The sequence below is a fragment of the Plectrocnemia conspersa genome, unplaced genomic scaffold, assembly GCF_051122295.1.
Source record: "Plectrocnemia conspersa isolate PC_06_02 unplaced genomic scaffold, ASM5112229v1 ptg000011l, whole genome shotgun sequence".
Classification (NCBI taxonomy): domain Eukaryota; kingdom Metazoa; phylum Arthropoda; class Insecta; order Trichoptera; family Polycentropodidae; genus Plectrocnemia; species Plectrocnemia conspersa.
The window spans coordinates 27,463,813-27,585,708 of record NW_028277175.1 but is presented as its reverse complement, the minus strand read 5'-3'; the positions used below and the strand labels follow the sequence as shown (position 1 = coordinate 27,585,708).

General features: G+C 28.7%; 4 protein-coding genes across 7 annotated transcripts; 2 read left to right on the top strand and 2 right to left on the bottom strand.

Moving 5' to 3' along the window:
• Nucleotides 1–613: 613 nt before the first annotated feature.
• On the bottom strand, nucleotides 614–15,656 carry Tbcd (tubulin folding cofactor D). Of its 2 annotated transcripts, none has more exons than XM_088197020.1 (16): nucleotides 15,539–15,656; nucleotides 11,811–12,200; nucleotides 10,720–10,882; nucleotides 10,534–10,648; nucleotides 9,828–10,468; nucleotides 9,538–9,764; nucleotides 9,207–9,479; nucleotides 8,838–9,138; nucleotides 8,494–8,778; nucleotides 8,095–8,379; nucleotides 7,875–8,034; nucleotides 1,820–2,084; nucleotides 1,586–1,754; nucleotides 1,374–1,513; nucleotides 1,162–1,314; nucleotides 614–1,100 (listed from the first exon to the last, which is right to left on the bottom strand). In XM_088197020.1, exons 2-16 carry the CDS (start codon nucleotides 12,135–12,137, stop codon nucleotides 981–983), a joined length of 3,624 nt encoding a protein of 1,207 aa, XP_088053146.1. In that variant the 5' UTR covers nucleotides 12,138–12,200; nucleotides 15,539–15,656; the 3' UTR covers nucleotides 614–980. The 2 variants fall into 2 exon arrangements, with proteins under 2 accessions (XP_088053146.1, XP_088053145.1); XM_088197019.1 differs by having other exon boundaries at nucleotides 10,711–10,882; nucleotides 15,539–15,646.
• Nucleotides 15,256–43,172, top strand: LOC148230137 (alkylglycerol monooxygenase-like). Of its 3 annotated transcripts, none has more exons than XM_088197022.1 (10): nucleotides 15,256–15,353; nucleotides 27,846–28,076; nucleotides 32,875–33,002; nucleotides 38,034–38,185; nucleotides 39,050–39,153; nucleotides 39,221–39,383; nucleotides 39,905–40,056; nucleotides 40,163–40,297; nucleotides 42,378–42,491; nucleotides 42,557–43,172. In XM_088197022.1, exons 2-10 carry the CDS (start codon nucleotides 27,876–27,878, stop codon nucleotides 42,824–42,826), a joined length of 1,419 nt encoding a protein of 472 aa, XP_088053148.1. In that variant the 5' UTR covers nucleotides 15,256–15,353; nucleotides 27,846–27,875; the 3' UTR covers nucleotides 42,827–43,172. The 3 variants fall into 3 exon arrangements, with proteins under 3 accessions (XP_088053148.1, XP_088053149.1, XP_088053147.1); XM_088197023.1 differs by lacking the exon at nucleotides 15,256–15,353 and adding an exon at nucleotides 18,603–18,712; XM_088197021.1 differs by lacking the exon at nucleotides 15,256–15,353 and having other exon boundaries at nucleotides 27,237–28,076.
• Nucleotides 43,173–67,710: 24,538 nt separating this feature from the next.
• LOC148230135 (uncharacterized) lies at nucleotides 67,711–116,624 on the top strand. The gene is made up of 5 exons (XM_088197319.1): nucleotides 67,711–67,833; nucleotides 88,900–89,040; nucleotides 98,140–98,254; nucleotides 105,527–105,674; nucleotides 113,708–116,624. The coding sequence occupies exons 1-5, from the start codon at nucleotides 67,816–67,818 to the stop codon at nucleotides 113,946–113,948; spliced, it is 663 nt and encodes a 220-aa protein (XP_088053445.1). The 5' UTR covers nucleotides 67,711–67,815; the 3' UTR covers nucleotides 113,949–116,624.
• On the bottom strand, nucleotides 82,798–88,750 carry mmm (missing minor mitochondria). The gene is made up of 2 exons (XM_088196788.1): nucleotides 88,675–88,750; nucleotides 82,798–85,907 (listed from the first exon to the last, which is right to left on the bottom strand). The coding sequence occupies exons 1-2, from the start codon at nucleotides 88,748–88,750 to the stop codon at nucleotides 82,798–82,800; spliced, it is 3,186 nt and encodes a 1,061-aa protein (XP_088052914.1).
• Nucleotides 116,625–121,896: the final 5,272 nt, after the last annotated feature.

Sequence of the window (121,896 nt, the reverse complement as noted above, 5' to 3'; positions counted from 1 at the left end):
TAAGCCTTGAACATAATGAAACTTCTTTTTAAATTAAAATGTTACATCCCTAGCTGTTGAAAAATTTTAGTATAAAACTTTTAGGGTTTGTGGATGAATGATTATTCAGTTAGGTCATATATTACATTTTTTGTACAAATGTAAGATTATACCGATATACAATAAACATGCAGGTGTAATTAAGTTTCCCAACTGCAATTAAGTTACAAAACTTGAATAATTATTTTAATAAGTGGAAAATTAAAATAAATATTATTAAATGGTTTGTTTTATCAAACGCTTTTTCGAAATCTGTATATACATATAAAACATTATTACATTAATTTTGTCAATCTCAAAAGATGGTGACAGTAGTGTAAGTGTAAGATTTAATCCTTGTCGTTGATCAACAAAAACAGGCTGTAACGAATCATTTAAAATAATAGTTATTTAGAGTCCTCTTTGTAGGTGGGAATCATTTTTGTGCATTTCCAATTATCTGGGAACGCACCTTAATATTCTACATATTATTCATAAATTTATAATAATCAATATTACATTATTCATGAACATATTTTATAAAATAAAAATATAATTAGTAGCAAAAAAATATTTATTAAAAATTAATTATATATATTATATATCAAGCAAAGCATTGCCCTTTATTGAGTTAATTAATACACATAAAATAAAAGATAATTTGTGCAACACTACTCACAGAAAAAAAACACTTTTTAAAACATTGCTGGTTTTTGAAACATAAAAATGGAATATTTTTAAATCGTATAACATATATGATTTCGTTATATACATAATTTTAAGAAATGTGCACAACATTGTAAAGAACCTAAATAAAATTATTTTTTCACGAAGTGCTGCTGAATCTAAATTGTTAATTAATGTATGTTAAAGATTAGTAATATAAGATGTTTGAGACAAACATTCATGTAAGCAAAAACTATTAAAGCTATAAGTTATGGATACAAATACATTAATTATTTTTAAGACTTCTTCACTAACACCGGCGGCGGAATGTCCATCAGTTCACTCAGTCTGTTTCTGATTGGTCTTAGTTCTGCTACTTCCAATTCCCAATTGGTTTCAGCCAAAATCGTCATAATCTAAAATAGATAAATTAATTTGTATATTATAAATAAGAGAAATATTTTATAAATATATTACTTCATCCATATTATCCGGAGAAATTGTTGATTCTCCATAGATTAATAAAGCGTCATATAACTTAGTGGCTGTGGCTTTCCTTACGTATTTATCCATGTAACAAATACATATTAAAAGTTTAGCGAGTGATTTGTTACATGTACCACCGCCGGCCTGTAAAATATAATCATTATTATAAACGAATAACATTAAATTAAAAAATTTGATTTTACCTGAATTAATTGACACAAGACGCTAATACAATCCAACATTTTATAAATATTTCTACAGTTCTTCATCTCGATTTTGATATGATGCAGGATATCTTCGGCAAAAGTGCAGGACGGATCTTCTAAGATCACGCTAACACAACCTAAAATATAAAATATGAAATCAATCTAGTGTGAAATATCATAAATAATATATAATATAAAAAAGAACAAACCTGAGCTACACAGCCTATCTAAGAATTTAAACATCGGGGTCATCATCCTATCGACTTCGTGATTATCGCTGAACACTTTTATGACTGTGTCACATATACCGATCAGCATATCACGATCGTCTTGTATCGGCGTCAAATAAGAGAACAGAGTAGATGTGGAATGTTTCACCTGAATTATTCATGTTATATTAATAATTGACTAGTTCAGCGATCAACACTGACAAAAATACTTACTAAGCTCTCTGTCATTTCGCCGGCGCTCACAGTCAAGCCCAGAATTATACCGTATCTGTAAACATCCCAGTTAAGGAGTTTCACAAATAATGGCATAGTGTATTCTGGGAATAGCCATAGAACTGCCGATTTCGCTTGAGGATCTTCTTCTTCGGTTTTGTATATCGCTTCGTTGGTAGATGGAGATTCGTCATTGTTTTTAAGATTTGGAGGAAATATGTTCAATAGTTCTTCGTGTTTTGGTATGAACGGTATGACTGGTTTACTGAAAAGGTTGTAAAAATCAGAGATCGTATAAATTTTGCAGAATCAAAATGATATTGAGTTCTTGACGTGTCATATCTTAGATGGCTTTCTCATGAGATCATCTCATTGCTAAAAAGAAAGCACGCCTTTCATAAGTTTTGGAAGAGATTGGGACATCCATCTGCTCTCGTGGAATTTCGTTCATTAACCTGTTAAGCGGGCAGGACGTCCCGTACACGTCCAACGAAAATGACTGTGAAACGGGCAGGACATACACGTCCTCAAAACTTATGTATTACGCCGAAACGGACGGGACGTGAAATTTCTCTCTGTTGTTGATGACTCACTTGTACAAGTTTCGACGTGATATTTTAAAACTTGAATTGCATCATTCGACCTGTGACATCGGTTCAAGGCGCACTTATAAACAACGTCACAATCCATGTACGATATGTTTCTTATTTCTTGTAATTTTTATTAGAATAATTGAAGTTCATTAATTTTTATTGTTTAAATATTTAGAAATATACCCATCGAAATGAACCGAAGTGATTCAAGCGATAGTGATGATGAAGTAATGAAGCCGACAGGTGGGAAAAAAAGACGTATTTTGGATACGTCAGAATCGTCTGATAGCGACAATGACTATGTTACAAATATGAGTGAAAGTGAAACTGAAACTGAAGATGAAGATAGAGAAATGGAAGACATTATTAGTGATGATAACACTCCTGTTCAGTGGACAACTCATAATTTAGAAAGACCAGCATACCCGTTCGTTGCACAGCCTGGAATAACTTTTCAATCTTTCCCAAAAAAAGATCCACTGTTATATCTCGAAAAATTTTTAGATGAAAAATTAATTCGAATAATCACCGAACAAACAAATTTGTATGCAAAACAATTTTTTGATAACAATCCTTAACTGAAACCACGTTCAAGAATTCGAAAATAGAAGGATACAAACGAAGCTGAAATAAATTTTTTTTTGGGTTTGATAATTTTGCAAGGAATAATCGTAAAACCATGTATGGAACTTTATTTTTCAAGAAAAAGAATTTTAGAAACGCCATTCTTTTACGAATCTATGACTGAAAGACGATTTGCATTATTGTGTAAATTTTTGCATTTTACAGATAATACAACTTTCAATCCCAATAATTTTAATAAGAAAACTTATAAAATAGTTCCAATAATCAATGATTTAACAGTAAAATTTAAAAAATTATATATTAGTGAACGCGAGATAAGCGTAGATGAATCTCTTTTATTATGGAAAGGTAATTTATCATGGAAGCAATACATTTCAACAAAAAGAGCTCGATTTGGAATAAAATTATACATTCTAAGTGAAAGTAAATCGGGATATGTTCAAAATATTATTTTATACACAGGAAAAGATACTGATTATGGTTTAAACCAGTGGTTCTTAACCGGTGCACCGCGAGCTTATTGCAAGAGAAAATTGGTAAAAACAAAAAATCCGCAAAATAGTAAAATCTTAATGTTTCAATCAATTTGTATTTTATTATAGTCGTGATATCCTACAATGGATAAATTTATTACCAAACGAAATTGTGAATCAGACCAAAATATTAATGACACTGGGAGTACAAGTGGAAGAAGTAGTGACAATGTTACTAGACATCATACGTCTCATACAAAAGAAAATATATCCAGTAAAATCAAGAAAAATATTGGACAGTATTCTGAAGAATATTTACGTTTCAGTTTTACTAGCATCAATGAGGAAGGATATCACATTCCACTATGTGTTGTATGTGAAGAAAAACTGTCCAATAGCGCGATGTATACTGACAAGTTAAATCGCCACTTCACTACGAAGCACGCCGATCTTGCATCAAAAAGTAAAGATTACTTTAAAAGATTGTTAAGCATGCAAAATAAACAAGCGAAATATTTTGAAAAAACTGTTAAAATTTCCGATAAGGCACAACTGGCGTCATACAAGATTGCTGAATTGATTGCTGTACAATTAAAACCACATACTATAGTCTCTAATTTTACCTGCATATTGTGAAATAGGAAAAATTATGTTTGGTGATGAAGCAAAAAGGAAATTATGAAAATTCCTCTTTCAAACGATACAATAAAAAAAATAATTAAATATGTCGGATGATATTGAGAAAACAGTTAACGATAAACTTTCCAAGCGATATTTTGTTTTACAAGTCGACGAATCTACTGACATTAGCGGTAAGGCACAAATAGTAGGATTCGTTCGTTTCATAAATGAAAACAAAATAGTGAATCAATATCTATGCTGCAAAGAACTTACCGAGCATATGACAGGACAAGATGTTTTTGATCTTATTTATTCATATTTAGAACAATTTAAAATATCATGGGAGTTATGTGTAGGAATTTGTATGGATGGTGCTCCTTCAATGGTAGACTCATTTAAAGGATTTGTAACCCTTGCAAAGACAAGAAAACCTAATATTATATCTACGCACTGTTTTTTACATAGAGAATCTTTAGTTTTGAAAACATTACCAGCAGCACTAAAACCTGTACTAGATCAAGTTGTAAATATAGTGAATTTCATAAAATCAACACACATGTTTAAAAAACTTTGCATTTCTATGGAAGCTATGTACGAGTGTTTGCTTTTTCACACTGAAGTCAGGTGGTTATCGAAGGGTAAAGTTTTATGCCGATAGAACTTAAGAATGAATTGTTAATCTTTTTTCGAAATGAAGGCATGGATGATTTTGTAAAATGTCTTCAGAATAATGATTGGTATGCTAAAGTGGCATATTTAGCAGATATTTTTAATTACTTAAATAACGTTAACACAAGCATTCAAGGAAAAAACGAAAAATTCATGACATCCGTTGACAAATTGACAGGATTTCGGAAAAAAATAACTCTTTCGAAAAATCGAATAATAGAAAAAAAAAGTTGATATGTTTCCTTCACTTAACGAAAACATTCCCAAGGGAGTTATTCCTGCAATAATAGAACATTTAACTTTATTGGAAGAAAAGATTGCACATTATTTTCCATTCTTAAATATAGAAAATTATGACCGGATACGAAATCATCAAATTAGTCTCATTGTCGACTGATCCTACTCTAAAAATTAAATTTTCCGAAATAACTATGAAAAATTTTTGGGTTACTGTCCAAGAGGAATATTCCCTTCTTTACATGAAGGCACTGAAAATTTTGTTACAGTTTTTAACATAATATTTGTGTGAGCTTGGTTTCTCAACAACAACTAATATGAAAACTAAAAAACGAGAAAGACAGAAAAAAATTTAAACGAAGAATTCAGGGTAACTACATAAAATATTCGACGTAATATTTTTGATATCTGCAAAAGCCAACAAGCTCAGGTATCACAATAATTAATTTTTGATTGATCATATAAATTCCATTATGTTAAGCAGGAACGTCATTTTGGGTAAACAAAGGGGGGAAAATGCACCACTTAGATTTGCCACCCAAAGAGCACCTTTAAATATTAATACAAATATTTTTAATAAAACACGTAATTAAAAATTGTTTCTAGGGCAAAATTAACTACCTAAATTTATTTTCAATACTAAACTTTTTTATATAATTTAATTTAAAAAAATATGTACAAAATTTGTGTGTAATTTTGTATGTAACTATTATTTTTTTTAAATATGTAATAAAAACTATGTCCACATATTTTTTTCGAACTTTTAATTTTGGTGCACCGCCACTTTTTCCCAGGATCAAAAGTGCACCGTGACTTTGAAAAGGTTAAGAACCACTGGTTTAAACTATACTGAGGAAAAAATATCGACACGGATTGTTCTTGAATTAACGCATCATATTCTAAATAAAGGTTATAGAATTTATCTAGATAATTGGTATACATCAATTCACTTAGCGGAAATTTTATGCGACAATAAAACAGACATTGTTGGAACGATGAGACAAAATAGAATTGGAATTCCTATTGAATTGAAAACTGCGAAATTGAAAAAAAATGAGCACATAGTTAAATATAAAAATAAAATAATGCTTATGAAATGGAAGGATCGAAAAGATGTATTGCTCCTCAGTTCCATTCACAACGATGAAAAACTTATGATTACGAAAAGAGGAAAGAATGTAGAAAAACTTTAAGTTGTTGATGATTATAATAAGAATATGGGCGGCGTTGATTTAGGAGATGGAATAATGATGTCATATACGGTAGCACGAAATAGGTTAAAAAAAATTTATAAAAACTTCGATTAATTGATATATGTTGTCTAAATGCATTTATTACTTATAAAAATGATAATGGTAAATTAGACAGATTGCATTTTTTGATAGAATGTGTAGAAAAAATTGTGAATGAAAATATAATAAATTGCCCATCTACATCAACAAACATTCACGGTACAAAAAAGTCATCACGTTTAACCGAAAGACATTTTCCCGAACAAATTAAATCAAAAACAAATAAAAGTTGTATGTCGCTAAGCATTTTTTCAAACTACTAAAAGGTGCTGTCGACAATCCAGCTATTCTCGAGGAATTCCAGTTTTGGGTTCCAGAACATTTTCGAGAATCACGATCGCGTCCTCTTTTGATGGCCATTAGGGCTAGGAAGTCCGCACTTGCCGACTCGTCTATAGCTGTGGCCATCCGGCTCCTTAATACGCTGTCATTACATATTGACCTGTTTAATGTTAGCTACGAGGAGCTGATCCAGTTTGTATCATTTAATTTTGATATTTTATAATTTTTTATTATGTTTATTATTTTTAACTATTGTTCTATTTATGTATATATACATTTTTTTTTGTTTTGTAAATTTAAAATTTGCTTTCAACCATCGTGGCGCATTGGGGTAACCTGTTAGGCCACGATGGTCTTAACTTAATCTAAAAATAAATAAATAAAAATAAAAAAATAAATATCAAACTATAACAAATTTCAAATCTTTACATTTTTTAAGGTGCGGGTTAAATGATTTCAAGATTATAAGATGTAATACTTTCACTAAATTATATATTCTTCATCTTTTTCAACAATTATTCTCCACACGTTAATAAAAAAAATTGTATCTGATTCGAAAAATATTATATTTTTGGAAGCAATAAATTATTTATTGTCGTTTTTATATCTGTTTATGTAAAAAAAAATTTTCACTTAAATATATGATAGTCATTTGTCTGAAGAATAAGGTGGATGAGAAAGGAGTTCAAAAACACCCATTGACTTTTTCTATAATTTTCTTGGAGACATGAGGGCAATTCGCCCTAAAAATAAATCTTTGTTCTAGAATAATTAATTATTGACATATTGAGATTCACTGTACGAGATGTTTCACAGACAATTTATGAGATACCCATATTTTTAAAAATATGCCATTGCTAAAAAGCATCATTGATACGACTACTGATAATAAACACCGAAATAATAGTGAAATTATCGTTAATTCATAAAAAAAAATCGCCAAGATTAATGAGACAACCTGATATTCAATGCCTTCAAAACCTTCCATTGCAGTTTTGGTGGATGAAATTTTTTTGCCTCATAATAGGGCGACCAACATTGACGGTTTGTTTGTGCCGTTTTTTTATTTTAAAAATTTGAGAACTTAACTGTATGTATTGTTAGCTATTTATTTATTAAATATATTATCAATTGAGAAATAGACACGCTACAACAGACATCATCCCTTGAATTTGAAAATTGATTTTATCGACTTTTACATAAATTATACGTTTTTTAATATGGAATAACTCGTGAGTTTTTAGTGAAGCACACAAATTTTGAAAATAGTATAGATGAATATGTAAAAGTAATATATACATACCAATAAACGAGGGCAGTGAAAGCTTTTCCAGCGTGCGCTCTAGTCCTATCGATCTTCTCAACGGCCTGCTGAGCAATCCCTACCATAACTTTAGTGACCAACTCTTCATTAAATATAGACAGATCTTCTTCAGCGCACTGCTTGCACAGAGATAGAAGACCTAAAAAATATCAACATATAGTACGATTTATAGAGCTACTGATGAAATCTGATGCGTTACCTGCAATGCTGGCTTCGCGCACCCAAGCGCCAATATCTCCCCTCATCTCTATGGTATACTCGGTCAAACACCTTAAAAAGCAGTCGAACACGACACGCACGTCCATATTGGAACTGCTCTCAATTTTTTTGACTCCGACCGTCTTACAAGCATTGGTGAGCCCCTTGATAGCGTCTCTCCTAGACTCGGACCATTTGGACGATTGATCGGTTATTTTAGTGCAATCGATCAACGAGGTCAAAACTAGGGGTAGAAATTCCTCCAATGCGAATCTAGGTAGACCGCCTAAAACATTATTGTTTCATAAATTAAGAGTCACTATGAACTAAATATCTCTCCGATGAAAGACAGATAATAAAATTGAGATTATTCCAGAATTTAAAACTAATAGATATATACCAATTGCCAAGGAATAGCCCATCCTTATCTGCAAACCGTTAGCACCGCACGCCGCCAACTGTTGACAATATTTAGTCAATAAATCCTTTCGTTTTTCCGCCAAGTTCTTTTGTGTGAGTTGATCCGAAGATTGTTTGATACTTTCGATGCCTTTCAATCCATCGTCGCATTCAATATTATCGTTCAAGTATTCGTTGAAAACGGCCGATAAGGCAGGAGCGGCTTTCGATCTTATGATGATCACTTCGTGCATGAGACACTCTTCGATCAAGTTCAACCACTCGTCTAGAAAATATTAAGCGTTCAATACAAAATACTCTTTTACATATTGTTTAGATACTAACCAATGATCGGCTGATTGTGATATTTAATCTTGGATAACGCCAGCTTCTCGATGCATACGCAGCAAGCTTGACGCATCAGCTCGCCGCCTAAGCCTCTGAATTGATATTTGGCTTTCAATATTGGCACAATATTCTGGATGCCTTCGAATATATCATTAGATATTTTACTATATCCGTTTAAGTACAATCCATAGATTACTTCTCCGATGGCTAGAATAGAGCCGTGTCTCGTGTTCAAGTCCGTTGAAGACGTCTTTTCTAAGAGTATCGGTAAGATTTGTTCCACCATATAGGCAGGATCCTAAAAAAATTAATTATTTAAATCATCTGGACCAATTTGTCCATGCAAGTCTAAACATATTCACTTACCCTTTCAGCTAGTAAATGAAGCGATTTAGAAGCGAGCTCTCTTATATTGATATCCCAATGATCGACCTTTTTCGTCACCAGATGATCAATCAACGGTTTAATAAACTTTTTATTGACAGACGTAACATACGAAGCAGCACCGGTGAACGCTCTCTTCGTCGAATTCAAGAAGAACTCATCGGCAGTCAAAATTGAGAGATTCTCAGCGTTGACGATTTGTAGACGGCCGATGCTTTCTTCAAAAGCAGCTCGAGCGGCAAGTCTGCAATTAATCTATAAATAAAATAATTAGATAATATCCATTAGTGACTCGTTTTTGTAGAATAAATACCTCTCGATCGAACACGGCCGTCGTCATCAAACCGATTATTAGATCGTTGATGTAAGGAGTCAGATCTTCCGTGTAAGCTCTGACAAACGCCCAGCAAACGTAACAAGCAGCGTCTCTCACGTGCCTACCAGTCGGAGTGTGTCCTCTAATTTCTTCGTATTGAAGAGCCAAAAGAACGACACTTACGGCATTTTCAAGATGGCATTTCAATAGAAGACCTCTTCTGCCTATGATTAAAAAATTACATCAAAAATCTATATTATATAATTATTAATCATTCATAAACATACCTAATTCAGCTAACGCTAAGCATCCGCCGTGCCATGCTCCGTCTCCTTCGTGCCGATTAAAAAGTCCCATTATTCCCGTAATGATATCTTTAGCGGCCGAGCAGTTTAACCTTGCCGATACTCTGCCTATGCCTTTTGCAGCAGACCATCTCACTATATTGTCTCCGTCTTGCAAACCTATAAAGAGATGCTCAATGATTTCTTCAATCTGTTCTGGAATGTCTTGATCATCATTATTATCCATATTTTCATCTTCATTATTGGCGTCAGCGTTATTCTGGTTCACATTCTGCATCTTGCCATTGTTTCCAGTCTGCAAATTCAACGCTAATGAGCTCTTCTCCCTAATATATCTCCAACTAGCCAACCTCGGCTTCAGCAGAATTAGAGCAATCCTCTGAACGATCTTAATACCGTATTTCCTAACAGTGATCGACTTGCTATTTTCATAGTTTTGCTTAACGATCCAAGAGAACAAATCGTCAGTATAGCATAAGAGATCTTCGCGCTTTCCGTGCTTTAGAATCGTAGCTACGCTCGCCACGACGCCATAATTGATTTGATCTTCATCTTGAAAGTCGCTGTTTTGTTTCTGCGCCCATGTGAAAAATTCTTTAAGATAGACTTCTAAGACGTCCGAGCTATAAAAATAATATTGATAATACCAAAACAACATATACTATTCATATTATCATATATTAATTACCGAGTTAAAAACTTTGAAGTCAAGAAAGCACCAGCTTCCGAACAAGCATCCGATACAGACGAATACGTTTTGCAAATATCGAATATTCTACTCATTACAGTTTTACGTTTTTCGTCTGTAAATATTATAAAATGAATGCACATTTTTACAATTACTATTGGTTAATGCAATATATACCTTTCTCACCAGAATGACTAGCCGAACTGAAAGCGTCCAGTCTCGACATGTGGAATGGCATCATGACGATTATGGAGAGCCACAATAGAAGCGAAAATCTGCACTGCCAATTGTCATTGTCGTGAGCGTCTTCAGATTCGAGAAACTCCAATACCGGTATCAAATCCATTATCTGCAATTATAATAATATATAATATTTTGCAGTGTTGTTGTAGATAAAAAAATTTAAATCATAGAAAACACATTCATTATAATAAAACTATGCTTTTTAGAAGATTTAGCACGAATATTATTTTATAAAAAATTTTAGCCAATTTATTTTCTGTAAGTAATAAAAAAACCTTCACTGCCAATAAAGATCTAGAAAGCAACATGACATAGTAATTTCCAATGCTGAAAGGTAAACATTTGTCTTTTGTGTTCTAGGTTAGAACCCAGCGGAACTTAACCCTTTGAGTAGTCAATTAATTTACACACATTTGTTAATTTGTTAGTATACACTTGGGAGTGAATTAATTTTACGTATTTTTCTATAAGTATTTCTGTAGAGATTTATTTATTATTATTTTATATTGCATTTATAGTTTCTTATAGAAAAAATCAGTGATTGAAAAAAATTTAATTTACCAACAATCTCTTGAAAACAAGACAGACATAATTTTCATGATGAATGGTGAGAAATTATTCCACAAAATTACTATTACTATAAAATGAATTTAAAATATTTTTTATTATGTTCATTTATTTTATTTTCTATAGAAATTATTTACATTAAATAAAATTAATTTTTTCAATATATAAATATGTTTTTTATTTATTATTTATGTATATTTATATAATTATCTGGGGCACCACAAAACAGTGTAAGATCGACCACCATACATGTACGGTGTGACCTGTCAAAGGGTTAAGGAGTGAACATTAACTGTGATTTATTAAATAATTTCTGAATTACAAAATAATCAATTCGATACGGGATTGTAGTTGCATAGTAACATAGCAACATAAATAACAACCAAACTATACACCCAACATGAGCACCTGCACACATCATTATATATTCGATATTCAAGGGCTTAATCATGTGTGAAAATTGTTACCTCGTGTGGCAAATGCACCACGGCTCTTTTATAACCTCTGGCCCTCATCAAATGGTACATGTAGAGCAACGCCGCCCTCGCCTCCGCCTTCTTCGCTTCCGGTCTGAACACCTGCTTGGCTAGCTTGGGCAGGAGGCGACTCGCCAGGGGCTCCAACAGTCTCGGTGCTTCGCAATAGCGCTTCACGAGCTTGGAGAGGCGCTGCGACGCATTCTCTAGCTTGGGGCCCCCCAGAGCTCCGGTCTCGATGCATGATTCGATCAGCGCTTCTATCTCGGCCGTCTCGGGAAGCTCCGCAGTTCCGCGACACACCTCAGTCGCCTCCATCTTTGACAGATGGTCACTGGTGTTTACCAATGAAGTTGCACCCACACCTTTCGCCGGTAGACCCTAACGCAATAAATGACGACCATTGCACAATAAAAAATATTTCTTTAGAACAATACAATTATTATTTATAAAAGTTTGCAATTAAAAAAAATAATAAATAAAAAAGCGAATGAATAAGGATTAAATAATTAAATATTGTTTTAATTTGTTTATTTTGATTTTCTCCCCCTAATTATAAAGACTGGAAAAAAAACATATTTTTACAAATATAAAATAGCAAAAAATAAAATTCTATAGAGTACACTTTTCACTGTTTTATATATATTTATATTTACTTTATAAATTCATGTACCGTGAAATATAAATTAATAAACCTCAATTTGACGCAATTAAAACCTTAGAAACTTATCGACACTCTGCAGTAAAAACACTTACATTTTTGGATAAAAATGAGGGACTGTCATAAATTTGTTATTGTGCCAAATTGTGCAACGGTCTTTTAATGAATAAATGTTCTTAACTGGTTACTAAAATGCATTGTATACCGTACCCAGTGGTGTAGCTAAAGTTTGGCCGGCCATACAGGGCGATCCTTAACTCCCCCTACCCCCTATACATTTATCTAATACAAAATACTTAATGCATGTCTTCAATATGCCAAAACTTTCCAGGACAAGCGATTCCTTTTGTCCCCTTCCCCTCCTCCCCAGTGCAAAAAAGCTGATCAATTATTGTTAATCCAATTTTTACCGATTCTAAGAAACTGCCCAAATTTTCGGACCAGAAAAATATATTTCTATCTATAGGGGTGGCATTTTATTATATGTCCGGTCGAGTCACCAAATTAGCATTTATTGAACTGTTGTTTATTATTTTTACGTATATTCGTGAATATATAATTTAAGAACCACACTACACGAACGGTCCTTCCATCGTAAAAATTCCGCTCCGAAGTAAGTGCTCTCTGGGGCGGTCTGCCCTTCCTTACTTGTTACGCCACTGATAAATTTGTATCAAAAGAAAAAGGAACTACTCTCCATGGTGCGTGGTACTGTTGGTTAATCTCAATTAGACGCAATAAAAACCTTATACCCTGATCGACGCTCGGCAGTAAAAACAAAAAGTTTCTAGAGTAAAAATGAGACTGTCATAAATTTGTTATTGCGCCACATTGTAACATACAACGAACTTTTAATAAAAAAAGTTCTAAGACGGATTGCTCATATACCTGTATATGAGAAAATATACATATTATTCATTTTTATTTTCTACAAAATATCTACTAAGTATGCTGGGATATGATATCCTCGAGTCGTGCCAACGAGTATACTTTGGAAAGCACTTCTTCAAGCTGCTGATAAGAAATATTCTGAAAGAAGTTCTTTTTTGTGTGCCACCTTATTACCAGCGCTTGCATTCCCGAGTATTGTTTTTTAGTACATACTGTTGTCCAATACCTCTGTTCTTAATACATTGTAAGGGGTTTAAACCATCTGATCACAAATTGAGAGATCACTTTGGAGTCACTACTTATTTTCGGATTTTGAGGCAGAAGACTTTGCAGTGAAATCTAATAAGTTTATTTAATAGGATAGTATCGTATCAATATTTGATATAAAAATATTTACATTTCATCGGTATCCACATTCTTCCATCTTTTTTTGAGTGAAACATTTGTGAACTCTAGCTGTGTAGTAATATTTATTATTTGTCAGAATGAAACGGTGTCATTGCCATTATTTTATATAATTTTACTACCACGTTTAATATGGGGATAACTACAAACTGATTTTTACACTTGTCTGTCGTAGGACAACCCAATTGTGACTGACAACTTGGATTTTACTCAATTGTATGTTCTAGGGAGGGGAGGTGGATGTTTACTAATTTTTTTAGGATTTTTAATAATTTTTTTAGGATAGTAAATCTTAATTTATGGACTGAGTAGTTTTCGCGATACCAGTTAAAATTCTTGTTAACTATTAACTATTCACAGAAATATATTAAATTCAATATTTAATTTTGTAGCTAGGAATGAAAAAATTACTATAATTGAAAATAATAATATTGTTTAAAATTTGGCCATAAAAAATATCATTAATTATTCAAAAGTGAAATATTGTTTACCTTAGTAACGAAAATTGTAGACATGTGAATATTTTTAGTAATAATAGTGAAAAATATTTTATTTTGCATTCTTGAACAATGCTGCAATATTCGTTGTCATTTTTAAAATTCACTGCTGTATTACTTTATGTAAGTACCTTTTATTAATTTATTAAACTATCTATAACATGGTGTAGTAAAAATACATTTAAACAAACATAAGTAAATTTATTTAGGAGTAGACCTTTATTAAAATATAATTACTACAATAAAAGCCTAACGTCTGTATGTGATAGTGCATATTTAATTTTATTCTCATCAAATATCTATTAATTTTATTATTATATAAATGCATATTTTAAGAATTCAAAATAATATAATATGAGGTAATTTAATTAATGCATGTATCAAGGTACTATAGAATTTATTGATAGCTAATTAAACGCATAAGTCTATGTCCCTGTCAGGTTATTAAGTGATAGGAATATGCGAGTTTCTGGCATAAAGATTATTGTTCTATATTATAATCTTTTAAAAATACATTCAAGATTTAATAAATCAGCTAATCGTGTTTTTAACGTCCGTAAGCTCCAGATGTTGCAAAAGCGGTTTTAACTCTGGATTCCGAAAGTTGAGCTGGATTAAGAGATGCGAAGAGGCTTCTGGCATCTTCTGGGTCGGTTCATATGATTTTTTAAGTGTGCTAGAGAGCTCTAGAAGCTCTTAAGTCTTACACTTTAATGTGGATGTTTAAGTATGAATGTCATATAAAATCTCTGAGGGAGTGTCTGAGGAAGTGATCGTTGGTATTTATACCATTTTTTATACTATGTTCCGATATTCATACACATGGTTTACTCCATTTTATAGACATGTTTATGTGTTTTTTTAAATATTCAATCAGTATCTCGCTACATATATAGCGTCTGAAATCTCATTAGTTTAAAAGCTGAAAGTTTGCCGACCCATGGGTTTATATTTGGATACAACATGCGGTCCACAATCGAACATGTTTTCACATATTATCGCAGTTGGACGCTCGTTGGCGTCGGAGCAATTGAGTGCGAAATAAGTTTATCACAATGAAGACTAACCAAAGACAACTCGGTGTGATTTCTTTTTATCTTTTAACTATTCTTAAATATAGAGGCTATTATAAATCTTTGAGAAAACAATGATTATGCATTATTCATTGTGTTATATTGTAAGCGACCTTTTTATGTTTATATTCAATAAAAATATTTGTTCAGATAATATATTTACAATCGGTCTAAACCCAAGTCAATACTTACGTGTGTATGTATTATATAGTCTACAAATGTTCCAATAGTTCATAACCTAGGGACTAGGCTTTCTCGATTGAAACGCACGAAATACAATACGTCTCGATTACGATGCTATGTGCTGACTAAGCCGCAGATGGCTCACAAGTGTTTGCCTATGGTGTTTGTTTAACCACAATTTTATATACCTATGGATACAATATAAATAAGTATAGTATTAAAGTAAGCATATCTATATTCAATTTCGTTATAGAGCCCTTATCATATAATACATGTATTCAATTAAGTAATTAATATTATAATTTTAGACACCGCATTAAATTTAATTAGTACTCATTAAGAGAGCAATACTAAGATAGAATTTTAGTATAAATATTTTAATATTAATAAAATAAAAATTTCGAACCTTAATAGTATTTAAGCAATGAGTTTTATAAATTACCAATAAAATAATTTGTGCAATTTTACTTTCAATTACTCTTTCGTGTTAATATTTACCCGGTTGTAATGCACGTGTTATTTGTTGGCGATGTATAGTTTATATATTTTTGATTTAATGCAAGTACTTTTACTAATTCTACAAAAAAGTTTTCTCACGGTGGTGTCCTATTTTTTGACTTGACGATTAAGACCCGTTTTTGTCAAAGTCAATCACATTGTGATTGACTTTGCTTATGATTTAACAGCATCATATTTATATTTTCGACTGTTTTTATACTTGTCCATTTAATATTGATCAACCAGACAGCAACAATTTTTTCAGTAAATTATATGCTTTTATCATTTATTTTCAGTGTACTAATAAATATGTAAATCTTAGGTAATGCTAATTGAAAAAATATTTTATATTAAAAGTAATTTCTAGGATGTGTACAAGGTGAATTTCTTGTTAAAGTAAGATCCAACGGTTTTACCGATTATACCCACTACATAGGATCACGCTCGATGTGACACATTATACTTTTTCAATGGGTCTTTGCTATAATAAATAATACTTCAAATAATGTACCTGTTGTATCAGCATAAATCTAGGTTTATTTTATCATTATGTAAATATTAATATAAATGTTTTGTTCTGTATAATAAGAGCGATAATAGCATTTTTTTATTTATTTTGGTTAACAATTCATATATAATTTAAATGAGTCAATGTTTTGCTGTCCTAATCAAATAATTAATTATATTTATATTTATTACATAATTTCTGTATTCTTAGTTTAAATCCTTCATATTAATATTAAAATTTGAATAAAATCAACATTACATAGGATATCAAATAAAATCTGATAAAAAAATACATCAAACTTATTTATGATGTTATGATACACCCATAAAATTAACGTTAATTGCATTTTTGGATCGCTCAGCCGGTTTTAAAGGTTACCTATTTTTACTAAAAAAAAAAAACGTAGCACATTTCAATGAATTGTTTCGCATATCTAATTACTAATTTGTGTATTCATTTTTACGCATTTAGACCGTGACATTAAATTTTATTTTGGCTAAACTTGTGAGGAATTAGCATTACCTACTTGCATATGATTATGTGTTATATAATAATTATCTGTTGTTTGCTTTATCGGTTAAGATCGTACGTTTTATCGGTAATTCTACACGCGAAGACAACTTGTATTGGTTAAGTGTTAGATAAACTCGATATTTTTCAAACTGGTTATCAATTAAGTTATAGCAGTAGTTAGTAACGTAATTATAACCTTACATATGCATGTAGTTGATTTATCGCATTTAATGAAAAATATATAAATCATTTATTTATATGTATTAATATCATAAATTATTATGAATAGTTTAGTATGCCAGTTCCTAGTTGTGTGTCGCGAAAAGTTTATATTAATTAATTTATTGTAAATCTTTTTTGATTTAAATTGCTTCTCTATATTTTATTATGTTTAAAGTTTTAGTTGTATCAAAATTTACATTGTTTTCTTTCGCCAAAACCGTGGCAAAATGCGGGGTTCTTTCAGTACAGATTTTGAGAAGGCCTTCGACAAGGTTTGTCATTGGTTATTATTAAAAAAATGTCGAGCCTCGGTTGCTCGGATGATTTAACTCGGTTATTCTCTAGTTATTTAAGTGATCGTAGACAGTTATCTATGGCGGCCGATTGTCGAAATAATATTTCACCCCTTCGGGGGTTCCTCAAGGGTCCAATCTGGGCCCTTTACTCTTCATGCTATTTATTAGTGACATAATTACGACAGTTACAAATTTAATTTATCTTCTGTACGCAGATGATTTAAAATTGTATAAATGCATTCGATCTGTTGCAGACTCTTTTTTCTACAGAGTGATTTAGACTCTCTATGGAGATGGGCTTCCGTTAACCGTCTGCTCTTTAGTGTCGGAAAGTGTCATACTGTGTCATTTTTTCGATTCCGTTCGCCATCAGTATATTCCTACGATCTCGGTGGGAACATTTTCACTAGTAATACTTCCAAATGCGATCTCGGAATCATTTTTGAGAGCAAGAGGAGGTTCTCTCTATGTGATAAATCTTCCAATATGCTCAGCTTTGTTATGAGGAACACCTCTCACTGTGACAGTTATTCACGTCCTATAAGACGCGAATAACGCGATGCTTATCTATTTTAGAAATGCACCATAGCTGTTTTTTTAATATTTTTTTGAATTTTTTTTTTTTTAAATGAAATGAAAATCTGGCTATGCATTCCTTCGATTTTTAAACCGTGCCTGTTCACAAAAAAAAGTTTGAATTACGCTTGAAAAGAAATTTTAGCGTCATAGCGCTGGCCTATTGTCCTTGAAATTCCATTCTAACGCTCCACTTGTGCGTTTAAAGTATCTTATACAAGCTAATTGCAACGCAAAATCATTGCTTTGTTAAAAATATCAAACTTTTCATATTCCCTATATTCATATACATATAATGTTATATTGAAGGTTGTCGACCACTTGCTGAAGTGCAGAATAGCCCACAAAGATACGTGTAGTACACACGTAACAGTAATAATACAGATATAGCATATCGTGCGTTTATATGTACACTCATATACATAAACAATATATAAACGAGATTTTCTCAGAACTCTTTATCAGTGCTTGTACGACTGTTGTTGAGAACCAGCTTCTTCAAAGGAAATCCCTGAAAGTTATTCAATTAAAGCAGGATTCTAGGGGGAAAAACTTTCAATTCCTTCGAAGGTGATTACAATTAGCGTTTTTATTTTCATCAAGTTAATTTGAAACGCACGATTGATTATTTACAATGAGGTATCGGTTTAAAAGTTGAATTAATTGAGTAACAGTAAATAGACAAATATTTAAGCATTTTATTTTTTAACATTTCTATTTTTTTATGCGGTTGTAAAAATAAAAATCCTTGACATTAGGATAGATTGTTTTTTATATATGATATTATTATACTGATCTTTATTGTATGAAAAGATAATAATGATACGCGACTGTTCACATTATCTGCGATTCGTACCGAAGATCTAGTTAAACTCTTGTAGATTCAATATGCTTAGTTAAGGGACATCTCGGTCGATTCAGCGTAGCTCCGCTTGGTGCGAGTTAGGCTCAGCTTTTAATATTTCAAATCGAAAGCAAAATTATAGTTCTATGATTAAGTTTTGGCTTATATGGCTTCTGGATAAATGAAGGGAGTTTAATGTCTCTTCCAGTACACGCTCCTTTGAATAATACTGATGATTCAGGGTGGAACCAGACTTTTTGTTTTTCTCTATCTATATAAACGACCTAACAATTAACAAGTATTGTAACAACACCAAGCTTGGGTATCATTAAATTGTATTAATTATTTTGTACCATTTAATAGGGTTTTTAAATATATTAATTTATTATAATATAAGAATCTAAATTGTCTTATTGATTTTATGCAAATATAATATAACTAATATGGTTTTGCATTGATTTTTATGCTATATATGTGTATATTATATATTTATTATAGATTGAAAGCTTTGGTTTGATATTAGATTTAATTATGTATTTTTTGTGTATTTGTGTAATTCCTATAATGAATATTCATTACTCAACATTATTGTAATTTAATATTAGAAACGCAGCCATTGAAAAATCGTCAGAAAAGACATTTAATGATTTATCTTAGTTATTTGTTAAAAATACACAAAGAGTTGGGTTCAAATCCCATATGATTTTCTATCGTATCTGGAAAATCAGATTTAGTGATTATTATATAATTATAGTTCGGATCAAACATCACCGATTAGATTTTCTATGTTTTACCTAATCTCACGGATGAATATTAGTATAATTAATTAAAATTAAAGTAGATCTTTTAAGAATAATAATATCACAAATAATAAACGATAATATATTAAGAATTAAGGTATTAAAAATATTTTAATAAATTGCGTTTTCATTAAATTCATTCGTAAAATGTTTATAAATATTTTAAAGTATTACACTGAACTTGGTAATTGTCATTAAATATGCCTTCAACAAGTTTTTCAATACAAAATAATTTATTTTAATAAATAAATGCTTTTTTTAATAAAATAAATTATTCTTACTTCTTTTATCAAAAAAACACAATCGTTTTAATTAAAATATATCAAATATCCATGTACTGATATTAACCCTTTGCGCTCGTAAGTCGACTATGTGTCGACATCGTATTTCAAGCGTTGTACTCGAACGTCGACAATATGTCGACAAAACTTTGAATGCATTTATTGGCTTTGTGTTCAAGCAAATTTTGAAAATTTAAATTTATTAATAGTAAAAAGACTTCTGTTAAACACATTTCAGTAATATTGAATTTTTAACTTATGCAAATAACTCAATAATCTTAAATTTACAAGTGTAAGTTTATTGTAAAATTTTTCATCGGAACATGGTCAAAGCGCGCGCTGTTAGGACGGCATCGCGCTAGACTTGACAGATTTAGGTTGTCAATTAATGCTTTAAAACTGATTTTTTCCTTCTAAGGGCATCTATATTTTTATGATATGGGATGAAACGGGATCATATGCTCTAATTGTGCATAATTATTACTTTATATTGTGTGTCTGTTATGAAATAAAAATAAAATTTTTAAGACGGAAAAAAGAGCGAGATGCCGTTATGCTAGCAGAGCTCGCTTACTCGCTCGCACTAGTAAAATGAGCGATTGACAACTATCGACCTGGGTACTCAACTCAAACGATAATATTAGTCTCGACACATTTAATATATTTTCGAGCTAGTAAATAGCTAAATTATGTAAAACAGAATTAGTAATCTGTGTTTTAATTATTTATAAATACATATATTGATTTTCTTTTAAAAATTATCCATATAATTACGAATGACGATATAATATTGAATTTTTAAGGACGTGATGATGAATTCGATATTACTGTGACAGTAATAGTATGCGTTTATGCTAAGACTATTTTTACCAATTTTAAATCTGGTACAAGTATTTAAAGTTTCAAGTTTTAGGATAATCTTTTAATGTAATAATTTTTTATGATCAATTTATTTATATTTTTAAGAACTGTTTTAATAAATTCAAAACTTAAAAATTCAAAAATAAAGCCACGAGGCCAAACTAAGCTGGTTCGCTCTAGGTGTAAAAACGCCTGCCAATCCAAAACAGATCCCCACAAAAAAACAATGTAATATTTATCATTTCTGCCTCAAATGGGCAAATACATACGAAAAACTTGTATAATATTTGTCTAAATATAAAATTTGATCATTTTCACAAAATATAATAAAACTTTACCAGCCCCACCTATTTTTTTTTATGTACGAAAAAATTGGGTGGGGCCTGGCCCCAATTGCATTTATATTATCACCACAGCTGATATTTTTGAGCGCCGTTTCGAAATTTGTTAATATGTGGGGGCACCTATTCATGCCATATTTTTAAAAATATTATGGTTCAAATAATTGATTTACAGCCTTAAATTATACTAAAAAGCCATTTTATTAGGCTCAAATGCTTACGGCACCTTTAAATGTCTAATGAGTACTGGTGATTTTCTTGATGACACCTATAGAAGTCATCCGCGGTGAAAGGGTTAAAAGTCTTGTAAAACATATTTTTTTCAGTGAGTTTTAGGAATGTATTACACTTATATAAATTTATCCATATTTAACACTCTAAAGGTGGATGACTCAAATATGCGTCATTGAAAAACTATTGGTAAAAGTCGTTTATGCACAACATAATCAACACTTACACGTTTAATTGGATAAGATTTAAATCACAGTTTGTAAATTAGTGATATTTATTATATATTGTTAGCTATAATTACAGCTTACAATCAATAGATGTCGCTTAGCAGTTAGGGCTTAATTTTAATAATAGCGCATTCTTAATATTAAAATGTTTAGTTTGCTGCGGGACCTGAACCGATAGTCTCTAGGATATCAGTTCAACGCCTTAAGGACTACGACATTCCGGTTATACAAGACAATCTAAATATAAAGTTGTAAAATCGCCATGACGCGTTTTGAATGTCTCTCTGTAAAACATATGACTGAAGAATATAGACAAGGTTATTTTGCTCGTGTAACACCATAGACCAGGGGTCGGCAAACCTTTTTTGTGAAGGACCAGATTGTAAATATTTTAAGCTCAGCGGGCCAGGAAGCAAAATTAAAATGAGCTTTATCATTTCTCTCAAATATTCAAATGTATTGCAAAAGGCGTTACGTGGGCACTGAAGATGCTGTCAAATTTAAAGTGCATAACGTCACGGTGAAATACAAAGCAATAGGAGCACCTTATAAGGTGATACCTAGCTAGCTCCTTAACTCGACGGTTGGCCGCTCTATTATAGCACATACTTTGATTTTTTAAAATGTCAAATCTAACAATTACTTGCAGCCCGGATTAAAATAAGCAGAGGGCTGGATTTGGCCGTAATTTTCTGACCTCTGCCATGGACAGTGAATATATTAAAAAATATCTAATTTAATTGGGCCTTCTTTTTCGTATTTTAAATATTCCTATCCTAAGTGCATGTAAACGCAGGACAAATACCCCCTGGATAGATATATCTCCCATCAAAACTCCCCTGGACATTAACCCCCTGTACAAATAAACCCTTTGCAAATAACCCCCTGACAAATAGCCCCCTGAAAATTAACTCCCCGTGTAAATAACCCCCCTGACGATTAACCCCCGCCACGTATAGAGATAAGTATTTTATATAAGTTGTTATTATTTATAATAAATGGTCATTATTTTAATAAAATAATGTTTAATACGAATAATCAGTATCAATACTAATTTATTTCATTCAGCAAAATACAGAATTTTTTAAATATCAATAAAACTAACACATTTACGAAGAAAATATACGTATTGTATATTTTGTACCGGTGACCGGTGCGAGCAAAATTGTTATAAAGAGTATTAAAAAAAAATAAAAAATATTATTAGGCTAGATACATATGTATGTATAATACAGCTAAACTTTGGTAATGGCGTCAGTATATGTTTTATTAAGTATAATAGAGCGTCACAAGACGTGTTAAGTAATATCTGTATTATCTTTATACGTGGCGGGGGTTAATTGTCAGGGGGATTATTTGCATGGTGGGTTAATTGTCAGGGGTTATTTGCACGGGGGGTCAATGTCCAGGGGGGTTTTGACGGGGGGTTATTGTCCAAGGGGTATATTTCCAGGCGGTTAGTGTCCTAGAAACATATTTCCTAATCTAGATTCTCCTTTATATATGGACCTTCGCTTTACTTTATTTGGAATCTCATTATCGGCAACTTAGCGTCAAAAGTGTTAAATTTTGCTTTTAAAAATCATTGGTTATATCGTCAAAATGTATCCTTTTGCTTAAAACATATGTGCTGATGTGCATATTGTTTGTGTTTTATTTATTGTAAGGTGCATAACAATTTTTCGTATTAAATGTGTTTTTAAACGTTATTATATGTTGATATATGTTTTATTTAACTAACAGTATATTTTTTTATTTTTTATAATACGTTTATTGTAATCTGATTTTCTAAAAAGTCTAAAACTTGTTAATGGGAATATATTTACTATTTACCAAGAAAAAACAACAATTAAAAAAACTAAAAACTAAGGTTTTACTAAGAAAAAAAAACTACAAGTAAAAAACTTGTGCTCTTTGTAATTTTAATCTTGATTAAATTTTATTGTAACCATTATTTTTTTGTATGAACGCAAATTGTTAATCGATGTTATGAGCGCTAAACGCTATAGAACGAGCGCGATGCGCAAGATAATAAGCGCATTGCGCAAGATAATAAACGATGGGTGCAAAAAAAATACAAACAGTCCAATATTTTAATTATTTAGAATTCATATGACATCTAGCTATTTACAAATTTCTTAATGGTTATAAACCCCTGCCGCTACATCACTCAGCTGTTTTTTTAAATAATTCATTTATTTGTTTTACCGCGCATTTGATTGCGATGGACGAAAAATCACCTAAAAACATCATTACATTTACCTTCCTATACTATGTATACCTAATACTATGTCATTTATTTTTTGTGAATAGTAAGTACAATTCTTCGTGAACACATTTTAATAAATTATTCTTTTCTAAGTTTCATGGTTAACGTTTTACAAATTATTTAAAAAAGTACAATAAAAAAAGTTATTTTCCGATTAAAGTATTTAAATTATAATATATTTTAAATATTTAATTAATTTTTTTTAAACTAAAATACTGACAAACTATCAATCTTTCGCTGTATTAATTTTAATTTGTAAAAAGATTAATCAAAACATGTTTTATTTCATTTTTACTTCCAAAAATTGAACATAAAAAAAGTCTCGAAATTAAATACGAGCTGGCGCTACCCCAACCAAAAAAAAAATACGAGTGCAAAGGGTTAAAATAGTATTATATGTACCCATAAATTATGTGATATATATCTTATGCATGACTTAATTATATCTTCGTTAAAGAACCTTGAGTGACTTTCATTAATTTATCTCATGAAATCACATATTATTATCTAAGCAAATATTTTTTATCTCAGATTTCATAGAACGTTAGCTTAGTTCATTATTCTAATTTATTATTTAGAAACATTATAAACTATATGTTGTATTTTTTATCATTTCTAAATACAGTTAAATGATGTTTTAGCCTTTCTTGGAAATTTGTGCGGTAAATAAAAGTAGATATGTTTCAGCTATGCTTTGACGTAGTATATCAACTTCTAGTAAAATATTGACGATTAGCTGTAAAGGAAAACATTATTGAAATGAAAAATCTTTGGGCCTTGAATTAACATTTTCCTCTACAAATAACCTTTATTATAATATCACCTAATACAAGATTAAATGTAGTTAAAAGCTATTTGATCTTATCTTACGCAAGACTGACGCAATTAGGAATCATATTTGAGTATCAGAAATACTCAAATACTCACACTTAACACGGAAGTATAAGAAATGTAATAAAAATGATAGATAGAACTACGAAAATTAAAAATATAAATAAACTTACTGTCGGTCGCTCACTAACGCGAGGTACCGCAGCTAGTATAAGTTCGTTCTATTTTTACAATCCATTGCATTTAAATAGATCGTATTCTAAAAATTCATTAGGGAATGTATGATATTATTTTAAATAAAATCGATTACTTAAGTTCATTATGCTAATGTTGAAATTAAACTCTTAAATAATACTATATATTTTTTTTATGAATTATTTAAAATAATATTTCTATGTATGTTATTATACATTATAAGTCTTTTAAAATAATCTCTTATATGTTTCACAGTTTGTGTGAAAATATATAGATTGCAAATACATTTTTATGCTCATTTTATGTTGATTGAATGTTTCGTTTTTACTTCAAATGTAAAATGTACCGAAAAAATACTTTTTTATCTAATTTTTAACTGTTTGTACGTCATTTTTATTATAAAGTTTAAAGTGTTCTGTATCAACTATAACATTATTGTTATCAATCTATTAAATCTCCTGTTTGAGCATTTAACAATATTATATTCGATGAAGCTGCGAGAATATAACATGGACTTTAACATGTTATTGCCGTATTTAAAATGTATTCTTAAACAATCTCTATTTTTTTCATTTCTGAATTTATTCTCGCAAATATTGCTTTATTATAATATATTGTAAAGAATATATATAATATGTACTGAAAAATGTTTTGAGAGACAGAATTCGAGAGTCGATAAAGTGCTCATGTTTAATTGGTTAACATAGCATTACATTTTTTATAAATGTCTTTCTATGTAGTTTGGATAAATGGCAAATAAGAGGAAATATTTTAATTTTTAGCTTGACCTTAACCTTTAGTGAAAGCTTGTTTTATGGTGACCGTATGATAATTACAAAGGATAGTCCAAAAAAAAATTAATTTGATGCGAGGCTAATATTGATTTTTTCTAGACAAAAAAGGATTTGAAAAATATTGTTTCGTAATTGATGATAGTTAATTATTTTCGAAAGCCTTTGTGGCTATTGTGCAATTCTTGGTGTTTTGTCGATTTTTAATGATCATTAATAGACAAACTATTGTAGTTTAATGATTTCTGTCATTGATGGCATTGTTAACATTTGTGACCACAAATCTGTAGTGAATGTATACACATAATTAATTTTAAAAAATAGAGTGAGTAACTGTTTTTAATATTTTAAAGTCTGAGTAACTGAGCTTATTTTTCGGGCTATCTCTCAAAAAAAATCTAAAATAATCTAGCATAAAAACATTTTTTTATATATGTTCTTTCGGTTTAGTCATATCAAAATAAAGTTTTATTTGTGAAAATTTAATTTATCTTGCAGGTGAAAATAAAATTATACGATTTCAACTTTTCCATACGTAGTAATATTTACATACTTATTATTATTTATTAAGATGCAATGTTACAGTGAATCTGTATTTTTAATTGCAGCTATATTTTCACTAGTAAAGCTTAAATTCATTTTCAGCAATAGATCTTTTTACTAGTAAAAATATAATTAAATTCTCGGGCTGTCACTTAAAATATATATAAAAAAAAAACTATCCCAAAAACATTTTTTTAATATGTCGTTTTATTTATTACCCACGAAAATATAATTTAACTGATGGGCGCTAGTGAAATTCTATGCGGCTCTAAAATGTCTATAAAACTCAATTTGACAGTTGCGAAACGTTCATTTTGGGTTGAACCCCAAACCATACCCACACGAATTAACCAAACGTAGCTTTTATATATTATAGTTTTAGTATTTTCATTAGTTCAAGTATAAAATATAATGTAAGCTAAAAATACAGTAGCATCTCGCATATTACTCCATAATTTGTCTGCACTTTATTATTACACTATTTTAAAAATATTCTAATTATTAATACTGATATTACTACGAATTTCTGATTGGTTAAAGTATATTCAAACCGAATTTTGGTCAATAGGAGTGCGCAAAAAACAATTATCACTTCTCAGAAGGCAAAAATTCACGTCAAAAGCAATAAAATCGTGTCGGCGCCGTCGCAGTGGGAACGCTCGTTACCGAGCGTTCCCACTGCGACGGCGTCGACACGATTTTATTGCTTTTGACGTGGATTTTTGACTTCTGAGAAGTGATAATTGTTTTTTGCGCTCTCCTATTGATCAAAATTCGGTTTAGATGTACTTTATTTGATTTTAACTAACTGTAAGTTGTAATATTGTTATAATTTTTTTTAAATAAACGCTATTGCGTTTTTTTACGTTGATTCTATACAGGGATGAAGGCATTTAGGAGCATTTTTTCACTTTGAATTTGGCCAGAAAAATACATGTCATTTATTGAGATTGGCCAACTGTTTGGGAGGAGTTCTTGTGACAGACAAACACATGTATTTTCAGTTTTATAGTATAGTTAGCAAATGTGAATTTATGCTAGTTAGGGGAATAAGTAATACATTTCAATACTCACAAGATTAAAAAGTTGGTTATTTACATGATAGTTTCACCGTCATATTAAAAAATTCGCAATTAATTAACACAGCTATAATACATAACATTTATAAGTAACCCTCGACAGGAATAACCGGTAACTATTTGCTCCACATAAGTTGCAAAAAAAAAAAACATACTTCATTATACCGACCCTGTCTTCAAGTAAACAAACAAACGACCTCCCATTTGGAACGTATTGTTTATAAACAACTCGCGCCGGCTTACGCACATATGTATAATACATGTACACACACACTCATGATATTATATAAATAAAACCCGCTTGAAGCCAAGACACCAGAGTTTGACTGTGATAGTCGAGCGAGTGACAGTGTCGCGAGTTGCAAACACATAATCAAAAACCGGATTTTGTCCAATTTTGACCGTTGCAGTCGTCTAATGTCCCAGTGGCAACCGGCAACATGTGGGACCCAGAGGCAAATTGGACGTCAGAAGTGCTCGAGGTGGTTAAAGGGGAGATCGAGAATTCATCCACCCGCTACGGATTGGAGAGGGACACGGTTCTGAACTTCGCCAAGGGTCTGGGGAGGCTGTTCTACCTGACGGACTACAGCGAAACCTCATACGAAAGTCCCGAGCAAGTGCCCAACATTTACCGACAGGTGAGATTAAACTTTATCGAATCAATCCATTACTCTGACCCAATTAGAATAAGAGCGTTTATTGACTCAAAGTCGAAGAGAAACTTCTGCTACATAGTCAGTTAGGTCAACCGTTGTGTATGCCAGAATTACCCTCGTTATACTATAGTTACAGGCTAGCATTAAACTTCCTGAAAAGCATATTTTTCTGAGATACAAAATATATAAAAGATTATCGGTAATTATACATTAGTTCATTTTTATTTGTGCAAAGTACCTACAAGTAGTTTTAAACTTAACATAAGTTTACTGTGTAAATTTCTACTAAATGCTAAATATAAACTACGATATACTTAATTTTACAGCAGACGTTCTGGTGTTTTCGGTTTATGACTATCTCATATTTATAAATTTCATCTTATGAAACCCTTCTCTGATCTATGTTTATTATTATATTGTTGTGCTAAAAAAGTTAATAACATATTTAATTTTTATAGATATTAGGTTGTTTCATGTTAATTACTAAAATTGTATTGTAAAAATTATGCTCTATAAACAGAAGTAGCTTTTTGCCAACGATTTAATTGTTGAATTGGAAAGTGGTCAAATTATTTTTTAATATCACTCTGAATATTGAATTTCGTATTTCAAAGAAATAAATATATGTTTAAAAATATGATAATCTGTTGTGTAAAAGTCAGGGGAGTATGGGGGATGAGGTAAAATTTTCAATCCTAATTCGATTAATTTTCCAAAATTGATTAGTGAGGTATGAGCTCCGCGTCATCAAAAAGCAATATTTCCCAAAATTGAATTTGTTATGATTAATTTTCTATGCATGGTCTTAATATCTCTAGATCTCACCTGATTTAGGAAACGATCAATGAATAATATGTCTATATTTCAAAGCTTCTTTGTTGTATTATAACCATTGTCCTGATTAGGGATTGCAATAATACCGGCTTTTTTAAAACCGAGAGAAAAAACATTCAATACCGCTATTATTGTTATTTTTTTTAATAATTAGTAATAAAAAAAGACCAAAAAAATAATGTATATTCATTCAAAGTTGAATTAAATACTTTATTGTTAAGTTTATGGTATAATATATTCTTGAATGTTGATACATGCTTGCGAATTTTGCGAAAAAATCCAAGGATTCATTTTATCAATGACATTTTCCTTGAATATATTGAATAAAGATGTAAATATTGTCGTCTTCAAATATAATTTACAAGTAGGAAGTAATTTACAAATAGGAAGCTTTTAAGCAATCTTCCTTTCATTCGGGTACTTCTAAAAATACTTTATACACTCTTTATTGTGTTGTATACTAGTACTAACAAAAACCAATAAGACGACTGTATACAAAACTCTTTCTGTTTGAATTTTGCGAAAAAATTCAATGATCTTAGAATCAGAACATTTTCTTTGAAGATAATAAATGAAGTTATAGCTACTATTGTCGTCTTCATATTTTTTTTGAAAATACAATAAACATGCAGGTCAAATTTCGATTTAAGTTGACGATATTTATGATGAATTATTCGTTTATGCATATTTCGTGTTTCAAACAATAAGAAGCTTTTAAACAATCTTCCTTTCATTCAAGTACTTCTAAAAATACTTTAAACGCTGATTCTTTATTGTGTTGTAAACGGGTACTAATAAAAAAGAATAAGACGACTGTGTAAAAAAAACCTCTGTCTCAATTATTTTATCATTTTTATAAATTTATTGTTGGAAAAAATATTTTTGAAAATACAGGAGCCAAAGTTTACTTTTTTTGAAACGATAAGTCTGAAAAATCTTCGTCTTTAATTGACTGCTTCTGGATGCCTCCTAAATTTTGTGCAACAGACATTAATGAGAAAAAAGTGCGTCTGGTTTTAATTATTGCACATTAAATTTTTGCTTATAAAATTGCAATAATTTTTATTTTTAAAATATATATCTCTCGAATACATAGTATATAGTTCTACTCATGTTAAAAGTAACATAAATTGAATTTTAGTTATAAATATTTATGTTTTATTATTTAATACGTAAATACATTATAATATTTTTTAACATTGATATATTACGTCAATAACAGTACTTATACCATATTTGCGTTACCACAGTCAGTTTATGAGCTATCTATTTCATAATCATATTTGAGAAAGAGATGGCAAGTTTGGGTTTACGCCTCTACCATTTGCTCCAAAGCACACGATACGGATATACGTTCGATAAATTTATCAATACTCCTGTCTATATTTTGAACAAATGTATAGAAATTAAAATTACTATATTTTTTATATGTATCAATCAATCAAAGTAATGCTCTAGGTTGTGTAGAAAATTTAATCTATAACAATGATTTATTATTATTTTTGAGAACTAATTAGGAACAGACTTCCATTGCCATTTTTAATTTTCGGCCAGTTCGTGCGGTACCCATTTGTCCGTTTTTTGCACATTTATTATGATATCCAGATGTCGTAAAATGGTTGCAAGAGAAACTTTTTAGTATTTTGTTCAAATGATTGTTTGTGGATTAGCTTCAACTGTGTTTCTCAATATTTTTAATTAACAGAAAATAGTGCTCTTCCACGAGGCTCATTTTGAAGTAATCTGATTCAGGGCGTGCACACACATATGAGCGACATTATTTTATGTCGTTATCAGTTGCTTCTTCGGTAATTTTTTTATCTTGATAGTAGCTCTCAATATTATTTTTATAATAAAAATATTAAATTATTATTTAATACATAATAAAAAAAAATCGGAATGTATTTGATTATGTAACATAAATTATTAAAAAAAAAGACGTTTTTTTTACGAAAACATTGGAAAAAAGCGGTTCATATCGTTAGAATGAAAGTTTGTGAGGTACGAATTTGTGCATTTTTCCCTTTTTTTGACATCTAGATGTTGTGAAATGGTTTCAGGAAAAACCTCTAAATTATTATTTAATTATTCATAATTTTGTATTCTTCCGTAGTAACCTAATAGGCGTAAGCCCAATGCGTTAGAGAGTGGTAAATCTGTAAGGCAATCACATATAATGAATTGGTGAATCGGTGACTTTTAATAAATTAATTTTAAATTATTAAATGTAATATAATTATATAATATAATATAATCAATAAATGACACTTTCCAATTGGGGTCGATTTTTGATAATAGCGCCTAATAATAAAGTCTGCTGCAGTGGCTCGAACCCGCGGCCTCTGACTACGCTATTCCGATCTTAAATCATAATGCATAGGTGCCGAAAACATATTAAAACACCCCTTAAATAGGGTTATTTACTAAAAACGCATTGTTTTAATAACAACCCGTTTTCATATAAAACAACCTAATAGTTAATAAACTTTGTTTAAACAAAAGTTATTTTGCAATATCGCGTTTCTTATTTTTAATTTATTCAAAATACTTATTAGCAGTATGGATATTTTTCCGTTGAAAATATTACTTTTATTGTAATACCGTGAATCACACTTTGTTTTAAACTCAGAGAATCAGGATATATATGTAACAGTTGCAGATGTCTTGTTCTTTTCAATTACTATTTCTTGCAGTATAACTCGATTCATATATTATAATATTTGCGTCCATATTTAAAAAAATACCAAACTATGATATTTTAAAAATTATATGTCTAAGTATTGAAGGTACACAGTAAATGCAAGCTTCTTGATTCATAAAATCTTAGAAACAAAAAAATTCAATACATAATAAAAAAACAGATGCGGACGCCGACCGGTAGAAGACGTCCTTCCGTCACATTGCCAAACGCGTGCGTGTTGCTAGCGTAGCTCCAGTGTGTCTTATTTTATCGGTTAAGTTTAGTATATGAGCCTCATAATTTCTAAATTGTGTAGTAAATGACTTATTTCATACATAAATACAGTATTAAATAGTATTTTAATTATTTTAAAATATTTTTGCTAAACATTTAATACTACAAAAAGTTTAATAAGTACTTTAATAACTTAACGTAAAAGTATGACAGTTAATTTGACATAACCTTACATTTTATAACCCACATCAATTTTTCAAACGTAATTTCAAGTGTCAGAAGATCAAATCTATGTTTAGAATGATAGCTAAACAATTTGTAGATTATGTGTCAAATGATCTAAGTACTGTAATAAAAGATATATTAATACTCTCAAAATATCCGAAAAAATATTTTAATTACTATTTAAATTTGCATACTTTAACATTTTATAATCCACAGCATTTTCCTTACGTAGTTAATAAGCGTCATAAGATAATATCTAAGTTTAGTATAGGAGCTATACATTAGTATTTTTTATACTATTTTTTTTAATAATCTGATCTAAGAGTATGACATTTATACTGACATACATTAATGATTGTAAAATAATACTAATTCAGATCTCTCATACACATTCACATGGGATTTGAACCCATGTCTTGCATGTATAAGTCCGCGACGTATACCACTGTTTTAATATATACTCACAATGATATAAAATATTTAATGGATAAATATCTTGAATAAAAACACTTAATTAGTTTATATCAACTATCCTTGTCCTCTGGGCTTTCAATTAAGTTTAATGCGTTGCATCTTACGTATCGTAAACATCCTGTTTACTTATAAAGTATTATATATCTACTCGCCTTCGATAGAAACTGAAGCATTCGTTTTTTTTACATTTGCAACTAGAAAATGTATGCTAAGCAAGCAGCAGCGTTGAACCTTGACGAGTTTCGGTCAATTATCGACATTGTCATAAGCAAAACGACCGTGTGACGTGTCACTGAAAACATTATAAATAGACATTTTCATTTAAATTTTCAGGCATGGCCATACTTTTTACTGTTCATCCTCGTGGAAAACCTGATACGCCTGTCAGAGGGAAAACCTTCAATAAGGTTCAACGACACCATGACCAGTTTATCAAACGGCCTTATATTAGAGTGTGGCAGGTCAGTAAGAAACTATAATTTTATTTATCTTAGTAATACATATGTATAGTAAAAATGAATTAAATTATAATGTTTATAAGGAAATATTATTTAAAAAAATATATTTAAAATCGCAGATTATTTTAGACTTCAATTTAGAACAGTTTTTTCTATTTGTGTGGCACCCATTTGTCAAGCTTTTTGAGCTTTAAATTATATATATTATATATTAATACATTAATATTAAATTGATTATTTATTATAAAAAAACGCTATGCTACAGTATTCACGTAGTCGTTATTTTATCATTCATTTTTATTTATATATATACTGTGTCGCATAAACGCAAAAGTGACGTGTGTATGTAAGCTAGCATAGTAATGATAAGAAGTTATCAAAACCGAATTTAAAATATTTGAACATATGTTTATCTTGTGATGTTTATTTACACCTATTTAAAATATTTCATAATTTCTATTTATACGTTTAGATAAATATTCACATACGTTTACCAAAGTTTCTTATGAATATAACGAAACGTTAATTTGAGTTTGTTTTTAGTTATATGAGACGAGAAACAATTTAACGGCAAAGTGCTTACAAAATCCCAAAATACAAAAAGTAAACTAAATGTTGGCAAACTACTACTTTTAAAGCAAAAAAATCAGTTAAACAAAAATGTGAATATTTAAATGTTGATTAGTTATTATATTTTTATGTCAAATTACTTATTTTTTTACTAATAATTATTATTGTATTTTTTTATAAATTATGAGTAATGTAACCAAAATATATTAAATATATTTTTTATTGTTATTAAAAATCATATGTATTAATATATAAAATATCACTCTAGGATATACATATATTAATGATTCATAATTATTGGCTATTATGATATTTATATATTTATTATAAAAATATTTTTATAGATAGGATTTTTTAAAGCACAAAAAAGTGATTCCCATATGGACCCGAATGCTAATTTATATTTTCTATCGCTTATTATTTTTCATTAGAAACTGACCATTATGACAGTTTATTATTAATAAAATTTATTTTAGATTTATAGACTTTAATTACAGTACGGTATCTCATTTTTTCTTAGTAGTTATTGATTGTGTTTACTTCATTGTCACGCATTGTGATAACGCTTGTCATTTTTCAACAACGACAAACTCACAATATAATATGTGCTATATAAGAAATAGGTTCTGTATTTTATAAATATAAATACCCATAAATTATCAGTATCAGTATCAATTTACCACAAGATTATCCTATTAAGATAAGATATAAATTCAATATGCCCATAAATTAAATTCGCCATAACAACATTGAGATCCTCTTCGAATAATTAAATCTACATTGTAAATATATCAATATGCACAATTAATATTTACTTACACATATTAATACAATGTAGATTTAATACAAAGAAATTTAATTTTTCTTAAACGAATCTAATGGATAATTAAATACGTAAACGTAAAAAATGTTTACGTTATGAATGAACGCTTTTCATTGAACCGTGTATTTATAATGACTGAAAGTGATAGTTGTTTGTTTACGTTATATACACAAATACATATGTATGTATGGATTAAAACATTTATAAATATGTATATTATATGATAAACATTTTTATCTCGAACATTAAATTTAGGGTTTTTTGCGTTTTGTAATTTAACCAGTCCTTGACCCAATAGCCACAAATTAATCGATTGCTGAAATTATTTCCCACAGCAATTATTTCACAACTGAAACCTGAAAGCGAGAGAAAAAATATTCGCATGTGTAATGAAGCCCTAAGGGGAGTTTCGAGGGCCGATTTAAATTGCTAATTTTATTAAATATAATTTTTTTCTTCCGACCGCAATTTATATTTTATGTAACGACGGTACGATTTATAATATAACAATATGCATAAATATTGTCGTTCGCGTTTATTTACGTGTTTTTTTTAATCATACTATCAGACTTTATATATGTATTATATAAATATTTTCTGAATACATTAGTTTGCATGAACTTTAATTATATTCATAGTAGCACTCGTGCAAGTGATAATATGTTTATACACGTGTATACTAATCAATGTTCGTATACTTAGCTACATAATTACTAAACGTGTTAAGAGTGTATACATAATGTTAGTATAATAATAAAAATATATTTACATTTAATTGATTTTAAAGAAAATATACTTTTTAATTAATTAACTATTTTTTAGAGCAATGTCATGAGTAGTTTCTAACCTTGCAAAGTCAAGGTAGTTAAATTTATAGTATATTACATCACATCCAAAATATTATATTTAAATACATTACATTGCATCATATAAAATTTGATCTGTATTTAATAATCAAAAAAATAATATATGACGCAATTAATCTATATATTGCACTAATAAAAATAATAATTAGCCTATATAAATATTTAGTATACATGTTTTGATAAATCATAGTATATGTATATATTAATTTTTGTGTTATATTTAATACGTACGTATTTACGTTCGTCTAATTACTCAAAAGTAATTTTGTCGGCGTACGTTTGAGGACCACTGGTGCAATGCACCTCGGTACAGTTAGCTTGTAATTTAATGTCGTTTCAAAGGCTGCGCCCAAGCGGAAGGTACACAATCATTACTAGGTATTAAAGGAAAACTTTAGTTAAATTTTCCGCCGGGACTAAATTAAATTTTCAATATCTTTCGTTTATGTATTTTAATTAAATGTATGTGTTTGTATTTTTATAGTAAGCTATACATTTACACAAAAGTTTAAAACAACATATAGCTACACATTTTCTATTTCATTTCATCGTGATTTTGTAGGCAAAATATCCGCTGGAAAAGCTGGTAACAATTTATTTTATAAAAATATATGAATCAGCACATATTTAAAAAAATGTAGATGGCATTATTAGGTGGTGGAGTTAAAATGACAGGTCTTGGAGTGTCGAGTTGTATTATTGTCAACTTTGTAGAGCGTCTGGAATTATCGTGATGTATTTGGCGTCTCTCCCTTCTGTAACCAAGTGTCACATATTTTTTAATACTGGTTCAAGAAAGCTTTGGCATATCACAGATGTATTTATATAATAAAATATACCTTTACAGAAAAGTTAAAAACATATTGCTACACATTTTCTATTTCATTTTATTTTCTTCTGTTTCGTGACTTTGCAGACAAAACTCCCAGTTTATTTTATAAATATATATAAATTAGCACAGATATAGAAAGATGTATATATGTTTGCGAAACAATTTTATTGCTTCTTGGACACATTTACAAAATGTGCTAATGCCTTAACATGTTGATTGCCGTAAAAACGCTTCCGCTTATGAACGACGACATGAATGCCGCTAGGACGCGGGTGTCGTTTATAGTTTTGTATTTTTCTAAGTAAAATTCTGAAATATTTTTTTATATTCTTTTTGACTAAATTTAATTTTTTTCATATAATAAATTATGGTTCACACAAAAAAAACTTCAGAAATATTTTTTTAAATATATTTATAAAATCATCTATACATATTCTAAAAAATGTTTGGCATTATTAGCATACTCTGCCTATTTCGCTTGGTTTACGCAATAGTTTCGTGGTTTACAGAAAAAAAATCAGAAATATGTTTTTAAAATATATTTATAAGATCATCTATGTATGGCAAAAAAATGCTTGGTACTCTTAGCATATACCGCGTAATTTCACGTTCACTATTAAAAAGGTTAAAATAGAAACGGTCCAGATGTTCACTACGGCGATCAGTAACCAAGGGATAGAAAAACAATAGTATTATGCTCAAAATATAATATATAATCTAGCGCGCATCGTTAATAAACAAAAATCATTTTATTCAGCGGTGTTTAAGGATGAATGTGCTATTAGTTGGACCATACAATATTTATAATTTACAACGCAATTGTTTAGCCACGAGATCTCTCTTCCATTGTTGTGAATATATTGTGTGTGGCTTTATTTTTGAGACTTTTGCGCTAATTATCGCTGGAATGACCTCTAAATTATAACAAATTGTGAAAATATTACGCCTTATTGTCTTTTTATTGACATGCTTTAACCCAATGCGTAGCAACTAAGCAAACACAATCAACGACTCAGTAACATATATTATATTAATTAAAACTATGATTACAGATTATAATCAATACATGTCATTATTATCAACCTAGCTTAATTTTATTTTAATTATTCATCACAATATGTAACCCTGAGGTTAGGAAAATCTCAAAAAACCCAATTATGCATAATCGATTGGAATTATAATTATATACTAATAATTTATTTTGATTACTTAGACACGATAAAAATATCAGAATTTTCAATATCTAACTCGAATTTAATTATCTAATCCTTGATTATTATATAATATTCACTAATTCTGATCTCCCAGATGTATGGGATTTGAACCCAGGTCTTTTAAGTCAATTGCCAGAGACTTATACCACTCACTTATCGTGCTAGTCAAATTACTTAAATATTATTTTAGATAAAAAAATTAATTGCAGCTTTTAAATGATGATTTTGACCAAAAAAATTGTGTCGCTGCAAAATATAGCAGTTGTTTAAATTAAAAAATCTGTAGTATGCAAAAGATTTTTTAATAATAAAAATAAGGAGAACCTTCACATGCAATCGAACTTGAAGTGCTTTTTTTTGTATTGACCCTTTATGACAATATTTGCTATCATGAAAAAATATGAGTTTAATCGAAAGGAACATATTTTAGATGTTGCCATTTTCGTAACTTTTTCTATTGCTGCATCTCAGAGTTTGCTTCAAGATGTTTATGATCATCAGGTTTTTATACAGTAGAATTTTAATTTATTGTAAATAGAATGGAATAACATTATGGACAAATAAATTATTCATGATCCTAAGTTTTTCAGGAAATAGCAAGTGAAGCAAAATTAATGAACTATTGCGAGCAATTTTAATATTATTTTTAGTATACCATATACACAGCGATATGAAACACATTTATTATTCAAATGTATAACTAACTATAAACTTTTATTCGACTTTCAGGGTAGCGTTCAGAGGCGCTGAATCGCTGCTATATTTGTACATTTACGAAAATTTCCGGCTGGTTGATCTGGCTTGGAATTCAGCAGTAACATGGTATCTGGCAGCCCTAGGAGTTGACTTTTGTTATTATTGGGTCCATAGAGCTAGTCACGGTAAGATTTACATATATAAATAAGTATTTACAATGATGTATCTGTTATTGCAACTTTCTGGGCCCGCGGGCCGTATGCGGCTCAGTTAAAAATTTACTCTGACTATTAAGGTTTGCAGCTTTCTATATACATATATTGCATTTTGTTATTCATTAAATAAAAATAGCAAATTGGAGCAATTTTATATTATGTTTTATGAGTGAAGAGCTCTCGGTTTGGACTAAGTAAATTTTAGTTTACATATTATAGAAATACATCTTCTGTGGTTAAATATTGTTATATACAATGCTTATAACAATATTTGCATTGTTTATTTAAGTTAGTTTGTGATTAGGTCGAGTTATAACTAACTAATAATATTAAACGTACGTTTATTAATTGTTGTGCTTTGAATTTATTTAATCGTATTAAGAATTTATTTTTAATATTTTGGAAAAATAAGATAATATAAAATCGTGATTTTATTTTACATTTAGACATTGTATTTGAATTTTTTCAAAATTTATTAAGCTGAAAGGAATGCGCTGTATATTAAAAATTAAAGATCTGGAAAAAATCTTACTTCTCAACAACAACTATTTCGAAAAATGATTTCTCATTCTTTCAAAGCAAGTTATGTGGTAACAAATTCGATTTCTAAACAAAGCAAATCTGTTTACTGCCGATGAATTTATTAAAGTATGTTTTGAAAGCGTTGCAGAAATAATCTGTCCTAAAAATTAAAGTATGAGCCGTTGATTTAAAAGTGGGGCAAGTCTATTTTGTTAAAAAAAAGAGTTAGAGCTAATTTAAAAATAATCTTAAAATTTCTGTACAAAACCATGTTTCGAAATAATACCAGATTTTCTTGTTACGCTTCCGCAGAAGTTCACATTCTCTGGGCCCAACATCAAGTGCACCACAGCTCCGAGGAGTTCAACTTAGCAGTCGGCCTTCGCCAGTCAATCTTGTACGGATGGTGTGGATTTGTAAGTAACTGCTTACTGCTGACAAAAGCTGCGGGCTGAATTTCGTAACACCTTATGTTTTATTCAGATCTTCTACCTACCGCTGGCCTTAGTCATTCCACCGGCTCACTTCCTTACACATCAGCAGTTTTCGCTTCTGTACCAGTTTTGGATCCACACCGAGACCATAACCACTTTGGGACCGTTAGAGTACATTTTCAACACGCCCAAGCATCACAGAGTGCATCATGGTGAGTTTCGAAATTAAAATACATTTAAAATATATGTCACTGACTACATACATTTATTTTGTATTATATATCATGAAGCAATATGTATTTATTTAATTTACACCATACTATAAAATATTTTTTATTTTATTTCTATATATGTAATTAAAAGTACAGGTCTTTTAATGTTAGATATAGACAAAGCTTTTGACACGGTATGGCATGATGGTTTGATTTGCAAAATATATGAATATTAGAAACCCCGACTATCCAAAAATTATAATTAGCTATTACTGACATTAGAAAAATATTTATTGTTTTTTTTATAGCATATATCTTTTTTTGTATAAATCTTTATTATTATTTAAACTGTATTTTTCGATTCTTCATAGCTTTATATATATTCGAATATTATTATATTTTATTGTTTAGTATTCCTCAGTAGAATGTTTCTCTCTGAAGCTCGATCGTTTTTCATATAAAATATTTTGTGAAGCTGTGAATTATTAAATATTTTTATTAAAACTTAAATTCTTACACAGGTTGCAACATTTATTGTCTGGACAAGAACTATGGAGGTCTGCTCATCATCTGGGACAGGATCTTCGGCACTTTCGCCGAAGAGAAGGAGCACGAAGAAATTATATACGGACTAGTCTATAACCAGCCGTCATTCAACCCTTTGCACCTGCAGGTATAGCAATTATTTCGCTCGGAAGCACTCGGGTCTAGTTTAAAGTTTCAAACGACGCAAACTCCGATTCGATTATGAAGTAGTAAGGGCCGTTATTAATTTTCAGACGTTCTATACGGTCTACGTGGCGCAAAGTTTTGCAAAATACCAAAGTTGGAAGCACAAAATAGCGGCGGTTGTGTATGGCCCCAGCTGGTCTCCTGGAAAGCCGAGATTAGGGGATGAAAAGGACAAAGTTGACGTAAGTTATGAGTGAAATATAAATATGAGTTAAATTAAATCAGTCTGACAAGGTCGACTTCAAAGATCGTTTGTTTAAAGCGTTTGAGATTAAAGACTTACTAAAAACAATGTCTAGTTATAAATGAATATTCTTACCGCTTTATAACTTAAATATGAATATATTAATATTCTTATCATTTTAGGGAAGAATCAGGAATTTATAAATAGTAGATAACAAAAAATATATGGACATAATGATATATTATTATTTTATTACGGTTTTGACCAACGGTGAACAGGTATATTACGCCCAATTAAGCCATATGCGCAATCCAACTCCCACTCTTATTTACGCTAAATGTGTATTTTTATAGCTTGGCAATCTTATACTAAGTGTATTTGTGGAAATATGTTATGAACATTTTATTAAATATATTTTGTTTATCAATACTCTATTTGCATTAACACAGTCAGTTCGAGAGCTATAAATTTCATTTTAAGTTTGGGTATACGCCCCTACTATTAGCTCTAAAGTGCACGATACATATATACTTATCATTACTCAGATTTATTTTTTGAACACATTCATATAAAAAAAATCTATAAATAAATAAAGTACATTTCGTATCGTGTGCTTTAGAGGTAATAATAGGTGCGTGAACACAAACTTTCCATCTGTTTGTTAATTATGAATAATGATGAAATGAAGAGCTCTCGTACTGACTGTGTTAACGCAAATATAGTATAGATAAACGAAATATGTATTATCAATATATTGACCACAATGTTCGAACGTAAGCTGCTTCGCTTTAATGAGGGTCTTGTAATAATATTTTATTTACATTTCTGAAAGTCTGTGTCAATTTATATTTTTAGGTATATTATGTAAGATTCCCTATTTTATTAGGGGGGTAAAAAAAACAAATGGATCAAATAATTGTATATTAGTATACAAATTTTAATATTAAAATAAAAAGTCACTCAAAGCAAAAGGTATATTAAATGTAACTGATCCTTAAAGCATAGATAGTGTTAAGAACTGATATAGAATTGGGATATAATCCTATGTTTCAGTTAATGTATTATTCTATAATAATATTGTGAATGGAAGGTTTTTGCCAACGTATCCTTGGAGATTTCGAACCTAAATATAGATAATATACGTAAAAACCTAAGTATAAGTAATAGTATAATTGTGTAATTAAGGAAATTGTCTATACAATATACTTAGGTTATACCTGTAAATAATATGATAAATAAAAAAGTATCTAAGCTATTTATTAACTGCAGTACACATATTAAATTGATATTAAATTCAGACCAATATATGGTAGTGAAGAAAATATTTTTCAGACCATAATTGAATGGAAAATTATTTATGCTACAATTTTTTTTAATATTTAAGATTTTATAAATAATATTCAAGCATTTTGAGATGTAGTCTATTTATAGCATAGCTTTTCATTGGCTGTTAATGTACGTGTAAATTTGAACTCGCAAATCATTGAATTGAAAATCTCTTTTGAATTGTTTATTCTGTGTAATGAAATACGAGCAGAACGGAATATATACATATTGTATTATTAAATTTCCGCTTTTCTTATATAACATACTCAGACGAAAACGAGTTTCCACTTGATAGAACACTATTCTAACCACTGAACATTTGCAATGTAAAATGCAAGAGAGGTTCGAGTTTTAAAGGCAAAAGTTATTCACAATGTATTCAATTTGTTGAGTTTGATGCAAAAATATTCGATCTAAGCTAATTTTGATGTACATATATTTTTGGTAAATTGGTTATTAATATTCAGCGCACATTAGATTATTTTTATTGCGCATTCGTGATTAGGTTTTTGCACACAAAACACTATTGACATTCTTAACGCGATAAACAAAAATATATTATACATTAACGTAAGACCATAAAAACACTTATCTGTTTTTTTTCTTTATTCTCAATTGTCCTTGAGTTGGATATGTGTTTTTTTTTAAAGATATGTTTTATTACTGTATTTAATTATAGTAAAATCGTGTAACTATTATGCTGATTATATTAGAAAAACTTATTTTAAGAATTTTTATTTATATTTTTACAGATAAAAAAAAGAGAGAAATACAACGTTGTTTTACCTATTTGGTGCAATCTATATCTTCTACTACATTTCTGCGTCATAGTCTATGGATTTCAAGAGTTGGCAATCAGACATATGGTGTGTTCCTATTTTTTTTAATTATATATTAAACTGTTAGTAATTCATATTTTTTTGTTATTCAGGGAATGTCTCCAATCTCAGTGTCTTGTTTCGTCCTTTATATTCTGGCTTCATTAACTACTTTTGGAATGATGTTTGACAGACACCCTGGAGCTATAATGTTCGAGTTGATCAGATGTGTCATCTTCGTCTTTGTAAGCCGAGGATATCCTGCAGATGGTCCTGATAAGACGATCATGCTAGCCATACAGTTGTTCTATGTAACTTCAGCCATATGGTGGTGTTTAGGTGGCTTTAAAATTATGAAGATCAGAGAAAGAAAGATTGACTGATTTTAATTGTTTGGAAAAAGAGTCAATTTAAAATAAAATTACTATTGTTAAATATTTTTAAACTATTAGAAATTCAATGGCATAGTTGTATTGTTAGCTTTTAGCTACGTGATATGTATATAGATTAATACTGACTCATAAACGTAGTGCCTTATTTTTTAAATTAATAATATTTGAGACTGATTTCTAATTATTATATAGATCAAAATTTTATATTGTAGTATTATTATAGAATTCGTAGCATATTTTTATGTTATATATTAAAAACATATGGTAAATTTTGGGTTAGATTACTATGTAATGTATTTGGAACTAAATCAAATAAAAAATGAGTTCTTTATTTTAATTGAAAAGTATTGTTATTCATATAATATAAACCAGTTTATTGTATTATTATTTAATTAATGATTTATTATACACTTTAAAAAATAAAACATGATACATTATTATGAATAATAAAAATGTGAAATTTTCTTACTTGTATTTTTATAAAATATAGTAAAAGGTATATTAGTTACGTTATAGTTGCGACAGGATATACTACAGCTCCTTATTAATTCACGTCTGAATCTCGAGTAACAAAGGAGTCTAATTATGTGGAAGCTTGAAATTTCACTGTTAAACGAGATGATAATAAAGTTTAGACCCATACCTTATAAATTAAAGTAATAATATTAATAATTTATAATAAAAAATAATTAATATGTAACCCTTATAAATAATTCATATTCTAAATTAATTGAAAGCATACGAAATAACTAACGACTTTTAATAAAACACTAATTTGATTACTATGTTATGTGTCTGAGATACGTGAGAAATAATCGTAAACGACAACCTTCGCCTTAACACAGTTTAATTAAAAGGCTCTTTCGATGATGAAGGATTGTAATTTCAAACTTTTGTAATGTGTGTATTAAAGATTGAAATATTATTGTTGTTGAAAATATGCTTATGATATATAAAAAAAATATTGTATAGATACAATGTTGAAAATATATACGAATTATATAAATGGATGTTTCTAGGAAAACTTCTAGCATTTCAATGGTGAGCCGGTTAAGTAGGGCACGAGATAAATAATCTCGTCGTTCTATATTTAGTGGAATAACGTGCTTAAGATCGGTCAATGGAAATGATAATTATTTGAAGGATTTCTATGGCGAGGTAAATTGATCAAACAAACTCAAAATAACTGAAGCTCGAAATGAAATAATGGAAGCAAACAATCTTATCTTGATAGTTTTTATTAATGGTATATCATCTTATATAATGTGTAAAAGCGTTTATAGTTTATTAAATTTGCAAAAATATAAAAACAGTTGATGTAACTTTATCATACAATGAAACACTTTTTGTGTTAGTAGTCCCGACGCCACTCGAATGAGTTAATGTGTAAGGTCCGATTTTTTAGAAACCTTTTATATGTGTCCTGATAGCAGCTTTTACAAAGGCTGAACGGGTTTATTTTTAGTAATTAGTTCACGTGGACAATCCCCGCCTTCTAATATACGCACATGCCATTCAGCCCAAGTTTATTTCTACCGGGTGGTAAACAATACATTATTTTTTTATTTATTGAATGCGTTTCAAGCATGAAAATACTAGATAACTACTATCATAAAATTATACGTTATTACAAACAAATATTATTTTGACCATCGTGACGCATTGGGGTAACCTGTAATATTACGATAATCTTAATTTAATCTAAATAAATAAATAAATGATGATGATAATATTTGTATTTTACAACAATAATAAATTTACACAAATTATAATGATTTAAATTAATTATTGCAACAAAAACGTTTTACTTCCATATTACTACACCCAAGAGGCAGACGTAAGCAATGACTAGAAAATACGAAAAGCATAAACATAAATCACTGTAACCAAAACTTCATAACCGTTTGAGGGTCGCCCGGTAGACAAATTTAAACTTTGTTAAAAGGGAGCGAAATTTAGAGAGTCAGAGTTTGACAATATAGCTTTAGCTTTTTAAATAATTGTATATTAAAAATTTTCCTCATTTGTGAGAGTCAAAAAAAATCGATCCAATCTGAAAAAATACAATTTTTGTATATTTTACGAACTTCATACTTTAATTTAACCTCTTAAAGATAAATCAATTCGATTCTTAAAGATTAAATCATGCAATATAAATCATAATTTTTATTATTTAATTTTATTCTTATTATTATTAAAAAAACACTATTATTATATATTTGAAAATCTCACTTTGCAGTTTCACTTCAAGGCGTAAACATATTTCATTGGGTGAATTATCAAACGATGCAATTGGCCAACCAACATCCGAATATGTGATTCACAGAGCTGTCTCGAATCAAGAGTAGGAACGATGCGATACTTTTTCACATTATCAGAAGATAAAATGATTAGATTCAAGGCGAGAAACAATTTGAGATGAGCTTAGACAGACAGACGACACTTGAGGCAAGCCAAGAAAGATCAGAATTGACAAGTGAATCTAGAGAACATCACGATGACAATTTACGGAATACAATTTTTTTACGATGGTTAATTGTACAAAATAAAAATAAAACATTACCACCTTTACGGCCCCTTTTTTGTTTGCAAAATAACACCTCTTCGGCTTTAAAACACAAAAATTAGAGAATAATTAATCATTTCCTATTATTTTAAGATACAGGTTCAGCTCTCCGACTTATTTTTTCAATAGTAAGTGAGTACAGCAACTTACTATGTTCCATAGTAAGTAAAGTAATACTTATTCTCTAATTGGCGAACCGTGTATTTATATTTTTGTACTAAATTAGCATATAAGATTAAGTGAAAATTAATATAAATATTTTTGGTTAAAATATATTGCTTTTAAAATAACAGAAAATCGTTTAATTGAATATCTAATAATATTCATTATCTTTACCATTAAAACCGTAATATTATAATAAAATAACAAAAAATATTTTCTGCTAGTAATAGCGAAAAAGTTGTTAGCGTATTTATTTTTATAGAAGACATTTAGTGATAAATTTTTATTATTGTGTAATAATTCATGAATGACATTCAATTTGTTTAATTAAAATATAAATACGTGAATATTCTTGTAACCTTGTAAGCGTCTGTAGAATCCACTCGTCTCCAAATCATCAGATTCGGATGTCGTAGCTGGACCATGTTGAAGTGAAGAGGGAAGCGGCTGATGTTTAGTGTTTTTTAGTAAAGATGCGCGCAGTATACTGTATACAATACTTGATACGACCGGCGAATCTATGACACAGAAACGTCTTAAAATGACATATTTTTGAGTCCATAAGATAAAGCGAATAATACTTATTAAATATATTTGATATGCATTATAAAAATCGTAACGTAACGTAAAAATTTTTTTCGCATTTTTTAATATTTGACGCCAATCTTTATTTATACTACTAAATGTTATGTTTGATATTTTTTAAACACACTGTGCATACAGTGTATTAGTATGATTCTAAACACACCAGACAGAAACAATCCATCATTGTCACTCTCGTTTTTATTTTGAACCCTTATTTATTTTAACCATCTCCATTTGATTTTTTTATGAACATTTATACTACCGCGCACATTAATAATAATTTAAACAATTTGAAATGCATATTTTTTGTAACGATTTTACCATGCGCAAAAAAATAATATATAAAAATAAATGTTTTATCAATAAAATTGCTATTAAAGCATAAAAAGACCAGATCGATTTAAGCATCTATAAAAATCTGCATTAGCGTTAAATGGGACACCACCGTGAGAAACATTTTAACAGCTTAAGTAGAGAAGTACGCGCCATAACTTATAAATAATTAAAAATATCCATCGCTTTGAGAAGAGAACGAGTATATTTATAATTCACATATATTAAATATAATTCACTCTCTGTTTCCGTCGTACTATTTACTAAAAAATATAGTATTAGTTATATTATTAATTCCAAATGTATTTATTTATTTAATTATTTTAATTTTAAATATTAAAAAGTCATACTATTGAGAATGTGTTGGTATGTTATTAAACTTTTCTGCCCATTTGTATGCATCAAGCTTTGTCTTAAACTTGCAACCTATTTCTGCTCTACTATATTATTTTGTAGGTGTGTCTTGTGTAGCATAATGAAACTCATATCTCACCTAAAGCACTATGATTCCATACTTTATGTGTTAATATTTATAATAATAATGTTTATGTAATATACAAATAATACTTCTAAAGATATGAAAGCTTATGTATAGCATTAAATAATATATCATATCAAATATTTTTTTTTTTATGTATTATATAAACATCACGTATGCGACTCTTCTTATTCAAATTATCCGTACAGCGTAAATTCGGATTACGGGAACGTAAAAAAACACGTACAGACAAAAACCGAATTAAGGGTTGACAAGCACATGAGTTATAATTCATAATATATAACCATAAAAAATTCTGCGTTCTTGGTAATAAAAATTATGAGATGATTTATGGAGTCAAGTTTCGGCACGCTTCGGTCATAACTGAAGATAGTAAATTTCGGACCTTTGGTGAATAAATTTGAGGTGTACATTTTCTGGGGGGTGTTTAACAATTGCGTCACGCGCGAGAAAGCCGACACGGGGTCACTTGATTTTTTTATTATGTAAGTGTCGTTAGATATCAAATTGGGCCGAAAAATATTATCTCGAGAATTTTTTGAGCGGAAACATTTTCGCTCATATTATACATAAGTAAATATAATAAATCATATTGAAAAAATATAATTTGCTTTGGGTTTGATCCCTAGCGACACATATTTCTCTACAGACTCCAAGACAAGAGGAACAATCAAATTCAAATCATAAAGTATCATTCCTCAAGGGTCCGCATCGACCCTTAAGGGTTTGAGGGTCAATGATATTTGTGATTTCACTATTTGAGTTGGTGAAATTGAATTATTTAATTGAATAGAATAAAAAAATCTCAAACAACGCTCGAGTCGAATTGCTGAGGGCGTTTTTACCTGACTGAACCCACATAGTTGTAAATTGAACTAAAAAGTTTCGAAGGTTTCGAAAATGAGCTTCAAGTCACGCTCGGCGATTGAGCTTTGCCTAAGTGAGAAGTATAAAGGAAGTAGTCTCGTTGTAAGTTTGTCAAATTGGCTTTGGTAAATGAACGTGAATGTTTTGTGAGAAGGGTCGTTTTTATCCTTTTTTTTCTGAGAATATTTATATTTCATGTTATTATTCTTATCTTGATATAGAATAAATTTTAATAAAAACCACATTTTATATTTTTTAACCAGTGTAAAATAAATTGCACATCAGAAATTAATTTCGTAGGAAGAGCTTTATTTTCAATTTATAAATTTATTTGAGGGTTAGTCAGTTAAATAACCAACATACTGAAGTGATTTTTCAGTCTGTTTTTGTAATAGGTGTTTACAAAATTAATGTCATTTTTTTTAAATAAAAATTTTTAATAATTCAAAACATAATTTCCCTCTAAATATATAATTTTTTATACCTCTCAAGCAATTTTTAATTTAATTCGCATAAAATATCTGTAGCTTTTAGTATTTAATTCATCTCTATGAACTATAGAGATAAATTTATGATTGTACGGGGTAGAAGAAGTATAACGCAAGCCGGACCAAAAGGCTCGACCCTTTAAGGTGACTGAGGCAGTATATACACCTCTCTATAGAATTAGGGTGGTACTGTTACAAGGATGATGCAAATGCATGCAATTGCGAAGCAATGCAGGTTGCCAATGAGATCTCTTAAGGTCGACCCCACGCACGGGAGGTGGGTCCCGCTCATCCGGCCGTCAAAAGCTGGGTGCCCGCCTATAGGGTTGGACTCGTAGAGCCCAAGTACTGGTAACGGCAGTGGTGCACGCAACGGATGCTACAGTAGTTATACTCAGTTTGTAATATACAAGATGATTCTAAATCCAATCAAGTGCGCACAATCTACTGAGAAACGAGGTACTCCAAAATTACCATCAGTTTTAGATAAGTGTCAGTTGAGTATAAGAGGCGCAGTTTTCATTTTACAGATAACAATTGAGGCTCTTGGATATAATATAGATGATTTTATAATAAATAAGCCATAGATCTAGCGACTCCGAACAAAAAAAACGAAAGGAACGCTGTTTAGAATTTACAAAATTTTACACACATTCACTGTAAAATTTATACATCGCATGTAAATAAATAATGATACGTATGTAAATGTATATATTAAAAAGTTGAAATCATATAATTTTTGGGTTTAGGTTTGAACAGCAAATTGACGTTTCGCAACTGTCAAATTTTATTAAGATTTAGGAGCAGCATATAAATTCACTAGCGCCTATCAGTTAAATTATGTTTTTGCTATTAGAAATATATATCTACTAGTGAAAATATAACTTTAATGAAAAATACACATTCACTGTAAAATGTAAATAAATAATGTTAACTATGTAAATGTATATATTACCACGTATGGAAAAGTGAAAATTATATAATTTTATTCACCTGCCAGATAAATTATATTTTCACTGGTAAAAATATATATATACCAGTAAAAATTAATTCATTAAAATTACATATTTAAAAAAATATATATAATATGTCGCAACGGTGGTTATTTTTTATATTTATTTGTGGCATAGAAAGGATTATATATTAGGATGCAAAAAAAATATAAAATGCTATTTTTTTCATGAGGCCCGGAATCATTGTATTCCCAGGGTCTAGATTAGCTCTCCCAACACCTACAGTACCCTAACTGACAACAAAATTTGGTATTAAAAGTATTGGATATAGAAAGTAACATATTTTTTAATTAAATAAAAACGTAATATTACACAATGAAATACAATAACCTAAGCACATTTTAAGGTAAGGTTTGAATAGATGGAAATTTGGAAAAAATTTGCCACATTATAAAACCAGCTATTGCTGACCCCTGTTCTGTTATTAATAACGTTTATGCTAGTTTAAGCAAAATTATGATGTTTAAATAAGATAACCCTTTTCAACAATAACTATTAATAGCAAAATTAAATCGATACGTTAAACAAACTTTCATGTATTATATTAAATATGTACGTTTGTTTTGCCACCCACATAGTGCCACCGCCTTGTGCCAAAGCATTTGCTGCAACACTGATTTGTTCTAGTTAAAAATTGCAGTCAATAAAAAATTATATGAATTTATTCAATACACAGGTATTATTCGTTGAACCGTATGTATTCAGAGCTGATCCGCTTCAGTTGCGTCTCGACGCTTGACACGGTCAGACGTCCCTAGAAAGGGTTTCACGTACTTTTATAACGTAAAAGTGTTAAAAAGTGATAGTGAGTGTATGTGCAATACTCATATAAAAAAATAAAAAATTCACGATATCTTTGGGTGTGTAAAAAGAAGTTGGAGTACAGAAGAAATAAATATAAAAAAAAATTTTATATATTAAAAGAAGAGGTAACATAAATTTATTTTAATTATTATTTTATGTATTAAAATATAAGACTTTATATTATCTGATTAAAAAACAAGGCAGCCTTTGTCTTTCCATATATTCTTTTGCATTGATTTGGAAGATAAAAGCATTTTAAATTATGATTATAATTTTGACTTTGCTTTAATTAACATAAGCATTACATTATAATTGATAATAAATAAAATTAAATTAACAAGACAACTTTAAAGTAGACAATATGTAGCTTTTGTATTTTTTTCATACATCCATTTTTAAGATATAATCATGGTGTATTTATTAGTTAATTTAGACTATATTTCAAATAATGTAATCTGTGTTTATTTTATAAAAAAATTCACAAAATTATAGTGAAAAGCTTTTATTATAGAATAACTGTGCAAAATAAATTTAAAAACAAATCTAATAGACCAAATAACGCACGTCAGTTCATTAGAGATATTAAGAAACTTTTCGCTGAGTGGCCAAATAAAAATTGTGGTTTTTTGCAATATTTTATGCCTCATTTTTTTCAAATAAATAAATATAAATTCTTAACGAAAAAAAAAACACATGAATCAAATAACAATGAAAAAACATTTTTTGAAAAATTCTAGAAGCTCTTAATAATATATATATATCTAGTACATATGATTTAAAGAAAAAATGTAAGATATATTTATACATACAATTACAATAATCCTTTTGAAAAAATGCCTAATTTTACGCTACGCAGCTAATCAACTTGACAGTTTAAAACAATATACATTATACAAATTGCGTTATTTTATTATAACAATACAACAAAAACATTTTATTTAATCGAACAAAAGATCAAATTTATTATTAAATATTTTAAGAATTATATTACGAATTTGTTACGAATTACCTTCCATTTGTTCCATACAGTATATATACCTATAGTTATAATATTCAATCAGACGTTAAATAACTTTTTTTTATCTATTTGATAAAAATAACATCCATTACAAATATCCTATTAATGTATATAAACGATATTTTAAACAATCGTGTATTTATATTTTTTATATCAAATACCATTTCATATCAAATTAATGTATTGATTTTTATTGATTTAATTCAACGTTGATTTATAATTCAAGGCTGTCTTTAAAACTATAAGTATATTATTATATATTGTAAATTCATTGTAAATTACATAGATTTTAAATGAACCTTATATTTATCTGGATATTAGGTTTCGAAAAAATTGTTTCTTGCTCAAGTAAATTTTATCATTAGTTAAATTAAAAATTTTGTCGATCGAGCTTTAGTCCCTATATAAATCATGTTTTGCTTTCTAAGCATTTTTATATAAAAACGGTGTATTTTCCTTTAATATATTTCGTCTCAATATTATTAATGTCGACACATTATACAAAAAACTACACGTACGAATCAGATGTATAAATCTGCTGAACCGAAAGTTTCTTCTCCTCTTTCTATTTATTTTTAATATCACAAAGGTTAGAATATGTCGCGTTATATTAAAATATGTTCGCGTTATTCCAGGAAATTTTCCCCCTTGACAACTGTTTTAAAGTAGAAAAGGCAAAGTTACAATTTGCAAAATGCCCGTCGGCGGCCAAAAGAGCGAATGTTTGAATGCGATAAGCCAAATAATTCCATTTTTAACACATAGCGCAGAAACGACACAATGTTCCCAGCTGTTGAAAATACAATTTTCCATGGAAAATAATTCCAACGGATCAGCTACTTTTCGTTAATGACGTACTCGAAAAACGGAGAAGAGGCGTAAAACGACAATATCATCATGAATATTTATTATTCTTGTTTGCAAACTCATTTATATATAACAAATGTTTTTTTCGCTTTACGAGTACATTGTTATGTGTTCCATTTTTTTTACAATAGTACACAAATATGGTTATGACTCTGAGAGAGAATTTGTGACAGCTTGGTTATTATACAAAAATCTGAAAAGCTTGTGATGATTTTTTTAAATTAAATTGTTGTTTGTAAAAAGCCAGAGTAGTTTTTTGTTAATATATTTAATAGAAAAAGCAAATTTGATACTTTAGAAAAAATATATCATAGTGAAAACAGAATTTTCTATACGTAATAAATAAATCATTGTCGAATACAAAAGTTTAATTAACTTAATATTAAAATAAAAAATATTTACAAGCTTTTAAATAACACATAAATAGGTTGTTTTTAATTTTTTTATGATATTACTTATTTTCTATTTTTACTTATTTCATTGAATTACCCAAAATAATATTTAAAATTATTTTAGCTAATAAAATAGCATTGGGATTACTTATTGTTCATTATCTTCTTTATTTTTATTAAAATATATTGCAAGTTGATTTTCTGATTGTTTAAACTGTTTTTAACAACAGTGCTAAGAATATAAAAAGTTTTTTAAATATATTTTTTCTAAACAATACAGCTTTAATTTTAATCAACTTTAAAAAAATATGCGTTTCTCTACTTATTTTTTAATGTTAAATAATTCTTATATTTTATTTTGAGAATTTAAAAGCTCTTATATTTATAAAAATTTTACTGCAAAGCTCTAAAATATTATTTATTTATTCTTAAAAATCTTAAGCTTCTGCGATCTAAGACGTTTATTTAAGTATGAGCTACATACTGTTCTGATTAAAAAAATAATCTTAGCAATTGAATTGAAGTGTGCTTGCAATGATCTATAACTTTTTTATAATGAAGCCAAAATTCGCATTAAATATAAAGTAGCATCACTTATTGCAAGTGGAAGCATATGTGCTACACAGTCCATAGCAGTGAAGGCAATAATGCATGTAGCATTGTCTTGCATTGCAATGTGATTTTTTTCTTAAATAAAATTTAGTCAGTTAAATAAACATCTTTCTAATAAACTTTTAATTGTGTTAATATGCAGTTTACTAAAATTAAATATATATTAAAGTTAAATTTCAATGTGTTATTTGATTATCGTAATAATCTTAGGTTTTAACCACATATTTCCGTCACAAATCACAATCGATTTAATTCTTTTTAGTTGTATCGCCACATAATAACATTTACATTAACATAATTCAATCATTATATTTAAATCTAAAATTATTCAAAGATTCTGAAAATTTCGTAAAAGACATGTATTAAAAATCAGGATAAATTGAATACTCAATCGTATTATTTATTTAAATTCAATTTGCTAATACTTAAAAAGCTTGAAATATTAATTGTAAAAATCATATTATAATAATACCTACTTTTTAACCCAATAAAAATATTGGAAATTATATTAAACTTTGTTTGACATAACCTATAATGTTTTTATAAGCATGCCAATATTTATTTTAACGAAAATACGATCACTTAAAATTTGTGCCACACAGCTCATAGCAGTGAAGTCAGTAATGCTTGAAGCATTGTAATGAATTAAAAAGTAAATTTTTGACTTAATATATTATATATAGTCAGTTAATTAATAATAGTGGTATTTTTAAAGGCACAGCGACAGGCTATAAAATGTATGTCTACGAAATTTTACAGATATTATAGATATGTTTCTATGTTTAATTTAATATAAATTTTATTTTGACAAACTAATAATACTACAAACATTGTAATTAGTATAGGTTGCATTAGTATATTTTAGTAACTACTGAATAAAAAAACAAAACTTAATTTTTAGTATTTTCTTGACATATTTCAATTGATTGAAATTTCATTTGCTGATACTTAAAAAGCTTAAAATAATTATTAAAAATTATATGGCATAATAATACTTAATTTTTAACCCTATTATAATCATGGCAATTGAATTAAATTGCACATAAAATTATTCATATTTTTTTTATAATCAAGATAATATTTTCTTAAATGACTTATTGCCAGTGGAAGGATATATGCCACACAGTCCATAACAATCAAGTCAGTAACATTGTCATGAAATGCAATATGAAATTTTTACTTAAAATATAATTAAATAGTAAAACAAACATATTTCTAATAACCTGTTAGGTTAGGTAAACTCTAGCTAATATATATATATATATATATATATATATATATATATATATATATTTTTTTAAATCTCGTGATTCATCGCGATTTTTTCTTACTTGTATTCTATATTTCGGCCGTGATTTTCCGGCCATGATCACGAATTATTCGCAACTGTTTTTTTAGTTAGATCACCACTTTATAGGGTTTTTATTACTTATTGTCAGCTTAAGGATATGTGCCACACAGCTCATATCAATAAAATCAGTAATGCATTAAACATTATCATGGATTGAAAAGTGAATTTTTGACCTGATATAAAATTAAGTCACTTAAACCACCTTCTATTTATTGGTTTTTAAAGGTTAAACAGCAAAATTCTGTAAAATGTAGCTTTTATGTTTTACTCATTATAAATTTTATATTGCTACTATGAAAACCTCAAACATCCTTAAATCCTGGGTCACGGCTTACTTAATTTTTAGTTGTTTGATCTATTGTAATTGGATCACCACATTATAAAATTTATATTAACGTAATTTAATCATTTAATTTACGTGTGGAATTACTCTGAGATTTAAAAAAAATAATAAGAAAACTGATTTTAAAAATAAAATAAAAATCATATAAAATTGTATTATTGATTGAAAATTTAATTGCTTATACTTAAAAAGCTTGAAATATTAAATATAAAAATTAGGTCATAATAAAACTTAATTTAAAATTCAAAAAGCTTTATAATATAAAAATATACATATATATTTTTTTAATTTATGTCACAGTTTTTTTAATATTGATTTATATTAAATTAAATTTTATTACATTTGTGTTCATTATACATCTAATTTTATTTTTAAATAATTTAATATAAATCTTGTGATCCTTTTTAATTAAATTTTTAATTTGTTTTTTTTTGTAAATCATCCTGAATTATTTGCTTTCAAAAAGGACAAGTCACGTGTGTGGATAATATATGTAGGTCCTTTATCGGGAAACGTACAGTTTGTGCTGTGAAAGGGTATCGTGTATATTATCGTTTATTTAAATTTCTAAGCCGTCTTGACAACGAAAGCTACCTAAAATAAAGTGGCATTTGGTTACTTTATTTCTCATTGGTCGACTATGTTGATCCTAATGTCTAATTTTACAAGCCATGCTTATTCGTTTAAAAAAGGCTAAATATCAATCTTCAAGCTTCAAAGGCCGTCTATATGACAAAAAAAGAATTTAACTATTTGTAAAGTAAAATTAATATTAAAATGCAGAAATTTATCTTTTTTATAACAAAACTAGTGTGACGAAATTAGCTGTTTATATATAAAAAGGATCTGTTCTCAACATTTAAATCATATAATATATTGTACAAAGAGTAGAAACTTTATTTAATCCCAAGCTGCTATACAGAATCTCGGGATACCTTTGTGAAACTGAGTCCCAGTCTATTATCATCAATTATTTTTTTACAGCAGCAATATTTTATTTTTATATTAAACGTTTCTACAGGAAAATATATACATTATTATTATTAAGCCCAGTATGTTTTGATTTAGCTGACTCATCAAAGCAGCCCTTGAAAACTCTGGATGATTTGATTTGAATGACTTGTGAGGCCCTTTCATAGCTCTTTGAGAATTAACTTATTCGCGGCTTACAAATTATCACAACTCTCAAAAACACCACTCGTATTTATACATATATAAATATAATTTAAAGTAACGGCAGTTTAAAAATACACACATTAATTAAATTATACCTAAACTAAAAACTATTTAAATGTGATTTTATTTTATATATTTTGAACAAAAATATGCAGTATATTCGTATATCTAAATTAATATACTATATGTATTTTTAGCAGAAAGTAATAATAGCCAATTAATAATTTGAATGGAGTCCCTAATTAACAATTAACTATAAATTAATTTAACATTAATGAACGTGTTTCAGGAAATTCTGATATATATATATACATATGTTTGTGTGTACGTGTGAATTCACTAATTTCCGTCGTCGGTTACGTGAGCTCGAATCGTCGGTTATCAGTTGATGAAACAGTTAAAAGGTAGGGCGCGTCAAAGGTGAAAAGTAATTAGTGGATTGTGTAATCAAATGTGGCGCCACGAAGGGTTTCCGGAGGAAAATTAAGCGAAGTTGTTGACCGCCCTTGCCACTTTCTCTTCTCTCCGTTCCTCTGGGGGCGAATCGCTAAAAGGTTTTCGGTCTTCTTGTCTGAATTGTACACGTGATGATATCAGTGTCAAAAACGTGCACCGAATTTATCATCGCTTCTGAACCTTTTGAACGTTTGCAATTAAGAAGGGAAATATGTTAGGGGGTGATGGAGATGAAACGCGTATAAAAGATTAAAAAAATAGGGACATGTGGAACAGAGGCAATCAGTGTAAAATTAAAGGAAAAATGTTAGTAATGGGATCAAAAAAATATTATTCATTGTATCTTAATTAAAAAAATGTTTAGAGATTCGTTTCTTTGCTGTCGCTATCTAAAAAAAACTGTTTAAAATTATATGCTGTGTTTTTCTTAGCGTTTTTGTTGTGAAGATTATAATATTACATCATTTAATATGCAAAACGGTGATGTGATGAAACTAAACCAGGTAGTAAAAATCAGAAATAAAATATGAGATCGCTTAAAGTGGAAGGATTCAATCGCTCACAAGCAAAGGACAGTTGTTTTAGTATTCTTTATTTTTAGTTTATTTTTTTTCTTGATATTAATGAAACCTAAACAACTATTAATATATCCTGAGTATAATACATTTAAAACAATGCAGGATATACTTCAGTTTCACAACAATTTTTATTTTTTATTTTCACAACAAATTTCTTTGAGGAACTCCAACTGGAATTTTACGCGGTATTGAGTGTTCATTATTTAATGAAACAATATAGCTTTTTCTTCTTAGCTATGAGCGTATTAAGCGTAGCAGATAGGTAGTGATATTGTATTTGTATAGTTTATGAAGCAAGCCGTTGTCATACTGTGTCGAAAGCTTTTTCTATATCGAACATTAAAGACCCGTACTTCGTCAAATTATTAAATTTATGTGTTATAAGTAAATTTTGCTGATTTTTTTCTCCAACAACTATTTTAAGTGCATAAGGATTATTTTTTTTAAATATTTAATAAATGACAATAATAACTAGTCGGAATTGTATGATCCTTTTCGAGGTTTTTATCAGATGAATTTTACTGGTTTTCTTAATGGTTGGGAAATACCCAAAAAATAGGCAGGCGTTAAAGATGTTTGCTAACAAATAAATGCAACTTTTAGGAAGGTGTTTAATCAACGTGTTATTTAATCTAGTAATTCCAAGACTTTTTTTATTTTTCAATTTTCAGTGAGCTTATTTTGTTAATTATACTTCTATTTTTCTTATTAAGCAATCTTACTGAAAAGTGTTTAACTAACATCTCATCTTATCCTGATCCGCATAAACTTTGATATTTTTATCTTTTAACTGTGGAATTTATTTGTGTTTATCTTTAACCCTTTGAGGAGTGAGTTAATTTTACGTATTTTTCCATAATTATTTTTGTTGTTATTTATTTATTATTATTTTATGTTTAATTTATAATAAATTACATAAATCATCAGTGATTTTCAACATTATTAGTATGTTTTAATAATTTAGTATTAGTATGTTTTAATAATTTATTTCAAAACTTTCTTAGTATAATTTATTTTAAATAATTATTATATATTATTCGGCTTTTATAATTTTTTTATATCAATACAGAGGCTTTTTTTATATTATGTTTATTTATTTATTGGTATTATTTTCTATAGAAATCATTTGATCAAATTAAAAAAATATTATATTTTAATATTTTTAATTTATATATGTAAATATATAACTAATTAGGGTACCTCAAAACAGTAAAAAATCGATCGCCGTACATGTACGGCGATACTCTTCAAACGGTTAAATGAAATTACATTCTTTACGCGACCACGTTTCGTTTTTTTCTCTGAATTAGTTCGCAAATATCATCAAGTAGTTTGTTTATAAAAGTTTTAGTTATTTTATGACTTAGTTTATATCAATGCTTTCTTATTTGCTTTCATGGAACGATGCCATAAATTTTATGGTAACGTCTCGGAGTATACACTTTAGCTATTCAATGACTAAAAACTAAGAAAACACCCTTATGCAAGTAGAGAGTATATTATATTATATTATTAAAAAACATACCTAATTAATAAATATGATGATAAATTACTTCGAGAAAGTTTGGAAAAACTTTCTCTTACCCAACAATTAAAGATCATTTAGCTAAGCCTTATATTGATTTTACGCTTGCTCCTCTCCCTATCAACCTTACGGTTGATCTGCATCTTCGAGAAACAAAACTATTTTTAACGTCCAGTACAACTGTTTCTTGTAACGCATAAATAGTTGATAATTTTTCAACACAATTATTGTACATTAAATTAGTGTGACGGCACTATATAAAAATATATTATTAATAAATACATATTCGTTCGATAAATGATAATTTCATTGACCTCATACAGCACACAGTGGGACACACTTTTTTTTTATTTATTTATTTTTACATTTTTTTGATTATTATATTGGCATATAGAGACTGTACTAATATATAAAATTTTGTCCATAAACAATTTGCATTAATATGATTTTATTAATTTAAATATTACATCGAAAACATTCGATAAAATATTTTAAAAATACGTTTGATTAAAATATCAAGTTCATTGAACTCATATGTAATAAACCTTATCGTATACAGGCTCAAAAGATTAAACATGGAGAGTGGCACATAATCGATGGAGTAAGTTTAACATGACTATGTGTATATTAGGCTTCCATACTGATGATATTCTAGTGTGTTCAATTACGGTTGTTAAGTTTAGTAATGAACATCATCATTAATTGTTTTAGTATCGGTTGGAGTATAATTTTGATGTGCAACCACTAAACGTGACTCGACAATACTCTTGAAACCCTTGCAATCAGCATTGTTTTAATGTCAAAAACAATTTGATGAATAACTTCGACCCACTCTCCAGTGAAAAAAAAACATAGGAAAGTGGTCTGAGGACAGAACCTAAATGAATTGCATATCTGAGATCTGAGAATTGCTCTTAATTAGTTATTAATGTGTTAGTGATTTTGGAAAGTTAAAAATCGTATCTATTTAGTATAAATAGTTAAACAGCAACGTCTCAGATCGATGTGTGGCGGAACGATTCCAATGCATGTGTTTAGCGTTGAGATCTTTAGCTAAAATCACCGAATTTCCAAGATAAAAAACAACATCTAGTTTGCGACAGGTTAATTCATATCATAGGGTTCGTATCATTTTTATTATGATTTTTTGTGTGTATTTTAATTATTAATTTTTTAGGGTTATATATTAGGTCGCGGTGGTTTTAATTTGATTTAAATTAATTAATCATTGAGTTTATAATATAAATTAAATACAGAATTAATTATTATTATTTGATAAGAATCCCTAAATATTCTAAATATATATGGTATCTGAATGTATTATATTTCTCGCCAAAGAACTTAATAAATTAGATCACGCAGAAGCTCGCGAAACTTTCATTTAACCCATATTATTACCGCACATTATCATATTTTACAGGAAACGTCGCAAATTTCCTTTCGTTATTCCATAACGCAAAACTTTCGCAATACTTTATTAAGATCAAGAGAAAAATCACAACACAAAAATGTGATTTACGACGATAATAATCAAAATTGAATAGCGATAGAGGGTAAAGTTTTTAATTAATAAAACTTTGAACGTGGGTTGTTATAGTGTGATTTACCTTCGGTTGAATAAGTTTTATTTTAAATTCAATTAAAATTTTCTCATTTACCTGTTCAAAATTCGTTTAACCCGATATCGCGTAAACCACTAATGGGATTCTACATAGCGTGTTTCTAAGATAAACACAAGTGTCTTTATAGGGGTCGATTTAGACTTATAATGTTTTAAGCGCATTCGTGTGTAATACACAATATAACACAAAAAAATATGCAATAAATATATAAATTCAATTAAATTATCAATTTATTTTGTAAATTTTACAGATTCGGTAAACTTTTTCAAATAAAAAGTTAAATTTATTAATAATATGTAGAATAATTCTTATTCTATTTGCTTTTTTTAGCATTATTAAACTAATATAATATTCATTCCGTACAAATTTACCATATAAATTACCTTATTGAATATTAATATCGGAGCAAAATTAATTCACATTTTCGGCCTTGACTTTATGCTATCTGAATAGATATTTGAACAATAATAAGAGCATCATAAAGAGCTCTGTTCTCTTCGAATTTCGATTTATCTTAATGGGAACAATGAACACAATGTAACACAATACCGACGTATAATTTTCGCTTCCGTTTTCGTCTGAATTATCTCGCAAATAAATTGTCGACCATTTGAAGCCCGTTATTTCGTTTCTTCCAAATTTTGCCAATGGCCTACATGCCTAGGAACAATATGATTTATTAATACGTTTCTCTTTGGCAAAGAGAACGACCCGATGGAAGCTGTCGGAAGTGAGATTTATTTAGGTTTCGTGTTTTTTCTTTATTCGACAAAGCTCGTGTGTATTTCGTAAATAAAATGGTAGTCGCCTACGTTACGTTCAAAGTAACATGTGTGTTTTTTTGGAATTCTTCCAAATACTGTGCATTTATTTGGTGCAATCTATGACTGTAAAATGTTCGTAATATACGCAGTAACCCTAAAAGCTACCAATTAAGTTTCTATCGTTAAAGTACATTTTTAACGACGCTGTGGGGATCTGATGTTTACTAAGGCTTTAAATATACAGCAAGTGTGTGAAATTTGTTAATTCAGTCAGGGCTGAATTAACAAATAAATTATTTTATTGCATAATTATTAAACTATTTATTAGATTGCAAGAAAATAATTGCAGTGCCAATTCCCTTCTTTGAGGCAGGAATTTTTTTCAAGCCCCGATTTACTTCCAGTGTTTCAGAAGCGAATTCCGAATGGATGTATTAGATGTACGTTTTGTACGCCCGGTAGAGGTTTCGTGCTCGTCCAATTACCGCCGTGATATTATTAAGATTTGGGATGTAATTGTTATTATGCAACTGTTTACTCACTGAAATTTTTGGTACGTGAACGATAAAATTTTATTAGAATCTTGCAAATTTTCGTATCGCCTCCCAATATTCTGTCAATACAATAACACTGATATAATATTTTGAATCACTTTTAGTACTTGTCAAATAATGGCTTAGAAATTTGCCGTCGTGTCGTTATTAAGATTTTGTTTATGCCGCTTTTAACGCATTTTTCTTACGGTCAAAATAAAAGTTTTTTTATTTTAATATTTTTTTATTTGATTTGATGTAAATGTAACAATATTGAAGAAAATAATACCTACTAATTAAAGAGTAGAAAATAAATAAGCATAACATAAAATATTTTATATTCATTTTATAAAAAATATTGAGAGCCTCTGAATTAATATAAAAAAATCCACAAAAACCGATATGTGAAGTAAATTATCGTAATTTAATAATAGAATAATGTTAAAATATTTTTTTCAAACATACAGATACAAAATAGTAGTAAAATAAATTAAAGCAATAAAACGTTTAAGATCATTAATTTTTTTTCTATTGTTTACAATAAATGCAATATAAAATAATTATAAATAAATAACAATATGGGAAAATACGCAAAATTAACTCACTTTTAGGTGTATACTAAGAAATTAACAAATATGTATTAATTAACTCACTATTCAAAGGATTAAAAACGAAAGTCCGTTACATAAAAGTAGGCATTCCGAATGTGTTTCTTTTCATTGAAATTTCCATAAATTATTTAAAAATAATATATGATTTTAAACAATTATATGGTAGATATAAAACTATATTACATTTTCTATGAAATTAAAATTAAAACATTTGTTTCGAAAATACCCTTTACTTTTATGACGTGATAATCAAGTTTAATCATTGTTTACAAGCGATGACACTTAGATTTATGAATGTATAACATTAACAGGATATTTTTAACAATTTTCACAATTGATTGAATATTTTGTCCGTTAAATCGAGTTTTTACTATATTAAATTTAACAAAATTTGAGCGTTAATAAAATCGATATTAAACTTGATTAAACTAAAAATGGTTGTAAAAAAATTGTAAATATCTTGAAAAAGTTCGTTATTCGATCACTTTACTGTCTTATTAAAAATTACTGCTATTTAAAAAAACCTTAGAGAAAAAAGTAAGATTGTAAAAATAAATTTAATATTTGTAGCTTTATTTAAAAAGTCAAATATGATTTAAAATATATTATTATTAAATATGAAAAAACAGTCGATCCCCCTTTAGCGTAGAGATTGGGGTTTTATTGAAGGAATACTACGTTATAGGGGACTAGGCACCCATACAAAATTTGAGGATATGTTCTTTCAACTGTATTTCGTGAATTTAACGAAATCAACAAATATTTTTTTACCCATTTGTATGTATTAAATGCCCTATGTTCTAATTGCGACGCGCGCGAAGAATGTCCTTGATTTTTCGAGTGCCAGGGGAGTCAAACACAATAGTTTTATTATAGTTATTTTTTTATATGCATAATAAAAATTAAATATAAATTTTTATATTTTTTCTGCAGTATGTTTTATCTTAGGATATTAATAAAAACATATTAATTATATTAAAAATAAACAATAATTTTGCATTTAATTACTGTCAGTGTCATCTAATATTACGTTCCATCGAGACCTTTTTAATAACTTAATTTCATCACCAATTTCATTAATATCAGGATAATTTTCTGTATTGTCTTCTGTCTGCATTTTTTCTCAAATTTTACAATAAGGTGCTTGACATTTTTCTAATTGTTTTTTTAATTCAGCAGATTTGGAACAATCAAATTAAATAAATTATAATATTCACATGGGTTTTGCATTTAAATTTTAAAATAAAAAATTTGCTAAGTTTAGAAAAAGTACGTATTATTTTAAAAGCATAAAATTTAATGTTGGATGTAAAGTGTCTTATAACATATATCTAAATATATTTTATAATTAATTTATACTTTTTTAGATTTTTTAGTATTACATAACTAAATACTTTTATTAAAAAAAATTTAATGGTTGCAACATCATGAAAAGTGTATACGTAATGCATTAAAAAAACCTGTGCCTTGATTTGCTTGATCATAATTTTTTACATAGCTATATAAAAATAAATATTTTCTTACTGTTTTGTGATGAATATCCCTGGAATGTTATAGCGCGGTGGCGTTTCGCCTAACTAAAACTACGCTATATGGGGGAACCGCCGCATACGCTATAGGAAACTTCGCTATATGCTTCGCTATATTTTTGCGGCCTTTTCTGGCTAATTTTTTTATATATTTAATCAAATTCAAACGTAAGAAATTGTTTTTATCGAATTTTAGTACAAAAATTATATAATCATATTAATGTTAAATCGCAATGAATATTATTAGAAAATAATATAGAAATGCCCGATTTGAGATTTATAAATATAAATCAAAATTAAATATACATTTATAGAAATAATTTAAAAATAGTGTATTCAGTTGGATGTAGATTATAAGAAACATAAAAATATATAATATAACAGTGCTGCTCCATTTTTCTCATTGCGCAACCATTTTACTTTTAGCCAGTAATGTTTATGCAAACAGATTCCAAAAGTTGCATAACAGAGGATTGAAGTTTTTAATAAAAATAAATGTATAAGTATATAAAACTCGAAGATAAATTAGGGTGGATTTGTGTTAAGGGAAGATGGATTATGGATATATTAGTTTTTATTATAAGTTAGATGGTATTTTAAAATGTATGTTATAAATTTTGATATCATGGTATATAAAATAATAACGATGAATTCAATTAAAACATATATCGAACCTAACAAACCTAAGTTTCGATTTTTAACCCTTAACTTAATTAAGCAATAATACTTTTATGTAATACTGTGTCTAGAAATGAATAAAAAAAACTGAGGGGCATATGTATAAAAAACTATTCAAGTTGGCGGTCATCCAATCTTCCAAAGGGCTATCTGTGATATCGTTATTTATTACTTAGCGTCGTTTAAGCTCGCCCTTCGGCCGTTGGGCACGTTTCAGACCTTTCTGATATTATAATTCATTTTTGCGGTTTCCTACTTCAATATTACAAAAAGAAAAAGCTCAACCGTCGATCTCGTGACCGGTCGGTTAGAATGTACAAAGGGTGGTCGGAAGATGGGGTGGGTTTGTAGAAAAGTGGAGATAATGGTTGCCCCTATTATTCGCTCCGGGTGGGATATGTCAGCGATTTCCCTAATGAGGATAATTTTCTATTAATGATCGTTCCTCTCGGGAATGCGATGGTCGCGATAACCCCGAGTGAACCCAATTAAAGCTGCCATATTTGCCATTCGGTGGCTATAATGGGTTGGAAGCGTTTGATGAAATGAATATTTTATCACAGAAACGTGATTATTTACTACAAATAAAAATATCATACAATTACAAAATAAATTAAATCGATAGCCACCATTTTGATTGTTACGTGAAAGTTTTAAGGAACGAGGGAAAATAATTTCATAAAATGATAATGAGTCCATTAATATAAAGGTAGTTTATATACCAGGACGACATTCTCACCTAAGATTAAGACTTGATTGATCAGCAGAAATAGCAAAAAAATGATAACTTAAGTCCACCCAGACCCTTTAAGACGATCAGTTCATATCCGTTTTTGAACTAACCCAATATACGAGTCTTTGTAATACACTATACGATCCTTAGAAATCGTTATCCATTCTATGGCAATAAATTGAGTAAAAATATATTGTATGTAAACTTTCTTTAGAAAATATAAACATTCACAGATACATAATAAAACATAAAGCTTTATAAAATAGTATTAAAAATGGACACATTTGGTTAATAATATTCGTCCTAGTTGCAAAAATTAAATACGTAACTGCTTTTTAAAATTTAACTACGTTCACATTAATTTTAACAACCTTATATAACGACATACAATCTAATCGATAAATAAAACAAGGGACATCATTTTTAACTAACGATTTTTAGGAAAATTAATTTTGAGCGCATTTCAATTTGTATGAAAAGGAAATAATGAGCTCGCTAAAAGGCTTAATAATATAAAAAAATAGTAAATATTACAATTAAGTAATACTCGGAGATTACCACTCATTTGCATCAATAAAACTACCCTTGTGAGTAAAAGATGCGCGAGAAAATGCTTCTATTTCGCGTAAAAACAGCTATTAGCATCTACCACTTATATTAACGATCTTCGAAAGGCGTGAACATATATCATTGCATGGATTATTAAGCGATGCAATTGGCGCACCAACATCCGCATCTATGTTATATAAAAAATGGCACATTCTTTTATTGTTTGTGACGTTAAAAAATATTGTTTTAAAGTTCAGGTTTTTATAAAATTAGTTTGGGCATAAGACGTTCCTTTTCTTTTATAAAATATTTTTTTCAGAACTAAACTCCTTTTTTAAATTTAGATGATATGCATATTGAGTTGCATAAATCCATCACCTAAGGAATTTGTTTGCATTTGCGACCTGCTTTTTTTTGGCTGTTTAATACATGGTTATATATTAAAAATGGAACATTCTTTCATTATTTGTGACATTAAAAAATATTGTTTTGGAGTTTAGGCTTTAATAAAATTAGATTTGGCATGTTATTTTTTTTTAATATATTTTTGCTTAGAACTATACTTTTTGTTTGTATATTTTCTAAAAGGTTTAAGTGATATGCATATTGAGTTGCATAAATCCATCACCAAAGGAATTTGTTATGTACTTGCGTCTGTTTGCGATATGGTTATATAAGAACGGAATAGCGTAGTTCATAACGTCTCTGACTAGTAACTCTGATGTTGCGTGTTCAAGCCCCGGCAGTGGCATTCGATTTTTATTTATAAAAAATGCGGTAATAATAAGTATTTATTATATCTGATTGACTTAATCAGTTGGAACAAATTATCTCCGTTGTAACGCATTGGGCTTACGCCTGTCAGGTTACTACAGAAGATTATAATCATATAAAAATGGCACATTCTATCATTATATGTAACGTAAAAATATAGTTTTAGAGTTTTAGCTCTTTTGAGCAAGCCGCTAAAACGCCGTTTTTTTCACAGAATTGTTACTATAAGATTGCACAGAATTTTAAATCACTACACATTTTTTAAAGCATTTAAGTTACTTTTACAAAGACACGAAAATTACGCTACAAGCGAAAAAACTGCTTGATCAAAATATTCGATGGCGTTGTCATTCAAAATACACATTATTGCTCTTATTCGTTCATTAAAAAAGTCACTAGATAATAGACCGAAAAATATTAAAAAAATATAACGCTTAAGCTAGTTAAAATAAACCCGTTTACTAATTGGCAAAACTATTATAAAAAGACCTACAGAAGACTTCGAAAAAAATTTCACACACACACATTTAAAACTACGCCACTACAGGACTTTACCACATTTGTAATGCTTTATTATCTGTTTTATCAATACAATTAGTTTTGACTCTCAAAATAAAATATGTATTACACATATCCTACTAACGTTTTACTTGCAAATACTATCTGCGTACATGTAGAAGTATACAGAGACGTACAGAAATTCGTCAAAGCCGCTTGTGTCACACATATAAAGATTTTTAATGTCTTAAGAAAGTGTGGAGATGCAATGCAGTGGCAAATAATCAATAATATTTTATTAAAAATATTGGACAATATTCAACTAACAATAAGTAAATTTAACATAAATCTTAGCTAAAAATGGGTTATGATATATCACCAAGCAATATTTGAGTGTATGGTACTTTTACTGGATCAGAGTCGCAATCAAATGACTATAAAAGTTAATGATCTAAGTCGAACTCGAGAGCTCTTACGATTCCTTACAAGGTTCATTTCCTAATACAATAAGATTATATACAACAATGATTGCTAAATGGTCCGGAGTCTAATTATTATTTTTATTTTTATTATGATTATTATTGTAAATTTTCAGTTTTTATAATTAACATTTAAAAGTATTATTAAATAAGCAGAATAAATGAATATTTTTTTATTATGAAACTAATTATTTTATAATATTATTTTTCAAAAAATAAAATATTATATTCATTCGTTTAACAATATTTAACCCATCACAACACTAACTCTAAACGTTATCGCTAATTTATCGAAATTACGTGGCTCTTAATGTGTTAGAAATCCTCTCAAGAGCGAAACCTCGTTGGATTATTATTATGATAAAGTTTCCTTATTGGCAAACGTGACTAGAATTAAAGCTGTGACTTTTTATAAAATTTTACATCATTTTTACGATTTTTTTATTTTATTTTTTTCCAGATCAAACGTAAAAATGGTGAACATTGTGATTATCAAAGAAAAAAGGACAATATGTGATAAATTAAAAATCGTGAAGTGAAATAGTAATGACACATCGAAACAATAATAATCGACTATGGAGGAACTGAATGTTGTAAGTACAAATTTATTTTATTTTATTATTCTAACATTAAATTGTTTATTTTAACATAATATTAATTAGTTTATTAATTTTAATATATTGTAATCCTAGCAAATTAGATAATTACCATTAGTTATTATAGTTATAATATAGTGCAAAATTGCTGTTATAATTTCATATTAATCGTAGTTTTTTGATGTATAATATATTATACATAAATTGAATGTTTTATCTATTTCTTTATATTATGTTACTGCACTTTAAAAATGTTTGGTATTATGAAAAGCTTTCGTATTTACTAACTAATAGTTAATTAATTTTAATGGCATATTATTAAAAGCATGAATAATATTTTTTATTCTCAAAGCTCTCATATAATACAGAATTATTATTTTCTAATAATTAATATTTGTACAGTAATTTATTCTGCTTATTGTGACACAACCTCTTGATTATAATCGCATGTCAAAGTAGCATAGATAATTCATGCATTGAAAAAAACCTTTGATATTAATACGTTGTTGTAGTCACAGAGTCGTACTTTGGTACGATCAAGTTGAACTCTTGAGAATTTGGTGTAACTGCTCGATTGGGCTAGATCAGACAGTTGAAGTGAGTTTTTGCGAATTTGGTTCAAGGAAAATGATAAGGTTTGTCGGTGTTTTGGCTTAATTATAACCGAGTCAATCCTTCCACTTCTCAATATTTTAACCAATGCAAATGTTTTAGGGTGGAATCAGACTTATTATTTTTGTCTAATACATAGCTTATATTGTTTATCGTGACAGAAGTGCTACTTCTATATAAAGATTTTGGACGAAATGCGAAGAGGGAAGCGGCGGTTTTTACGATTTTTGATTATATAAATTTGGGTCGGCCTTTTTTTGGTTGATGATAGTTTACACCTTGGAAAGCTTTAAAAATTCAAGTGCGAGTGACCGTAAAAAAGTTAGAGAAAGTTTACGAAGAAGTGTCTAAGGAAGTGATTAATGGATGCCTTTTGTAGTATTTTCAAAACTGATCATTTCTTAGTGAATTTGCGATGGAAATTTTTGCTCTGAAATATAGCACATAGTTAATTTTAATATGCAAAAAGTTTTTCTCGCGGTGGTGTTCCATTTTAACAAAAAGCTCAATTTTTCACACATTTAAAACCTGTTTTTGTATATCACTTACTGGTTGAAACTGATTTTTTTTTCACCGGAGTTTATGATTTTATAGCCTGATATTTATATACTCATGTCTATAAATTTGATTTTGATCTTTTAACCTATTTTAAGTTTATTAAATTTCATAAACCCGACTGTGTTTGTTTACTGTGTGTAACTATCGCCATTTTAGAAAACTTTTTAAGTCTTTTATATAAAAATCTTATTAAATATTGCCTTCTGTGTTTTTTTAACATGGTCTCCATAGCATTGATGGATAAAATATTATTGATATATATCTTTATTTATTAAGAAAAATGTAATTTTAAAATAATAAATATATTTTTTTCTTGTTACGTTAATCGTAAATATTTCAATGTGGTAAAAATACTATAATTTAAGTAAACATATTTAACTATTCGTGACTAAGCTTCAAACAAAAATGACCTAAATTTAATAAATATATGCTATTTATAAAATTTAAATGGTAAAATTCGATTATACTGAAGGATATTACAGATAATTGCTTCCGACCACTAATTATAAAAGTTGATGAAATTTATTTTGGTAAATAAAATAAATTTAATATTTCATTAAATATGATAATTATCTGCGATGTTAAGCTGATTCAAAGAAAATGTATTTTTATACCACATCACCAAATTCGATATAAAAACATAAAATAATGAGATATAATAGTATTTTAGCATATTATTATTATGTTAACATTTTAATGTTAAGCACACATTGTTTGCCTTCCAAATGTTATTATATAATTTACATTAAATGTGATATGCTACAAAAAATAATCTTATTTTTATAAGATAAAAAATGTTTTAATTAACTTTTCTGTGGAATGGAATTTTCATAGCATTTTTAAAGGGTATTTTGATCATCCCTTTTTTCCTTTTAGGACAGTATCGATAGACTTAAATTGTCCTAGGGCGACGATAAAAATGCTCGTTTAGGATCGAATGAAAGTTAAATAAAGACTTCTCAGAGAGATTTCTAAGAATAAATTGGGTTTTAATGAATAAAACGGCAATACTTGTGCTATATCAGATTGATACATAAATTACTTTTAAAATATTTATTCATTAAGATAATTAGTTTTTTATCGTAATAGATATTTCAATAAATTTATACAATCAGTTTACTTCATCAAGCTATATCTAAGGCCAAATATTAAGTTATTTTATATCAAGAGGTCGATTATTTTAGTAAGATAAAAAAAGTTTTATTTTAGTGATACAAATATGTCCTATTTATAAAAATGGTATTTTACAACAGCTAATCAATGAATCATATTTATTTTTAGTGAGTCTTGAATTTTATATATATTGTATATAAACTACTTTTTTTTAATTTAACAAGTTCTTTAGACGTGAGACGTGATACATTATTCATTTCAATATTAAGTACTTAACCTAAGTTAATAATGATTACTCGTAGAGGTTTGTTCAAACATTTAATTTCTAATGATTTATAACATTTTTTCTACAAATGATTTTAAAATTTTATCAATTCAATATAGTCTTTATTATATTGTATACTACAATTTCGCGAGAACTCGAAGTTTAAAAATCTGGTAATAAATTCAAAATGTCAAAATTTTTATCTATATATAATTTAATATATAATTTAACACCCCCTTCTTATTCTACTAAAGTATTATATAACTGTTTAGCGCTATCCATGCAAATTAATATTCCTAAAAATCCTGTTTTTATTTTATTAGAAACTACTCTTTCGCCATTATGGTGTAGAGATAATATGTATTTTTTAACATATTAAAAACATCTGAATGGTTTACTTTACATAGAGGTTTCTTAAAGTTAAACGGCTTTACATTTTTTAAATTTAAAATATCGATTAAATTATTGCACCTATGAAGGTTACAGTCCCTATAAAATCATTAAAGTATTTTTTTATAAAATTCTAATTAATAAAGTTCAGTAGCTAATTCCACTTTCATTTTTTGGTTGTAAAAGTGATTGTGTTTTCACGATAATTTGTAGGCAAAGTGCAATTTTTTTCGTCCTGTAATTTATGCAGTTATATTACAAAATTACATTTAATATTATTACCCAAGCTATCCCTACATATTTGTTTGCTTTCCAACGAATTCCTTATTAATTTAAGCATGTGATACGGATCTAAAAAACTGCTACTGGTTTCCAAGTGCATGGATGCGAAAAAATTGTTTTAAGATCATTATATTGTAAACTACAACCCAAATTTTTAATCATAAAAGTTAGTAGGACAACTGTCAAATGTTACAGAAACCACATCTATTTTGCTTTTGTGTACTTTCTTAAACATGATTGTTATAAATTAGCCTTTTGTGTGACTGATATCCCATCTAATAAAAATATGTTACAGGTAATTTACAGTTACCGTTTATGCACACAATCATAAAAACTAGTGTTTCTTTTGCAATTGATTGTATGCATCGGTAAGTTTACTAATCGCGATTTTATCTATAAATAATTTGCAAACTAGTTTTTTATTAATCGATTGAGATTTTATTTTTAATGCTTTAAATGCTGCAAACCTAACCCTTGGATCTCTGTTTTAACTCTGATACCAATTACCAATGGTTCTTAGGCGAAGCAGGTTAAAATTTAAAGTTTGTTAAATATATTGATAAGATTTAGTAAAATAATTTAGTTGACAACTATTTTGAATCAGAATCAAAATTTGCTAATAGTGACAAACTGTATTCCTCAAATAAAAATCCTTTGTCTGTTACTGATTTAAACTATTTTTTTTTGTACTATAAAGTTTCTGAAATTACGAAAATTAACTCAACATGATTTAATTTTCGTAATAAAGTTATTTTTCTAGGAGAATTATAAGCATCAGTATTCGAAATTGACGTTGAGGAAAGTGGTGATAATGGTTTGTTTTTGTAAAGGGACTGAGTTTAGTTTTAACATTTTATACCCACCTTTTATGAGAAAATCTGTGCTAACAGATGGCTTCCATAAATGACGTAAAATATTTTTAAGCCATATTTTCCGCATTTTTGGTTCTAAAGAAAATTTAAAAAACGTGTATAATATTACTTACCTTAATATGCGACAAAAATATTTACTTATGAAATATTATTTTCATCATTTATATTAAATATATATGCGAAGTATGGAATGCGCAGTTCTAGTTGGCACGTGTTTTACACGCGTCACTTTTGATAACTAATTTTTAAAATAATTACAGAGTGTAACTTGTGAAATGATAAATTACATGTTGCATTATTTTTACACGAATATACAGAACAGGAAGGCATATTTGATTAAGCTCGCCGAATGCGCGGAGATAAGTACGAGAGGTGACTGACCGAGAGATTAGATTAGATTAGATTTTTATTTGCATGATTTTTAGTACGCGTCGCCGCCTCTATTTATTTCTTTACTCTATGATTACAGTATTCTGGCTAACAGACAAACCTCACCAAATCTCAAATTAATATTTCTTGTAGCTTGCACTGTATTGTGTTTCAGCTTAAACTGAAATATATAAATAATCCCATAAAAAACATAGATTGCAAATAATAATATAGGAAAAGCAGAAAGTAATGATAATTTTTTTTCTCATACAAAAAAAAAAAAAAAAATATATATATACAATTTTAATCAGTAAAATAATTTCCATTGTTTTCTATTACTTTTCTCCAACGATCAGGCAGCTTTTCAATCCCTTTCTAATAGAACTTTGCAGGTTTTTCGTTAAAGAATGATTCTATGTGATTATCGATACTGTCAAATGAATTAAACTTTTTATTTTTAAGGGAATGCTCTAAAGATCTGAAAAGATGGTAGTTAGAGGGTGCGATATCAAGGGAATATGGGGGATGCTGTAAAACTTCAAAATCAAGCTCCCTGCTTTTTTCCTGCGTGATCCGTGCCGCGTGTGGTCTGGCATTGTCGTGCTGCAAAATTCGACTTTGATTGTTGACCAAAACTTTTTACAGCTCCGCTTTCTTTTTAACTAATTTACTACAGTATACCTCTGCAGTAATTGTTTGACCAGGTTTTAATAACTCGTAATGGATGACGCCAATCATGTCCTACCAAACACAAAGAAGGACCTTTTTTAAGGTCAATGAGGGTTTAGGGGTAGGTATGGGTACTTAATTTTTAGAAAGCTATTGATTTTTTTCTTTGGATTGTTGTATAGGATCCACTTCTCATCGCTTGTAACGATCCTTCTCAGAAATGATGCCGTTTCGTGCCTAGAAAATAGCGACGAACAGATGGTAATTCGCTGCTCAATGGCCGTTTGTGAAAGTTCGTGCGGTACCCAAATTCCTTGCCTGTGTTTTTTCCAATGCGCTTGAGATAGTCTTTAACGGTCGTCCAAGGGCAGCCGAACTCCTCTGACAATTCTTTGATGGTTTTTCGGGGATCCGCTTCCACTGCTGATTTTAACACGTCATCGTCTAATTTTGTAGGTCTTCCCGATTTGGGGGCATTTTTCAATCACCACTTTTAAATTTTCTAAGCCACCTGTGACATTTTTGAAGATGCAATACGTCTCCATAAATTTCACAGATGATCTAAGTGTCTTCTTTTGCTTTCTTTCCTTGGTCGAACAAAAATAGCATATAATAACGCAAATGGATCTCCTCGATTTCTGGCCTTGACATTTTTTTCTATAGGGTAAAAGAAAACCTTCTGAGTATTAACAAAAGTAGACTAACAGAGCTACAAACTAATTTTAAAATCGTCCCTTTAAAAATTATCATTTTTTTCCGCTTTTCCTTATATATAACACATGCATTTTAAATAACATAAACTTCATTGAAACATACTCGCTTTACACATACATAATAATTATTAAAACTTGGTATTGCGCATACTTGTACATTTTATATATCAATATATACGCGAATTCTATGAATTCTGCACCCTTGATCAAACTAAGGTGCATCTTCAGTAAATTCTGAGTAAAAATATACTTGCTCTTTTATGGCTAACCACCTACATATTTCTTCTTGCGTGTCACCAGCAGGGGTGGCAATTCAATCAGACGTTCCGGTCCACGCCCATGTCTCTAATACCAATTATGTCAACAACTGTGTATACGTATCATATATATAATACATATGCTTGTATATCTCGATATGCCTCATTACCCATAAATTCTCCAGTAGCACCATATGGAATGATACACGTGCATACAAACATAAATACGAGTCTAGAATTTATGGAGTACATAAGGGAACAGAGAAAGGAAAATTCATCTACCGCACCTTTAAATTGCCATGCATGTAGGGTTTCCATTTAGTGTGGTTACTTTACTAATGAATATCATGATCGTGGCCCTCGTAATGTAAGAGAGTGTAACGCATCTTTGGTTTAGTAAACGAAGGTGGAACATAGTAAAAGCGGTTCAGGGTTAAGTTTAGGTTAATGAAATTAGCCGATCACGATCAGTGCATGTGAGAGCTTATACAATTTATTTATTTAGCTTTAAAGCTAATTAGACATATATTTATTTAATATATAACATAAACAGAAAATAAAATAAATAGAAAATATATAAAAAAAGACATAATATTATAATTTATTTCTTAATACGCGAAGGCGTTTTTTTATTCCATCTAGGAAGACCTTTTTAGTATTAAATTTATGTTCATCTTTATTTATTATTAATATACTCTGGTAACATATTATTTTCTAACTTATATATAAATACTAAAACATTAATTTTCAATATTTCTTGAACTATTAATTTAAACTATTATAATTTTTTTTTGTGTTTATACTTATAATATGCCAATTTTTATACTATTGTTTTTATAAAGTACCCTTTAAATTTGTACAGAAATTGTTAATTTAAAAGTGACCCGAATCCATTAAAATCTCTGATCGTCACGTGCACTTGTATAATGACGGCAAGCTGATTAAGCTTGTTCTGAAAGATGTAAATACTTTAATGAGTAATTGCGACATATTTTAATTTCACGCTCAAGGACAGTATTTTATTTTAAAAGTAATATTTTAATTATTTAAAAAAAATGCAATGCATCATCTATTTCTAGTTTTAGCTACTTCTCTTTAGATAGACAATATACATTGCGGTCTTAAGTCAATATTGCGATCATCATAAGTATATGAATGAAACAAGTCGATGAACCTATATATTTTGCTTTACAATGCTGACTGGGGCGCTCTTACAATATTCCACATTTTCACATACAGAGGTAGCCAACAATTTTCAGTACCTAGCACAAGTACCGTTCAATGTTGTGTCCCTATTCAGAGGAGAGTAATTTACGTTGCAACGTGGTGAAACTGAAGGCTCGCCTTTGTTTCACAATGCTTTTGTAATTTTTTTCTGTTCGAGTGTCAGATTACGCTTACGTTTGCTATTTTTGAATTGGTATTTTGTTTCAAAAAGTGTGTTTTACATAGTTTTTAATCAAGAATAAAAAAATATGTTGGAGAACACATTTTTAATAAACTTCTTTAATCAATTTGTTTTGTGGTGTGAAATTTTAAGAAGTTGCTGGTGAAGTTCTTACCTGTGATGTTTTAACAAGTGATAATATATTGGTAAGATGTTTAATTAAAGTATGATTGATGAGGCAAAATTTGTAAAATATTTGTTTGTACTATCTTAAATGAAATTAAAAAAAATCTCATTTTTCTCTCAATATATCTGAGTGATTAATGTCGCTTCAAAATCCATGGTCCTTTATGCGTCTTTATTTTGTTTTAAAATGCAAGACAATGAGACGTTCCTACTCAAAAAAATGCATTTACGCCTTAAAAAACCAATTGTGAGTAAAATATGTATCAATCGTGTTTACTATGAACGAAATTCGCAGAATTCGTTCGTTGAACGATATGTTGCAAAAGCCCACCGTTTATTATCTTTTAACCCTTATCTCAAAAACAGGCGTGCGTCGCAAATTTTTGTGTTACGCTTTTGTATTTGTTGTTTTAATACGCAAAGATTTAATTACATTCAGTTTAATAATCCGATCGCGATTAGTGAATTTCTAGCTATTTAATTTATATGCAAATATTTATATATATATATAAAATTTGTTTCAAACATTATTAGCTATTTTATATACAATTAATTAGATAAAATTAGGTAATTAAAATGTTTCAATAATTTAATCATAGCTGATCTTAATTCTGGTAATTTTAAAAAGTGTAAAATAATAAATTACGCATTTTCTTTTTGACGCCCCCCATTGATCAATCATTCGCACAACATTATGTTGTGCATATTTTATAAAAGTAATAAATGATTATTATTTGGAAATATTTTTTAAATTTAATAATATTTTACAAGCATTTAATCGATTTTTTTGCACTAATTTTTTTATTCAATATTCGAATAGTGAAAAACTACTAATTGATGCTGTTGACGATGAAACTATTCTTTAAAAATTTCAATTTTGGGTTTCAGAACGTCTTTAAAAATCACGATCGTGTCCTCTTTTGCTGGCGGTTAAGGTCAGGACCGCCTCATCTATGGCTGTCGCTATCTAGCTCATTAATCCTGCATATTTAATATTATATACGATGAGCTGGTTCGATTCGTATCATTTAAAAAAATATTGTTTCTTTCTTACTATTTTTTGTGTTATTTTCAATATATTTTTTTTTGTATTGAAATAATTAAATCTTATGTTTTTTTACCATCGTATCTCATTGGACTTGATTTATTTTTTTAAATAAAAACTGCCATGCTATGACAGTGTCAAAAGCCTTCTCGATGTCAAAGAGATCCATATTGGTATTGTTACAAATATTAAACTTTTTTGAGTGAGCTAGTGAGTCATCAAAATCCAAGACCAAATTGTGAACCTAAAACCGTTTTATATTAATTATGTATTTTTTTTTAAATAATTAATTTTTTTAAATATTTAATCGGAAAAACAGTTATAGTGCACATCTAAAATAGATAAAACTCATTACTACTATCGCCAAAAACATCCTTGTGTTTGGCAAGTCCGCTAAGAAGCTGGATAAGCGCCGACGCTCTGGCTGCAACGGATCAGAATAAGGGACGCGATCGCGACTCTTTAAGGCACTCTAAAGATTGACGGGTTTTTGACACTGCACCTTAGCAACATTAAAAAGCTTTTAAGAGCTCTTTAAAAACTAAATTATTATTAATATTTGTTTATATTTACTTCATAATACATATTGAAATTATATACAAAATTGTGATTACATACAAAATACATATTGAAGTTGAGTAATTAATAATTTATAATTAAAACTCATTAAGCGATAATTTGCAATATAAATTAAATTAAGGAGGTAAATTTAATTTTAATTGTATACCTCAATATCACAATATTTCGTCGGAAAAAGCCCATTGAATTTAAAATGCTTCCAATATGATTCACAAATTTAGCTTAAAAGTAATTATATTTATGTACATTCTATATATATATGAATATATACTATATATAGGTATATAATTCGCAAATTAAATACCTGATAAAATGATAAGAGCGATAATTTTGTTTATGTTGAAACGTGTTTCTTAAAATTTTAAAAGCTTCTACCGGAAATGTTATAAAACTATATCGAAAATATATAAAAACTGTACTTTACATGGAAATAAATAAAAAATAAATCACTGTGTTTGATATAAATCAAGTTATCTAGTCATTATGGCACAGATCTTGTTGTACAGTGTAACCAATAAAAAACATCTTAGTGAAAATATCCGTAAATAAATTGAGAGGTTTTTTCTTGTTATAATACGTCGACGCGTTATACAAAATTTACGACGTCGATTTAAAGAGTGACAGTTTCCATTTCTATGACATATTTTTTCACTTAGGTAACACAAATATTTTGGCAATTAAATTCATGTTTATTGTTTAATAGAATATTTTTAATTTATCTTAATGTATAATTCATCCGCTCTTCGCCGTTGTTCCAGTTTCCGGTTTCCTCGAATTAATTATCGCACTACAGTAAACATTATCGCGACTCTTGCAGCGATAACAAAGGGCTTCAGATGTAATATTAATGATAACAAACGCAATCCGTTCCGTTTTATACCCCTAAACTCATTAAACAAATCGCGCTTTATGTCCACCAACCCTAACATTAAATTTACGCCAACGACGGCTCAAAGAAAATCCCAAAGAGACCACCCCCATGTATTAAGTTCGGGTCCTGAAATTGCCGCTTTGACGCCGTTTCATAATATGGTGACCATTTGTTATGGGTTATATGATATTTTGTCTATTTTAAGCGAACTTTAGAATATAAATTACCCATTTGTAGATACAATTTTAGATTAACAATTAAAAATATAGAATATAATAGTGATACAGAACTTTAATTATCGCCATATAAAAATGTGAATAAGAGTCTCTTAAAATGATTTCTTACTGTCACCTTAGCCTATAAATATATTTACAAAATAATGTTTTTGATTAATTTAATCGAAAAATATTATTATCTATTTTTGTAGTGTAGTAAATCTAATGAATTTAAAGACAAGAGGAATTCAGCCAGTCTCCAATAAAATAAATAGTTAAATACATACGTTAACCGCTTTGTAGCAATTGATAAATTAAATGTATTAAACAGTACAATACGATTTTCTTAAAAATAAATGGTCACCCCATTCTAGAAGATGAATGAAAGTATTTCTCCGATTTATTGCCGTCTCCGCTCAAAGTCCGGCCTTGGCTTGTGGTTTCTGTCTAGATTCAAATTACAACTCTTTTTTGGACCCTCTCTGTGTTGTCGAAATTTAATCAGATATTTGACATTTTCAGATTAAAGATCGTCAGATATCAAAGGCTTAATTTAAAGCTCATTTTATAGCACACAAATAAACTCTTCTATAAGAAGAACATTTATTATTTCTCATTGTATTTATTATTGCAAACTTTATAAACGGCAACTGATTTCAAAAATCAGCGTGAAATTTAATCTTGAATTTATGGCAAAAATCTTGATACACAATTTACAATAATTAAAATCTGGAAATTTAATATCGCGTTCCATTCTTAGTATTGTATTAGTTAATATGTAACAAGTCATGTTGAATTGTCTTTTTATTTTTTTACTGCATCTAAATTAAAATCCTTAAAACATATATTTGTAACAGCTTCTTACATTTTATTATATAGATTATTTATTTATTTATTATTATTTATTTATTATTTATTTTATTAATTTATTTAGCTTAATAGCTAATCTTTACATCTAACAAATTTAGTAAACATATATAAAAATATATAAAAAATACATAACAGAAAGAAAAAATAAAAATATACAATAATAAAGTCTTAATATTATAATTTATTTATATATGTACGAAGGTGTTTTTTTATTCCATTTATGAAACCCGTTATATTTTTGCTGTTTCGGATTTCTCTTGGAAGACTATTATATAAATCAAAACCTCCGTACATAATTCCCCTAGCCGTACTCGTTTTCTTATACTTAATTATCTTTAAATTTTCTCTATTTCTAGTATTATATTTATGTACATCTTTATTTCTTATTAAATACTTATTAAAATATTCTGGTAATATATTATTTTCTAACTTATATATAAATACTAAAACATTCATACTCAATATTTCTTGAACATTCAACCATTCTAATCTATCAATCATACTTTTACAATTAGTTAATCTATTTTTATTTAAGATTACTCTCATTGCCCTATTTTGTAATTTTTGCAACATTTGTTTATCTAATTTATTTTACATATTTAATAGTGTTGCACAATAATTAAAATGGGGCAATATTATACTATTGTAAATTATTTTTTTTGTATTTATACTTAATATATTTCTTAATCTAGATAATAAACCTATTTTTCTACTAATTTTTTTTAATATGTAATTACAATGTTCTTTAAAATTTAATTTTGTATCAACAATTACTCCTAAATATTTTATATTATCCAATATTTCTATACTAGAGTTATTTATTACTATTTTGGTACTATTATCTAACACATTTTTATAATTAATAAACATACATTTAATTTTATTCTCATTTAATTTAAGTACATTATTCTTTAACCATATTTCTAATATACTTAATTCATTATTTAAATTATTTACAATTTCTTTAATGTTATCACCTATGCAATACATTAATGTGTCATCCGCAAATAGATGAATTTTACATTTTTTCACGTTATTAACTATATCATTAATATACAAAACAAATAACAATGGTCCCAATTTAGACCCTTGTGGCACTCCATAAGACACTAATTTCTCTTCAGAATATACATTAATATATATATAAGTAATTATTAAACCATCTTAAAACTATATCACTTATACCTATACTCTCCAATTTCTTTAACATTATTTTTCTGTCTATTGTTTCGAAGGCTCTCTTGAAATCCAAGAAAACTGCTCCAATGATTTTGTTTGTATCCTTAGCCAACAGCCAATCATTTATCACTACTTGTAATGCAGTTTGAGTCGAATGCTTTTCTCTGAATCCCGATTGTTGTTCACATATTATGTTTTGAGAAGTAATAAATTTATATAATATAGATATAATATAGATATAATAATAGATATAAATTTACATTAATTGTAATTTTACTGTATATAAAGCACTTATATATTGTATTATATATTTTTAGACGTCGATTAAAATAGCATGAATTTTAAATTGTATTATAACTTAGATCTTTGCAAATAGGCTATAACGATATTTTATACAAAGTTGCCAATTTAAATATATTTGGATCAAAGTATTTTTTTTACTAATGTGTATTAAATATCAAAATAATTATTTCTGAAATATGTATTTAGATATAAAATACGATAAAAATAAGATTTTTTTAGCGTAAGCACGAAAGCGACAGACTGGAAAATGTATTATTAGCATATGCCGAATTTTAGGCATACGTTTGTTAAATTTACATAATGGATCGCGTCTCGGAATATAATGAATTGACAAAGTAAACTTTGAAGAATTAAATATAATTTTCCGAGAAAAATCTATATTTGAGATGAAAGATAAGAAACGAAAATATTTTTATTAAATCATTTTTTGTGGAGAGAGTTTTTTCAAAATTAATTTTTAATTTTATTGGAAATGTTTTATTTATTTATATTTATATATATACATAAATATATTACATGAGCTTTTTTAAAAATTAAAAAAACTTGTCTTATGATGAAACAATGATCAAACAAATTAACAAACAATCATACATATCCAAGTGGAAGAACATTAACGGTATTTATTAGTGTTTCCATGCAGGTGTACTGAATTCGTTGGACCTTACTTTATCAAAACAATAAGAATCAGTGCTAAATCTCTCCTCTGAGAGTACACAAAATCCGATAATTGTATATACATAGATTTAAAAAGTGCAAAAACTAATGGCCCAAAAAATATTTCGTTTTAAAAAAAAATAATGAAAGCTATTAAATATTTCTGAATCTAATATAATTAAGAACTCAAAGGTCTAATTATGAAATCGCATTATTAAAATAATAATTTATTCACATTCGTGCTTTAGTCTATAATAAGTTATACGAGAGTAATGCTTTCACTTACCCGCATCATTTGGTTTGTCCCATTTCCATATCTCACACATTCACATAATAAATTCCTTTAATAATTTCACATGACATGAGTGCGGTGCAAAATTACACTTCTTTAGAAATTTCACTCTTAATTGTGAGATTTTTACTACCCAAAATGTACGAATACGCACTTCTTCGGATAAAAGCAGAACAATGTACCTCAATTTCGTTACACAATAAAGTCGCTTCGTAACGAGCTTGTTAAAAATTCACGACCCTCATTAGAAGTTGCGTGGAAATTAAATTCTGACTTTCACGTTTCACACATCCTTCAATCAAACCGAGAATACGTCTCAAAGTTGAACTACTATGTTATATCTAATATTGTTCATTACAACCCCTAAGGGCATTACCCACTCCTTTGACTTTCAATCAGAATAAATACTGTAAAGGCTTTTCCGCTCTCGCTGTTTCCCGAGAGGGCGCACGTATCGGTATCAAATTGCTTTTTATTTATTCAAATACTTTAAGGACGTCTCAATGAATCTCAAACTCATTTATTAGCATTATATAGCTAAACGATTTGATTAAAATTTTACCGTAGATATATACACTTAAAAAAACATACGTTATATCTATATAAGTTTTAAATATATTCGTAAATGATTTAAATATTTTATTTTATTAGTAAATATCTTAGTGTTACGTCTTTGAATAATATAAAATGTTTTCATCTGGAAATAAAGTATATTTTAAAATAAATTAAATGACATATCTCTAATTTATATTGTTAATCGCATAGCTACACAATGGTTTCAATGTCTAATTTCAAACATTAATTATAATAATAAAAATAATATTTAAAACCCAAAAAGTTGAGGGTCCGGTATTCACACACTCGCTAGCTTCGGTACCTCATGACAGTGAGCTACCGACAGCTAGTTATATTAAATTACAAACACTAGTAAGATGTTAATTTATATTAATGGTATGTACTTCTCAACACAAAATTATTAAATAGCGCTCTTAATAACATCAGTACAATAACCAGTAAAACAAATCCTTAACTGAGTAATTCATTATTCATAGTCTCAAGCACGATAAGACACACAATTTCAAAGATAATTTACATTTAAAGCAAATAATCTAATTACATCTACCTTATAAATGAAAACGCTTTAGTATTAAAAGATACATTTATTAGGACACACACAGTTACGTACAATAAGTAAACATTAACGGTAAACCTCTTTCAGAATAATTAATCTAGGAGAGAGCTTTTGAAATCCCTAAAGAACGTGTCTATTAAATTAAATTTTAAATAGTTTTCTGATCATCTTTTTCGCCTTCGGAGCTTATAGGCTTACGAGCGGAAGCTGCAGCTTGAGCTGATTTTTCAGTCTCGTGGGGCTCAGTTATAGTAAGCTTTTTAACTATTGGAGGAGCAGATTTAACGGAATCGAGTAAACTCGTTTGACTCTCGAACTTTTCTGGAACAAGTGTAATTTCTCTAGAAGGTGGTGTAACTTCTTGTACCCTCAAACTCTTCCTTCTATCCTTTGCCTTAAGCAAAACTTTCTCCCAATCGAACTCTATTTCATAAGTATTCTTTTCAATGAATAATCTAGCATTTTCCGATATATCGCGATACTCATTAATCGCTTGATTTAATTTAACACTAGCATCTTCTTTTATTTTAATCTTAACACCATCATCCTTCATCTTGACTTCAGGAAAGTATATAGATACTGTCTCATCAAATATCGCAGATTGTCGCTTTAAAATTGCTATTTGTTTTGCAGCAACATTTTTTTTTAAAGCCTCCATCTCTCTGAGCGGCTTCTCCAACTTCATCAGACTATTTTTATCCATTTTTTTAATTTCTTGGATCGACTTCACTGCGTATTGCCATTCAATATTCTTCAATTCCTCTGCTCTATCAATCGTTTTAACAGCATCTTCTTTAAGATGCTTTTCGGCTTCCAACTCTTTTCTCTCCCTTTCCTTTCTAGCTTTAAGTTTAGCTTTTTTATCTTTTTCTTTCTGCAACACTTCTTCAGCTTTTTTCCTATTCTGAATCCGCTCAGCGTGCTTCTGAAACCATTTCTTCTCCCAATCATCAAACAACAGCTTTGCCTCTAATTCCCTTTTAAAAAAATCCTTTGTTTCTTCTAATCCCTTACCATTACTTCGAATCAGCGAATCTGATAGATTAAATATCCTCAAAGATCCTTTACTATCAGCGACAGCCATCGCTTTGTCTGAATTTGACATTTTTTGTAAATATACTCCCGTGAGTGCTTCTCCGCATATTTTCTGCGATTTAGTCGGAGAATCGCTCCTTTGCAGAAAATCCCAAACATCTATATCTCCTCCTTGGGTCGTTATAAAAATTTGACTAGGTACGTGTGGAGACCAAGCCGCGTTCGTCATATTATATTCCATTTTCTTCCAGAACAAGGGTTTACCTTTTAGGCACTCGCTCCAAACTGCGAAAATTTTACCCCCCACTGTGGCTATCAAATCGTCGCAAAATGGATTTCGAGTACAACAAGCAACAGGTCCATCGTGCAAAGATATATTAAGCGAAAATGTACTGTATTCACTATCTTGATTCAAAGTCTTCTCTTCATCCATCCAATCGATCTTGCAAAGCTCTCCATATAGAGAACCCAACCAAACAGATTCACCATTTTCCTTTTCTTGATTCGCGCGTCTAAAAGACACCGTTGTCAAGGCAATTTTATGTAATGCTCCTTGCTCTCCAACCATTATTTTATAATGCGGTTTTAACACTCTATCAAATGCGTGATATTTAGAAACGCGTAAGTTCAACTCTGATAGAGTCACTCTGACTCTTGCAGATTTAATTAAATTATACGGCTCAGCTTCCCCTTTCACGTCCAAGCTCCAAATCAAAATATTACCATCTAAAGATACAGTCAAGAACTGCAACGAACATTTGCAGTTCATCTTCTTGCAATCTGCTACGTCGCAAGGAAAAGAAACCCAAGTGATATCTGTAACAGCATCTGTATGACTCGCATTCAAATCTGAAACCACGTCTGGTTTTACCAAGAACTGTTCGTTCAAATTCATCCAATTGAGTTCCAAATCGACCATCTTTCTGAACTTCTCTTGATTTTCAGTCAAAACTTCCGATCCATTTCCACTAATTAACTTTTCATTCAGATCCCAAATGATCACTTGCCCATTGCTACATCCGCCCACTAATATATTACTTTCTTTAGGACAGAAAGAAACCGTCCTTACTTCTCTCTTGCTATCTAAATACAACTTTGGATTTAGACTATCACACAAATCCCAAATCAATACAGGATTATTCCCATAAACATCGCGATGTATCTTATCCATCAGTTCTTTTGGCTCTGTAACATTTAAAGTAGAATCAGAATAAGCCACTGCCATTATTCCAGCAGATCCCGGATGCCAGGTCACAGAAGAAACGTATTTATCTTTAGCAGTGATATTAGTAAAAAATACTGTTTCTTCAAAATATATATCTTGAATCTCAGTACTTTTCCCATCATCGGTTATAAGATCAGGATAATCTATATTGTATATATCCAAGACAGAATTGAACTCCACCATGTTTAATACACTTGGCAAGATAATTTTTAGTTTATCGTTGATTATCTCACTTTCTTTTTTAACTGCATCGTCATTTTTTTCTTGTCCATCGCAATCTTCAGCGCTGCATTGAGTCCATACATTTTGAGGGAATTTCAATTCAGTCTGAGCTTCAGAATCGCACGTTTCAGGTATTGCTTGAACAGCAGCATCTATCCTTCTTCTGCTTATATTTTCTTGTTGAGAATCTGATACCAATTCCAGATAACCATCTCTCACATCATCGGTATGCCGTATTTGGAATCTTTTAGGAGCAGATTCTCTCGGATACTTCATCCTGATCTCTAATTTAATTAACGGCCTACTTGTCTTGAGTAGAAAATCATCTACTTCTTTCTCGCTACCCAAAGATTCCCATTCTTTGCCTATTTTAAATACAGATTGAGACAGTCTTTTGAGCTGTTTTTTCAAGACCCTGTTCCATTGAGCTTCGCAGTGTCTTTTAGCATCTTCTGTTATACAAAAATAGTATTCGTCTAAGCTTTGCGTTTCATCCAAAATGTATCCCATTAGCATATCTTCGTTTTCGTATAGCTCGATCTCCATTTTGTACGGTGCATAAGGAGATTCTTCCAATAACACTTCAATGTTGTCGAATATCAATTCTTTTTTAATGAACTTCCAAGGATGCTCACCAGTGACATCAACTCCAATTTCAACTCCCAAGCTCTTTTGTGATGCAACATCAACTGCAATTCTTTTAACGCCAGGGTGGTCAAAGTTTGGTATGAATTTCTTCTTACGCTTTGGTGCCTCAGGATCACCTTTTGACTGGACTGAAAAATATAAAAAATAAGACATGAGAAAGGAAGTAATAATACTCGTTTTTTTATATTTTTAAATAAATGTCAAAGGACTCGTTATTAAATTTAACTTGAAAATAGCAAAGGCAAAATTAAGCTCATTAAATATATGTATATATATTATGATATATTCTATATATTAAAGCACTTTTTTATCTCAAAGATAAAATAACATTTATTTTTAATCATTAATTTTCAATACGAAATAATATTGATTGTTTTCAGTTATTGACTTTAGATTATAAATATATATTCTTAAATAGTACCATAAATTAATAACTCACATTAAGTTACGAATTTACGAATACCAAAAATATTCGTTTATATTTGTAGTGGAATATATAAAAATTTTACTTTCTACAACGCAGGTAATTACAGTCAATTGTAGGCATGGACTAGATAAAGTCAACAAAAAAATCATATAAAAAATATTTTAAAAATACACTTTTCATTTGACAAAATTTTAAAAATTACTCATTTTTCTGAGTTAATTTTCTGCAGCTGTGGACTTTTTTAATAGTTTCTATTTTTTTATTTATTTCTGATTTTATTAAATTAATAATACTATATGTATTTTAAAAATTTAAGACGTTTTTTGTGTACAAAAGCAATATTATTTAGTGGTTACAACAAAAAAAATACTATTATATTTATATACTAAAAAAATAAAAGATAAATCAGGTTTGATGTAAAAAAAAACCTGTCAATACATTTTAATCATATCGTATATATAGTAAAGTTGGTAATAAAATAACATTGCATAAGTTTTTTTTTTAAAAAAAACATGAATTAGAGAGATAAAAATTTATATACAGTAGAAAAAAATTGTGTATGCAATACATGGTTTTGTTTTCACTTCGGCAGCCATCCCTATCATAAAAAACGGACCGGCAGATCGCTGTGGTGCGGTCATTTTTTGTTACATAACATAATTACTGGGAACTCTTAAGTACCGTTAAACTTGCGTAAGATAAAGCAAATGAATTATTTTGTGTTGCCACGTTGCGCATATCGTACAAAAATATCAAATATATTTAATTGTTATTTTTAAATTTGCGCTGAAATATCACTGGTGGGATTTTTTGCACACGTAGGGTGAGTACAATATCTACTTTAGCATCCGTTGCGTGCATAGTATTTGGGCCCTACAATCCAACCCTGTGGGCGGGCACCCAGCTTTTGACGGCCGGATGAGCGGGACCTATCTCATATTTTATGGAGTTTCATTAGTGTTTCTCTCGAGCGACATGCAGGGTGAACCGATAAAACTACAATTGTTAATTCCCTACAATTAGCATCATTTTATTCTCTGATTTTGCTTTCAAGCAATATTGGTATCATCGTTTTCTTAATTATATGCCATATAGATCTCGTTTTCAAGCAATTATATGTACGGATTTAAAAAAAAAATATTTTCGATACTACCGGTATTTCATTTTGTAATACAGGTAGTACCTAATGGCAATTTTTGTTCAATACCAATATTACCGTTATCGGTACTATCGGTACTGCAATCCCTAATGGCAATTGACATCAAGGAACAGGTTGGGTAAGTGATTGAATCTCCAGAATTATGGTTATTTTAAATTCAACTCGATGAATCGACTGATGTAGCATCGTGTCAAAAGTTGCAGTTGTAAAATTGTTTTAAAATAACTTTTCAGTTTGTTCTCCTCTTAAAAAGCAGTTTTTTTCCTCTAAAAATAACTATTAAAGCTTCAGATATTTAAGAAAAGTTTTATCTTTTTTAATCAGAATTTTTTTGTAGAATAATATTAGTAGGTTCTGTATAGAGATACGTCATTTGGGTGGGGGGCAGGTGGGGACATTTTGCCCCTCCCTAGAATTTTCTCAGAAAAATGCATGTCATTTAATTAAATACTATAAATCTTAATAAAATCGAAATTTTTAAAAAAGGTAAAATAATCTTAAATGAAGTTTTTGATTCTAAATCAGAAATTCAAAAAAAATCTAAAAACACGATATTCAGTGAAATCATATCGCAATAGATTTTCACTAGTAGATATATATTTTTACCATTAAAAATACAATTTATCTGGCGGGTGCTAGTAAATATAATATATGCATTTACATACTTATTATTATTTATTTGCATGAGATGTATAAATGATTGTATTTTTCAGTGAAGTAATATTTTCACTAGTGTAGTCCAAACATATTTTTACTACTAGATATATATTTCAACTAACGAAAATAGAATTTAACTGACAAGCGCTAGTGAAATTTATATCAACGCTAGATAACCGAGCGTTTTCACCGCGACGGCGACGTCATTGCTTTTGACGTGGATTCTAATCAATGATCCCTTTAATTTAATCATTAACCTTGAGTTTGCCAAAAAAATATCGATCAGTGTGAAATATTCTGCCGAACAGATACAGAGACCCCGAATTAAAATTTCATGAAAGGACGACTTGTGCTGAAAATGTACTGCTCTTAAATCTACCGAAACACACGCGAAATAATATGATGCTGAAGAGTACCTTATCAATCCCTACAAAGCTTCCACTAGAATATTCAAAATCGCATCAAACGGAGCTACGCCTAATCGACCGAAACGACCCTTAGAATTCCGAGAATATCATCTGCTTAATTTGATCACTCCAAATCTTACGCGGTATATTTCTATGTCTTTCTTACTTATGAGAATTAACAAACTTTAAATACTGCTTCACTGTCACTTGATAATAAAATACATAATCTAAGGGTTGATACTCACGTTCGACGAGGGTTTTCTCATGCGGATCATCCAGATAATCGATTATCGGATCTTCGTCTTCCGATTCGCTGGCCATTTTTAATATGTTCGAAACGTGGCGCACACCTGTGGACACAAATGTGGACTGAATGTAAAACGTTAAGGGTTGGGGTCGCGCGTCTGGTACGCAATGGTACCGCATTTACCCACTACTGTATTGAATTGTTTTTTATTTGTATGTTTTAGGCGAGTTTGAGTCATAGAAAAGAGTCGAACGTACACTTGACTTCGGATTTATCTCCACTGAGACCGGCGAGTGATGATATTGAGAGACCTCTGCTGGACGCTTACCCCTTCGCAATTATATTGAGGCTACGGGTGTTGCAGGTAAGAAATGTTTTATTTTACATGAAAATAACAAATAAATGAATATTAAATAAAAACAAAATTAGAGAATATTTAAAATATAATAACAAAGTATTAAGAAAAATTCGCTACGCGGTCAACTCAACAGTGTATTTTTGTATTTTAAAATAAAATTCGTATGTGACAAATAATTATAAAAATAAATATTCCGTGCAAATTCGAAATATCAAAACACATTTTTAGCAAGAAGATATATTTTTTTTCCATAGAGAAATATGGATTTAATATGACGGATGAAATGACGGACATGTCAGATAACAAAAATCTATTTTTTTACACCAGAGTTCTTGTAAATAAATAATATTTCATATGTCATTTTACATGTAAATATTTATGGTGAAATGTAGATTATTGAATATATTTATGTCGAGCTACAAAGATCTCTTGGTTAAATATCTTTTCCATTTCAAGTAACAATTCAAAGCTTTTCCTTACGAAATAAAATATAATTTTCTTTTATTCTTCTCCATTTATTTACATTTATGAATGTTTACGTACATGTTTAAAAATATACAATATATTATATATATATATATACAACAAAAGAAAATCAATTTGATCTACCACATGGTCGACTGGTTTGTCTAATCGTTCGAAAAAGCTCTGTACTTTACGCTAGACTTAGCTTTTGCTATGTTATATTTCACCGTAAACCCTGCGTTATATGTATTATATTTATTTTATATACATACATATTGCATATATGCTACAGTGAATGTGTATTTTACATTGAAATTATATTTTTACTAGCATATATATATTCACTAATAAGTCCAGTGAAAATGTATCAATCTTAACTTAATTTAATAAAAATTTAAAAACTATAGTTTTAGAGCTTATATTAGGCTAATTAGGGTTTGATTATATTAAAGTTAAATCTTTTAGTCTTAACAGGTTCGCCTATTTTTTAAACGAAATTTAATAAATTGTTGGGGGTCTAGTTTATTTTTTTTATAAAAATAGTGTTTTTCGGCTGTCAAATGACAGTTTAGAGCAGCATATAATTTTACTATCACTTGTCAGTAAAATTATATTTTTACTATTGAAAATGTATTCCGATTTGATTTTACTAAAGTGCTATTAAAAATATATTTTCACTGTTATTAAACTATAACATATAAACAACATGTGATAAAAAATAGCAATTTTTATTTAATATAAAAATCAATTTTTTTTTCATATTGATACTGTCCTATTTAAAGTATTTTTTATTAGATATTGCAGTTGCTTTTACTAGTATTTTGCTCATTCTGTTAATTTGGGTTCTCTGTTTTTTTTTTATTTTCTAAATAAAAATTGATATCAATTATAGATAATTATGACCTAATTTTTATTATTTTTTATCTATTTTCAATGATTTTATTAAGTTTAAGTGTATATAATTTTATGTTTATATATTTTGAAAAAACAACTTGAATCTCTAAAAGTCAGATAAAGATGTAAAAATCTCTTCTTATTAAAAGAAGTTGTTGTTTTGTACCCACAGGAGTGTATTATAACTATATTGTAATATGATACTTGTACATATGGTTGAACTACAAATTTAATTATGTAACATATAATGTTTAAAATTACTGAGAATTGACTAACAAGTCTTAAATTAGCTTTTATTCTGCAAAGATTTTATTTTCAAGGATAATTCAAAGACATATTCTTGTATCATATTAAAACAACATTTTGACTGTGTTTTCTAATTATTCAACGAAATTAAAGGTCTATTGTGAACCGATTTTTAAATAACAAAATATGATGTATAAATATATATATGATATTTTTATATAATGTTACAAACAGCAATAAGTTTGGTTCTATGTAAAAACACCAAAAATATCTATGACCTCTTTGATATGTGGCGTTGCGGTGACCTTTGATGTTGGAATCATAATCTGGAGCAAAATCTCAATCTTATCTTTTAAGATTTTCGTATTTCATAGTTTTAGATTTCGATGTTGCAATATCGAATCAATACTAAAATCGACCCAGATGATGACCCCAATTCGGAGGTCTGAACGTTGGCAAGAGAATGAGGAGAAAGGGAGCGATATGCGAGTCCTCCCAAATAATTGAGTTCTAGTAGCATTCCTAGAACGCTCTTGTTTGATATTAGAAAGCTGTGTATAAAGTTTCAGTGTGCTATTATTACGGTAATATAAAACGTCGCTTTAATGTATATTGTAAAACTAATATACAACATTTTTTTTAAATATTATTATTAAAACAAATAAAAACTTGTTTCTCAGACATGACATTAGTTTTCAATATTTAATTTTTATGTTTAAATGATATTTTACATATTTTTTTGTCTTGTGATGAGTGATAAATTTCTGAAAAATTTGGAAACAGTTGTGATGTAGTAAATAAGTGTATTTTGAGAAAGAATAGACGAATGGAATTATTGGCTAATTTAGAAACAAACACCGTTGCGCTTAGCTTCACCACTAATCCATTCAACTTTGTGAAAGCTCAACTATTAAAGTTGCTTTACGTTGAGCGATTAACTGGTAACTACTAACGATAATTTCAATAGTGCTTATTCGATGAAAAGTATTTTTTCTAGACGTGATTAAAACAGGTTTTATGTTATAGTAATTGAATAACTGGTACCATTAGAAAGACTGCGTAACTATTGTATAATTCTTGTGTGTTCTAAAATGTTGGTTTTACTAATTTTGTGTTTTAGTAGCACGTAATCAGACGTCGCTGTTCGGTTTCTTTAGCGGTTTCATTGGCACGTAATGCAGTATAACACTTAATTGATCATCACCTCATCGTTGTTAATCTCAACATTTAACTTTCAACTTTACAGTTGACTTAAAAATTACAGCCATTTACAACAGGGGCTTAATAATTTAACTCCTGTTTTTTTTTATTTTAAACTCAACTTATTTAACATTTCCATTTTATTATATTGTTGTAAATATGCGACTAACTATATTATATGTTTTGTAAAATAATATAATAATAATACCACACTTGCATTCAATAAATGAGAAGATTAAATCTTAGCTAAATTTACAGGCAATAAATTCTGAATAATATGCTATTAAGTCGTAAGCCCCGGTGAAAATCCAGCTTTAGGTATACGATATATAATTACATTTCGCAGTGGGAACGCTTGACAACGAACGTTTCACTGCGACGGCACGATTTTATTGCTTATGACGTGGATTTTTGACTTCTGAGAAGAGATAATTGTTTTTGCGCTCTCCTATTAGTCAAAATTTGGTTTAGATGTGTTTCATTCGATTCATAGTAAGTTGTAGTATTGTTATAAAAAGTCTTAATACAGATAACCGAGCGTTTCCATTGCGACGGCACGATTTTTTTGCTTTTGACATATGTAGATGTGACGTCATTAGGAGAGGGGGCAGATGGGGACATTTCCCCAAGCCGCACCCCTTGAATATGGACAGAAAAATTCAATAATTTGAATCTTAATGAATTCAAAATATTAAAAAAAAAACGATCACTGTTTGGATAGCTTTTTCCCCCTCCTGGAAAAATCTGAAATGACGTCCCTAGATAAATCCAGTACAATAGATATCTTATAACAAATTTAAATACTAGTTAAATGATATTACTATGCTTAGTCAATAAAAAATATCTTTGTGCTTATATATTATTTTGTATAACCTAGCTTTAGACAAGGTTATCTTATTTATAACCTAACCTAATCTATCTTCAGGCGCAGTTTTATTAAAAATATAACTTTTTTATTTTCTCGCTACATGACTTAATAAATTTTTATCAAGATAAATAAAATCAGCCAATAATTAAAATGTTTACATTTAGGTAAGCGATTTTAATATTTATGTATATATTTACATATATAGTCAATAAAAATAATTTTATTCAGTTACTGCGAAATTTAGTTTTAAATATATATTTTTTTTAATACATAGCAGTCTTATTAGTAATATAATATAAAGGAAATATACTACTTAATGACATTTTTATTACTTCTTATTCAAATTTTGAGTTTATGTAGTGAATGATATTTTTATCAACTGCACTAAAATATAGTTTGCGATTGACGTGTATACACGTCTAACGCATGTAACAGGTTAAGAATATTTAATAAAACATCTCTGCATAGTTTATTATCTTAATGTGACTAGATTTTAAAAATATCAAAGGAGGACACCAAAAATAAAAAGGCCATCTTAGATTTTTTGTTCGAGGAGAACAAAGAACCCAAAAAAAATTATCACGGAATTTTAGCTTAAAATTTATCTCGGAAATTTTTGTCTGAAAAGGATCAAGGACAGATTTCCGCGAGAGCTAAAAAAATCGTCGCAAAATTATTACTTAAAAAATTATCTCCGAAATTGTTGAGGAGAAGAAATTGCTACGAGTGCTCAAAATAAAAGTTTTTTTGATATTTCTATTCAAAGAGGATAACATTTTTGATGAGGATACCTGGTCTCCTTAATTAACTTATATGAAAAAATAGTTATTTTAAAACTAACCTAAATTCAGGCAAATATTTAATATGAGTGCTAGATAACCGAGCGTATCCACTGCGACGGCGACGGCACGATTTTATTGCTTTTGACGTGGATTCTAAACTTTTAATTAGTTCAGAAAAATGCATGTCATTTAATGAAATACTATGAATCTTAAGAGAATCAAAATTAAAAAAAAAAACATTGAGGGGCCAACTTTGGCCCCTCTCTGAAAAAACTGAAATGCCCGCCAAATTTTAATACATATACTGCCAACTTTGAGAACCTTTTCTCAAGAAGTGTTTCGGTATTTTGCATCCGATTAAACGGAGTCTTAGGATTTTTATTGATGAACAATAATATTTGTTATTAAGACTTAATTTGATGAACTTAAACCGAAACCCATAACAATAGCACTTTTTAAATCTAAATTGAATTAAATTCCAAATTTCCCTTAATGTTTTATTTTTTTAATTATATTATATAAGACATAAGTACTTAAAAATAAATATATTATCATATTAATTTATGTTACTAATACAAAAGCGCTTTTACGTGTTAAATTAGAACCAGGAACGGATTAGTGAACTAAGCCTGGGATATTTTCGAGACTATCAGCACAATCACACACAAAAATATATAATTATAAGAAAAACGCTTGTATATAATGAAAATGTATTATCAAGTGTAGGTATTTTTTCACTCTTATTTGAATTATTTCTTACATTATCTCGCACTACACAGCAAAATATTATTGTTTTTCTTTTTTTAGTACCTTAGCTGCTACGACGTTGGCAATCATTCTTGTTACATTTATCCTGTTTATTATCTCTAAACCATTGCCAGAGGTTCTGTAGCGAAATTGCCATATTGTACCTTGTACCTTGCCTTGGATGATAACTTGTAAAATTTGTTATTTTTAAGATGATTGTTTGGTCAGTCTCTAAATGTATCTAATAATAGTAGTCATTTTATATTTTTATAGTCGAGTTTAAAAAAATGCAGATAGGATTACATATTATTTTTATTTTGCGCTTATTTTATTCCATCAACTTACCCGGGGAAATCTTACGTCGTAAAATATAATAAAAAAAAGCAATAGATACTTTAAGAAAATATATAAAAAATAAATTAATTTTAAATTGAACCGTTTATATTTATATTAAAATTTCTATAGTCTATTCGTAATATTCGTTATATTTACGTGACTTTGAGACTTTCCTATTCAAGTTTAATGTCATTCTGTGTAATTGATGTGGTATTTGCAAACTGTGCACATGGCACTTCCTATTTGAAATTTCCCTTTCATTCCGTCATAAGCCATTAAATTTCTGCCAAAAAGCGGATTAGTAGAATTTCGCGTTGAACGTAATACATAATAACGGTACTTCCCTTGATTTATCTCGCGTTTCCTATAGGACGTAAATTAATTCCGTGAGGCTTCGCCAAATTACGCACTTGCTTACGTGATCGTTTTAGGTGAGAAGCTATTGATTTTCAATCATATCGCAATTTCTAGGCGAAAATGCTAGTGTTATTCGTGGAAATCTGAAACGGAATTGGAAAATCGGAACGACACTCAGAAACCTTTTACGGGTTCAATCGAGTTTGTGTTTGAAAAGTGCATCAGAATTGAATATTGATACCAGCGAAAGGTCAGGGGACAACTAAAGCATACTAGATGGAAAATTGTAATGTCAATTTAATAATTTAAATAAAAATCCTACTGGTAAATGAGGTTATATTTTATATATGTATGTATATATAAATCAATAACTCTATATACCTTGAATTTCAATACTGGTATAACGGTATTAATTAAAATTAAGGTTGGAAATAAAATCGTATTATATCATATTTAGTAATTTAAATAAAATTTAACTTAATATTAATTATTGTAAACACACACAAATGGTTATATAATAGTGTATATAAAATAAACCCAATGTTTTTTTTTATTATTAATATACCATTTTCATTTTTTACAATTATTGCAGTTATATAATAAAATAAAAATTATTAATTATCTGTAAATATAATTAAATTTAAGAAAAATACATAGAACCTTTCACAAATTTAAAAAAAGAAGAAGAAAAATATATATAAATTGAAATATATACAAAATTATTTAATTAAAAACATAAACCTACAGATCAGTATAACTGCATCAAAAAATATTTACTGACATTTTTTGTTTTTATTTTAAATTAAATATTGTATTGTCGTTATCACCGATTTTTGAGATTAATGGATTTTAACCCTTTCTCCACGGATAACTTATTTAAATTGTTCAAGGATTTTAGATCGTTCAAGGAAAGGGAGCAAAAGCTTACAAAAAAGTCAGTGGTCATTTTTTTTAATATTTCAATTTCATAGTATATCATTAACATATTAAATACCGTGTGCAGAAACTTGTGCGTTTTGTCATTACATGTAATAAAATCACACAATAAGCACATTATGGCCAAAAATGTTTTTATATTATATTAAGCTATTGAAAAAATCGATATCCGAAACTCTACAAAAAAATCGTTTATAGATGTTTCTCTATGAATATATATAGGTCATCAAAATACAATTAATATTAATTAACTAATTAAATTCTCTTAACTATTAATGTGTAATTGTTATCAACAATGTATATATTGTATAATATGTACACATGATTAAACCATTAAAATATTAATATATATCTACGGAATTTATTAATGGCTGTCGAGAATGAAACTCTCATAAATATGATTTTATGATTTATATTAAATATTTTTTCCTTAAGTAATCGCATTAAAAGTTAAAAAAATAATGATGTATGGGTGTATAATTATTCGATCAAAACTTCGCAATTTACTATGATATAAATCTGAAGTAATTGTTTACTTCAATTTTATTAGAATGCTGATAGCAAAAATTATTATATTATATTATAAGTATAATTTATATAATTTTTGTCTGTGAGCGTGTGATAATTGTAATATATGAATTTGCTCATCGTTAAAACACGTAAGACGGCTCACTCGTCCCAATATATTGTTGACAGCAAAAATGTGTTTTTATTATGAGTCAAGAGATAAACAAAAACTTTATAAAGTGCTGATCATTATCAACTCTTGTGGATTACAGAAACATAAAATTTTGAATAAAAATTTGAATTTAAAAAATGCAGAATTTTCAGAATAAATATTTTTTGTTTTTCGATAATAAATATTAGTTACTTAATCAAAATATTTATTTTATGTAATTACTATCAAAATTGAATTAAAGTTTAAAATAAAATCTGTTAAAGTGCTAACCATCAACCGATGGATAACGAGCGATCAAGAATCTAACAATCATTAATCACTGTTTTTGGTGTACGACCGTCCCCCGAGTATTTAGCGTGTATTTTTTGCAAATACTCACATTTTATTTTATTTTTTGTTAAGCGACAAATGTTTAAGGATGCCGAAATGAAATGTATCATAAAACTTACATTGCGAAACAATACTTTTGGATTGTTAAATCGGGATTTACTAAATGGGTTTTGCGAAATATAAATTTTGCATCTTAAAAATTGTGTGGGATATAGTAAATTTTATACGGAGATAATAAATTTATATTTAAATTAAAATAACCGGGTATCCGTTAAAAATAACAGGAGGTACGTGGTTCTTTTTAAAACGTGTGGGTATCCGAGTACTTAGGTAGGAATCTATGAATATATTCCACATATTATATATTCGTGGTAATGAAATCAGTTAACATAAAACTGTGAATCGCGTACCAAGAAAATAAAAACGTTTTTTTTTTTTTTTTTAACACTTTACGGTCAATATACTTATATTATGTCTGTTTGGGATATTTCTATAAATTTTAGTTTCCGTCCTTCCATAAATTTTTATCTCCATTGTGACTCAAGATAAAATTCAAGTCCCTTTTTTTATTACTTGGACCTACGTATACCACGGGTTAGGAGGCACTAAAGTTTGCCATGTTATTGATATGATGCCTGAGAAACTGGGATCAAAACATATAAACACGTATCGCTGTCAACAGTATTTAAGTTGAACGGTCGTGCAAACATCGCCACGTAAAGTGTTAAAAATAAATAAATTATTGCAAAAATCAGAAAGTTTAATATTTATTGTTTTAAAAAAATGTAAAAGTATTGTAAAATCTGTATTGTTTTTATTTTTAAAATATGTATGTTAGTTATTCTTAACAATATTTTATTTTATTTTATTGGTACGCGATCGACATCATCGTTCATGTTTTTATTAATCTGCGGCGATTTCTACTGCTGGGTGCTTTATTTAAATGTGAGTTCGTGAAATGTGTAGGATCTACTACAACACAATTATATATAACACGCAATATTCATTGAATGAAACACAATATTTGCAAATTATAATAAAAATACACATACTATAAATACGTCTAATTAATAATTAACCCGAGTCAAATTTGAACCTACACTAGAACGCAATTAAATATTAACTCGAACTCGGTTAAGCTTAACTAAAACTAGCCATCGGATATGTAGCATTAATTTATAATACAAATATTATTTAACCGTGTTCGTATTTGAATATATGCAAATATGACGTGAATATTAATGAAGATGTTCATCTTGTTACAGATCGTATGTGGAATTTCAGCCATGGTAATGGGCAGCGTAGCTTTCATTGAAGAGAGGAGAGAAACGAATTTGGGGCTTGGGATTCCTGCGGGAGGAGCCACTGTACTAGCAGCAGGTAATAACTGTCAATTAAATAATATAAAGTAGGGAATTTGTGTCTAGACACTTTTAATACTTTCTAAAATTAAGTTTTTCACGATAATAAAACACAAAGATTCTCAGGATTTGAGATTTATTTATATATATAATATATTCCTGATTAATATTTTTTTAATACTATTCAATATATATTTTATTTTATTTTTATTGAAGTAATTTTAGCACAATTTCATTATGTAAATTCACTTATATTATTGTATCCATCTAATAAGTATTTGAGATTCATTGAGATATTCTAAAACTAAGGCGTTCGTTCAATACCGTTTATTCAATATTCTATCATTTTTTTAATATATAAATAATGGTAAATACCAGTATTTTTGTATAAATAATTTAAGCTTTTTATATACTATATAAATATATATAACATGTTATTTTGCTATCAAGCTACAATTATTGAGTGCGGCAAAATCTCGTATAATTTCGAAATTTTTCACAATTTATTTGCGTACCTAGAATTCCTTTATAAATATTCATTAAAATATATCCATTCGTAATTTTGCTTAATATTGTTTTCATTTATGGAAAACAAAGGTAAACAGTTGCGCGATATATATTTAAGGTTAACATTTTTTCTCCCATTGACGAAAATAAAAGCTTTGTAAACAACGTGTCGTGTGTTGTTTTGGGAGAAAAAATAACATAACCGATATTTTTACAAACAGTGAAATATTCAATTTTCATCTAAAAGTTATTACATTTTAATGGATTAAAACACAATACTACAAACTACCGTTTGAAAGCTGGCAATTTTTATTTCTTATCTACTAAATAATTATTTTTTATTCAATATTTCTTATTATTTGTTTGCTGTCATGTCTGATTCTAAACGTTGGCGACATCTTGTGTGATAAATTCCAAGTAAGATTCTTAATCGAATATTCGATTATTGGAATTTTAATTTAAAATTATGAAATAGATTGTAGATATTTTTTTGATTATGTATTTTATTTGTAAAGGAAAAGTTGGTTTTGTATTAAAATTATAATATTTTTAATCTTCTACTAATTAATGATTATAAATTATTTTAAAAAATGTGTTTCCACTTAATTATTTTCCGAATTTAGCTTAAAAACATTTTTGAAACACAATTTTTATTCTAAATTGATCGAATTAGTGTAAAAATTGCAATCATCTAATCAGTTTTAAAATCATTTTATTGATTCAATTTTTGAGTTTTTGCAAGCGATTTTGACTAGTGTCAGGTGGATTTATTTCAGATAATTTTATTAAATTAATAACAAAAATATTTTAAATAAATAAAAAGTAAATGAAAAATAGAGTAACAGTAAAATTTGCATTAAAAAAATAATAATTATTTTTGATAAACACGTCCAAAGGATTGCACGCCCCTTCTCATCTGACTCATATAATTGTTACAGGGTGGCAGTCGATAAATGAATCTATTATCTAGTGACTTTCTGGTCCTTTTTAACTAATTAAGTATATCAAAAGTCTTTATCTAACATGAAAATGCAAGTTTCTAACATTCTTTGTTGATGTTACGATATTTTTTTTTTAAATCATATGCATTTTGTTAAAAATATTTTTTTAAATTTATCATATTCCCGTTAGTTACTAGAAAATCTATAATTAATTTTTACATTTGAATTTAGATAATCATATTGTTCGGGTTATTGAGATATTGACTACTATGATTTATTCGTGCTGCTTTGTCCGAAAAGTCCTCTGTTCACGTTTTCAAATCGATAACGATTTTTATTTCTGGGGGTGCTCCTCCCGCGTCTCATGAAATCGCTTAAGATCACCTTCAATTCTATTGATATGAATGAAATCGATTCGGAAAGTTAAGACACAGAGTAAATTTATAGCAAAGGCAAAGTAAATATCCAATTCGCCTTTGTGTCGTGATACATTCCGCACCGATAACAAATATATCACTGGTTTGAAACGTATTACATCACGACACAATAGTCCAAGTAAATCGATAGACTCCACATTGAGACTATAGCTCTGAAATACAAGTGTTACAAAATGTAAATTTTATAAGATACAATAATACATAATTGACTTGCATAATTCTAAGAAAGATCGTTAGTGTTGTTTTGTGTCGACAACTAATCTTTTAAAGCTGTAGCCCTAAGCTCAATTTTAATGAGCTCTAGAAAATAACACAAAGCTTAGCCCATGTATGTACATATGTATATATGATGCTTTTACAGCAACCTTCGCGAAAAAAGCACTACAAACAACACGTGTTGATCCAACTTGAACAAAGAAAGAAATGTAAACAACGAACTCATATTTATGCATTAAAAAGTAAGAACATAGAAAATACTTTATTATAGAATCAAATGTGAAGGTGATCCAAATATATCTACAAAGAAAAATATATTTTTTTACATTTTCATTGGTGATTTAATGGAATTTTAATACATTTTTATCAGTAGATATACATATATTTCTACTAGCTAAAATAAAATTTAAATGCAAGGTACTAATGAAACTATATGCTGGTCTCAACTGTCGTTGAAACTTAATTTGACAGTGGTGAAACTTCTCAAGGTGCTTAAATCCAAACCTAACTAAACCCACCTTGCCTTTATAAAAGTTCTTTGGCGGCCAAATAATGATGGGTGAATATCAGACACAGATTGAGCAGCTTCAGTAATTATTTATTATTGTATATTATAAATGATATTGGCGGAAGAAGCACCGCCGTCGTGGTAGTGTTGCTCTCGCAGCCGCCACGTCGGTGTCGCCTAGCTTTTGGCCAAATAAATTGACCCTCACACTACAGTTTTAAAACTTGTGCTTGTGTCTACTCAAATTCTCACACACCTTACAGCTTTATAAAAAATCAGTGGATGAAACTTGAGATTATTTATTCAGTTCTTAAAGTCATTAAACATAAACAAATTTTAAATGAATTTAACAGCAGTTTTTGCGCAAATAAACGAATTACTTAAAAACTCTTGCACAAAATTCTAACATCGATTTTAAACACTAATTAAATCACAACGTTTTTATGACTAAGGCATGATAAAAAAAATTATGTCATACGGACTTTTGCAGAAACAGAATCACCTAATAATTTTCGAAAATTCTTTGTACTTAAAATAAATACATTTTAATTTGACACCGCGTTAAAATATGACATTAAATTAAACCAATTAATATGTGGAATTAATCTGCGTTAATTGATTTAAGGCTTTTAATTTCTTCTGATAAAAAAACCGTAATGAAGAGTAAGTATAGCTTTTCTTGGAAAGCTGTGGGATTTTCGCGTCAATTTTAAGCCAAGAGTGATTTACGACATATTTCATCCAAGCCACATATAAAGCTCACGGGAACTTTTGAAAATTATTATATATATTAAATGCTTTGAGAAAATTACATATGACGTAATTTATGTTCGTACTAGAGCACGATTTAATCAAATTAATTGTTAGATCAACTATTTCGACTGATTGAGCTAACGAGCGGATAAGCACTCAGTTAAACAAATTGTGAACGTGATATTGAATATATTAATAAATAAATAAACAAGGCTTGAAAGGCAAATGTCAAATGTAAAGGTCACGTTAAAGGACGGGTGAAACTATTATTTATAGTGTTGTATTACAAAGGCTTACCACAATTTGAAACGAAGTTTATAAAATAAATAGGCGACATATATTTGATATAAAAATGAGGGCAATTAAACCTTTATCATATCTAGTATTGAGCTTCACTTTCTATACAAACTTATTCCACTAACTTAGTTCGCGGAGATATGTTTAAATATGCATACAAACTTATCTTATGGTTGCTTGAACATCTAAAGCAGTGAACGTCAGAGCTTCCAATTTTTATCCAAAACACACGCACGCTGGACTAGCACACACACGCTAGGAGTTGACAACCAGTTACTGTGATATTACATATATATGATTTTTTTTATTTATTTTGTGCGAAATGAGCCGAAAAAATTATTTTTATATTTACATTATTTTTATATCGGAAGATACATGGCAAATTTAGATTGCACAGACGATGTCATAGAAATGACAGATGTACATTCTGAAGTAACCTCAAGGATTCAAACCGTTACGAATGTTGCTTTTTTTAACCAATCACTGTGTAATCCATCGTCAAATCGCTTGTCTTGGTATTTTTACTTCCAACTTAACCGTGATTTTATTTTTAATTTTTATTTTTAAATGTGTACTTTTTTATGTAAATTTTCTTTAAATATATTTTCTCTGTATGAAAATTTATAAATATTATATGTATATAATTTGTGTCACTACATCAAAAAAATTTCATTGATTCTTAAAATGTTTTTAAATATTATATCATACGTATAAAATTGCTATTGACCTCTGCATTAACTCGCCGAAGTATGCCGATACGCTGCAGTTTCCCAATAATAGCCGTTATTGCAGCGCAGGTAGAAACAAAAACAACACACAATCGTATTTTTGTACGGCGTATATGACTTTTTTCTTGTGACTTGGCTTTAGCATACGCAAATGTATGAGTGTAAATATTGGAAGCCCTGGCGATCACTGATCTAAAGCATGAAAACAAACACAAAAATAAAGCGACAAAGAAAATATTAACATTTTATATTGAGATATAGAAAATTTAGGGTAAGAAACACAAACCGAAGTCCAACTGACCCATAAAATATGCGTTAATACAAATACCGCGTTGTATTTGCAGCGCATATGAGTATCTTGTCTCTTATTTTAATAATTAAGCACGTCACACAATATTCGACTATTTTACACAAATTGCCGTAAATTACAGTCTGAAAATTCTTCTCAAAACCATCTCTTTAATCTGATAAATTCATATATATAAGACTATTCGTGTATAGCTCTTATAAATTAGATTGGAATGAGTTAGGTGGCAATGGCTGTATATAGCAAAGTTATTACATACCATATTACGAACTTCAAAAAAAGTCATAAAAAATAGGGCGACGAAGGAAATCCAAACCTTTTTTATTAAGTTAGTAAGATTTTATGGTAAAACGCACAAACCGAAGTCAGGCTGTCCCCTGAAAAAATGCGTTAAAACGGATACCGCATGACATTCGTGTCACGGCTCTTCTTACAATTTAAAACAATTAGCTTAATTATGCAGCAATTGGGGTGCATAAAAAAATTATAGCATATCATAATACGAACATGCTTCTTTTAATTAATTTATTTTTGTAGCAGTCTGCAAATCTTTTTCATACCCTTTTCTCAAATATATTGTAATTATGGTTATAGTATACAACTCTTTCATATGTAGCTATCTTATAAGTTAAGTTGGAACGGTTATAAATAAGTTTACGTACTAAATCATATTACATTTACACACAAATATTTTCATAAAAATTAGCTATATGTTAGTAATAACATAAATGGATATTTTATCACGTACTTTGATTCAAAGTCACGTTTTCAAGTATGAAATACGTGATTTGAATTCTTCTGAATTAAAATTAGATTAAAACTAATAATTAAAATTACTAAAATAAAATCTCGTAATATATGTTTTATTTAAATAATATAATACATATATATTAATAAAACTATTTTAAAACACCAAAGATTATATTAAAACATATTAAATCCAATTTAATATATATTTATTACACTACTTATTTATAACTACTATAGCAAGATAATATACACATGTCTCTAGTGTTTTAACATACATGTTAATAACTATTATGAAACGAAACAACTGGATACAAAATCAAATTATAACAATCCCAGTTAGTGCTTTGTTAATACTTAAATTTAATATATGGTTTGCCGGTACGCCGTACCGGCAGTCATTGTTCCATTGTGCAATTTCTGATTCAGATTTTGTTGAGAAAACTTTTACCGTACCTATTCAACTTTTGTACAGGTAATGTTTCGTTCTGATAATTAAAAAGTTATGTTTAAACTGAAATTGTGTTTAACTAAGTTTATTTTTACCATATAAACTTTATGTGTTAACCATACAATTTAACTCTATATATATTTAGAATTTCTAACTTTTTACATTAACGTTGATATTTATATTTTAAAGATGTTCCAATCTGTATATATATATATGTATATACATACATGGACAAACATAGCCAATTTAGTTTTGTCATTACAACTTTTAAAAAGTTTCTCTGGTACGAGCAATATCTTATTTTCTTACTTTAGCTTGTCAGCTTTGTTTCCAGGTATTTCCGACATTTTTGATTGCTAATTCAAGCACAGACAAACTTTGTCGCCAAACCGAATTTTATGTATGAATTTTACATTCCCTTGAATTATGTATTTTCGTAATCCATCTTTACATGCTTGCTATATCTACTTTATATATTCTAAAAACCAAATATAATATTATAATACAAGTATATGGTTTCTTAATATATATGTACATAATATATTAAGTTAAGCCGAAGACTTGTTAGAAATAGCACTTAGTTCGAAGTATGTAGGTGCTTGTATTATTACTTAGTTTAGAGTACACACAAACATATTTTTCTAAAAATATTATGAAACTAATGTGTCTCTTATTTTTAATACAAATACACAGCATATTACATTGTCTATAAAAAATATTTTTTTCATTAACGAGCTATAACATCGAATTCTTAAAAAATTCGCGCAGTTGTTTACTTAAGAAATCAATTTGTATCAAAAATCCTATATATTAATTAAATGGAAGAATTATCTGCAAATGAGGGGATAGTAAAAAAAACTTACAAACAGCTTGTAATAATATTCATATTAATTGGTTCTTTACAAAAAATTGGTAAAATAATAATATGCAAATACTAGTATTTTTATAAGTAATACAGATATTTTAGTATTAAAAAGATAGCAAAATTTAGGATTGATAAAAGCAACATAATTCTATGTGTAATATAATATAGAAAAATATAAACTATGATATTCGATTTCTATGTTTCACTACATAGATTCTACAATACAAAAACTCTTTTTGTATTGGTAACTAGGTGGTATCCAAAAAGTGTTATAGTTACCAACTTTTATTTTGTTTTGTTCACAAAAAATTACGCAGGATAGTCCTTGTTGTTCTACTTGCTGATAGTGAGTCTTTGTTTCTCACAATGAAGATGCTTTAATTTGGAAACATGTCTATAACTGTATTTGTATGGAATTGGTAAAGTATAATGCAAGTCTCTGACTTTTTAAACAGCTGTCTAATTTAATAATGTTTTGCCTCATAAGGCAATGGGAAATCACAATTAATTTTATCATTTATCTTAATTTTCCAGCTGCCTCCATTCATCGCAGAGGAAGGGCAGGAGTGGTAGGAGGAGGGGGACCTTTAGCTGCCCTTTGGGCTGCTGCTTGTTGCTGTCACATAGCTTTGTTCGTACAAAGCTTCAGGACTTTACTACAGCCACAAGATTCCCATCACAGGTATATATATTCAAGTTTAATTCGCCCAAATTAAATTAACCATTAAACATAATTAAATTAACTGAGTAAAAAATAGAATTTCATATAAAAAAATAATAATTTTTTTTTTTAATTCGAGTATTAATTCAATGTTTCGCTATTTACATGATATTATGTAAAATATGTTTAATGTTAACAAAACCACAAGCTCATGACAAGTTTGAAACTTGTCACTTCGCTTTGGTTAAGTTTACAAATTTTAACTAATATTGTAATAATAAACGTCTAAGGCAAATCCCTAAGGTATAGAATTAAAAAATCTAAGGTCGCCACAAGAACATATAAAATTTTATTTAATCTTACGCTAGTGTTTCTTGAGAAGGTCCTTAATTTGTTGTCGAATAAAATTGAATATCTACATCTAAAAAAACTACTTGCAGATTAAAGTAATAATACTATTATCGTACGTATTGAAAAAAAGTAAAAATACAATATTTATTTTCTATGGAAAAATATTTTCTTTAATAGGAAAAGTTGTAATATTAATAAATTTCCATTGAGCTATTTAAAGAAAAAAACTGTTAAAAATTTACACAAAAATATTAACATTGCATTATATTTATTATATAGTAAAATATTTTTGAATTAACTTTTACGTTTAAGTGTTATAAATAAATAAATATAAAAAACTTGAAACAATATTGTTTAAAACACATTTGAAACTACATGTACTGTATATCTTATTTGCGTATTAAAATTAATATTTGCAGTTAGATTATTACTCTGAAAATAAATTCATAATTTAATAGTACAAATATGTAGCATTGTCTGCATAACGTTGTCATCAATTGTCTTGTCTTCTCTATTTGACGGTAAGTGAGAAGCGGCTGCTTCCTCGATTTTCTCAAGTCGATACTCGGCGTAGCTCCACTTGGAAAAATTTTTACTCAGCTCTCATATATCCTAAAATCAGAAACGAAATTAAATATAAATTTTTTTAATATTTTTTTATTTGAATAAATTAAAAATTAAAATAATTTTTGGGTTAAGCTAAAGATTGAAAATTTTAAATTAATTAATAATTTAATAGTTAATTATAAACTATTTTTTTATTATTTAAATTTAATCAAAAAAATATCTTTAAATTTTAAAATGAAAATTTTTTATTATAAATTTATTGTTTGTTTCTCTAAAAAAGTGTCTCTTATGAAGATAATGGATGCTTTTGTTCTTTCCTTCTCTTGACCTTAATGCCAAAACGATGATTTGGGGCAGAAACAGACTTTTATTGTTGATTACATTACTTTACAAAGAATGTTGTCTTAACCTTTGTGTCAAAGATGTTTATTATTAAAAAAAATGCTATTTATTTTTGGTGCAATAATTAGGATCGTCATGTACAGTTTGTTTATGTTAGTTAAACGTAAAAAAGCCCGTGGGTGCGTCTGTAGGCTCCATATGTCTACAAAGCGGTTTCAATTTTATATTCTGGATATTGAGCTGTACTAAGGTATGCGAAGAGAGAAGCAGCGGCTTCTGTGACCTTCAATAGTCTAAAAAGCCTTTAAAGTTCTGATGTATAGAAATCTGACGTGTATATTCAAGCGTAAATGTGAGAAAAATATCTAAGGAAATAATCATCAATTAATTATTTTTCGGCGCTTGTGGGTGGAATAGTTAAATACAAAAGTGTGGTGAAACAAAATTCCATTGACCGCTTATGCATGAATGCATGTGTTATCATTTTTTAAAGCATTTGCGACAGATATTTTTAATCTTTCTGATTCATGACACGTACTTCTACTTAATATGCAAAAAATATTTCTCACGGTGGTGTCCTATTTTAACAGTTTTTTAACACTTTTAAATCTTGTGCCAAAACTGGTTTTGTTACTGGTATTAGTGATTTAATAGCATAATATCTTGTTTTTTCGCCCCTTTCGGTAGGACAGCCAATTAAAAAAAGATGACATTTGGGTGGTTATTTTTAAATTTGTGTTTATTTGGCAATTCTTACTCAAAACTTTGCGACTAATATTTTTTATTTTTTTTATTCATAGCAGATACACTTATTCCTAGATTTATGCGACAATCAAACATATTTGCTATCACACATGTAGCACAGCAATGTATGAACGCATGGATTAATGGCTTACACTCACATCTTTACTTGATCTACATCTGAAACCTCTTTCACTGCCCAAGCAGTGTATCATGAGTTGCTTTTTAGAGTACACACATTTCACTGTGTACTTATAAATTAAATAAACATTACATAAAAAGAATTCTGAAACGGAACAACCACATAAATCGAGAAGTGAGTGTACATCGAATTAATCTGCAAAAAAAGTCTTGCCGTACTTTCCTTCATTTTAAAAGAAAAAGTCAATTTTAAGTCTTATTAAATCACTGGTGTTTATGATTTAATGCAATTTTCATGCCTATAATTTTTTGACAGAATTTAGTGCTAGCGATTTATTCATGAAGAAGTGTGGTTTATTTTATTAATCAGTCATAATTTGAGCAGCTGGAGATTTGGCAACGTTGTTACTGTCACTAATTATTTGAGTACCTGCTAGCCACATTCTTATTATAATATTTTTGTATTTTCTTAGACACTGACTGTCGTTTGTTTATGACCATTTGAAATGTGCATTTTTAAGTGGTCTTTATCTGCATAATTCTGTGATCGTCACGTGTGCTTATATAATGTTATCGTGACAAATGTTGCAAATACAATCTTAACGGTCCTGACAAAATAAAAGGTGAATTTCTGAGTAAGCTAAAAGCCAAATAGTGCATTCCATAGTTACTTTAAAGATAAAATATTATTTTTATATTTATGATGTGTATCTCAGTTAATGAATATATTTACTTAAATACACTTTCATTTTATCTTTATTTCAGTTAATAAACATATTTAATTTTCTGTAAAATAGTTCAAGACATAAAAAATAATTGAACAATTATGTTAATACATTTTCCACGTAGAACGTTACTGCATAAAATTAACGTTTTCATCTCAAATATGTAAATGAAAAACGAAGCAAAATATTATATCCTATTTTTTTAATAAATACTCTTTAGTCGTTATATAATCTTGATATTATTAACTTTTATAATAAATAAGGGTTGTATCACATTTCTCTTATAAAACGGACCCAATGTGTCACTGTAATGGATTATCTTCTCAGCACCTTCGGATTACGCATTCTGGCGAATAAATGTATTTATAAATAAATTTACATTAACAGCGTAGAATTTTATTAACATTATAAATATTTTACACAATATTTTTTTTAATATCGTCTCCACACCTAATTTATTTTTCATTTTAGTGAAAATTCACCAGTATCACTGCCTACATTTTGCCTTCGTCTAAATGACAGTTGATTGGACAAGGCGTAGCGTTAATTATATTTTTTTACTTCTCTTTAGGCGTATCTTGAACAAATTGAAAGCGCGAAAGGGCGTCTCGTGTTTAATTAAAACCATAATAAAAATTCATACTTTCGCTACCTAATTTTTCTCAATTTTTAACACAGCATATAAAATACACCGAATCATAATTAAACAGTGACATATACTACCTTTATTTTATTTTATATTTTCCAGTTCTATAATTGATAAACCTGAAATAGCATCGATGCAATTAGTCTTCGTTCTAATTGTTGAATATTTATGAGTTCGAATGGTAAAATGGACCTCAAAATACACGAACCGTAATGCACTTTAGCTGCGGTTGTGACCGGTAACCATAAATGTGGTAGCATATCGATTCAAAGCTCGTTATCGATTTACTGTTCCATATATAGTAATTTGAAATGGGGTTAATGCTCAAAATATATTCGGATTTTTCACTTCAAATATTAAGCATTTGGTAGTCCTTGAATCATACAATGATATGACAGCTTAATTAGTACTCAGGATAATTTAGTCTGACTAGATATAATAACATATTTCTGAAACGCAATCGCATACGACTTAAAAGTCCAGCGGCTATGTAACAAAAAACCAGACAATGCTATGTATATTTTTATACTTACATTATAAGAACAACCAAGTAAAATTAATATTACAAATTATAATGCAAAAATTATTGTTTTGTAATAAACGTACGAATTCATCAAAAACAAATATTATTTCTTTAACTAAAACAACATTAAAACCTGAATTTTTGTAAGTAAAATACCGCTAAAGCCTCTCCAGTATATTGATATATATTTACGTAATTTATTAAACGTAGTTTAACTATTTATTTGTAATAAAATACAGTGAATAATATTCAGTGAAGTATTTGTCTGTTTTTAAAAAATATTTATGGGTAGTATTTGCATATTTAAAATTACATAAATATTTTTTTATATTGAATTTTGATTATTAAATAAATTATATTAATTTAGTAAGTCATAATACTTTATATTAAAATTACAAATATTTTTTTGAAAAAAATAATATATATTTACATATTTATCGCAAGTACAAATTGTAGTATTAAAATATAATATTAACTATATTTTTACGATACGATATTCGTTCCGCATGTGGCACACGCTTTACATCTGTCCGAATCCAACCCCCACTTTAATTTCAACCCTTTTAAATATTTTATAGCGGATTTCTATCATTTCAGGCCGGTCAAGTATTTTTAAATATTTATAAATGTATTTTTGAATATTTCTTGAACATCCATTGACCCAAAAGTAAAACGTTGAAGATATTAATGTGAAACATTGACTGTTTTTATTTAATTTATTTTCCTTTAATAATGAATAAATATCGATAGATTTACATTGAAGCCATCGTTGAGGTTTTTAATTAAAAGCTCAAATTTATATTTAAATACTGGGCTCTACATCTCAATCCGTTTCTTAGAGAGCTCCTCAACAAAGTTAATAAGCGTAACCACTTCAGTATATACACTCTGTTTTAAATACATTGAGTAAATTTAAGGAGTACTATTTATTAATAATATATTTTGAGATTAAATGTTTATTTATAAATATATAAAATGTTATACAGAACGTAAATTTCAATATAAAAGTTTTCGAATGAAATTTCTTCTCAACGCAAACTAATAAAAAAGGGTACCTTATCTGTGTTTGTTAGATTTATACCCAATAATAGAAAGTCTATATAAATTTTCAAAAATATAGTACAAAATATATTTTTTACTTTAATCAAAATATCAGTTTTCTTAATTATATTGAACCTTTGCAAAATTCGTTCTTGAAAAATGTACGTATTTTAAATCAAAGTGTTTTATTATTACAATATAATAAAAACATATATATTTTACTCGTATATTATTTATTGCTACTCCGGTTAGAAATCTTTTGATATTCTAATTTCGGAGCTAAGCCCAGAGTCTTATTACGCTTTTACCCTCGCAAAAAAGCTTTATCTCGGTATCCTTATCAACAACCGGAAGCGTTGACCCTTTTTGAACAATCCAAAGCAATCTTTATTTTTAGAATTTTCCATCCCCAAGGCTGTGCATGATAAACGTTCCCGACAAAGGACAGCATTGGGACGCATTAGTGTTTCAGATCGGATTTTGCGAGGATTATCCTTTTTATACTCTTCGAAAAATATAGCCATTAAATTGACATTTTTCCTGTTTTCACATCGTTCTTTATTGAAAAACTTTTCACTTTTATAAAATATTATGCTTCTTTTTACTACGCGCCAGATTCCTTTTGAGGTGAGGGAATTTCACTTTTTTGGTGAATGCGAGAGGAAAAATATCCATTATGGTTTTCTCCCTTTCACGTACACGTATACGTTATACTATCTTAAAAAAAATATACGTACTACATCTTACAAACATCACTTCGCATAGTGAAAATATCCCCTGGAGGTATTTGTGTTTCCTTTTGTTGTTTACATTCGAAAAACTGGCTTCGTTCATTCACAGAACGTTGGCATATAAATTATCGCATGTTTTTATAGCGTCTACATATGGGGCGGATAACCTTTTCAACCTTGTGGGTTACATACGAGTTCTTTAATTACAGGGTGAATTAGTTTGCTTTGGCTTTGACTCAAATACTAGAGCTTCAGATTAAAAAAACACGATTCAAACGCTATAAATGTTAAAATATTCCAGTCGACAATAAATTAAGGATCATTGCTTAATGAGCCGGAACCGGCATGTGAGCCGTAAGCTACTAATGCCGAACATACATACGTAACAATAATGTGTTTTAACATTTCTTATCTTTGTGGCAAAAAACAAATATTCATTCACTATTAATTTGATGTCTGATTATTTAAAATAAAATGCATTTGAGTTTATCCCAACTGAATTTTACTTTTAGCGACTTTGACGAATGGTAGATGTAGATATTTCGAGCAATTAGAACGTATAGCTACTTCCTGCCCCCTTATATACGCAACGTTTTTTTTTTCATAAAGGGTGACAATCTGTAAATTAGTATTTAATCTAGTCGGATTACGGTCTTTGAAGCGAATACATGAGAATAAGAGTCTTGTTTTGAGCAAATATAATAATTATGTATTCAGTAAAATATGAACATACATTTTTTAACGTGCTATTGAATGAAAATAATAATATTGTTCGAGCGTGACAAATAATTATAATAATTATAATGTTCAGTGTTTATGATTTGAATGGAGTTGAGTTGTATTTGTAAGGGTCTTGTAAACATCCATTACTTACGTTTTTTAAGTATGTGACGATATCTACTTCTGGGGGTTCTCATATTGTATTTTTTTTAAATGGTAGTTTTTGTATGATAATTTCAACTTCTTAATGTTTTTTATTAACCATCTTTGTTTAACGCAAAATTATGTAGAATCCCCTACAACTTGTTGTTAAAGAGGATTCAAAGAGAAATCTAAGATAGGTAGTAAAAATATTTGCGGAGCAGGCGAAGACTTTATAAGGGTTGTAATATTTAAAAATTTTATCTGATTATTAATTGTAATATTCACTAACATATACTTCGTTTGAAACATCTTAATCTATCATGTGCTATTGAGCCATTTATGTCAGCAGTAAACTTTTTTGCTCTCGTGAACTTAATCTTCGACCATTTTGTGACTCATTTTCATCTTAAATAAAAGACGACTATGCATGGTCATGGTAAAATTTTATCATGATTTTTTTATTATGAAAATTTTCACTGTGTGTAAAAGTTATAATTATTTTTTGAAGCAGACTTTCTGGTATGCGAAGCCTAAAATTTTTATGATCTTAAAATAAGTTTGCCTACTTTTAGAAAGTCGCGATCGCATTCTTGTTCTTGCACGCTCTTCTTGCACAAATCATTCAGATTCTCAATGACAATGCCAAATAGAATGATGCTTTCGGCGATAGCCGTGAGAAGCTAGAAAAATATCTGTAATGGTGTTAATAATATTTCAGGTGTGCACTATGATTGTTTTATCAAAATATGTAATGTTTGTATAAATGTCGGAATGACGCATTGGGTAAACGTGTCAAACTATAATATTTAAATTTTATATTTATATATATATTTATGTTTAGATTAAAACTTTATTTTCCATTTGCAATAAATATTAAAAAAAACCTTTGCATAAACTATACTAATTAAATAGACAATACGTTAATTTTAAAATCAATACATTACTCTAATATTTTATTTTATCATACTGGTCTATAGGTGCTAAAACTCTTTTCTTGTCGAGAGTATTACTATAGGAAATTATATTAAAATATCATTTAAATGAAATTTAAAGCGCATAAAAAAATTAACAAAATCAAATTTCGATACGTTAAATTTAAAGTTAAGCAAACAAATATAAATATACAGCTTCAGAGATGTAGATTTGCCACCAAAGAATATCCGATACCATGATATAAGCAGGATTGGTATATAAAGCTCGGCAATTGGTCGATCGGCGGGTTGTTTATTTCTTGCCGGCCGACCCAATTCTTTTTTACCTTAAAATTTGCCCTTGAGTTACAAAATGTTTTATTTATTTGTCACTATACTAAAATAATATAATTTTATCAAAAAAATACCATTTATGTGATGATGTATTATTGATGCCATTATTTTTTTCAGCTCTACAGACAATCCATTAGATTTTGAAATGGAAGAAGACATCAGAAGAGCATCATCTCGCGATCTGATAGTGCTGGCAGCAGTTCAGATGGCATTGACTGTTGCCACTCTAGGGTGCGTAGCAGCCATAGCTCGTATCCAGTGGAAGGCCGCGCGCCCATCTAGGGGTCAATCACCACCGGCGCCTGCTGTGCACTCGGCCGAGTCCACTCGGCCCACTAGACTGGCTTGGGGTATTTAATCAGACTTTTGAGTTTGTGTGACCAAATAAACATTTCCGTAAGGACTACTAATTATTTTTAAAGTACAGGAAATGCAATATATAGCAATTTTCCTCCCTATATTATAAATCATGTCATATAGTTATATTATATGTATTATTGGTAATGTATTGAAACATGAAAATAAGTTGCTTAGTATTTAATGTCAAATATAACATAAATCCATGTTTTAATTTATTTAAAAAAATTAATAATGGCCCAAATTCAGGTAGATGACATTTAATTTAATGATTTAATAATATTAAAAAACGTTATTGTTTGTTTAATTTTAATATTTAGAAGATGGCTATTTTTTCTTTATTTACAATACATACAATAATCGGTTCTTTAGAAAGAGTAGACAAATATATTTTTATTCGTACTTAAGCATACCTAAATTAGCACTTTTAATTTATTTTAACTTATGCTAAAAATTATTTCAGGTGCTTGACAGAAAATATTGAACCATTCATATAGTTTTAAAGCAAATTTTGTTTTAGATCTACTAATGTAAAACTTTCTTTCTATATATTTTTTTAATGATATCTGTCCCATTTGAGTACTTTATACGTTTGAAGATAAATAAAGGTTTTTGTGAATTATTGTACTTTCAATAATAAATTAAGTTTCCTCTTTCACATGCTTTTAAGCCTTCATTTATAATACATAATAATCCTATCGACTAACGTAGAACAGAAAAATATTAAGAATACAGTTGTACATTTTAATATATTTTCACTCACAGTTTTTTCATTGTATTATTTTATTTAAATGCTACACAAAAAATATGTATATATACATTTTAAAATCATTTTGTCGTTAACCCTAAAAGGTTAATATGGTTTTTCTATATGATCAATAAATGTATTATATTTATAAATACGAATATATCGTGCGACAATTTTATATTTATTACAAACATTAATTCATATATAGCGTAAATCCACAGCTACTATTTCATATCATGTATCATAAGTTACTAAATCATATCTTATATATATACCTATATACATATATATAAACATAAGATTGGATTAATCGTCCGATTCCGTTCGATTTTCCACAAGAACGCCACAGAACCTTCAATATTTCATGTTATATAATAATATATGTCTTTAGATAACAAAATAGTCAATTTTAGTGCAATGAGATATTTAAATATGTGTCATATTAATAAAAACTGAATTAAAGATTTTATTTTTGATTTTTTCACATTGTTAAAAATACGAGGTATAATAAAAATCATGACAGATTTATTTTTTATTAAAAAGTATTCCCCTTTAGATATAAAATGTGGAAAGCACAAATTAATATAGACAGCTTAATCATCAATGGTTAAAAAACTTTGTTTTTTTTCTGTGGGAACAAGATAAAAATACTGCGATAACACGGAGGTGTTTTTGGCCAAAATTAAATTTAGTAGTGAAATGTGAACCAGTGCGTTATCGTGGTGTTTTTTGTCGTTTTATTTAGATTGCATAAAGAAAATGACATGTCTCTTTATTGATCGTACGTCCTATTTAAAAAAATATTTTATGTATTTTATTAAAAAAATAATTTATTAAAAAATATATTTTTAATAATAATACAATTTCAATTAAGTCAATATTTTTTGCAAATATTTAAATATCACTAGCAATCACTACCAGTCACTGGCAGCCTGTGCTTTTGCGTGTACATATTTTCTATCATCAGACGGTGTAAGCAAGATCTGCAGCATCTATGTTCATGTGAATAAGTGAAAATATCTGTATGATTTCAGTGTAACGCGGAGCATCCAGTATTTTAAAATGGCTGTAACGTTGGTTGGGGAACACTGGACTATACCGTCATAATAAAAAATACATTCATATCAAATGCATCGAAACATTTAGTTATGGCCGAAGGGGTGTGAAAAAATAATAATTTTATATGCCGCTTTTAAAATTGCACGTATTGGAAGTCATAGAGTTTTTGCTGGAGTGTCGAGCTGAATTATTGTCAGCTGTCATCTGTCATGATGTGTTCTTGTGATGATCCTGAGCGATCCGATGATGTGTCTCGTGTTGTGACTTCTTGGCATCTTCCGTCGTCTGCTCCCTTGTGTCTTTTGTGACCAAGTGTCACATATTTTATAATGCTGGTTCGAGATAGCTCTAACTAATCGTATATGAGGATGTTTGCAGGTCAATTGCATCTCTACTTTAACACACCAACAAAGTGTTTTATGCTAAAAATATCATTACGAAAATTCTGTTTTTATTTAATTATGTGAAAAAATAATAATGCAAATGCCGCTATTGAAATAGCAGGTATTGCAAGTCAAAGACTCTTTGTTGGAGCGTTGAGTTGAATTATTGTCAGCTGTTATCTATCATGCTGTGACTTCTTGACATATCCATCTGCTCCCTTTTGTTTTATGTAATCAAGTGTCACACTTTTTATAATGCTGGTTCAAGACAGCTTTGGCGAATCGCATATGAAGATGTTTGCGAGCCAATTGCATCGCTACTTAAAGACGCTCACGAATTTTTCTAAATCTTCACAACCCAGACACGTTTGTATCATTCATAAACTCTTAGTTTATACATTCTAAAACCTTCTCTACTTTATTTCATTTTCAACGCAAAATTTAATGCATATTCTTGTCAATGCGTTGTCAATACTTCTCAAACATAAACCACGCGTTTAATATGACTAATCTAAATTATTTTTATTACCACTATTTTTTATTATATCTCGTATATTTTATAATATATAAATATTTTATTAAAGTCACTTCAATTTTTAATAAAATTTAACCATTAATTTATATTTTCTTTGAATTATTTACATTGTCATTGTTATTTATCTGCTCGTATATTCTTAGTAATGTATTGTAATACATTTTAATAAAAAAATATCAATATATTTCATATATCGATGTACATTTTTTGTATGAAATTTGTTTTTCACAAGCTATAAATACGCATATCGACTTTCTTATTATTTTGTAGGAATATATTACATATTATTTTTTATATAAGTATGTGTCATATTGTGTATACAACTGAATATATAAGATATAAATATTTTTTGTCTGGAAATATATTATGAATTTTGTACATTTAAATAATTTAATATTATATGATACGTCTTTGGAATTTAATAAATGTTTGTGTATAAAATATTTTGTGTAATAATAAACTTTGATTTATTTAACAACCTTATTTTTATTTTAATAAACATATTTATATAACAATAAAAAAAATCGTATTATTAAAAATATATATGTATATAATAAAAAATCATATGACATAAGAAAAGAAAACTTATAATAAAAAGTTTCTAGTAATATAACTACAATATATTTTTATTATAGGTACGGTATATATAAAATAAGTTAACGTGAGATGGTTGTCAATTGCTGCTAATGTAGTGCCCCTGGCGACAGCAGACTTTGCTGTTGTTTTTCGGAAAACTCAGAAAACTGATGATAAAATATATTAAGATGAGTTTTCAAATTTTCGGTAATTACATTATAAACTTTTTATGTACTTCAAATAACAAAACTTTAAGCTTATCGAATTATAATTGATTAATTTTAGTTTAATATCACATTACAAGTTACGGAATATAAATGAACGCTAATTTTTAACTGTATTTAGTAAAAGTATTATATTATATTGTAGCTAAAAAAATGTAATATCAAACAATCTGTTTGAGGTGAAGTTATTCTCTCATTCTAGTATTTATATCCATTGTAGATTTTGTTGAATGCCCCTTTTACAATGAGATGACTAATTACAGACGGCTGTTTGGTGCTAAGGCAGGTCAGAAACGGTCGCTTTGAGCATGAACCCGAATGCATGAATCATATTTTCACAAGGCGGTGGTTATTTAACCATTTATGGCACGTATTGAAGCCGTTAAGGGATGATTTCCCATTAAAATAGGAGCACATTTATTCTTAAGCGGTTAAAACATTTATTGCAAGTTAAGCTGGAATTTTTTATGATGAATAGTATACGTTAATCAATCCAATTTTAATAAAGAATGGTTCAGTTGATGAACCCGACAATATATATTCCAGAAAAATTGCTTGTAACGCTATTAAATTATGTCACGTGGTTTCGTATTGATTTGCTGAACTACGCAACGAAAATAAAGCATGTTTATATTTTTTTAAATGAGCCACATTAATATTTTATTTTTAAAATAATAAAAAATTATATGATTTTATTTTTTTATTACAAACCTGACCATTATAACATAGCAGATTTCACATATTTTAGATTCTAAAAGGTAGTCAAATGTTGATCAATCAATTCGACAGAGACTTCAGGTCTTTCTGTAGAATAAATCCGAATTTGTCAGAATACTCTATAATACTTTCAGGTCATCGACTTATAATTAATATTTCAAGTTATTAATTGCCATCGTTAATAAAATTAAAAATTGGCAAAGGAGAGATTGGATCTTTGTGGTCCTCCAAAATAAGTGAAATACTCATCGAAGGAACGATTGCCATAGCTCACATATTATTCTTAATCCTGTCAATTTTATTGAGTATCAAAACCATGTGATATGAGTACAATTATTTGTTCAGTGGTGACAAATATTTATAGAATTAAGCTTAAAATAAAAATAAAAGTATTTGTCTTGTCCATTACAAAGGCATAGAATCTCTCAACCACTCGTTTCAATAATAACTTTTACATTGTTCAGCTTTAACAAATGGTTAAATCAATTTTGAATACACTGATTTACGTATTTGTAAGCGTCACGAAAACCTCTTTTATATACCTTTTCAAAAGTCTGGATGTTATATGTAAATTTCCTTCATTCATAGATAACTATGTGTATTTCTTCCATTTATATTATATAACGTTGATATTGTGAAATCCTCTACAAGTCTAATGATAGCTTTGTGATTGTATTATATGTATATATCGACTTATCTTTGTGTCAAAATCTTTTATAGTGATTTTTATTTATTATTATTATTGATCTGTTGTATGATAAAATTGATTTTTAGATTCTTATTAGATTTATCATTTGAACCACCCTTCTATTCAACAATTGGATCAAACAAGTGAAAGGACTACATCAGCAGGTCTCCAGATGGTAAAAATGTTTTTAGCCAAATTTTACCTAGTGATAAATTCAGTTTCGGCATATGATAAACGAAGACAGTGTTTAAACGCTTAAGACAAAAATATGTTTCTTTGTTAAAGAGGGGCACCACCGTGAGAAATATTTTTTTAGAAATTAAATTAAAGTACCGTCATGAATCTTCTGATTCATGTCGGTACTATAAAAGCCAAGTCCAGCCAAGATTAGTACTGACATTGACATGGTATGATTGGTTTGATGTCTAAGTTGAATCTATTCTACATTTCAATACATATATACCTACAACAATTTTTTCAAAATATGAAACAAAAATATATACATCCACCTCATTCCAGACAAAAATCACGTAGTACTCATAACATATGCGTACAGCAAATCACCTCCGGGCTTATAAAGGCAACAGTTATAGTCTCATATATGTATGATGTGTACGTTTTCCGTTAGCTGTTTGTTAGCTAAAAGCAATTCGGTTCGTTGCACCCCGTCAGTAAACTTGTGTTAAAGTTGTGCGCGAATATAATCCTACCACACACCAAGTTTAATACCGCGTTCGTACATAACCTGTAACATGTGTCTGGAACGATGATACGGACGTGTAACATTAACATATCAATTTACTAGGTCAGATGGTGTGGAACCACCCTATGCATATAGTGGATAGGTGGACTGCTTATAAAGTTCCTGGCATAATATACATATTTAGCGGTTTATTATTCGCATTTGCTCCTTTAATGTTTGCCTACTAACCACCGACATTTTTGATTATGGACTTCCATGATTATTTTTCTTTGGCTTGTTGTTTCTATTCACAGCTTAAGAAAAGGCGCATATTTAGAAAACTACTCAGTTTTTTAACTACTCAAGCTGCTTGAAAATGGTAACTCTGAGCGGCGCAGCTGACCAGTCAAGGGAGTATCCCCGGCGGTAGGTCCGACATTACTCACAAAGTATTATAGTAACCAAAATTAAAAAAAAACTGTTAATTTCTAGTTTGTTTCAGCATGTACATGGTAGTGTTAGTGGGACAATATTAAACATCTCTGCCCGTCGGGTTCCTTATTTACATATAAAAACGATTTAGTCGTTAAAAAAAAATTCTCATTTTAACATATGCATCATAAACAAATATATATACACTTTAAAAACTATGAAAAAGTCGTAAAATTGTCCCGAACATATTTAGTTTCGGCCGAATTCCTTTGCTTTTAACACAAAAAAAATCTTTTACTTTTCTAATATTGTTATTTTTACGATAAAATATGTCAAGAAAGTCTTGCTAAAAGAGGTCATATAAAATTAATTTATTTACTTGTGTCTAGGCATTCTGATTTCTCGATGATTTTCATTTCTCAATAAATGAGAATTCTCGAGAAATTTTGATAAACATATAAATGTATGTAAAATATTGCAGATACATTATTAAATATTATTTTTTCAATAAGCCTTTAAAAAAACACATGCCTTCGGGTAGAATCAAACATTCTTGTTTGTTGCACCATTGATACATTTTTAATTTCTTAAATGGATTTTAATAGTTTAATGGAATCGCGAAGGTCCTTAAAATTTTTCAAGCCATTAAATAATCTGCGAATAATTTCTTTTTCTATTTTACATATTTCTGCTTTTCAAGAAAAACTAAAGAAAATGTTCTTTTTTTGACTGGTGAAAGAGTCTAGATTTTTCAAATATTTAATTATTTATATCAATGTCTGGTTTCTTCGATTATATAATTTCTCTTTAATTTCCCGTTGAAATTTCAAGCTTAGCTCAGAAACGTCTGATGTGATTTTTAAAATCCAAATATTATAAAAAAAAAATCTTGAACACACCTAAAAAATGTGTTAACGCATTAAGATAAAACATATCACGCCAGACAATTCGTTTGACGCATGGTCAAACGTATTGTCTAGCGTGCGACTTTTTATATACAGGGTAGTTTTTACTGGTGATGATAATGGGTGTTTAACGTAAGACCAAGGACAAATCATTCTTTTTCAATTAAAATATAATATTCTTGATCAACCCTAAAATGTCCTCTTTCTTTGATTTTTGAAAATTCATATTTGTTATTCACACATTTTTTAATGTATGTATTTCAAGTAAACATGGCATCTGCAGAACTCGAAAAGAACTCAGTACTGTAAATTGATAACATCTTAGAATCAATATTGAGGATGCAGCGAAACAGAATTGAAGACAAATTTATCCCCTTAAAAAGTAAGCAGCATGTTATTGCAAAAGTATATATTTTGCACAAATCATATTTATGTAAAATCACAGTAACTGGTTATCAACTCTTAAAGTGTTAGTCCAGCGTGCATGTTTTGAAAAAAAAATGGAAGCTCTGACGTTCACTGATTTAAAGTTTTAAAATTATTCATATATAAAGATCGATGTGACGCGCTAATTCAAAAGTTCAGGAACTTTTGAATCAACATATTTAAGTATGAGTGTGCGGATCGTTATTTCAAAGGGTTAAATTTTCGGTGTATAATATAGAGGTTAGGGTAAGCGTAAATGTTATGGCGGATATAAAAATGCTTATGATGACTGTCATAATTTTTTTGTGTAAAAAATGTATAATAAGCAGGCCTATAAAATCTTGTTCGTCAGATATTTCATCACATATATAAGTACGCTTTTATATTATTTTTTATTGACGATTAACTAAAAAATATAATAATGAAATTCTTCCAGAATTATTGGCTATTGACTCTAGTTAATAATAAATGTTCAATTAATTGAGTTTTCCAAATATGTTTTGCCCGCGGCGAAAAATCCGATGAGAACAATTGTTTCGTTCTAACTGAAGCGATAAAGCTATAACGTAACTAA

What these genes read in the sequence shown, in the direction of transcription:
- LOC148230137 (XM_088197022.1), top strand. Translation starts at nt 27,876, where the DNA reads ATGTGGGACCCAGAGGCAAATTGGACGTCAGAAGTGCTCGAGGTGGTT. An exon ending in GGTCCATAGAGCTAGTCACG is followed by an intron (nt 38,186 to 39,049) that starts GTAAGATTTACA and finishes ACGCTTCCGCAG; the next exon opens with AAGTTCACATTCTCTGGGCC. An exon ending in GCATCACAGAGTGCATCATG is followed by an intron (nt 39,384 to 39,904) that starts GTGAGTTTCGAA and finishes ATTCTTACACAG; the next exon opens with GTTGCAACATTTATTGTCTG.
- Tbcd (XM_088197019.1), bottom strand. Translation starts at nt 12,137, where the DNA reads ATGGAGGCGACTGAGGTGTGTCGCGGAACTGCGGAGCTTCCCGAGACG. An exon ending in TTCATTTACTAGCTGAAAGG is followed by an intron (nt 9,139 to 9,206) that starts GTAAGTGAATAT and finishes TAATTTTTTTAG; the next exon opens with GATCCTGCCTATATGGTGGA. An exon ending in AGATAGGCTGTGTAGCTCAG is followed by an intron (nt 1,514 to 1,585) that starts GTTTGTTCTTTT and finishes TTTATATTTTAG; the next exon opens with GTTGTGTTAGCGTGATCTTA.
- mmm (XM_088196788.1), bottom strand. Translation starts at nt 88,750, where the DNA reads ATGGCCAGCGAATCGGAAGACGAAGATCCGATAATCGATTATCTGGAT. An exon ending in TGAGAAAACCCTCGTCGAAC is followed by an intron (nt 85,908 to 88,674) that starts GTGAGTATCAAC and finishes TATATTTTTCAG; the next exon opens with TCCAGTCAAAAGGTGATCCT.
- LOC148230135 (XM_088197319.1), top strand. An exon ending in TGAGGCTACGGGTGTTGCAG is followed by an intron (nt 89,041 to 98,139) that starts GTAAGAAATGTT and finishes ATCTTGTTACAG; the next exon opens with ATCGTATGTGGAATTTCAGC. An exon ending in CCACAAGATTCCCATCACAG is followed by an intron (nt 105,675 to 113,707) that starts GTATATATATTC and finishes TATTTTTTTCAG; the next exon opens with CTCTACAGACAATCCATTAG.